Source organism: Ambystoma mexicanum, chromosome 6q, assembly GCF_040938575.1.
Source record: "Ambystoma mexicanum isolate Mex_15411 chromosome 6q, UKY_AmexF1_1, whole genome shotgun sequence".
In the NCBI taxonomy this organism is placed as follows: Eukaryota; Metazoa; Chordata; class Amphibia; order Caudata; family Ambystomatidae; genus Ambystoma; species Ambystoma mexicanum.
Window position 1 is genome coordinate 378,072,890 of NC_090937.1, and position 134,692 is coordinate 378,207,581.

Genomic DNA, 134,692 nt, shown 5'->3' on the forward strand with positions numbered 1-134,692 from the left:
TTCCTGGTAAGAAAAGAGTTCCTGCCTTCCAGAAGAGTTCCAGTGTTCTGAATCTAGGGAGTGGCTCCAGCCCCACCCAACAGGAAAAGTAGTTCCAAACAGAAGAGGATCAGAGGCTCAACTGGCAGGCAAGTAAGCAGCATGGTCTGCTGCAGGTAAGTCCACCCAAGCATTATGAGCCCGGCGCTTCCAGCGCTGGGACTGGGCATATTTATGAGCCTGGTGCCACTGGCGCCAGGACTGGGTCCAAAAGGTCCCCATTGGGACTGGTTGGCACTCGGAACCTGGGTTATGGATCTGCTTCCAAGGGAGTTGGGAAAACCCTGACCTTTTGGAAGCAGAGATCATGACAGTACCCCCCCTCAAGGCCCCTCCCAAACCGGGCTTCTCCGGGGGTTTTGGCTTGTCAGGAAATGTTCAGTGAAATCTTTTGATTAGGCGAGGAGCGTGGACATATTCAGCAGGTTCCCAGGATCTCTCTTGGGGGCCGTAGCCTTTCCAGTCAATTAGGTAGAATAGTTTAGATTTGGAGATCTTGGAGTCCAGAATGCTTTTGACTTCAAACTCGAGTTCTCCATCAACTAGGATAGGTTTTGGAGATTTGGTTAGTAGGGTTTGAGGTTGCACGGGTTTTAATAGAGAGACGTGGAAGACCGGATGTATCTTCATGTGCGGGGGCAAGTCCAACTTGACCGCTACTGGGTTTACTATGGTAGTGATGGAATAGGGACCAAGGTATCTTGGGTTGAATGTGCGTGGCCCTTTTAGAGATAGATATTTGGTGGATAACCAGACTTGATCCCCTACTTGATAGTGAGGGGCTTCCTTCCGATGTTGATCTGCTCCTTTTGTAACACTCTAATCTGATAGTCCAGAATGAGATATAAAACTCCACTAACCTGGTCGGAACGCCGGAACCGGGACAGCAGCGGCGGAATTGAAAAGCCTCCCTGAGAGTCCTGAGACCCCTACTCTGCTGGAAGGGAAGAAAGAAACTTCAACAGGAAGAGGCAGGACCCCCAGGGAAACCCTCAAGGGGGAAAAAACCCTAGGTGTGTTGTCGGAGATCCTTGCAGACAGGTGGTTTATCCAAGGCGCAGACCTCCCGATTTGATGGCTGTATCACAGGTTCTAACGGGAGAAAACAACAGGTGAATATAGGAGGACAGCGGAATAATAGAATCGATTGGGAGAAGAGAGGGGTTTCTTACGGATGGATTTGGAGGAATCTAGTTGTTGCTGAGAGGTGGAGGGTTCTCGGAGTGAAAGGTAGAGATGGTTGGAAGGAAGCGCTGGAAGGGCACACTATAAGGTAAGAGAGAAAAAGGAATGGTAGATACCATGCAAGATTGAATACACTAGAATAGGGAGAGCCTAGAGTTCGAACTTACGGAGCGTCCTGAAATACAGAAGCGACGCGCGAAGGCGAAAGCCTTCGGTTCTGATATAGCGTCACATGACATGTCGTAATAGTCAGCTGGTTGCGTGGAAGAATCATGTGACCTGTCCTTGACGTGCACTGATGACGTGGAACCACAGTACCGCTAGAACTGGTGGTATTGACAGAAATAGATCGCGCATCTGCACAACAAAGCGCGGAACTGCACATTTTCCACCTATGTAAGTGTACAAAGCAGCGATGACGAAAAGGTGTAACAGTATGCCCTCTCTTCCTGGGGGGCGATCCGGGCTTCCCCGGGTGTAAACGAAAGAAACGTTGAATCAAAAGGGGAGAGTGAACACCAGAAGCAGGTTCCCACGTTCTTTCAGCCGGAGAATACCCCTTCCAGTCAATAAGAAATTGTAGTTGACCCCTGTGGTAGCGGGAGTCACATATACCGGCCACCTCATATTCTGTCCCGGTATCAGTGATCACCGGAGGTGGAATGGTCTTTGTGGAGCGTTGGAAACGATCAGCTACAGTTGGTTTCACTTGAGATAGATGAAAAACAGGATGAATGCGAAACCAGGCCGCCGGGAGAGCCAGTCGAACTGCTGCCGAGCCTACTTTAGATACCAACTTGAAAGGACCAAAGAACCTAGGAGATAATTTAGAAGGGACTAAGTGTTTCGGAAGAAACCGAGAGGCCAACCAAACCTTGTCCCCTACTTGTAGTTCTGGAAATTTGCGTCGATGTTGGTCTGCATACCGCTTGGCTCGATCCTGAGCTTCTTGAAGGGCCAACCGAGCCTTCTTTTGGCCAGACTGGATGATGTCTATCAAACAGTCCACCCCTGGTAATTTAGAGGGGGAGGGAGTAATGGTAGGGACAAAAGAAGGGTGAAACCCGTATGAACAGAAGAAGGGGCTAGTCATAAGGGCAGTGTGCTTGGCATTGTTGTAAGCAAATTCTGCGATTGACAACAGTTCAGACCAATTATCCTGAGCTGCTGAGACGTAACAGCGGAGGTATCCTTCTAGAGTTTGGTTAAGACGCTCCGTCTGCCCGTTGGTCTGGGGATGGTAACCCGAACTGAGTGCCCTCTTAATGCCTAGGAAGTGACAGACTCCTTTCCAATATTGAGAAGTGTATTGTGGCCCTCTGTCAGAGACTATGACTTCAGGTAGGCCGTGTCTGGAAAACACTTCAGAAATGAAGATCCTAGCCATTTGGGCTGCCCCTGGCAATTTGACTAAGGGAATGAATTGGGCCATCTTGGTCAAGTAGTCAATGGTGACCATTATTGTCGTGTAACCTGAGGAAGGGGGAAGATCCACTATAAAATCAGTGGAGATGATTTGCCAAGGTTTCTCGGGAATCGGCATGCGGGAAAGTAAGCCAAAGGGAGGAGCTCGTGAAGCCTTAGACTGGATACATGTTGTACAGGAATTTACATAATCTTGAACATCGACCTGAAGGTTTGGCCACCAGAAATAACGTTGTATCAAATCCAGAGTAGTCTGTATTCCCCGGTGACCTGCAGCTCGGGAGTCATGGCACATCCGAAGAACCTCAGATTGAAGAACACTAGAAGGAATTAGGACCTGTGTTGCGTGGAAATACAATCCTTGATCCTTTGTAAGATGGTGGGTATAAAGAAGATTCTCACATTCAGATTGATTCTTAATGGTATCCAGCTTTAGTAGCTGAAGAAAGTCGGAAATGACTGCCACAAATCTTGCTTGAGGAAACATCTTCTCTGAGCTGAATTGCGAAACCTGTGGTTTCTTTCGAGATAAGGCATCGGCTCTGAGATTCTGGCTTCCTGGGAGAAAGGTGAATTCGATTCGGTAAGGCAGAAAGAAATACGCCCACCGTGCTTGTCTACTATTGGTGGTTTGAGCCTGCTGTAGTACTTTCAAGTTCTGATGGTCTGTACGGACCACAATGGTATGGGGAGATCCTAGTAGAAGATGTCTCCATTCTTCGAAAGCCTTCTTTATGGCCAATAACTCTTTTTCAAGAACAGAGTAGTGTAGTTCTGAGGAGGTAAACGTCTTTGACAGATAGGCCACCGGTCTCTCCTCCCCCGAATCAGTTGTTTGTAGAAGGACAGCTCCTAGAGCGTGATGAGAAGCGTCTGTCTCAAGGATGAATTGGCGGGATTGATCCGGGTTGAGTAAGACCCTGGCGGAGATGAATAAACCCTTTAAGGTCTCAAAGGCTTGTTGGGCAGAAGGATTCCAAGAGAAGACGATCCCCTTCTTGAGTAGTCGAGTAATGGGTAGAATAGTCTCAGAATAACAAGGAATGAACTTCCGATAGAAATTTGCGAATCCGAGAAATCGCTGAACCTCCTTGACGGTGGAAGGAGCTGGCCAATCTAGCACGGCAGAAACTTTTCTGGGATCCATAGAGATCCCATTTGCAGAGATGACAAATCCAAGATAGGTTATCTGAGCTTGATGGAACTCACACTTCTCTGCCTTACAATACAAATGGTTCGTCTGCAAACGACTCAGAACTAGATTAACATGTTGGATGTGGTCTTCAAGAGTGTCTGAGAATATCAAAATGTCATCGAGGTAAATGACGACACAATGAAGCAGCAAATCGGCGAAAAGGTGATCCATAAACCGTTGAAACACAGCCGGCGCATTAACCAGGCCAAAGGGCATTACTTGGTACTGGAAGTGTCCAAAAGGGGTTCGAAAGGCCGTTTTCCATTCGTCATTCGGAGCGATTCTGATGAGATGATAGGCTCCCCTGAGATCTAATTTAGTGTAGAGAGTAGCTCCACGGACGGCTTCAAGAATGTCTTTGATCAATGGCATGGGATACTTGTCAGGAATAGTGATCTTATTGAGCCCTCTATAATCTATGCACGGTCTCAATTCTTCTGTATCTTTCTTTGGAATAAAAAATAAGGAAGCTCCAGCGGGAGATTTAGATTCGGTAATGAGACCGTTCTGAATATTAGCATGGAGATACTCTCGAAGGGCACTCTTCTCCCGTTGGGACAAAACATACATTCGTCCAAACGGAACCGGTTGATCTGGAAGCAGGTCTATATGACAATCATCCCTTCGATGAGGCGGAAGTGTTGGAAACTGGGGAGTTGAGAACACCCTGAGAAAGTGTTGATGACATTTGGGAATCATACTCAAATGACCGATGGAAGGCAATTCGGTGGTAGGAGGAGACTCTGATGGTATATATAGGCCTACCGAATTGCGTGAAAGACAATGTGTGACACAGTACTCCGAGCCCAAAAAAAGTGTTCCTGCCTTCCAATTTATATAGGGGTTGTGTAATCGCAACCAAGGCAGACCAAGAATAATGGGGAAGTGAGCCGCTCTGATTAAATCGAACACCAATGACTCTTTATGAGAGGCGATCAAACAAGTTAGCTGTTTGGTCTGTTCTCGTATAGGTCCCGAGCTTAATGGACTACCATCGACTCCTAAGATAGGTGTAGAAAAGGGTTTAGGAGTTCTGCCTATCCCGTTCTTAGCTGCCCATTTATCATCAATGAAGTTTCCAGCGGCTCCGCAGTCGAGCAGAGCTGGTATGTCCATCAAGTTACGGTCAGGCAACAAGATGGTCAATGAAAGTACAACCATGGAGGGGTTATTAGCCAATGGTTCAAAAGTGGACTCTTCTTCTATCGGGGAACCCTGAAGTTGTACTCCTACCGTGGTTCCCCTTACGGTAGGGGCTTGGCGTTTCCCGACGGCAAAGGTCTGGATCTGCGAGGAGGGACAACAGGACAATCTCGTAACAAATGGGAAGAAGACCCACAATACATACACAGGTTCAAGGCCTTCCGTCGTTCTCTCTCTATGGCTGAAATAGGACCTCTAACAGATCCTATCTGCATGGGTTCCTCAGAAGGAGTGGTCTTATGTTGTAGGGCCAAGATATCAGGGTTGAGACGAGGACCTTTCCCTTTCTTCCTTTCGATAGAACGCTCTTGAAGGCGGTAGTCTATTTGCATAGTCAAAGATATCATCTCCGCCAGATTCGCTGGCCGTGGGATCTTGGACACCTCATCCTTCAAATCCTCCGCAAGTCCTCGTCGAAAGAGAGTGAGTAGTCCGTCATCAGGCCAACCGGTTTCTGAAGATAACTGTTTAAATCGAGTAATATAGGACATAAGGTCCTTCTGACCTTGCCTGAGATCAAGAAGCCTTTCCTGCGTGGCTACCGAAATCTCTTGTCGACCAAACATGGACCTGAGACTGTTGGAGAACGCTGGATAGGAATCCAATACAGCGTTTCCGGAAGTGACTAACGGAGTAGCCCAAGCAAGGGCAGGACCCGTTAGGTGTGAAATGAGAAATCCTACCTTGTCCTTATCCGTGGGAAAGAATCGAGATTTGAACGTAAACTGAATGATGCAACTATCAAGAAATTCTTTCAACTTATGTGGGTCACCATCATACTTGCCCAAGGAGAGAGTAACGGGAGGGGTTTCGGAAAAGGCCCGAGTCAACTGTTGTTTTAATTGTGCATTGTCCTGTTTAAGACTCTGCATTTCAATAGACATAGACTGCATAGCAGCCATTAGCTGCTGCATTTGTTGTTCCATCCCTGCTCCGCCGCTCCGACCAAGCTAGAGAGTTTCTTTTTAGGGCGTCGCTTACTGTAACACTCTAATCTGATAGTCCAGAATGAGATATAAAACTCCACTAACCTGGTCGGAACGCCGGAACCGGGACAGCAGCGGCGGAATTGAAAAGCCTCCCTGAGAGTCCTGAGACCCCTACTCTGCTGGAAGGGAAGAAAGAAACTTCAACAGGAAGAGGCAGGACCCCCAGGGAAACCCTCAAGGGGGAAAAAACCCTAGGTGTGTTGTCGGAGATCCTTGCAGACAGGTGGTTTATCCAAGGCGCAGACCTCCCGATTTGATGGCTGTATCACAGGTTCTAACGGGAGAAAACAACAGGTGAATATAGGAGGACAGCGGAATAATAGAATCGATTGGGAGAAGAGAGGGGTTTCTTACGGATGGATTTGGAGGAATCTAGTTGTTGCTGAGAGGTGGAGGGTTCTCGGAGTGAAAGGTAGAGATGGTTGGAAGGAAGCGCTGGAAGGGCACACTATAAGGTAAGAGAGAAAAAGGAATGGTAGATACCATGCAAGATTGAATACACTAGAATAGGGAGAGCCTAGAGTTCGAACTTACGGAGCGTCCTGAAATACAGAAGCGACGCGCGAAGGCGAAAGCCTTCGGTTCTGATATAGCGTCACATGACATGTCGTAATAGTCAGCTGGTTGCGTGGAAGAATCATGTGACCTGTCCTTGACGTGCACTGATGACGTGGAACCACAGTACCGCTAGAACTGGTGGTATTGACAGAAATAGATCGCGCATCTGCACAACAAAGCGCGGAACTGCACATTTTCCACCTATGTAAGTGTACAAAGCAGCGATGACGAAAAGGTGTAACACCTTTCTTGTATTGTTCTTTAGCCCTTTGAAGGTGAGAAACAGCTTCCTTAAAGGCTTGGGTGATTGTAGAATGCAGGTAGTCTACTGCTGGTGTTTCAAGATCTTGGAGGGGATCCAACTCCGAGGTTCGAGGGTGACTGCCGTACAAAAGAAAAAACGGGGTTTTCCCAGTTCCCGAATGGACAGAGTTATTGTAGGCATACTCGGCTATCCAAAGGATATCTTTCCAAGTTTTTTCAGTTTGTTGCAGCATGCAGCGTAAATACTGTTCCAGAGTTTGATTGGTCCTCTCGGTTTGTCCGTCGGTCTGAGGGTGGTGACTGGTCGATAGTCTCACATCAATTTGAGCCGACCGACAGCAACTTCGCCAAAAATGAGAAATAAATTGACTACCTCGATCCGAAATTAGAACCGAAGGAAAACCGTGCAGTCGGACGATGTTTTCGAGAAATTCTCGGGCCAGAGTTGCTGCTGTTGGCAAGCCTTTGAGCGGAATGAAATGCGCCATCTTGGAGAATAAGTCCACGATTACTAGAATCGTATTGTATCCGGAGCATGGAGGTAGATCGGTGATGAAGTCCATAGAAAGCGTATGCCAAGGGCGAGGTGGGATGTCAATAGGGCGTAAGAGGCCTGCTGGTCTTTCCTTTTGACTCTTGTTTTGGGCGCATACTCCACAGGACATTATAAAGTCTCTGATATCTTTTTTCCAAGACGGCCACCAGAAGTAGCGCTTGATCTTTTCTGAGGTCTGCGCTATACCGGGATGACCTTCCATTAAAGAGTCGTGATAACAAGAGATTACTTTTTTCTGTAAATCTGTGCTGGGTAGGTATAATCGTTCTTGGAAATACAATAAGTTGTCCTTTACTGCAAAGTCCTTTCCCTGCAGATGCCAATTCTGTATGTCTGCTGGAGTTACAAGTTGCCTGGCTTTATCCTTAACTTCCTCTATGGATTGTGTGGCGATTACACCCAGAATTCTTTGTTCGGGAATGATTGGTAAAGGTTTAGGGTTGATCAAGTGTTCTTCCACTCCCCTCCGGGAAAGGGCATCGGCTTTACCGTTCTTTGTACCAGGTCGATAGGTAATTATGAAGTCAAACTCGGCAAAGAATAATGCCCAACGGAGTTGTCTAGAGGATTGGGCTTTTGCGGTTTTCAAATATTGCAGGTTTCGGTGATCCGTAATCACAGTAACGGTGTGTCGGGCCCCCAGCAGATAATGCCGCCAAGCCTTAAAGGCAGACTTGATAGCCAGGAGTTCCTTGTCAGTAATCGTGTAATTGACTTCAGGAGGAGAGAATTTGCGGGACCAAAATGCCACGGGATGCAACTGATTGGTTACCGGGTCCTTTTGTGATAGAACTGCCCCCATGGCAAGGCTTGAAGCATCAGTTTCCACGATGTAGGGGAGTTCGGGGCGAGGGTGTTTTAAGATTGGTGCAGAGATAAATTTAGTCTTCAAATCCTGGAAAGCTTGTTCCGCCTCGGTAGACCATTCAAAACGTTTGTTTTTCTTTAACAAGGCAATGATGGGCTGGACTATGCGAGAGAACTCGGGGATAAACCTGCGGTAAAAGTTAGCGAAGCCTAACATGCTTTGCACACCTTTTACGGAAGATGGTGATGGCCATTTGAGAACTGCATCGACCTTCTTTGAATCCATACGCATTCCGCCAGGCGATAATATGAATCCCAAGAATTCAACTTCAGTCACGTTGAAAACACATTTTTCCAACTTAGCGAAAAGTTTGTGTTGACGCAATCTTTCGAGGACCATTTTCACGTGTTTCCGATGTTCAGATTCCGATGAAGAATAAACGAGAATGTCGTCGATGTAAACAACAACACACACATCTATGAGCTCTCTGAGGACATCGTTCCTAAAATATTGAAAGGCGGCCGGGGCATTGCAAAGTCCGAAGGGCATGACCTGATATTCAAATAGCCCATACTTGGTGCGGAAGGCCGTCTTCCATTCATCGCCCTCTTTTACTCGTACCAAGTGGTAAGCTCCTCTAAGATCCAGCTTTGTATATATGCATGCTTTTCTGACTTGGTCCAGGAGTTCAGGGATCAAAGGTAACGGATATCTATTCTTAACGGTGATCTGGTTCAGGGAGCGATAATCGATACAAGTTCTAAGGTCTCCTTCCTTTTTTGGAACGAAGAACAAAGCTGAAGAGGCAGGGGACTTTGAAGGACGAATAAACCCATTTGCCAGGTATTGATCCAGGTATTGTCGAAGGTGAAGGTTCTCAGGCTCGGTGAGGGCATACATTCTACTACAAGGAGGAGTAGATCCAGGTATTAGGTCTATCTGGCAGTCATAAGACCTATGAGGAGGTAGAGAGTTAGCCTGCTCCTTCCGGAAAACATCTTGGTATTCTAGGTATTCGGGAGGTAACTGGGGAGTCTCTGAAGAAATTGCTGCCAGTGCAACACCAGGTGGAGGGTGACAAGTAGAGACACATTCTGGAAACTGGACCGTTCTTGCTCGCCAATCGATCAGAGGATTGTGTTTCTCTAACCAAGGTATTCCTAGAATAATCTGGAACTGAGGGGCCTTGATCACATCGAACACGATCTTCTCATGGTGTCCATCTTGACTTACTAGCGTCACCTCTTGAGTGGTATGCGTTACTGGCCCGGAGGCTATCTCTGTACCATCCACCGTAGTAATGACGTCCTTTACAGCCTTGGGACAAAGAGTTAGATTCATCCTCAAAACCATTTCATGATCCACATAATTGCCGATGGCACCGCTGTCGACGTAAGCTTCAATTTCATGTAATCGATCCGGATTATCAGGGCTAATGAGGACCATAGGTATCACGAAATGCGAGGTCACGGAACTGGTTTTCACGCTCGGCAAGAGGACCTCTATTCTTGTCGGGCGAGGTCGTTTCCCTGCTCAGAGTTTGTAACTGTGGTAACTGCAGCTCCTACTGCCTTCTTGGCAGGTTTCACCGGACAGTCTCGAAGAAAGTGCCCTGAATTTCCGCAATATAGGCATAATTGCAACTGTTTTCTCCTTTCCCGCTCCCTTTGTGTTAGAGGACCTTTCAGACCCCCTATTTGCATGGGTTCCCCCGAGTGTACTCCTTTGGAAGGAGTTGGCGGTTTGGAAAATACTCGAGCATCAAACTTGGAACGATCGGCCTTCCTGTTCTGCAGTCTGTGATCTATTTGAACGACCAAGTCTATATAATCCGAACAGTCTTGTGGGGGATTCACTACTTGGGCTAAAACGTCTTTGAGCTCTCCACGTAGACCTCTATAAAACAGCGTAATCCTTTTGTCCTCAGGCCATTGAGTTTCCACTATTAGTCTATTGAAAGATGCAATATAAGCCAAAAGGTCTTGATTACCCTGTCGCAACGCAAGAAGCTCATTGTCCAAGGCCTGCCCCTGTGCATGTCTTGCAAACAGTTTTTCCATGCTAAGCTGAAAGGCTTGAAAATCATGGAGAACCGGATCATCTTGATTAACTAGAGGGATCGACCAGTCTGCCGCATTGCCACTAAGGTACGAAAGTACAAAAGCTACTTTAGCTTGATCAGTTGGAAAGGCTGCTGGCCGGCATAAGAAGTGCAACCGGCACTGATTGATAAATACCGCAAACCTCTTTGGGTCACCAGAAAATCGTTCGGGCGGAGCCAGAGGTACATTCCCAGGTAGGTTGATCTGCACTGGATTCATAGAGGATGTTGAAGGAAGATTTGCCCCTGATACGGGTAGCGGGGTCTGTCCGGCTTGTGACTGTAGCAATTGTCTAGCAAGATCATCTGTTCTCTCCTTGGAAATAATTAGTTCCCTTCTTAGAGCGTTCGTTTCCTGACGAGCTGCATGCACTTCTGCCCTTAGTTCCCCAAGTAACCGGGCTAGGTGGTCAGTATCCGAGGTTTCCATAGCGCCTGGGCGAGAGTTTTGCGGTAGGCTTTGCGTTCTGTAACGCTCACCTGATTCTCGCAGAGGCGCCGGTCTTGACTGGGCGACTACCGTATCTTCAAAGGTGATGTGCAGCACCCGGTTGGCTCTTTGGGCTGGACCTCTGTGCCCTGTATGCCTGACGTGCAGAGTAAGATGTCTGCAGATAGAAAATACGGGGTTAATGAACTGGGGTTATTGGGGTGTCCCTATCTCTTTCCTCTTCTCCTCTCCTGTAGACCCCCACAGGTTAACGCTCTCACCTTAGGTAAGTGAATGCCGAGCTCTCCATCTGCCTCGGGGCAGGGTGCTGTAACCAGTTTCTTCACCGGATGGGTAGCGCAGGCCTCTTGACTTCAGAGGACTGCTGTCCGTCGTTTACTGTACGAACGGTAAGTTTTGAGTAACTCAAATGTCTTTAAAGTCTTTAATAATGATGTCTCTTGTTTTGCAGGGTTCCGGCGATGGCGGATGACGGGCTGAAGTGCCTTGAAGATGGAGCCCGTGTGATGAATAGAAGCGCCTGGAAGCACGTAAGTAAGCGCTTGTTGCCAGCTTCACAATGCGCTCTAACTGTCTTTTTATTTTGCAGGTACAAGTTCGGAGCGGCTGCAGGGTGCCGGGATACCCACTGGGTTAGATGTGGAAAGGAGTAATGGCACGTGAGTATTAAAGTTCCCCAATGTCTTTAAACGCACCTTGTTTTGTCTTTCAGATGCGGGATGCAGCGCCGACGGCCTCCGGAGCGTGCGAAGAGTTGGTAAGCTTTTGTCTTTCAGATGCCGGAATGCAGTGTGAAGACCTCCGGAGCGCACGAAGAGTAGGTAAGCCTTTGCCTTTCAGATGCCGGAATGCTAACCTGTTCTTTCTTGTCTTTATAGGTGTTGCTGAAGACTGGATTCAGGATGGTAAGCCTTTTTCCTTAGGCCCAGGATCAGATGCAGAAGACACGATGAGCGTTCTGCTGCAGAGGATGCAGAATAACGCAAAGCAAGATTCATCCACCGGGTGTGGTTTAAATAGCCTCCTGTAGTGCTTAGGTGTCTCCTTCCACAGCCACGCCTAAGTAAGAAAAGAGTTCCTGGTAAGAAAAGAGTTCCTGCCTTCCAGAAGAGTTCCAGTGTTCTGAATCTAGGGAGTGGCTCCAGCCCCACCCAACAGGAAAAGTAGTTCCAAACAGAAGAGGATCAGAGGCTCAACTGGCAGGCAAGTAAGCAGCATGGTCTGCTGCAGGTAAGTCCACCCAAGCATTATGAGCCCGGCGCTTCCAGCGCTGGGACTGGGCATATTTATGAGCCTGGTGCCACTGGCGCCAGGACTGGGTCCAAAAGGTCCCCATTGGGACTGGTTGGCACTCGGAACCTGGGTTATGGATCTGCTTCCAAGGGAGTTGGGAAAACCCTGACCTTTTGGAAGCAGAGATCATGACATCATGTCAGAATAATTGCTGCTTGGCACCATCAGTAGCTGGATAGGAGAAGATCCAATTATTTCTGTAGCTCGGGAAATCAGACTTTCTTCCGAAGCCTTGCTTTAATTATGCTGGGCCCCTAATTCCCTGAATGTGCTGGCTGGATTATTCTATGAATGAGTTCTGGCTGGAGAACCAGTCTGGGTCTTACCAGTAGGACCCCTTCCAAGGCTATGAATAGTTTTGACCTATCCCTCCACATGCCTTAAAGGAATGCTTGTGTTTCTGCGGTACAGTGGTTATGTTCTGTAAGAAAGAGTGCCCTTGTTTGGCACACAACTTTTCAGTTACACCTTACATCCCTGCAAATCGTACAGTTGAGACATGGATTAGGGTTCTGCAACTTCTGTGATCATGTTGACAAGCTCTTATGTCTCATCATCCACACCTCTTTCCTTCACTGTCTGGGGTTCAGGGTGTTTTGATAGGTAACTCGGTGGGTTACCTTCCCCAGCCCTAAACCGGAGGGTTACTCCATTGTGTTGGAGCTGGTAGAGTCAGCATTCCAGCCTAATGGTAATATCCCGGTGGATCCCTGAATTTTGGGCAGGAGTGTCTTGTGGTCAAGTGATGACGATAATATGGTGTCAAAGATGTATAAATGGAAGCATGAGGGATCGCAACGGCTCTGTCAGCGTTGACAAGTCAGGGATAAGACAACCACAGAAGTTTACCATGCGAGGAAACATCTGGCATTGGAGGGTGTCAGTATTTTCAACTTTGTGAGGTTCTGCGATAGCCCTTTGACCTGAAAGACCAATACAAATAAATCCACTTTATATCGTAAGAATCAGAGCATTACCACCTGTTGAGGGTAAGGCCATGTTGTTGAAGGCATTGAAAAATCACTGTCAGCCATTTCAGGTGTTCATTCTCGGTCAGTGAATGCATTAAGAAATCATCAAAGACATTGAGCACTCCAGGGACACTTCAGCAGCCGACAAGACCCCAAAGCTTAGAAGCTGTTTCTAAAAAGGCTCACATGTGAAGAAAACATGGTAATTGCACGCAATTCATATGAAGCAGCACTTGATGACAGCCAGATCTTAAAACAATTTGGCAGAAGATTGTTAATCCTTGCAGATCAGTGATGATATCGTTGAGACTTGGAGTGTGGTGTCTCGTTCACCTTAAGGCACAGTTTGGTAGCTTCATGTCCTCTGACAAGAGTACCTCTTCCAGTTGCTTGGACTTGAAGGTGATCATAATTTGAGAGACCCAGATAGTGAGGCCACTCAATTAGACAATAATGTCTGCGTTTATCATTTTGCGTAAATCTTCTTTCACCTTCTTCCTCAGATGGAATATTATTTGCCTCTGTCTGAGTCCTGCCGGCTGTACTATGGCTTCAGAATGCAGCCTGACCGCGTGGCCCTTCAGATACCCAATGCCTTGGAAGATGTCTTGATGTGCTTATAGGAGGATCTCTATGTCTTCTTGGTATATATTAAAGGCAAAGTGGAGTAGCCCCAGCTCTTCAGCTGTATCGCAACTTAACTATAACTGAAAAAGTGATGGGTGGAAGGTTTTCAATAAATCTGAACCACGGGCACTGCTCTGGGCAACCTTCCACACAACAATTATTTAGCACATCTGTGCCATAGCAAATGGGGTACAGCCATATGCAAATCAATTAGGTAGTGCCACCAAAAGAAGCAGTCCAGCCCGAACTGCTAGGCCAGGTTCCCTTTGCACGGAAACGCAAGCAACCCCAGACATGTTTTGGCCTTCTAGGGCCTCATCCGAGAAGTGCAGCTTGGTTCCCTATGGCACAGCAACCAAGGGACTCATGCCTGGGCATGCCCTCTCTCACACAGGGAGATAAGATATAACCAAAAAAGTGATGGGTGGAAGGTTTTGAATAAATCAGATCCACAGGCACTGCTCTCGGCAACCTTCCAGACCACTGTTTTTTCGCTTCTCTGCACCATTGCCAAAGGGGTCCAGCAATATGCAAATCAGCCAGCTACTGCCACCAATGGGAGTGGCCCAGCCCGAACTGCTAGGCCATCGCAATTTAACAGCATGTCCTCCGTTTATGGGTCAAATACAATGTCGCTGGAGATAAGCAGTAATCATAGTCAACTCTGGTGTGGAAGACCCCCTTCTAGGGGAAGTGGATGTGATCCTCACTATATGAAAATGCAAATCTTGGGTTATGGCTGTCTTGGTGCAGGTTGCAAACTTTTGGGCATAACATTAACAGACGCGTCTGTGTCAATGAAAACAGGTTCTTGCTCTCATAATAGTTACAGAGCAGCATGGTTGACGGCACCTTCCTTTGACTCCCTGACATACGAGAGGAACAAAAAAAAAAGTCCTCAATGTTGTCCTTGTTTTCAGATTTTAGGTATGTTTCAGCAGTGCGTTGAGTCACTGCGGCCACCCTTGCCTTATGGTTGTCTTGTGGCCGGTTGCCAGTTTTCTTTGGGTATGTGTTGGGCATGTAGCTCTGCATCCATTGGCGAAGTGGTTAGTCTTTCCACAGAATCTGCATTGTTCGCCAGATGCTGATTGACCCTTGGCCATGGGGAAGAAATCACAGGATGCTTTTGTTGTCTCCGTTTGTGTCGGGTTTGGACTGCGGGCACAGCTGCTCCCTCTACTCCCTCTACCTCATGGCTTACCTTACAGCTGTAATTGTACTGCCTGTGGTTTTTCTATCTTTAGCATCTTCATGGTCTCTTCCATGTGGGCTGTTCTGGAAGTGGCAAGCCCATGGGCACTGTGACCATCTAATAAGAGTTATCGTAATTTATCTGGGCCCTTAAGTATCTATCTGCGATTAAGCATAGGCCTAAAATACGTCATAAGCATGTCATTTGAACCTGCATAGGCGCCATTGCTAGCCGGCAGAGTCTTCAATATTCTGTGAACTTGGCTACCCGCATAAATAGGAGCATCAACCTTTTTGCTTCATCATCCTCTTCCTGTGATGCCATAAAGAACAAATGTAATCGCTCTGTCCACAAACTCCACCTGGGACCTCGGGTGGCAGGGAGCCACTGCCATTGAACTGGGGTACTGGGCAGTTATGAAATAGTTGATGGAATCTTGTAGTTGTTCTTGCCTGTGAATTATCACAAACTCGCACAATCCCAAGGCCACATGCCAGATAACGAGGATATTGCACCTTCTATATGTGCCTCAGCAGTGCTAAGAACAGTTGGTGTACTGCTTGTGTCAGGGAGCACAGGAATGTGGCACAAGCCCTACATGCCCCTTTTGTATTAAGGGCAGCTAGTTGTTATGGCCTGGCAATGACAGACTGCACTAGGTAGTATGGTCTGAAGATTTTAATCGCAAATAATTTATATACAAGTAAAGGCAGTTACCTTCACTGCCTTTTAAGATAAGGTCTCTAGAGAAGGCTTGGGGCTCAGCCAGTTCATATCAGTTATCTTGAGCAGGGGGAGCGCCGCACATGCGACTGCTCACCTCTCTTCAAGCTCCTCTCTCTCTCTCTCTTCTTCCTCCGTCCCTGCTATACCACCTGAAGTCTCAAGAGAGTATGTCCGAACCGCTCTCGTGAGACTAGCATGCCACACACCTCCTTTTCTTGAGAGAAAAGATGTACTTATTCAGACAGAAAATCCTCGTACTTCATCGGCTTCTTTCTCACCCACTCTGGATGGCCACCCAGCTCTCTTTAGTGTGTGTGCGTTCTTCATCGCCGCTTTCACTGCCTTCTGCGTGTGTTTGTGTCTCATGTCACTCGGCTCCACCTGCTCTTCTCCGTGAACCCTCGCTTCGCCAACCAGTCCTGGTTCACATCTCTCACTGCTCTCTTCTCTTTGTGGCACCGTCCTTTTGCTTGATTCGGTGCGAGGTGATGTACTGTTTGTTCTCACAGTACCTTTTGTAAACACTCACTCTCTCTAAATTCCATGTTTTGCCATCTTGTGTGCACACATGATTTGTGCCCCTCGTCATAGCCTTGATGGGTGCACTGTATCGGAACCCTGTCGCCCTGGCCTTGCACGGTAGTCTGATCTTTGCCATATCTCTTTCTTTTAACTCTGCTCTGTGATTGCCATGCCACTTCTTCATGTGATCCTTACTTTTCCTAAACCTCTGCACCACTTCTTCCATGTTTACAGTGTAATCCTCTCTTACTCTGGACAGCCATTGGTCACCAATGTATATGCATCTCTTCCTGCCTCGCAACTTGTTGGAGGGTGTCACCATGGGGTTATCGTTGGAAGTGAGCCTGTAAGCAGCCACTTACTCTTTCACCATTTTATGTGGGAACATATTTGATGCTATGTCCCTCCTTACTGTTTTGCAGGTATTCCGCCAGTAATTCCGGCGGGATACCGGCAAAACTGCCTTACTGTTTCCACTGCCTGATATCCTGGTATTACCGGGATATTATTTTTTAATTTCTTTTTTTATTATTGTGTTTTGGTTTATTGTAAACCTTTCACACATAATTTTTTTTTTTTTGCATTTTGAAAGCGCTCACGCAGCCTGCGGGCATTGAGGCGCTGTTACAGGAATTGTTTGTTTTTCAGTTGCGTCATTGTTGTTTTTTTTGTCTTAGTTGCGTATTTACAACACGCTTAAATACCCGGAAGTTTCTAAGCATGGACCCGGGGATGGAACCTGTATTGCTCCGTGTCGTCTTGCTTCCAAGGCGAACATGTTGCTGCTGAGCTATCCTCCCGGGACATCTAACTACAAACAAAAGAATTCCTTCATTATTCATTAACTCTGAAACTTCACTTTACATGTCACATTTGCCATCCAATATTATTTACATTTTGGGTCTATATGTTATCATTCTCATGAAATGAATTAAAAAATGCATCATCTAGAATTTTTACCAAAAAGTTCACTCCTGCACCGATTCTTGCCAGCTTTTTACCTAGTAAGAACAAAACTCCACCATTCATCTATTGACAAAGTACAAGTCTTGTCGACATAGGCTGCTAGAAAATGTGTTCTTACTGCTGTTAATGCAGGACATAAGGTGATCAGGTGTTTAAGTGTTTCCACATTATCAGCAATTTTACAAAATCGACGTATGGCATCGTCGTAGTTCCTGACAATATAGACGTTCCTTCGTTGCAAAAAGATTTAGGGCCTGATTCATGGAACGTTTTCCTATGGGATTTAGCCATTATAAAACACTTCCATGAATCAGGCCCTTAGTCTCAGTCAATGGAACTGCTTGCGATGATACCTACTTGGGAATTTTCGCAGGTAGTTCAAGGTGGAATTCAATGCTCTCCCTTCATGTGTCAAGTTTAGCATCAATTTATTTTGAGCTCTAACATCTAGTGTTTCTATCCAATCTTGTTTTTCAAGTTTCTGTTTTACCGCACAAGAGGGAGTCAGCAAAACTTCTAATGAAGTGTTCAGATGTCTTAGATGGAGTAAGCATTTGTCATACAATTTTTTTAGCAACCAAAGTTATGGACCAATCCTCGTGTCTTCAAGGAGTTCATATGGCAGCGCTGCATCGGCTGCAGTAATCTTCCTTAGGAAGGATAGAGATTTCCACACGACAATTGAATGAAGAGATTGTAGTCCTGGTTCTGCTTGAATCACACCCACTGACAGACTTCTCGGTAGATTAATAACTTTTTTCATGAATTTTCCCTCAAGTACATTCCAGATCTTCCACAAAAGGTTTAAAGCAGCTTCGCCCCCATATGTTAAGATGGGCACCACTTTTTGTTTGTAGAATACTATCAGGGGAATCATAGAGAACTTCTCATACCTTGCATGTAGAATGACACCTTGAAGTTCCAACAGCCAAGGCTTTTCTCCCAGGGTTGTGTTGAATCTACCCATTGGAGCTGTCCATGCCCTACTTTCCAATGGAAATGACGTCCTCTTTTTCCGATATTGAAGCCAAGAGACAATTTTGGATTTTTCAATATTTTTTTTTTTTAAAGGTTTTTTTTTAAACATTTTTATTATTTCAACCAACAAACAATACAGACCAAATATACAATACAATATATCTTAATACAGTTTGGATGTGTACAGTATGCAATTTGATCTCCAATCCCCAAACCCACCCCCCCTACAAGCCCATCAAGTCTGTTTACTCTGTGTTTGCGCTGCGCGGTGTGGTACATTCTCCATTGGAATCCGCCAAATTTGGCTTCGTTCCAAACAATTCCGATATCAATGATTTCCGAGCCAACAGGGTTCCCACCTCTTCTCCCCTTCCCATCATACTGGACTCCTGCCATACCACAGTCTCTGCTTCCGCCCACTTTTGCAATTCCTTCCACCATATCTCCACCTGCGGTTTATGACAAGCCTTCCACCCCATGGCAATCCTCCTCTTAGCCAGCACGTATGCCAAGTCCTTCAGTTTGTTAACGTGCTTCAGTTTTTGCGATCTAGGGAACCCCCCCAATAAGCAGGCCCATGCTGACTCTACCACCAGTGTAACTCCTTTATCTGCCATTTTCGCCGCTATCTCGCCCCAGAAACGCCCAACCACAGTGCAGGACCAAAACATGTGTATCATGTCTGCCTGCTCTTCATTGCACTTGGGACCTGCTTGTCTGCCTGCATTTTTAAACCTTGATATCCTCAGGGGTGTCATGTACGCTCTATGCGTAATATATAATTGTATTTGTTTCAACCTAGCATTTCCCGACACCTTCTGATGATACCACAAAGCCCGCTCCCACATCCTATCTTCCATCGGGGCCCCCACCTCAGTTTCCCAATCTAATCGAAGTTGTACTGGTTCTTTACCAATCTTAAGCATCAACATTTCGTACAATCTTGAAATCTCGTGCCCTCCCTCCGTTATATCATATATAGTGTCCACGGTACCATCCGGCTCTGCTTCGAGTATAGTTTCGGGCCAAGCCCTCTTAATTTCCCACACTAATCTACGATATGTAATATATTGACCTACGTGTAGACCTGTTTCCTCGCCCAACTGTTCCCAACTTTTGATGGCTCCCTCCCGCCAAACATCTCCCATCGTTGCCAACCCTGCTGATTCCCAGTGGGTTCTAATCCTCCTCCGCAGTTGCTCATCTCTTTTCACCAGCGCCACCAGCGGTATCTGCGGGGAGCACGGAGCCGGGATTTCCATCATCCTGCACGCGCGGCGCCAGATCCTCCACCCAAGCAACATCATTTTGGGGTGCCCCTTCATGTCTGTTTCGGATAACCAGATCATTTCCTTTAAGTAAAATGGGGCACAGTCTGCACTAAACAATCTGGATTCGGGGGTACTTTCATCCGATAGCCATTTAGCCACGTACTGCAGTTGGCTCGCTATATAATAGGCCTCATAGTTGGGGAGCCGTATCCCCCCTTTTTCATAAACGTTTTGCAATTTCCACAATGCCATCCTGCGCCTGGTTCCTTGCCATAAAAAGTCCCTGCATATACTATTGAGCTTGGAAAAAAACTTCCCAGGTATGAGGTGTGGAATGTTTCCGAAAAAATGCAGGAGCCTAGGCAAAACCACCATCTTAAGCATTGCACTACGCCCCATCATGGCCAGCGGTAGCTTCCCCCAAAATTGCATACTTTTCTCAATTTTCCCCACAGCTATCTCCGTGTTGTGTCTATGTTCTTGTTCAGTCGTATGATACACATCTATCCCAAGGTACCGAAAGGTAGCAACGGTCCAAGGAACTTGCAACACCGGCAGCTGGTCTACGGGAAGTCCCCTATAGTTACCCAACGGGAAAATTACAGACTTCTGAGGATTCACAGCTATCCCAGACAACCCCGCATACCGATCCATAACCTCCAGGATATGCTGGAGATTCTCCTCTGGATACTTCAGATACAACAACATATCGTCTGCATATAGAGAGATCAAGTGTCGCTCCCCACCCACCTCGATGCCTATGGTGTCATACTGCTGTCTAAGGTATATGGCCAAAGGCTCCAATGCCAATATGTATAACATAGGGGACCATGGGCATCCCTGTCTGGTGCCTCTGCCCAGCCTCCATCTCTCTGAAATAACTGATCCCATCTTAACTCTGGCGAGCGGCTCACTATATAACATCCTTGCCCATCTTACATATCCGGGCCCCATCCCATATTCCGTCAAAGCCGACAGTAGCCATGGCCACTTGACGGAATCAAAGGCCTTTACCGCATCCAGGGACACTACCGCCATGTCACCCTCCTTATCCCCCGCCCATTCAACGACTCGATGTAATCGCCTGTGATTGTGAGTTATGTTCCTGTTGGGAACATAACCCCTCTGATCCGGGTGTATGAGTTTGTCTATGACTCTTCGCAGTCTACCTGCCAAAACAGCCGTTAGTATCTTGCTGTCTTGATTCAGCATTGATAGCGGTCTATAAGAGCCACAGCTGTTCCCAGGCTTGTTCGGTTTAGGGAGCGGTATTATGACTGCTTCCCTTAGCGACTCTGGCAGCTGTCCCACCTCAAACGCTTTGTTTAGCATATTCAGCATCGGAGGGAGCACCTCCGCCATGTATGCTTTATAAAACTCGCTCGGAAACCCATCCGCCCCTGGGGTTTTACTAGTTGGAAATTGTCTCACCACCGCTTCTAGTTCCTCCAAAGTGATTGGAGCATCCAGCTCTTCCCTCTCTTCAGCACTTATCCTGGGCAGACCTATGTCTTCAAGCGTTTCCTTTATTCTCTCTTGAATATCCTCCTCAACATCCCCATACAGTTTCCCGTAATACGTGGCGAATTCCTGATTGACTCCCTCCTGGGTATCCACTACACTCCCGTCCTCCCTCGTTATTGCCCTGATGGTGGGTCTGGGGGTTTCGTTCTTATATAGCCATGCCTGGAGCCGTCCTGTTTTATCCCCACCCGCGTGCTGCCGCTCTATGTATTTCTTATAGTTCAGTTTACACAACCTATCCCAATACTCTCCACACGTCTGCTGAAGTTGAAGTACCCACTCCGCATTCGAACCAGTATCACCACCCTCCTTTTGCGCTTCCTCCAAATCCCTCTCAACCTCTTGTAAATCAGCCAGGACACCTCCCTGCAGGCTTCGGGACTTCGCCATGGCCACGCCTCTCAACACCACTTTAAAGGCCTCCCATAACGTGCACGCCGAATCTACACTGCCCGTGTTCTCCTCAAAGTAATTTATGATCTCCTCCCTCACCTCTTCTTTAAACACAGGATCTTTGAGCGCCTCCGCTCGGAGCCGCCACGTCGGGATCCTTGCCCTTGGAGGGCGATATTGCCAGCTAACAACCAAGGGCGAGTGGTCCGACAAGACTCTCGCTTTATATTCCACCCGCGCCATCTCCGTTATTAAGCCTGACGTAGCAAAGACATAATCTAGACTAGTGGACAGCTGTTGCGGGGCCGAATAGTGAGAATACTGTCGTTCTCGGGGGTGCTTCATTCTCCATACATCAGTCAAGTCAAAATCATTGAGCAACGCTCGTAATACCCGTGCCGCCGGGGCAGGTTTTTCCCATTTCTGATCTGATCTATCCACCCTTGGATCTAATACACAGTTAAAGTCCCCCCCCCCAAAGTACCGCACTTCCCATGCACATACCAAGGTGAACACTTAGGGTTCTGAAATACATTGGCGTACTCTGATTGGGAGCGTATGTATTAATTACACTTATCTCTCTGTTCTCTACCATGCCCCTGAGTATGACCATTCTCCCGTCCGCCTCAGCAGTTTCCTGTAACACATGAAAGGGGACATGCGGGGCCACCCAGATAAGAACCCCTCTAGCATAAGCTGAGTATGTTGAACCCACCACCACTCCTTTCCATTTCCTCTTAATCATTCCCAGTCTCTCTTTCGTCAAATGGGTCTCTTGCAACAGCGCAATATCTATCTTTTGTCTCCGCAAGCATAACATGACCTTATTTCTCTTCAAATAACTGTTTAGACCCCTAACATTCCACGTAATTATTTTAAGGTCCCCCATGGCTTGTTATGCTTCCCGCCCCCATCCCACCCGCGCAATCCACTACTCGTATCCGGTCTCGTATATTTAGGCTCGTATCCCAATTCAAACTTCCCTTAACTACACACACCCCAAACACCCCTCCCTTCCCATTATCCCACCCAACCACACCCAACTCCCCACACCACCCTCCCCCCATTCTCCCACCTAACCCCCTTATCCCTTTCCTCAACTGTTGCCCAGCTCCATCCCTGGATCTCAGGCTCCCCCGCATCTAGCACTTTCCTGGCAGACGCCTGTACTCGATGCTCCGCGGGGTGAGGCCGCCCTACTGGCTAGCCTACTAGTACTAATACTAATATGGGGGGTAGAGTGCCCGCATCCTGTCGCTCCTGATTGCTATAAACTCTAACACTTAACTGTACAATTACCACTTATATATGCACTTTACTATATTCAAGTCCTTGCGTGCGCCCAAGTCCATGGGATCTGCTTCCAGTACCACCCGTACCCAGTACTACCCCTTAGCCATAGCCATCCCCCACAGTTCTACTGGATACCCATTGCACATCCTATCACACTACATGAAATGTCCCCAGCCACTTATCGTGTTACTCTCGCGCTTGATCCGCCTCCTGCTCCGGACAACCTTGCAGGTCTAGCCAGTTCGTCGCTTCTTCGGGCGTGTGGAAAAAAAACGTCTTGCTCTTATGTATCACTTTCAGTTTCGCAGGATATAGCAGCATATATTTGTTCCCCGCCGCACGCAGCCTTCTTTTGATCGCCACATAGCTGAATCGCTGCCTTTGGACCAGCATTGTGTAGTCTGGATATGCCGTGATGGCGCATGACGCCCTCTCAATGGTTCCTCCTTTGCGGAAATATTCCAAAATCTTCTCACGATCCTTATAATTCAGTATTTTTGCTATTATAGGCCGGGGGGGAGCCCACCGTTGTGGCTTCCTCATGAGGGCTCTGTGCGCACGTTCCACCGCAAACCCCTGCGAGAGTTCTGCAGCCCCTATTTCTTGTAAAAGCAGATTCTCGATGTAGTCCGTCGGGTCCCGTCCTTCCTCTCCTTCCGGCAGGCCCACCACACGAATGTTGTTCCTCCTCGCTCTCCCTTCAGCCTCCTCCGCCCGAGTCTCCAGATTGGCTACCTGTTGTTTGAGCACGTGGATCTCTTGTACGTTGCTAGTGCTAGTGTCCATGTTGATTTTCACGGCACTCTCCAGGCTGCTTGTTCTCTCCGCCAGCCCCCTGACGTCTTGCCTCAGCAGGGTAACCTCTATGCCCACTGCGTCTATTTTGGCCTCCAGGGAAGTGCGCAGGTCCGACATCGCGGTCCCCCATGAGTCTCGCAGCTCTGTTATAGCCGCTAATATCTGATGTTTGTCAGTAGCTGCAGCGCTCTCCCCTGGTGCCTCTGCTTCTTTAGACGCTATGACCGCCGGAGATTGCTGTGTTTTGGCGAATGCTTCCATCGTGGATTGCTTAATCTTGGTTTTTCCCCCAGCCCCTCGCCCCGACATCTTGCAGCTTTCGTTATGCCCCCGGGTTGACTGGCCTCCAGTGCGTAATCTCGCTTTCACATGTAAGCTCGCCCCCGGTGCGCCTCCCCCGGCATAAGCAGCCTCTGTATGCTGAGCTCCAAGTTCTAAGTGGGCTGTGTCCTCCCACGTATCCGACGTGCCACCGCGTCCAAGAGACCGCACACCATTCACAGCTATTATGCCCAGCTATGGTTCAATGCTCCCGTATCTTTTCTCTGGACACCACTGTCACTGTTGCGATGGCTTATCTTCCGGGGCCAGCGAACACTCACAGCATCCCCTACAACAGTAGCTTCGCACCTGGTGCCAGGATGCCAGGCCGCACAAGTGCCTATATCCTCACACTGCAGGCCCTAGACCCCTCCGGAGCCTACTGCATCACCTCAGTTCACCGTGGTATGTACTTCCGTGCTCCGCGTATGCTCATTCAAACTCCCAAGTTTCCCTTGGCGCTCCACACCAGCAGTGTCCCAGTGGTGCAGCCTACCAGCCCGTGTTTCACTGAGCAGTTTAGTCGTGCAGGGAAGCTGCTACTGTGTATTGTTCGTCCGCCTGCCTACTACCAACTTTAAAAATCACAAAATATCCACTGCTTCCCGGCAGCCCATTATGCCGTGCACTCCAGGCATTCACACACTGCTTGGCCACGCCCCCTCTTCATGCAGCGTTACTCAGTAATTTAGATGCACTCACGCCAATGCACTGGATCTGCTCTGCGTTGGTCGGTCCAGTAACTGACTGCGGTCCGTATGCTACCGGCTTTGCGCTTGTGTTTTGCCAGGTTCCACTCTGCTGCGCAACTCAATGTAGCGCTGGATCCTTTGTTCTCAGTATGTTACCAGCGCCATCTTACATCCGATGCGCATCTTCGATCGGCTATCTTCTGGCCCCCGCACAATGCCGTGGCAGCCTGTCCATTCCTTTGTAGCCGCGGCAGATATATCTTATGCCTTACAAGCCCTCGCTCGTGTTACTGCCCGAGCTCTCGTCCACATGCTCCTCCGCTACCATCCGCTGGCCGCCCGATACAGTAGCCACGTGTCACTGTCTTTTCCTTCACAGCGGCTCACTGTTACAATGTTGCAAGCCACCTCGGTGTGGGCGGCCACAGTCATACGCTCTTAGGCGTGTGGAATCCCGTGCTGCAGTCTTTCGTCAGGTCCGATCGCCGTCTTTTGTTGCCTCCGTCACTGCAGCAGCGCCATTTTCGCTGTGCGGATGTGCTGACTTGTCCGATTCCGAACTCTTTTCACTTTCGCCTGGGGGCCCGTGTCTATTCACGCACTGCTCCTTCCACGCCGTAACTCTTCTCGCACCGGCAGCTCCAAGGCAAAGTAGTTTTTTTTAGTTTCACGCCAGTTTCTGTCCAGGATCGATGTCGGATCACAGGAGCTCAAGTGTCCTGCGACCTACTCCATGGCTCTGCTTGCCACGCCCCCCGATTTTTCAATATTTATTGTCAGATCCTTTGCATTCATATATTGTTGAAATGAATTTAACAGCGTTTGCAGTACAATTTGAGTTCGGGCCATCAGCTCTAGATCATCCGCATAAATTATTGATGCCTGAGCTTGGTTATGAAGCTTTGGCGAGTGACTGTTTACAGATTCAAGTGCTGTTGGCAAATCTCCTAGGTATAAATTAAAGAGTGTTGCAGCCAATGGGCAATCATGTTTTACTCCTCTCCCAATCTTTATTTCTCTTCAAAGTTGACCTTCATTATTCGGTCTTATGCACATTCTTGTATTAGTATGAAGCGCCTCGATCGCTTCAAGCAAATCGGATGGACAGCTCCGAGTGCACGGTTTGTCCCATAATCTTGCACAGTTTATGCTGTCAACTGCTTGTTTTAAGTCAATAAATGCTAAAAACAAATTTGATTCATATTTTAGTGCTTGCAGCTTCAATACATTGAGTAGAAAGATATTTAGATCTGTGCTGACAACTTTTTGCAAAACCCTTTTGTCTTGGGTCGATGTTATTTGCTTCGGTTGCCCATCTAGTCCATTTCTTTTGTAGGTTTGAAGCAAATAGTTTACCAATTATGCCAAATAACGCAATTGGTCTATAATTAGCTGGATTCGCTTTGTCTGCTCTCTTAAAAATTGGTACAATAATAGCAGTTGTCCATGACGTTGGTAACTCACCCCAGCTGATAATATGGTTGACGAGAGAGGCAGTGAAAATGCTCCAATTATCTGGATCTTCTTTAAAGATGTTATTTGTGAGCCCACCTGGACCTGCTGCGTTAGACATCTTTAACATTTTGATTACATCTTTAATATCATCATCGCTGAAGTAAATATTCCACACCTTTGTTGAGTTTTTTGCCAACTTCAAGGGAAGAGGGCAGGAGCCCTTTCCCCATCGCTGCAACGCCATAACAGCTGGTAAGCTGCAACGAAGGCCTGCCTGGCCTTGTCCAACTTCCTGCCTGACCCCCGCATGCCGGGCGCATCGCGGCGCCACATCGAGGCTAAGCCTCGCTTATCCCGCCCATTACATCCGCCGGCAGGCGGATGCGCCGGCGGCCCTACGAAGGCCATACAAAGGCCTGTTGAGAGCCTGTTTGGAGCATCAGGAGCCAGGGGCCACGGACCTTTAATCTTTTGTGAGTAGTGGGAATACCCTCAGTCTATACTATTGTGCTTTCTGGTATGCCCTCTGCTACTCCGCACCCATAAACACTTGAACTCGGTTTCTTTAACTGTTTGCTACATACGCTCATGCTTCCAACGCCGCCGCCTCTATGCATTACTGCTGCCACCTCTTTAATAGTACAGGCATCCTTAGCTCTTAGTGCTCCATGCCTCATGACTGCTATTTGGCCGTGCCCTATGGTCGCTAACGTACCACTGCAACTGTGTTGTGCCCTATGGTCGCCTAGACCCCACCTGCATTGTGTTGTGCCCTATGGTCGCCTAGACCCCACTTGCATTGTGTTGTGCCCTATGGTCGCCCAGACCCCACTTGCATTGTGTTGTGCCCTATGGTCGCTTAGACCTCATTCGCATTGTGTTGTGCCCTATGGTCGCCTAGACCCCACTTGCATTGTGTTGTGCCCTATGGTCGCCTAGACCCCACTTGCATTGTGTTGTGCCCTATGGTCGCCTAGACCCCACCTGCATTGTGTTGTGCCCTATGGTCGCCTAGACCCCACTTGCATTGTGTTGTGCCCTATGGTCGCCCAGACCCCACTTGCATTGTGTTGTGCCCTATGGTCGCTTAGACCTCATTCGCATTGTGTTGTGCCCTATGGTCGCCTAGACCCCACTTGCATTGTGTTGTGCCCTATGGTCGCTTAGACCTCATTCGCATTGTGTTGTGCCCTATGGTCGCCTAGACCCCACTTGCATTGTGTTGTGCCCTATGGTCGCCCAGACCCCACTCGCATTGTGTTGTGCCCTATGGTCGCTTAGACCTCATTCGCATTGTGTTGTGCCCTATGGTCGCCTAGACCCCACTTGCATTGTGTTGTGCCCTATGGTCGCCTAGACCTCATTCGCATTGTGTTGTGCCCTACCTATAACGCCTATGCCCCCTTCACGCCACTCCCCTGTACATTACCTTAGCCCCAGCATGCTACTCTGCCTGACTGCGATCATGTTCCCTTTCTGTGTCATGCAAAGTAACATACCCTGCACTGGCAACAGTTACCTAGCCTATAATAATGGTTTAGTCAGACCCGCCTGCCCAAGACACCACCCGATCACCTGCCCTACACCATTCCTGCCCACCACACCAGCCTTCCCCCCGGATACCAAGTCCGCCCTTCCCACCCATAGACATGCACACGTTCCGCATGTCGCAGCTAACACACACCTAGCTGTCTATAAGCAGAACCCCATCAACACGAGAGCATCTTGCCCTACCATTGACTACAACACCTCTACATTAGCTAACCCAACCAACTCCCGTAACACTACCCTCATCCCCTCCGATCGGAATTCTAGACTTGGCGCCAGAACCCACCACAGACCTAGCAAAGGCCCTACCAAATCACTCAATAAGATCAACCCTCACACTGTAACACCCATCAACACTATCCATCCCAGTCTTAAAGGAGCTCTCCTAAATGTCAGATCATTAGTCGCCCATGCCTCAGAAGTCGCTGACATTATTCTAACAAACAACCTGGACTTCCTTGCGGTAACCGAAACATGGCTGCACGATGCTGCAGGTCCATCTCTTACCCTAGCCATACCTGATAACTACACCATCCTTAGAGCAGATAGACCGAACGCTCGAGGTGGCGGCGTAGCTATCATCTTTAAGTCCACGCTTGACATCAAACTATCCTCTGCTCCCCCACTCAAATCCTGTGAACACATTACAGTCAAATTTCAAACCTCCCCTAAAAGTACTATTACGCTGCACTTAATTTACCGACCCCCGGGCCCTCCTGGCTCATTTGAGGAAGACATCACTTCACTAGTTGCTGAAAGCTCCAAACCATCAGCACAATTGATTATACTCGGAGACTTTAACCTTGGGTTTAACGACCCCCTAGACACCCCAGCCACTGCCCTGGCCATGGCATTAGAGGAGCATGGCCTCCAACAACTTTGCTCCAAACCCACCCACTCGAAAGGCAGAATCCTTGACTGGATAAATACCCTTAACTGCAACATTACTACGAAAGATCCCACACAACTTATCTGGACTGACCACCACCTCCTCCCGTTTGACATTCTTACCAGCAACTCAGCACATAAAAGGCCTATCATGGCACCTGCCTGCCCTACTAGGAAAAAGAGCAATATCACAGCGGAAGCCCTAATACCTCTGGTGATCCCTACTTTAAACGCACTACCCGCCACAACGGACTTGAACCAACTGGTCAACGCCTACAATGAGTCCATGGCCAAAGCCATTGACATCATTGCCCCACTGAAACTGCGCAAAGGAATACCCAAAGCGCACCTGAACACATGGTTCACCCCGGAGCTGAAAACCCTGCGTCAACAAAAAAACAAACTTGAAGCACTCTGGAAATCAGTGTCTTCTATAAATAACAGAACCAATCTCACCAACATCTCCACCCTCTACAAAAATGAGATTATACGGGCCAAGAAAGAATCTCTCAATACTAGGATCTCCCAGGCAAGCTCCAGTACTAAGGAGCTCTTTAACATACTAAAGGAATTAGAAAACCCCATTACCCCCACTGACTCTTGCACTAAGGATAAACCCTGGTGCACAGGGATCCAGAATGCCCTAGCTAACAAAATCTCAGGGCTCCAAACTAAAATCAACAACAAACGACAACAACTCACTCTCGATCCCACCTCCTTCCCCACGCCCCCTCCACCTACTGCCACTAGTTCAGGCTTCACCTTCAAAAAGGTATCCATATTGGAGGTTCAGAAAATTATAGCATCCCTTAAACCATCGAATTGCAAGGGGGACAGCTGCCCCGCACAGATCATAAAAGATGCAGCTAGGGATCTCTCCCCATTTATCACCAAATTAATAAACCTGTCCTTCGCCAACAACATGGTCCCCAGCAATCTGAAACAGTCCTGGGTCCTACCGCTACTAAAAAAAACTACTCTCAACCCTGACATCCCCACGAATTACAGACCCATTACCACCGTCCCATTCCTACTAATAATCTTGGATAGAGTGGCTTATTTACAAATCCAGGACTACCTTGAGGCCAATCACTTACTAGGAACTCGCCAATCTGGCTTTCGACCACAACACGGGACAGAAACGGCCCTTGTTGATCTCAAATGCCAGATAGACGAACTCAAAGACAAAAACAAGGCTGCCATCCTTCTACTCCTTGACCTCTCCGCTGCCTTTGACCTGGTCGACCATAAAATCCTGTGCAACCATTTGTCTCTGGCAGCACACTTCTCCCACTCTGCAGTCACATGGATCCAATCTTTCCTGGACAATAGAACCATGCGGGTCTTCTCCCCCCTAGCAGCGGCTGACCCCATCCCCATCACCTGCGGTGTCCCACAAGGATCCTGTGTCTCACCTACCCTTTACAATATTTTCACCAAGCCCTTATTCGACAAGCTGGACAATCTGGGTGTCACCTATACTAACTACGCAGATGACACCCAGATACTCCTCACCCTATCAGGCAACTACAACAAGGACGCCAAATGGATCAATGAAGTCTTTTCCATCATTCAGGCATGGATGGCCACACATGGCCTATGCCTGAATGATGACAAGACTGAATTGCTTCTTGTCGGCTCACCGAACACTATCAGTAAACTCTGTCCCGGCTACACTAGCTTCACTATTGACGGTAACACCATACCCATTGCCAAGAGCGTAAAAACCCTCGGTTTCTACCTAGACACGAACATCAACCTAGCTAAACAAATCAACATGACCGCCTCAGCCACTGCCTACACCGGTAAACTAATCAGGGCCTGCAGACCACTGATCTCCCCTAGCAACTGTCTCATCCTAGCCAGAGCACTCATTCAATCTAAACTGGATTACTGTAATAGCCTCTATGTAGGTGCCAACAAAACAGTAATCAATAAATTGCAAGTTTTACAAAATAACGCACTCCGTGCCGCCCTCAATATTCCTAGAAGGGAACACATCTCCGCCACCAGAACTGCCTGCAAATGGTTGTCCATCCAACAGAAAATTGACTTGAAAACCATATGCCTTACTTACAAAGCCCTCAATCATCTTGCCCCACCCTACCTCTCGAACATATTTACACTAAGACAGAACACTAGAACCACCAGATCGTCCAACTCATTACAACTAACAGTTCCCAAATACTCCCTCAAAAGAGCTGGAGGATCCAGCTTCCCAACTTTGGCATCACAACTCTGGAATTCCATCCCACTGGATATTAAATCTACACCTACTTTCCAACCCTTCAGAACTAAGGTCATTTCCTGGTTAACCAACAAATAACTGTCCTACCACATATGTATGCACTCCGAATGTCCAATTTTATGTATATTGTTTGAATACTATTATCTATGCCCTATCAATACTGTACTATTGTCTTTTACCTGTAACCTGATGTTCAAAGCGCATGTATACCCCCGGGTCAAGAGCGCTATATAAATAAATAAACAAACAAACAAACAAACAAACAAACTTCTCAGTAGTGCACGTCGATTTTGCAAATACTTTAGAGTAGTGGTCAAACCAGCATTGTTCTGATACCCCGCTACTCAAATAGACTTGTTGGTTTAGGGTTATTTTGTTAATTATTGCCCATGTGTCTTTGGTATTCGGGTTGCAGATCGCTTTCAACATCACTTCTGCTTGCTCCTGATCACACTGCATTTTAAAGCTAATTAGCCAATCCGTATACCATTGATTTCTTTTTTTCAGCTCAGCTGTCATATTGCAGGCACTGGACTTTATCTGTTCAATATCTGCTCAAAGTCATTTCTACTGCTCAATTACATTGAGACTGAATTGGTGCTTTGGTTGCAAGGGGACGTTTGAGACACGTATTTACCACCCAAAAACTTGCAAGCACAGCAGCATAGCATAAATCAAGTTTATTGGCGTCACATAACTCAAGGTATTGCTCAGTGATTTAGTGAAGATCTCTTTGAGTCATTTTTATACGGTTTCCAACTTGATTGGACATAATGTTAGACCGAGGTGCGTAGTTCAATTTCGAAAAGTAAGGATCATGGGATCGTGATCACTACATGTTTGTTTGATGATTTCAATTTTTTTGATGTTATGGGCAAACTTTATTGAAGAAAAATAATAAATGATGTGACTCAACCCCATTACAACCGGTGCTCTCAGTTGGCCCCCGAAAGAGCTGCACTAGTTTATAATGTCTCTTGATATAGTACTTTCATAGCTCAAAGTTGATTACTTGCAAAAAATCTGCCCTTGGGTTTCCTAAAAGGACTTTTAGATGAAAAGTCCCTATGGAAAAACACTGGGACTGTTTGTGTTAATCATAGGAATTGTTTTATTCACATTCCTGTATTAGTACTTTAAATAGTACTTCTGTTGCATGAGGCAAAGCAATAATAACAGTAGGCCTTTAAATGTACATGTGCCAATGCATTTCGGTAAAAAACCATCTTCTACATATATGAACATTATTATATTCTAATAAGCCAACCATTTACATTAAAAAACAAGTGTTTATCAAAAACAAGGTTACAGTCAATGCAATACATGTTGTGCAATGAAAATATTAATTAAATAAATCACACACCCATAATTGCCATGTCCACAAGTTTGTCCCAATACACAGATATAGGAGAGAGAGGAAAATCTATGTCATCTAGGCTAATATTCCTATAAATTTCATAGTGCATAGACAAAATCGGTGTTCTGAGTGTACCTTCTATTGGGCTAATGAAGCCTCTTCGATTGTGTGAACCAAAATCAGATAACACCAGTGAAACATCGAGCTCAAGGACAGACACAGAGAGAGAGACTACCAACCAAGAGGAAGAAATTACCCCAGGCACCTCAACAGCAACAGGTTTGACAGAAACATCGAACAGAGGTAGAGCTCCTTTTTTAGAGAAAGGAGGAAGAGAACAAGAAGGGGGAAGAGAAAACAAAAGGAAAAACCAAACACGAGGTTACAGCAGAATAAAACATAGTAATCAACTTGTCAGCAGGAACTTTAACACCAAAAGAAACACAAACACTGCAAAAGGGTCTCAGTTTTGTCCCTACTTATGACAGCACTTTATTTGATTCCAAGATTGACCTGTAAAAACTAATTCGGAAGATGAAACTTAAAGTGTTTTTCAGTGAACTTGAACAAGAGCAACCTCGAGACACAGAGGTTTTAGATTTTAAAGAATTTAGGGGAAAGAGTAATTTCATTCCACCGATCACAGTATCGTCAGTGGACATTTTTCAGAAACAGGTAACAAGAGACCTTGAGAAAATAAAATTTAAACACCCAAGAAATCGGAATATGAAACCACATGAACTCAAACTCATTAAGAATCTGTATGGAGATGAATCCATAACCATTAGGTCTGCCGATAAAGGAGGTGGCCTAGTGCTCCTCAACACCACTGACTACGAACAAAAATGTGTAAGACAGCTCAACAACACCAACACTTATGCTTTACTTGACACAGATCCAACAGAAGAAATCAAATGCAACCTTGGGAAACTCCTAGAAAAAGCCAAAGAACTCAAGTAATTCTTGACCAGCACAAATCCACGCATAATGCATTTTTATACTCTTCCTAAAGTGCATAATAACCTGCAGAAACCACCAGGAAGACCCATTGTAGCGGGAATGAACAGTATTTTGGAACCACTAGAAAAATATATAGACTATTTTTTGCAACCCTTGATTAGAAAACCAGCACCTACATCAAAGATTCAACACACTTCCTACAATACCTGAAAGCCATACCATTTGATACCAACAACATATGTTTCACAATAGATATCAAGAGTCTTTACACATCAATTCCTCACGACTTGGGCAGGGAGGCAGTCAAATGGATACTGTTACGAGAAGGAGCATACCAGCACAGAAAGAATTCATCATGGCACTCTTAGAGTTCATAGGCAACAATTCATATTTTCGTCACAAAGATAAATACTACCTACAAGTTGCAGGCACAGCAATGGGGGCCACCATGGCCCCTCTTATGCGAATGCATTCATGCACAAATTTGAGACAGAAAATGTGCTCCTCAACGATCTGTGGCAACAAGATCTAGCCATTTGGATCAGATACATCAACGACATTTTTGAAGTGTGGAAGAATACAGAATCTAAACTACTTGAGTTCTTCAATTTCCTTAACAGGATAGACCCATGGATCCAGTTTACACATGAATATTCTCACAATACCATACATTTCTTGGACGTCAAAATTAATATTACAGACACCCAATACCAGACAACAATATTTCACAAGAAAACTGATCGCAACAACCTACTTCAAAGACTTAGCTTTCACCAGCGTAGTCTGATCAAAAACCTGCCGTATAGCCAGATGCTACGAGTTAAAAGGATAGTCAGCGATCCATTAGATTACCAAAATGCTGTTACAGAAATGGGTAAGAAGTTTCTTGATCTGGGATACTCACGAGAAGAAGTGGTGGCAGCCAAATCACGAGCAGCAACACAGAACAGAGAAGACCTGTTGAAACCCAAAACAAAGACTGACACCACACCACCTTTGGTTTTTGTATCTAAGTATTCAAGACAAAGTCACTGCATTAAAGCAATAATTAAAAATAATTGGAATACAGTGACATGCGACCAGAGAGTTGAACATCTATTCAAAGAGATCCCCACCTTTGCTTACCAACGTAGCCAAAACCTCAAAGACAAATTGGTTAACACCAAACCTCCACAGAAAAAGAAAATCTCTCAACGAATTGGGACATTCCCTTGTTTGAATTGTAGTAACTGTAGCTACATTATGAAAGGTGAATCAGTGACTCACCCATATACCGGAGAAAAAATCTGGTTACGGAGCTATGCTACTTGCGACACATAACATCATCTATGCGATCAAATGCTCATGCGGCCTTTATTATGTAGGCCAAACACAAAGAGTAGCTAAGGTAAGGTGGAATGAACATAGATCCTGTATATGGAATCAGACTGCAAATTCAGCGCTAGCCAGACATTGGCAAGATAAACAGAACAATCTAGCCCAAATCAAATTTGTGATATTGGAAACAGTCCAGAGAAGGGGCAAACATGAAAACTTAGAGACTGGATCAAAGTGAAACATTCTGGATTGATAGACGCAGCTCTTCGGCACCGAAAGGGTTACATGAAGAGATCAATTATATGTGCTTTCTTTAAGTAGGATGCAATGCAATATGTAACACAGGATCAGAGCATTGCATTGAGTGCTCACTGGATCGGTTCTACTCTCACTTCAACATAGACTTAGACCAGATAGAGCTATAATTGGTTTGATCAAGGGTGTTTACTTGTATTTATTATTTTCTATTTTTTATTTTATTTAATGTGTTCTTTTTCACTAAATCCAGATTTTTTCCTTATATATCTAACAGATGTTCTAGATAGAGCGAACCTTGTAGCCCAACTTATGTTCGACTTTCGCATCAAGCAAACGCGTGTGCAGATATTACATAAAATACGGCTTTCAGTTCGGCAGGAATATGCTAATGTTGTAAGGAGCTTTGATTGTTACGAGTCACGTTCCTTGTTACAAGGACTGATCCTTCACTACTGCTCCACATAGAGCTCAACACTTTGTTACAAGATGTGGCGTACGTAAAACTCCATGTTCAACAAGATCACCACAGCATTCTTAATCACTATGGAGACATCCCCGCCCTTCCGGTTTCGCACGGGGAGGTGGGGCCCCGTCTCCATGGTTACCAATAAATGCTTACAGAGTCGACGCGAACTCGCGAAAATGCGGCTGCGCCCGACTTCAGAGTGTTTGAAATCTGGCATAAGGTGAGTGCTGCCTTTTACCAAGCGCTTTGGATCTGACACAGGGATTGTCACTCGAACTCACAGATTCCATTTCCCCATAGGAGCTGCGGTCACTACTTGTTCTGCACACGATCGAGGAGGTTTCATTAGCCCAATAGAAGGTACACTCATAACACCGATTTTGTATATGCACTATGAATTTTATAGGAATATTAGCCTAGCTGACATAGATTTTCCTCTCTCTCCTATATCTGTATATTGGGACAAACTCGTGGACATGGCAATTATGGGTATGTGATTTATTTAATTAATATTTTCATTGCACAACATGTATTGCATTGACTGTAACCTTGTTTTTGATTAATGCTTGTTGATGAATGTAAATGGTTGGCTTATTAGAATATAATAATTTTCATATATGTACAGCCCTGAAGATGTTTTTTTACCGAAATGCATTGGCACATGTGTATTTAAAGGCCTACTGTTATTATTGCTTTGCCTCATGCAACAGAAGTACTATTTAAAGTACTAATACAGGAATGTGAATAAAACAATTCCTATTATTAACACAAACAGTCCCAGTGTTTTTCCATAGGGACTTTTCATCTAAATGTCCTTTTAGGAATCCCAAGGGCGAATTTTTTGCAAGTAATCAACTTTGAGCTACGAAAGTACTATATCAAGAGACATTATAAACTAGTGCAGCTCTTTCGGGGGCCAACTGAGAGCACCGGTTGTAATAGGGTGGAGTCACCTTATTTATTCTTTTTGTGCAATTTTAGGGTCCTTGTGCCATAGGACCTTTGATTGACTGGTTGCTACAGGCTAAAGCTACTATTGAAAATCAAACCATACATTAATTTAAGTTCTGAAATTCAAAAGATTGATAAACAACGTGGTGCCCACCATTACTCTGCATTTTTCAAAATGTATTGAAGACCATATATAATCAATTGTGGATGCTGAGTTTTTGCCTCTCTGCGTTACTTTTCCTGGAACATCTCCGGCTGTTTGGCTGTTCAACATGTAGCAATTACGGGTTTTCAATTCGTACATCCACATTTGACCTCTGGACGATGCGTTACTTGAACTTGTTAACAATGCTGTTAATGGTTTTCCCTTAGTAACCAGGCATCTCACGTTTAAATCTCCACAGATTATAAAGTGTGGATCTGATAACGTTGAGTACACCTCATCAAAAATATCTGATATAGTATGAAGGAATTTAGCTGAGGAAATCATTGCTGGAGTCCAATAGATATTTATTATCACTGTAAGAGAGGGGTAATGCTCTCTATCATAAGTATGTTTCAGTATTGTCAATTGAATAAAAGGGTTTGGATTGATGGTTTTTATTACTTGCAGACATTGTCCATGTTTTATCATTGTCAATACCCCTGCATAAGGCCTGCCTTGCTGCCCTTTTCCTGCGGCATTTACGAAAATGCTGTAACAATTGCAGCCCTGTATAGTATGGAGCCACGTCTCTTGCAGGCAGATTATCGTGTGATAGGTTAAATTCAAGGACGACTGATTGAACAGATGATTGAACCCCCGTGTGTTTCAGGATATCAGAGAACAAGTTTGGCCACAAGAAATGTCCTTTTATAAGTGGTGCCTTGGCCCATTCAGGGCTTTTGAGATCCAGTACCAATCGGTTGCTTCGCGTATAGTGTCTATCATGTTGTTAAGTAGAGGCAGCTGCCTGTTAGCTGTAGAGTTGTACTTGAATGTAATTTTCTCTTGGTACCGGTGTGTTTCTTCTTTCTCCTCACTGCATGCAAGTGTCTTGGGATTGATTAAAGCCTTGCTTTTGCTAGCAAGTTTATTTGTGTTATTACGTTTGGCTTCATGTTGAGTTATACACTCACTGAGCTCAAATCCAAAGGGAAATACAGCAGCATTAGCCTTCAATAATGTATGCTTAATTAGTTGAGATTTCACATGAAGAATAACCCAGTAACTTATTTCTTTATTGCCATATTCAACTGTAGCAATATCATCTGAGGTTATGTTTCGGAGTGCAGCCACACAGTGCAACAAGAACATTACATTCCTCCTATTTAGACTGACTTCATTACGTGGATATTTTCCAGGTAGATTTTCTCAACTACCTCCATTCTGCCACCTTGTTATACTCTGTTTCGACATTGCAGTTGGCTTTTCCCTCTCACGTGGACCCTTTGAATTTAAATTGTTGGATGTTAAAGCTCTGTTGTTATTCCATGTTTTTGGTGATTTAACTGCCTTTGGTTGTAAAGCTTGATGTCGCTCAGACAGTGTTAAGAAGGTTGAGGGACTCTCTCTTTGATTTGCATTGTGAGCCTCAATTCTTCATTCTAGCGTACTCCTAGTCTTGGCAGCTGATAATATAGGTCTCTGCTAACTAGTGGTCCTCTTTGATTCTGGTATGGGCTCAGAATGACTTTCCCCTAATTCATCTGGATCCTCTAAATAGTGTGATAGATCATTAATTTGATCAATATCGTCTAGGGCACAGTTTCATCCAATTCTTGCGATTTGTTCAATAGTGAGATGTTGATTAGTTTCAAACCTTGTATTGTGATGCTAGTACATTTCTCAGACGTGATTCCTCTGCTTTTCTGTCCAATCTGTTGCTCACAGATCTCACTGTTAGAGTGTACAGGCGATGTTGTCAGGTTTCTGAGAAATGCTTGCGATCCATTCGATTTGAACTTGGGGCCATTCTTTATATTCTTGGATTTTTTGCCAGTTTTTGCAGCTGTTCCTGTGGCCCTACCACTGGGCATCGATATAAGTTCCAACGTTCCTTTTTTTAATATGTGAAACATTTCCTCGTTCTGTCTAGTTTGTTGATCTTGTCGGCTGATGTTGAAGGTTGTATTGCTTAAGTCGCAGTTGCAGGCAGTCAGCTGTATGCCACTATTGGACATCATTTTGTCTTGTAGTAAACTTTTTTCCTGACTAGTGGCAACTTTCCAACTTTTGGATGCATCAGCCGAAGTACCCTTACTCAGAGACGAGGGCCCATGTGCGGTTTCCCTTGTGGGATTTGCTCTGCTGTGGGCTCCTGTTTTCTTATATTGGAGTCTGGCTGTGTAACTTGAATGTCATCTTTTTTCAGGGTTTCTGTAGCACCAATTGTTTCACCATTTATTGATGTGTTTGTACAGGAATATTACAGGCAGCGAAGATGCTGGTAAGTTCCCATTCCATGGAGTGCGATAGGACTCCATAGATGGGATTGCTGGAAAAACTGGAAAAACTGCCTTACTGTTTCCGCTGCCCGATATCCCGGTATCACCGTGATATTACAGGCAGTGGAGATGCCAGTAAGTTCCCAGTCCAATAGGACTCCATGGATGGGATTGCTGGAATTACCGGCACCGGTAGTACCAATGCCAGTGATTCCGATCTTTATTTGCCAGTAGGGTCCTGAGCTCCTAGCAGGTCAGGTCTGTTGGTAGATCACTGTCCGAACCGGCAAACTTTTGTTTCCCCTGTCCGGAAATAATGCTGGTGCTGGAATTACTAGCATTTCTTCTGCCGTTTTTCCAGACCAGGGAACTTATAATGAATCCCTATGGCTAGCTGTATTGCCTCCTTTAGGAAATTATTTATTTGCTCTTTCCACCAGCCCGTTGGCTTAAGGGTGATATAGGGCTGCATTGTTCTGCCGTATGTTGGTGTCGTGCATGAATCTGGCACTCTCAGTCGACGTAAATTGGACTCTAGTGTCATTCACTATTTCTTTGGGTAGCCCTTCTCTTTGAAACAGCGACTTGAGGACATCAATCAGTGTCCTTGCAGTGATATCAGGTACAAATTACATCTCTACCCACTTTGATAGATAATCTATGATTACTATTCCGCACCTGTGTTAGTCATTCATGACTTTTATGGGGGCATATGAAGTCCAACCCCAACTTCTGCCATACCCTTTGCGGGATTTCAGTGAGGACGAGAGGTGCCTGACTCACTTTCAACCTTGTGTCACTGTTTATACACTCATGACATCTTTCCATCATATTTCTTCTATCCTGTTCCATACATGGCAACCAGAAATCTTCCCTTACTCTACGTCTAGTAATGTTGCTTCCTAAGTGTCCTGCATGGGCACTGCATAGTGTAATTTTTCTTAACACTATTGGGGCATCACATGTTTACCCCTAAATAGTAAGCTGTTCTCTTCATGTATTTCTTCTGCTACTTTCTAGTTTGGTCGTAAGCCCTTTGCCACCTTCCTTTTATCGGCCACCCGTTCTTGATCCATGTTGTCAACTTTGGCACTGCTTCATCTTCGGCTGGCTCGTCTAGCCAATGTCGCTCACTCATTTCCATGAACTCTTTGCTTCTTAAATCAGTGACTGCCGCCACTACACACTCAACTTGCAGGAACTTGTTGTCTTTGTCATTTTGTACAGGTAGACCTGACAAGCAATCAGCCTGCGAGTTCTTGCATCCTAGTATGTGCATTATTTCATACTTATATTCCTGCCGTTTTATTTCTATATGTGCAAGTCATGGGGTGGATCACTTTGTGCCGCCTGGGTTGGGCATGGGCACCAGGGTCTTGTGATCATTGACCAGATAAGACTTAGTTCACCACATATAAGTCCTGAAATACTCCACTGCCCACACACAAAGGAACATCTCTTTCTCTATAGTTGAATAGTTTTCCTCAGCCTCAGACAAAACGCTACAACTCGCTTAACATTCCCTCTCTTCTGTGTGAGAGTTGCTTCCAGCCCGTAGGCACTTGCATCGGTGGGGATGCACGGGTTCCACCTCGAGTTGAAAGGTCGAAGGCATGGGACTTCCACTTTCATTTGTTTTACATCTTCAAATGCAGCATTCTGCTCCATTCTCCACAAGCACTCCACCCCTTCTTCAGCAGTTGCCTCTTGGTCGTGGTCATCTCGTAGAATCATGGTACAAATTTCACGTAGTATTCTGCCAGACCTAAGAACGACCTCAACTCTTCTTTGGGGGTCGGTGCTGGCACCTTGACAATTGCTTGAAGCAGATTTGTCTTGGGGCTAATGCCCTCTCTTGATATCTTGTACCCCAGATATTCCACCTCCTTTGCCTTAATCATGCACTTCTCATACCGCACCTGCACTCCGGCATCCTGCAGTTCATTCAACCCATTCCTAACTACTCCATCACCGTCTCAGAGTGCTCTGTCCTTTATACATGCCTTTATGCTGTGCCGGTTGTGTCGCACATATTGCTATGAGCAAATGTAGTGTCCTGATGTAGTGCACCAATGCAGATGTTGGCTCTGAACAGTTGGTGCAGATGGCGGCTTGCAAGTGTGTCAGTGTCAGGGGCACGACACGGGAAGTAGCACCAGGCTGACAGCACTCTCCTCATTAAGTCATTAGGGGCTCTGCATGGCAAAGCACAAGCACAAATGGTGACTCTGCTGCACTCGAGCAACGATAACACTGCGCTCCATCGTATAGTATGATATGACTGCCCCAGGAACGGTTAGGCACTATTTATTACATTCTGCGCGTCACTTCCTATAAACATCTGATGTCCCGCCACTGGTGTCTGGCTTTGTAACAGTAAACTGTATGCTTTCAAATTCTAAGAATAGGAGATACGTGGCGTGTGGTCTTCGTTCTAACTCGACCCTTCCTAGCTAGCCTATCAGGAGCGGGGGCAGGGAGAGCATGCAGATGGGCGAGGGTGCAGTTCACACCGCATTAGGGTCTGGGAAAGAGAGGAGCAACAGATCAAACGGTTCGCCACAACGCTGCTGTTTCCCTTTGTTGATGATTTGGCAGTAGTTCCCACGCAATTGCGAATTCCTGTAACGACGTGAGACATAATAATAAAGAAGGCATTAATTCTTTCAAAGCTGCACGTGTGCACAAAATTGCAGGTGCTGGCATAAGGTGCAGGAGGTTGCCAGGAATTGTACTTCGAAAGTTCTCATGTTGACTTGAGGGGTTAAATTACACATTGCCTAGAAGGGTGAAGGGAAAAGTCGTGCAGTGCAACCTTTTGCCGTTCACTGCTTGAGAAGCGCCATACACATCTGCGGTCTTAACATAGAATACCTGACATGTTTAGCACTGGTTTTAACTTCCTGTTGTGGGATAGGGAGCATGCACCAACAGAATGCCGATTATAGAAAATATGGATATACTGTTTTTCTCCTGCACTTTTTCTTTGGAAACATCACACAATACCATCTGAACACGTTTCTATTGTAGAAGGAGGCAGTGGCATGACTCCGCATATAAACAAGTGGGTCCCTAGTAGTTCCTTGGAACAATTTTGAAATGCGCAGACTGACCTGATTCACAGAATGCCTTCCTATGGGTTTCTGCCATTATAAAACGCGCCTGTGAATCAGGCCCTGAATCTCAGATCTTCACAGCAGAGATGCCTGGGGCTGCAGCTGATCTTTCCCAGGCGGTTGTGGCTCCCTCTTACTGGCAAAGCTCAGATGGAGTGGGTGAATGTGTCCGCGGGCAGGGGAGTAGAACAAGGAGTCCAGCCACCAAAGTTCTGGGGTTCGCTCCAAGATTTGGAGGCAATGGAATGGCAACTCTCTATCCATCTCCCCAGCATTATGTTGTCATGCACTTGGCCAGCAGGACCTGCAGGCCAAAACTAAAACATTCGGCCCAAATGGCTCCAGCAGTTGGGTCCTCACGTGCACTGTACATTATTTTAATACCGCTATGTAAGTTGCTATGTACAAACTGTGCCTGCGATCTCATTTTCATTTGTCACATAGATTCCCAAGGAGATGTTTCCCTGTATATTCTCTTTGGGCTATATTGTCATAAAATGGCCCAAGTGAAATATCGTAATGACAGTGGGAGTCAGTGGGCTTCCACTACATGTCTTTGCCCTAACACTTATAACACAAATTAGACAGTAGTTAAGTGATTAAGAGTAGTTATTCATGGGTCTGAGTCCAAATTCACAGTTGTCTGGCCCTATGTGTGAATATCTTGTGTACCAATTGTGTACCCATCTATGGTGCAGTTATCCCTAGGTGGCGTTGATATGCCGCCTACAAGGGGTGTGAAGGGTCTTACCCTCAACTCTCTCACTACTTTTCTTGCTCTAAAAAATAGGTGCACATTTCATGGAGGTTAGTGGTCTTTTTTAATATTACTGCCCCCAGTCGGTGTGTTTTATGCTTAAAAATAATTTGACCAGATGGTCAAAGGCTGAAAAAATAAAATCAAACAGAATTTTCTGTCAATCAGAAAGTAGATTTTCACTGATTGATAAAGTTATAAAATGATGAGTTGTTTATTCGAGCCCTCTCATCAAGTATATGTAGGATCTCGGAGTTGCTGTCATCAGCCCTACAACTCTTGGTATGTCAACCGCTTTCAGCGGTGCTTATGAATGGCTGCCTTCTTCATGAGGATACTGAAAAAAACATCAATGCCCCTAGTAAAAACCTCTCCACAAGAGGCAGACAATTCCAATCCAAGAGCAGACCAAGACCAGGGAACTGGAATTTTTCAAACGGGAGTTCAGACGAGGACACAGGAAGATCTAATGAATCACTCTGTTTTGAAGACCAGGAACAAAACATAGGGGGTAAAACCCATGGTTTTCAGGTCCCACGGGGTCGTGCCAGACCAAGAGGGTGGTGGCAAGAGCAGTCCCCCAGGGTCACCAGGAACCGTGGAAGAGGGTGATACGAACAGAACCACCCCCAAGAATAAGAGTTGAGCCAGTCCAACATCCAACACAGTCGTTGGTCGTGAACCTTTCAGACTCAACATTGACACAAGACCAGTTGAAAGTACTAGAAAAAGGGCTCTCATATGTACAGCACCACACAATCCATTCCAAACCCGAATTGAGGTAACTCAACTCATGAGGGTAATCCGGCTAAAACAATATTTTGCTAAAAATACATATGATGGAGCACGAGACGTCACGCAGTTGCACAACAAATCGACATTCTACCACCCCCACACGCAATAACAGCAGAATCAGTGACCTTCGAAAAAAATCATCCTTAAAAAACTCGATGATATCGAAAATGAAGAACATTGCTACTTTAACAATAGGATGAAGAACGAGACAGCAGCATCGATCGAACTAAAGAAAAATGACCAAATAACAATCAAATCCACTGATAAAGGGGGTGCTATTGTAATGATGAATAAAAAAGATTATGATAAGATGGTCAACACGCTAGTTGAAGATCACAATACATACCGAAAACTGGGGAGTGATCCAACAGAAAGACTAAGAAACCTGATCAACCCCATCATAGAAGAAGCGGCGGCAAAAGGTTACATCAGTGCCAAAGAAGCAGACTTTCTATGTCCAAAACATCCTAAATGCCTGGCATTTTACACACTCCCAAAAATCCACAAAGGTATGTCACCACCACCTGGAAGACCAATAGTATCCGGGATCAGCTCTATACTGGGACCCCTGTCCCAATTCGCTGACTTTTTCCTGAAAAATTAGGTTTTGAAAATGCGATCGTACACAAAAGACACCACAGCAGTCCTAACATACCTCTAACATCCAGACTTGTATATTGTAACTATGGACATACAATCACTATACTCCAGGATCCCCCAACAAGAGACCCTGAGAGTTATAGAACAGGTTCTAATGGAAAAAAACAGGAACCCTGGATATGCCCATCAGTCTGATTCTACAACTAGCAGAAATTGCACTTACCAAAAATGTCTTTCTAAAAGAGGACACGTATTATGAGCAAATAGCTGGGACAGCTATGGGAGCGACCTTCGCTCCCACTTTGGCCAATCTTTACATTGCCTCCTTTGAAGAAAGACATATATACTCTGAAAACAATCTCTACTGGAAAAAAAACATCCTCAGCTGGCGTTGATATATAGACGACATCCTTGTGTTTTTCGAAGGAGACGAGAATACCCTAATCGACTTCATCAGATGGGTGAATGAACTAGACCCTTACGTTAAATTTACACAAGAAGCAAGCAAGACTGAGGCCACATTCCTCGACCTCAAAATCAAATGAACAGGACACACCTTCGAAACAACTATGTTTCGAAAAGCTACAGACAGGAATTACCTTTTAGAATATTCCAGCTTCCATCAAAGAACCCTTAGGGACAATCTACCGTTTGCCCAATTCCTGCGTTTCAGGAGGAATTGCACAACCCAAATGGAATATGACACACAGGCGAAGACTCTCACATCCAACTTGAGGGAAAGACATTACCCTAACAAAATCATAAGACAAGCCCGCAAAAGGGCAAGGAACTTACCCAGAGAAATCACTCTCACACAACACGAGAGAAAAGAAAGGGGAGCCAATGTCATCACAGCAGTCTTTAGTAACTACCCTGTGGTCAATCTTCTGAAAAAAGATTTTCAAAAAGCATGGCATCTGCTAAATGTAGATGACCACTTACCACCCCCACTCTTTGCCATCAAAAGAAGGAAAAACCCGAGGGACAGCCTGGTACACACATATCAAGAACTGAAACCACCAGAGACCAATACTCTCTGGAACACGCAGAGAACGTTGGGACATGCCCCCTGTGGAAATTGTTTCGTATGCCAATTTACAAAGCGCACAACCACCATAGACATTGGGTGGAAATACCCATGGGAACAAAGGACCTTAACAAATTGTAATACCACCAATGTGGTATACTTGATCCTTTGCCCGTGCAATATGAGGTACATTGGAATGACGACAAGAACAATCAAAACCCGGATCTGTGAATACAGATCAAATATAAGAACTAAACGTTGAGCACTATTTGTCAAAGGGACATTCAGAAAACGAAATAGCATGGACAATCTTAGAAAAGGTGACTATCCCAAAAGGAGGAGGCAACATAGCTACACCATTGTTAAGAAGGGAACAAATGTGGATTTTTAGAATCCAAAGCCATAAAATTGGCTTGAATGAAGGAATTTGTTGGCAAACCCTAGCTGTGCAGTAACCAGCAGCACATTCCAAGACTGCTGTCATGATGCCTGCCCCCGGAGCACCAGGCCAGGCCCAGCACCCCCGGAAGCAGGCACCATGCCCTCGGGTAAAAGCCCAGCGGCCCCTTTTAGGGGCTCTTTGGACTCAGTCCTGGCGCCTTTGGCACCAGGCTCATGTTGGACTGGCGCCAGGCTCATAAAGGGAGGTGTTTGGTGCACTTACCTGATGCAGACCATGCTGCACGCTTCAGGCCTCCCTGAGACCTGAAAGGGACTATTTTTTCATAGGGACTATTTTTTCACTCGGGCGTGGCCAGGGAAGGATACATACCTAGTTGGGGAAGGATACATACCTGGGACTTCTTTGGAGGCTATTTAAGCCACGCCCAGACAGCAGCTCATGCTTCGCGTTGTTCTGCATTCCAGCAGCTGAACACTCACCGTGTCTGCTCCTGCTCCTGGACTCCAGCCACGCCCGCCTCGAACCTGGAACTCCTGTTAGGAAAGAAGAGAAGAGAAAGGTGAAAACCACTAACTATTTCAAACTTCTTACCTGCATCCGGAATCTTCACTCCAGCATCCCTGAAGAAGGACTTCCATTTAAAAGCATTGCGTTGCTCGCTGCAGCGCGCTCTTCACTCACATGTCTTCGAGACATCTCCTGGCTCCATCGCAGCTGTCAGCACATGTCGCCACATCTCTGCGCCTAGGGGAGAGAAGAAGAGACAAAAGGTGAGCAAAGGGAACACCGGAGGAAAGCCTAATTTACAGCCATAATACTTACCAGCTTTTCTTGGTGTCATCCCATATTTCGGGTCGGCGCCGCTCCGTTGGCAGGTACCGCACCCCGGCCCCTATGGGGAAAGGACAAAAGACATTATTGGGAAATGATAAAGACATTTAGAGGAATCGCCCTCACTAACTCACCTGAGTTTACCATCGGCAATTAACCCCTTCAACGCATCGTCTTAATTCTGCATCTGAAATAAAGGACAGATCACAAGTTAGGAAGACAGCATAAAAGGGGGCTCACTCTTGAACTTTTGAATCTTCATACTTATGGCGTTTCGCTCAGAAAAGTCAAGAGGATTTTGCCAGCGCCATTCTGAAAATCAGTGAAGTAACTGGACTAACGTGCGCCCCTGCACCAGACGCAGGATGGAGAGTTCATCCTTCCAAACCATAAGGGGAGCTTAAACCGGGGGTTTGGAGGAGGAAGTTAGAGGAGAACGAAGGGGAACAAGGGGGGACTCAAGCACACTATTCTGCAGACGGTTAATTCCCTTTCTCATCTGCAGAAGGATATTCCTACGGGCCAGTCAAGCAAGATTTGGGGAACCAGTTCAATCGGTGTTCCGGGATCTGCGCATCACGCTTGAAGAGGCCACAGCAATCCAGACTAGACCTGCGCCTCCGTGGGAACCAGGTGAGCGTTACAGAACGCAAAGCCACGCTACAAATTCCCACCCAGGCGCTATGGAAACTTCAGAGACTGACCAACTGGCCCAACTACTGGGGGAATTACGGGCCGAGGTACACGCCGCTCGTCAAGAGACTAATGCCCTCAGGAGAGAAGTGATTGTAACAAGGGAAAGAACTGATGACCTGGCTAGACAGCTTTTGCAAGGTCAAGCTGGACAAACTCCTTTACCCGGTTCCGCGGGGAACCCCACTCCTGTGGTTTCCAGTAACCCTGTACAGATTAATCTACCTGGAAACATGCCGCTGGCCCCACCCGAACTCTTTGCAGGGGACCCCAAACGATTTGCCGTATTCATGAATCAGTGTCGTTTGCACTTCCTATGCAGACCTGGGGCCTTCCCTAATGACCAGACTAAGGTAGCCTTTGTATTGTCATATCTCAGCGGCTGTGCTGCCGATTGGTCAGTTCCACTGGTTACTCAAGATGACCCGATTCTGCGTGACTTTCAAGGATTTCAAGCAAGCATGGAAAGGTTATTTGCTCGACACTCTCAGGGGCAGGCTCTGGATGATGAACTTCTATCCCTGCGACAGGGCAATCAGGACCTCCTATCCTACATTGCAACCTTTAATAGACTAATTGTGGAAACTGGGTGGCCAGAGGATAAGAGAATCACGTTATTTTATCGAGGTTTACGCGGAGAACTTAAAGATGTCCTGGCCCAAGTTGTGAATCCGCCCCAAGAATGCACAGAATATATAGACTTAGTGATCCAATTGGATCACAGACTTCAAAACAGAAAAGCAGATCGGTCCAAGTTTGAAACCCGGCCATTGGTCAAGACCCACGTGAATCCCAAGGGTGCCGATATCTCCGAGCCTATGCAAATTGGAGAGGTTAAAGGACCTTTAACCCAAAAGCAACGTGAAAGGAGGCGGCAGTTAAAATTATGTCTTTATTGTGGGAACTCTGGACACTTTCTACGAGATTGCCCGGCAAAACCGCCCAAGAAGGTGGTAGGAGCTGCTGATAAAAACCATGAAGACTCTGTTTCGGGAAACGACCCCGCCCGACAAGCGTAGGGGTCTGCTTGCCGAGCTTGAAAACTAACTCTCAGACCTTGCATTTCATTGTGCCAATGGTTCTCGTAGATCCGGAACAGCCTAAGCGGTTGCATGCAATAAAGGCATACATCGATAGTGGGGCTATAGGAAACTATGTGGATCGTGAATTGGTCTCTAGGATTAACCTCCCTCTGCGTCCTAAAACCAGCAAAGATGTCATCACCACAGTCGATGGAACTGAAATTGCCTCTGGACCGGTAACACATTCCACTACTGAGGTGACTCTTATTGGTCCAGACGGCCATCGGGAGGCAGTTGTGTTTGACGTAATCAAGGCTCCACAGTTTCAGGTTATTCTTGGAATTCCTTGGTTAGAGACACATAACCCTCGAATTGATTGGCGAGCGAAGAGAATAACCTTCCCGGATTGTGCACAAACCTGCTACCCAGAAAATCTGAAAATTAGTCTAGCATCAGTAACCTCTGACTCCATGCAACTACCTTCCCGAATACCAAGACTTTCAGGCCGTCTTCCAAAAGGAACAGGCCAACACGTTACCTCCCCACCGATCGTACGATTGCCAAATCGATCTGGTGCCCGGTGCACAACCCCCTTGTAGCAGGATTTACGCCCTTACAGAACCGGAAAATCTGCATTTGAGACAATATTTAGATCAATACCTAGCCAATGGTTTCATTCGCCCGTCAAAGTCTCCGGCATCCTCGGCTTTGTTCTTCGTGCCTAAAAAAGAAGGCGACCTTAGAACTTGTATCGATTACTGCGCATTGAACCAGATAACTGTTAAAAATCGTTACCCTCTGCCTCTGATCCCTGAACTCCTTGACCCGGTGAAGGACGCTTGCATATACACCAAGTTAGATCTCCGGGGGGCTTATCATCTGGTACGAGTAAAAGAAGGCGACGAATGGAAAATGGCCTTCCGTACAAAATATGGACTATTCGAATACCAGGTGATGCCTTTCGGGTTGTGCAACGCGCCTGCTGCCTTCCAATTCTTCATGAACGATGTCCTTCGGGAACTCATCGATGTCTGTGTTGTCGTGTATATCGATGACATTCTTGTGTACTCCTCTTCGGAATCTGATCACAGAAAGCATGTCAGGGCCATTATAGAGAAATTGCGCCTGCACAAACTGTTTGCAAAGCTGGAAAAATGCGTTTTCCATACCACCGAGGTTGAGTTTCTTGGATTCATCTTGACACCTAAAGGGGTCCGAATGGACTCACGGAAAGTGGATGCCATCCTCAAATGGCCATCAGCTAGTTCGGTGAAAGGCGTCCAAAGCATGCTTGGTTTTGCCAATTTTTATCGCAGGTTTATCCCAGAAAGATGCAACCCATCACTGCACTCTTGCGGAAAAATAAACCTTTTGAATGGACCAAGGAAGCCGAAGAGGCCTTTCAGGAATTGAAAGCTAAATTTACGTCCGCCCCTATTTCGAAGCACCCACGTCCCGATCTCCCATAAATAGTTGAAACCGATGCCTCCAGTTTAGCCAAGGGAGCTGTCCTGTCTCAGAGAGACCCTGAAACTAACCAACTGCACCCCGTAGCATTTTGGTCCAGGAAGTTCTCGCCGCCAGAGATAAATTATGCAATCACCGATAAGGAATTATTAGCCATTAAGTCCGCCTTTAAGGCTTGGCGGCATTACCTTCTTGGTGCCCGGCATACCATCACCGTGATCACTGATAACCGAAATTTGCAATATTTAAAAACTGACAAGGTTCAATCGTCTCGACAGCTCCGATGGGCTTTATTCTTTGCTGAGTTCGGTTTTGTAATCACCTACCGCCCCGGCTGTAAGAATGGCAAGGCGGACGCTCTATCTCGAATTGGAATGGGAGAAATAGACACAAACTCAGAGCCTGTGCCGATAATTCCCAAACAAAGAATTTTGGGGATTTTACAATCCCTTGAAGACATTCAAGCACGAGTAAAACAATTCCTGGACTCTTCAGCCTTGCAGGATTGGATCAAAAGGGGGTCTTACTTTTCAGTAACCAATGGCTTACCTTACTTCCAAGGACGCTTATTTCTGCCAGAAAAGGAATTGCAAGAACTGGTTATTTCCCGTCACCATGATACCCTGATGGAAGGACATCCTGGCATTGCCAAAACAGAGGAAAAGATTAAACGACAATTCTGGTGGCCTTCCTGGCGAATGGATGTTAAATCATTTGTGATGTCCTGTGGAGGTTGTGCCCAAAACAAAGGTCAGAAAACAAAACCCGTCGGTTTTCTTCAGCCCTTAGACATTCCACCAGCACCTTGGCACACCTTGTCACTAGATTTTATCACGGACCTTATCACGGTGGATTTATTTTCCAAAATGGCCCATTTTATTCCATTGAAAGGGTTACCTAGAGCTTTTGTTCTTGCCAAGGAATTCCTCGAAAATATCATCCGATTGCATGGATTCCCGTCCATACTAGTCTCAGATCGGGGAAGCCAGTTTATTTCTCATTTTTGGAAAAAGTGTTGTCAACTGGCACAAATCGACGTAAGACTCTCAACCAGCCACCACCCACAGACCGATGGTCAGACGGAGAGAACGAACCAGACCCTTGAACAATATCTACGATGTATATTGCATCAATCGGAGGGTAATTGGAAGGACATTTTATGGGTGGCTGAATAAGCATATAATAACTCGATACACTCTGGAACTGGTCAGAGCCCCTTTTATACCCTACATGGACATCACCCTCGTACTTCAGACTTGGACTCACCTCTGAGCCTTGAAATGCCCGCAGTGGACCATTTGCATTCTACGATTACTCAAGCCTTCAAGAATGCAACTGCACATTTGCAACATGCGAAAGGGAAATACAAAAAGAATGCGGATCTGCATCGAAGAGAGGCGCCTCCATACCAAATAGGGGATCAAGTATGGTTGGCTACCAAACACCTATCACTCAAGGGGCCTCGAACTTTTAATCCAAGGTATTTAGGCCCTTACTCGATCAAAGCTATAATCAACCCAGTGGCAGTCAAGCTCGATCTACCAGCAACATGTGGATTCACCCCGTATTTCATGTGTCACTTTTGAAACCAGTGCACCCAGGAACCAGATTAACAAAGCCACCAGAACCGATTCAGATAGATGGGGAGCCTGAATTCGAGGTTAAGAACATTTTGGATTCTAAGATATCAAAATCAAAACTTTTCTATCTAATTGATTGGAAAGGGTACGGGCCTCAGGAAAGGTCTTGGGAACCCAGTGACCACGTACATGCACCTCGGCTGGTAAAAAGGTTCCATCAGAATTTCCCAAACAAACCGAAACCTCCAGAAGGAACGACCTTGGGAGGGGCCTTGGGGGGGAGTGCTGTCATGATGCCTGCCCCCGGAGCACCAGGCCAGGCCCAGCACCCCCGGAAGCAGGCATCATGCCCTCGGGTAAAAGCCCAGCGGCCCCTTATAGGGGCTCTTTGGACTCAGTCCTGGCGCCTTTAGCGCCAGGCTCATGTTGGACATCAGTCCTGGCGCCATAGGCGCCAGGCTCATAAAGGGAGGTGTTTGGTGCACTTACCTGATGCAGACCATGCTGCACGCTTCAGGCCTCCCTGAGACCTGAAAGGGACTATTTTTTCATAGGGACTATTTTTTCACTCTGGCGTGGCCAGGGAAGGATACATACCTAGTTGGGGAAGGATACATACCTGGGACTTCTTTGGAGGCTATTTAAGCCACGCCCAGACAGCAGCTCATGCTTCGCGTTGTTCTGCATTCCAGCAGCTGAACGCTCACCGTGTCTGCTCCTGCTCCTGGACTCCAGCCACGCCCGCCTCGAACCTAGAACTCCTGTTAGGAAAGAAGAGAAGAGAAAGGTGACAACCACTAACTATTTCAAACTTCTTACCTGCATCCGGAATCTTCACTCCAGCATCCCTGAAGAAGGACTTCCATTTAAAAGCATCGCGTTGCTCGCTGCAGCGCGCTCTTCACTCACCTGTCCTCGAGACATCTCCGGGCTCCATCGCAGCTGTCAGCACATGTCGCCACATCTCTGCGCCTAGGGGAGAGAAGAAGAGACAAAAGGTGAGCAAAGGGAACACCGGAGGAAAGCCTAATTTACAGCCATAATACTTACCAGCTTTTCTTGGTGTCATCCCATATTTCGGGTCGGCGCCGCTCCATTGGCAGGTACCGCACCCCGGCCCCTATGGGGAAAGGACAAAAGACATTAATGGGAAATGATAAAGACATTTAGAGGAATCGCCCTCACTAACTCACCTGAGTTTACCATCGGCAATTAACCCCTTCAACGCATCGTCTTCATTCTGCATCTGAAATAAAGGACAGATCACAAGTTAGGAAGACAACATAAAAGGGGGCTCACTCTTGAAATTTTGAATCTTCATACTTACGGCGTTCCGCTCAGAAAAGTCGAGAGGATTTTGCCAGCGCCATTCTGAAAACCAGTGAAGTAACTGGACTAACGTGCGCCCCTGCACCAGACGCAGGATGGAGAGTTCATCCTTCGAAACCATAAGGTGAGCTTAAACCGGGGGATTGGAGGAGGAAGTTAGAGGAGAACGAAGGGCAACAAGGGGGGACTCAAGCACACTATTCTGCAGACGGTTAATTCCCTTTCTCATCTGCAGAAGGATATTCCTATGGGCCAGTCAAGCAAGATTTGGGGAACCAGTTCAATCGGTGTTCCGGGCTCTGCGCATCACGCTTGAAGAGGCCACAGCAATCCAGACTAGACCTGCGCCTCCGTGGGAACCAGGTGAGCGTTACAACTGCACGACCTCCTCATTATTATTAAAAAGTTATACCACAAGCATCCACATGAAGGAGCAAAGAAAATCATCCACCAAGCCTTCTTCCCTTCGGAGATATAATTACCAGCATAAGCACTCCACAGCTCTCCTTGGCTATTGTATTCCTTAGCCCACCTGTCTTTGAGCATAAGCAACCATTACAGCACTGTGCAAAACTAGGGCAACATTAGACTTGTTATAATCTTAACTAAAACTCCCAACATTCTCTGGGGCCCACAGAAAATTTGACAGCGACACTGCCCAAATGTAATAATTAATTTCTAATCATACGATTATAGATTGTACACCCAGGCCACCCGTGACTTTGTGCACAGCATTCATTACCGCGCCAGACAGTAATATGATATTATTTCTCACAACTACAAATTAGAATATGATATGCGCCCAAAATTCCATTGACAGTGGCATCCATGCACGGCCGAGCATGGGATAGACCATGTGCTTCCCGTTCACATTACAGCACATGCGTGAAGGCGAAATGCGTGTGTATCACACTATCATACATTCAATCTGCGAACGTGAGTAGTTGAGAAACCCGACGGACGTCACAGTGCTACACAAGGTACCAGCGGACCACAACTTCCAGCAAACCTGAGAGGATGCGTAGTCCTACGCTGCGCGCCACTACCCATGTTGACGTGAATATAAAGGAAATAGATTTAGAAATGCAAGATGGTGAATCATAGCATCACCCATCCGGAGACAGCCCGTTGATATAGACCACGCAGAAACCTGAGGTAAGAAATAACGGGGATTTTTAAAGTTTTGGACCCAGATACGTTACCTTATAACATAATAGGGGCACTTTCTTGAATAGATACGCACACCTTTGCATCCACCCTTTGCCAAATGCACAATAGCATACGATCGTGAGCAAGCGGCACACTGATTGCAGCATGCTCAACCACGAGAAATTCGGCATCTCACCATGCCCTGCAGACCTATCAATAACGCCTGCACTGGAAAAGCATTTAAGGAACCACTGTTTACCACCCTAGGAGCCAACAGAGCTGGCTCCGGTTACCAAATTATAATAATTAAGAGCACCATTACATAGAAGGGCTGGTGCAAAAAAAAAAAAACGACCGCAATATGAAGTAAGATGGAGAAAGAATGCGGTAGCAGCACTAGCTACCACAATATCTATCCGCCATCCCCCCAAGCATGAAGCTTTAATTGCCAGTCAATAAACAGATGCCTAATTCAAAATCCTTTTCCTGTGAATATTGGAAACTAACAGATGACCTGTTTGATTTCCACTCCACAGAAAATACCCAAAATCAGGACTAGAGGAAGACTGGATGTAAACTGACTTCAGCACCCAGACAGAGCATCTACATATCCTGTCAGGAAGGATCCCTATCCTACAGGTAATATGCCATAATGCGATAACTATATGTATGCTAAAAGCTTTGCTATATCTGCTATACAGTAGATGAGGAGCCTTACACAGTGGCACAAATTCTCTTGTCTACAGGTGGCACTTACAGGAAGTCACCAAACGAGCAGGTGCAACGAACAAGATTAGTACAACGTTCAGAGCCCACCGAGAGATATTAGCGGTAATATCGCCATCAAAGTGTATGTGAAGTTCCCCATAAAGTAAACTGAATCAGACCAAATCCCTTACACCATTTCCCCTTTGTCCACCTTTTGTAATCCTACAGGGACCAAGACAAAAGCTAGAACGCCCGTGGATATCCCGGAGTGCCTCTCCAACCCTCCAAGATGTGGAGATTTTTGAGCTATTGCTATTGAGAATGCAAGATTCTCCGTCCTGAAGAAGGCGGCCATTCATAAGCACTGCTGAAACCGGTTGACATACCAAGAGTTGTAGGGCTGATGACCGCAACTCCGAGATCCTACATATACTTGATGAGATGGCTCGAATAAAAAACTCATCATTTTATAACCTTATCAATCAGTGAAGATCTACTTTCTGATTGACAGAAAATTCTGTTTGATTTAATTTTTTCAGCCTTTGACCATCCGGTCAAATTATTTTTAAGCATAAGACACACAGACTGGGGGCAGTAATATTAAAAAAAGACCACTGACCTCCATGAAATGTGCACCTATTTTTTAGAGCAAGAAAAGTAGTGAGAGAGTTGAGGCTAAGACCCTTCACACCCCTTGAAGGCGGCACACCAACGCCAACTAGGGATAACTGCACCATAGATGGGTGCATGAGATATTCACACATAGGGCCAGCCCCCTATGAATAGGGACCCAGACCCAGGAATAACTACTCTTAATCACTTAACTACTGTCTAACAAGTGAAATATGGACAGGGGATAGTCTTTAATTTAATTGTGCCACTTTAAGAAATGCGCAGCCCACCTTATTTAAAAAAGGTGAACTGTGAATTTTCTGGGAGCTGCGCAGCAGCTAAGCAGCTAAAAAAAGCACGAGAGGGTCACAAATGACGCTCATGTATTGCGCGTTTCCCCTACACCTGTCAGTAATAGGCACAGGGAAATTTGTTGGTTCTCAGCTCATTTTAATTCACATACTATTTGGGGATTTGGCACGTGCATTCAAATGCACAGAAATGTCCCTTCCTTGCGTAAATACAAAAATCGGTTCGAAAAGGGCATTTCATTATATGCATGAGTGATGGGCATATGCAAATGTGCTTTCTGGAAAGGGCACACCTTTGCTTGGCACACGTGATGAGATGCATCAGCGCTTCTCATCACCTGCACGAAAGAAAGTTTGAAATTCTGGCCCTGTGTGCAAATTATGTGCATGGAAACCTTTGCAAATCACAAGAGGTGCAATTTTTTTGCAAAGGAAAAAGGTGCAAATTGAGCTTCGCCTATCGCCCATTTTTTGTGAATAAGATCCCTTGCATTAGGTGCAGTCCCATTGATTGTTTGCCACCCTAGACACTAATCAGTGTGGGTTCAATTCCATTTTATGGGCAGGGATATCAACATTGTGGTTTGTCAGTACTTTGCCCTAATTTCCTATGCCATTTTACAAATGAAAAAAGCATTCATTCATTGTAGGAGGTCTCAGCTTCCTCACTTGACCAAGTTGTGTGATTCTGGCCAAATCATTGCATCTCCCTATACCTCAGTTATCTTGTATTTGAAATGAGGGGTGCTTGACAATAGCCTCGTAGCAGTATTAAAAGCTAGGACAGAAGAAATGCACCCATGTGAGATATGACTTAACCACCACTGAGTTATTTATGATTGATCCAGAGTTCTAATCCAGGCTTCTCCGTGTGACCATACTTGGTGATGCCAGGCAGATCAGCTAACCTTTCAAATCTATTGTTTGCAACATTGGGAGCACATACAGCCTGTAGGGAGGTAGTTGGAGCAACATTAAAACATATGGGCTGGCTTTGTATGCTCAGGTTAGGAACCCCTTCAAGAGGGTTGGGTTCCATAATAGGGTAAATGGAGGGAGGGATGATTGCCCTCATTCAAATAAATGCTCCACCCTCTTTAAAGGGTACAATGTCACCCTGTCTTTATGCTGTGACCGAAATTAGAAGCTGCCAAGGGATAGAACTGTCCCCTAAACCTGAGATGCAAAGGCACTTGTCCAATAGACTTCTCTTCCGGAAACATGCAACCTTGTAATCAAGGGTTCCACGTGGAGCCAAGCCTTCCAAACATCTTTCATGTAACATATGTTCAGCGGTTACCCTACCCGCCAATTATTGTGTTCTAATTTTGTACCGTGCTGTTAAAACTCTAACCAAGCCAGCAAAACCCAAACGATGGACATGGACAAATGAAAGGCTTGGTCTTTACACTTTGTAACGTTCTATATAATTTAAAAACTGCTAAGTAGTGTTAGCAGAGTAAAAATAAACTAGACTGGGCCAAACAGCTGTAAAGCGGCAGCCGCTCCAGCTTACTTTTCTCTTCCCTGAACACCCTGCCAAAGGAACAGTGGCGACTGTGACCCCAGCGTTGGTCTTCAAGCTGTGGGGCTGCCCCACCCCTTCCCCTAGGGGAGCCCGAAGGACGTCCAAGGGGGCGCGAGGCTCTTTAAGAAGGGGACTGTTTATAATAGCAAATATAGGCAATTATAGCTAGTGTGGGGAGGGGGCGGAAAGGCATTTTTTTTATTCAGAGGCGGGTGGGGCGGCTCAGTGTAAAAAAAGCTTCGATACCACTGCTATAGAGGGTGGGATCGTCACCACTGCTTGCAGGGGTCAAGTCCTAAAAAATAATAGTGGAGGGACTCATTAACATACCAATTGAACGTGAGGCCACCAGAAATTAGCATGTCAAGGTGCCCGAAGAATAAAGTGAGGGGACTCCTGAAAAAAGTGGGGGGACTCCGTCCACCTGCGTGTACCCTCGACATGAGCCCTGATTTCGCCCTCTCTAGTTAACTGAATGTGACATGAATGTTTCCACACATGAAATATCGTGGTCAGATTCACAAAACTCTATGCCGCGTCACGTCATGAGGGCACTCGGAATGTGCGCACCATAGACGCATGCATTAGTGTGCCCTTTTTCTAGCCATGTACACAATTGCGCCCCTCGTGGGACTGAGGGGGTGTTTTCACGCATTTCAGAAGCGCATCCCGATACAGAGAACAATGCGTGGAAAACGTAGCCACAACCCCCAATATGTCTCTTCGGACGTGCAATGTGTACAAGGGTTATTTGACCCTGATGTGCAATTTCCTTTGCAGGGATATGCATATGTTTTCTTCTTTCCGACCACATATTGCGAGGACAGGCCCTTCAGCGGCTGTCATAGTGTAATGCGCTCCCAGCACCAGGTGGGTTGATGAGTGTTTATGCTACATTAGTGATGGGTGGGTATTCCTGACATTTATGCGTTCAATCAAGCGGCCAGTTAATCCTTTGCACTTGTAAACAACTCCTAAAAAATATCCATGTCTCCCCAGTGCAAACCGCAGAGTGCAAATGTGCAGGGCAAAAGGCGGCGTGCACACCATGCCATGGGATATAAGGAAAGTAACCACCTGTTCATTATTGTATATTCCCTAATGAACTCACACACCGGTTTATCCGAAATATGTCTTTAATGTATGAGAAAGCACACTGCCTGAACAACAGACAACTCTAGGCACACACACATCACCAAAACTGAAAGGCTGCGTGTATGTTTTCTTAATTCCGCCATTTCCACTGAAACATGTATAGGCTGCAGCTTTAAACTAAGTACTAAAGCAATTCATCACTGGTAGACGGGTTCTCTCCTGGTAGAGGGTTCTGAGTCCAGGCAGGATCCAGCCAATTGAAGCAAGCTTTGGTTATCCTCAATGTCCTCTGTTCAACTAGGGTTGCAATGATGAGGTGCCAAGTCAGATCTCATATGAGGGGATGAGGAATGACTACAAAATACAGCATATCATGTTCTTAGTTTGAATAAATACATCATCCGCATTGGGTTATCCGAAAAACAGACTTTGTTCTACAGTTTCGTCAAATATAGAAGGATAATGTACAGGAACACCACATACATTAACCACGTGGTAACACATGAAGAGATGTTGGTAAGCAGTCTCTACCTCTTTACTGGTGAAATCAATTTGCATACAAACACGGGTTTACTTTCTTTGCACAGATTTTACATGATGACTGCAGATCAAAGCATAGATTAAAGCGAACTTCAGTTTAGCTTTGGCCTACACAAAAATCCCTCTTTTCACCCTTGTTAATTTGGTGCAATAAGCATTTGTGCAGGCTTTTCTGGTTGCTAAATATTAGGCTCCCGCATTCAGGTCTTCTTTGTAGCGCAGACCGCGTTCAACCCAACCCCTACCAAAAAATCAATAGGAAGTTACCGCCCAACGTCAGTTGCCTGCAGACACAAAAGGTGCAGGGGAAACGCAGGGGACCTGACCCGAACAGCACCAGAATGGAAGCTAAAGTCAAATCCATGAAAGTGGAAACCAAATGGCACAGTTCAGGGTAAGCCAAGAGAAATCCAGAAAAGAGGCAAGGTCAAAAGTCCATGAACAACACCTATTCTAGTGACACAACAGTTCAGGGCAAATCCAAAAGACAATCCAATCAGCAGACAGACTTCAAAATCCAGGTACAACACCAGATCAGCAACAAAACATTTCAGGGCAATCCAAAAAGCAGAAGTCAGCAATACAGTTGAGGCGCACCTTCCTGGTACGCAGATTTAACTGTGCCGCACTCTTATCTGCAGGCTGTTTTGAAGCAAGGACCTCATGGGCACACACCATTACTCTTTTTATGCGCTCTGGCGTGGAGCATCTATCCTCATATATTACACTGCTTTGTCTTAGTCAGGGTGAGTGTGCTCCATTTCAGAGCCTTCATTAAGGGCTGACCAAGGCTCTGCTTCATTTTCTTTAACCAACCAGTGCATTAGGGTTCCAGAATTTATGGACACCTTTTCTTCTTACGGTTTGCCTTTTTCCAGGTTTTCATGATGCTTTCGGTGTAAATTGTGGATTTACTGGACCATCAAAATCACTACGGTTCTTCTGTTGGTTATTTCCTAAATGCTGCATATTTTGTTGTTTCAATTTCCTCCTTTGTTTGCGTGTCAGATAGATCTCTGAGGTGTCATTATTAATGACAGTATCATTAACATCAGTAGAGATGTGCTCCTCAGTCTCTTTACTCCCATGCATTTGCTTTATTGCCTCATCAGACTTAGTAGGTTTTCCATCCTTGTTTTTATCTTCATGTGTTACCACCTCATTTAGATCACTATCAGCCGTGCACTCTAAGCACTGTGGTGTACCACTGAGGACTTTGATGTTCTCGTGGCCTTTCCCAAGTTTAAGCAATATCTTCAATGCAAATTGAATTGTCATCATAAAGGACTGAATGTCGACAGTTATCTCATTTTCCAGCCTTGTGCATTCCATCTCTTTCCTTTCCACATACAAGAAGCTGATAGCTTCTGACTTTGACTCTGTCGAGACGCCTGCTCCTTCAAATGTCACTCGACCTCTACTGATTGGGGAGTTTTATTAATTGGCCTCTGAGATAGCCTCAATATATTTGTGGAACGAATAACGCAGCTCCAACGTGTTGTTATAAATTGTGGGAAACTTGGAGCTGTCATGCTACCCACCATTATTATTCCTCAAATTCGCTTCATCACTATTATCCACAGATTTACTAATCAGCCGATCTCCTGCAGCCACAGTCGCCTCAATTTGAAAAAAGTTGCAATACTTCCCTTTTGCAAATTTCTACCATTTACGTGGGGGCAGGGGGGAATATCAGGGGATCTCATGATTCTCTTCTTCTGCTCACCGCCAAACTGCCGACTGCTTGACTGCAGCTGCACGTGTGTGCTACGCGCAGTGCAGGGGATTTTAAAAGTCCCAGGCAAGCCAGTGGATTGCTGCACAGCTGAAAACGTTGATGGCAGAATGATGGCTCCATTCGGACTGTAGAAACACACGTCCTTGCCATTTGACTGCAGCTACACTTACTAAAGTACTTGCGAAAACTCTTTAAAAAAGGATTAAGATGATTGTTTTAGTATAAAAAAGGATTGAGGTGACTGCTTTTAATAGAACACATAAGCAATAGAAAATCAGTTTATAGTTTACAGAGCCTATCCCCTCGTGCATCCTTTGGGCCCCCAAAGGGCAGGCAACCCCAAGGTGGGGGCCCCAGAAACAGTAACAATATTTTTTACACAAGGTGGATTGGCCAGGGGTGGCTCTGTATGAAAATGTTTGAGTACCACTGCACTAGACGTATCTTACATAAGACCAAATGCTGCTTGCTCAAAGCGCAATCTGCTTTGGATCTTGCACTGTTAACCTCTCTCCTCATCACTTATGGCTCATCACTATTTTCTGCTAAACAACAATAGTTTACTACTTTGCTTGACTCTCCTGTTATCCTTGTTGCATATTTCAAACCCTGAATTGTATCCTATCCTCTCCTACTCCTGCCCTTGCTACACTCTCTTCTCTTTCTGCTTCTGTCTTTGCTGGCTATTTCTCTCCTAAAATTACTCTTCTCCATTCGTCTATAGTCTATTCCTCTACCCCGCTATGTCCTGGCCCTTCTCTCACCCCCCCCCCCTTCTTTAATGTCTACCTTTCTCCTCTTTCTAACTCCAGGGTTTCTTCTTTTCTTGCCAAGGCCCATGCTACAGCTGTTCCGTCTAATACTTTTCCAACCCTGCTATGTCCTGGCCCTTCTCTCCCCCCTTCTTTAATGTCTACCTTTCTCCTCTTTCTAACTCCAGGGTTTCTTCTTTTCTTGCCAAGGCCCATGCTACAGCTGTTCTGTCTAATACTTTTCCAACTTCTTTAATCCTTGTAGTCTAGCCTTCTTTTCTCCCTTACCTCATTGCACTCTTAAAATCTTCCTTACGTATGTCCAGCTTTCCTTCTTTCCTTCAAGCATGCATCCATCCTTCCTGTTATAAAGAAACCTTCACTCAATCCTTCTTTGCCCTCAAACTTTCCTGCCTTTCAGCCATCAAAACTTGGATGCCTGATAATTTACCTGTTCTGAGCGCAACCAAAACTGAAGTTCTCTTTTTTCTCCTCACACACTTCCTCCTCCTTTTGTTTCTTTCCCTGTTTCTCTTCTTTCTAGTTCTGGTTCTGCTAGTCATTTTGGTCTTCACCTTGATACTGAGTCATCTTTCTCTAATCATATCTTGACTATATTTCTCTCTTGTCGCAATCATGTTTTCAATATCGGAAACCTCAACCTTTTCTCATGTTTAATGCTACTAAACGTTTGATTTATTCTCTTATTTTTTCATGCTTATTCTATTGCTGTACCTTACTCTTTGGTATCTCTGTCCCTCGTTTGACTCCATTAAAGTCTGTCTTTACTGCTTCCGTTCGTTTGTTATATTTACTATCCCCTCATACAATTACAAATAAAATACAAAATACATTGCCCCTATTTCACCACTTCCTTTTCTTTCTAAGCTTCTCAAGTGCATCGTCTGATGTCAGGTTTCAGTCTATGTGAACAATAATGCACTTCTTCCTCTCTGCTAATCAGGTTTTCATCCACGTCACTCTACTGAAATGGCTCTTCTAGCTCTATCTATCTTTAATCGTCTCATTATTCAAAACTATCCTCTCTTGTTGTTCTTTTGGACTTGTCATCTGCCTTCGATACAGTCAACCACTCTATCTTACTCTCTTCTCTTCAACATTTTAGTTTTCAGCAGTCTGTTTTGGAATGGTTTCGCTCCTATTTTTGAATTTGCAGCTTCTCTGTATCTTGGTTGGGCCATTCTTCTTCTGTCTACCCTCTTTATAATGGTGTGCCTCAAGGGTCAGTGCTGGGCCCATTGCTTTTTTCCTTAATACAATTCCTTTAACCTCTATTATCTTTTCCTTTGGTTTTTCATACCACCTATATGGGGACAACTCCAAGATCATACTCTCCTTTTCCTCTTTTTCTGACTCTGTTAAGTCTACTCTGTTTGCATGACTGCTTGTAATCCAGTCTTGGGCTTTGGATCACTACATGCACTTTAATTACTTGAAGACTGACGTCCTCTTTCCTGTCTCAACCATCCCCCTACCGCTTCCCCCAATCTAGCTCCTATATCTATTACAATAACCCCTTCTACTCGTAACCTCAGAGTAATCTTTGACTCTCCCCTTTGCTTTTTCTCTCATATTTCTACTATTGCACGCTACTGCCACTTTCTACTCTTTAATATTTGGAAGGCTCATTTGTTCCTCACTTTTCATACTACTAAGAATCGTGTCCCCGTCCTTGTTTTTTCTTAACTGTTCTACAGCTCAAGCCTACTTCTCAGTCTTCTAGTCTATAACTTAGCTCCTCTCTACTCGATCTATAATTCTTTGATTGTTCTCCTTTCCTGCTTATCACCTCCTGAGTCTATTTCTCCTGCTTTGCTTTCTCTGCAATGGCTATCCTTTGAATCTCGTCTATTGTTTAACTTCTGCTGTATTGTCTTTATATGTCTACACTAGCTGGACCCTTTGTACCTTCACCTATTTCTTTCTACTTTCCACTCCGCTCCCTCTGCTCCCAGTCTCTATTTATCTTATCTCTTCCATGCCCTCCATGTACCACTTTTCGCTTACGTTCTTTTACTTTTCTTGCACCAAAGCACTGGAATGCTGTTCCTCTCCCTCTTCTTTCACTGTATTCTCTCCCTCTCTTTAGATCCCATCTCAAGGATCATCTTCTCTCTGATTACCATTTATTAGTTACATGTCTTTGTACTGCTTATATTGATTGTGAAGCACTTTGGCGTAAAGTGGTATATAAATACAATCAAATACAAATTCAATACTCAAACTCACAGAATGAACTAAGATAATCAATGAAAGCCCAGGCCATGAATGTGGGACTCTGAGACATCGAGCTGCAGCAAAGCTCATGTTGCTATGAAAGAAGCGGGACACAGTGATAAAAGATGAATTTTGGCCTCTGGCAGTAAGCCAACAAGGAGCATGTATAAGTCAAAGAAATGTGCTTTCCTAAAATAAATCCGAAACACCGCTTAAGGTTTCAGCTGAAGTAATTTGTATGTAAATGATCATACCCTCTAGTACTATGTCAGGCTGGGAATGGAAACACGACAAAACAAAATAGTGAGATTAATTTAATATAAGGTTTCATTGTGAGAGGCGCCCGACAATTCCAAGATGATGCCTGTGAAAATACTACTTTAGTTAAGGCCCTGTGGCCTAATGAAAAGAGCGCTTTAGATCAAGGAGCAGATGATAAGTCATGGGTTGCAAGCCTTGTTATTACATTCTTTGACCACTAGATAAAGCAGCTTAAAAGTTAAGAACACATTAATGGAACAGGAACAGGGAAACAAAAAAAAGATTTGAAAAGTATCATTCACAAACCTACACCCATTTACTACTGTTCAATAGACTACTACAAAAGACTTCACGCGGTCACAGAGCTTTCACCAGGATGCACTCATTCAAATATTAGAGAGTAGGGACTACCAATCTCTAGTGATCACCATGGGATTCAGGGAAGTCTGGGCTAGGGTGGAGGCAGTCCCTGGGAAAACAAGCGAGAGGGGGACAACCCTAGCACCACCCTTTAAAAACCTTTCATAAAAACTCTTGAACCATCTTAGAGAGTTGGTGTATTGTTCAGGCCATCTGTGACAGTAATGCTAGCTGGTATAAGGATGTGCATTTGTGTGTAGGGGGTGTGAGAAACCTGAAGGTGTCTCCCTAGCTGGTCCCTGGGGATCTGTCATCCAGCTGGCCAGGACACGGCCATTGCTATTGGTTCCAGTTCCTGGGGGTGTACCAGTGAGGGAGGATCACCTGGATGGTGGGCCCTCAGGGAGGGGGACACGATGGGTGAGATGCGGTCTCCTCCTTCTTTCAACACCTTTTCCCCATCCTACCATGTTGGACATTCAAAACCACTGCCCCCCTTTTCTGACATGAACACTTTCGCACGACACACCAGCGCCGTTTACCTGACATGTCCCAATACAAAGTTCAGGCAAATTCAGGCAATTGATCAGAATCACACACACCTGACTGCCCTTTCTCTTCCCCACAGGGATAAAAGGTGGCACAAGAGAGCACAGTATGAGCAAGTCAGACTGCACAACTAGACAGCTATCCAGGTCCTGCAGTTCAAGAGGAGGAGAAAGACGGTGAATATCGAGAGGCTGACAAGGAAAGACATGACCTTGGCCTTTTCGATGCAGAGCCGCGAAACCTCAGCAGAGAGAATCATAAGACCGAGGACAATAGCCCAAGTGTGCTGCAACAGATGTCAATGGTACACAGAGCGTGTCGACACTGATAAGCGGGAGCAAGGGAATCTCCTGCTACCATGGTACTGGCCTTGAATACAGTTATGAGGAAAGCCAAGTGGTTCATTGCAGCCGGTGAGTCGAGGGGAGAGCAGATAAGATCCAGGCTTTGGTTAATGAAAGACGCAAAGTGGCAAGTTGAACTAAGTTCAAAGAACTGTAAAAGTGTTGAGGAGAGACCAGCTGCAGAGAGAACCGGCGCAACGTGGGTGTTAACTCGAGAGACTCTAGTCGAGCCCCGTCTGAGTGAAACTATGACTACCAGAAAACCGTAGGAGAGCCGCCAAGATAGGTCAAAGTGGTCATACAGGAGTTCAAGCAAAATCCCTGTACAGTCGAAAGCCTTTGACCTAAGAACTGTAAGAAAGCAAGGGAAGCAAATCTCGCAAACATTGAATACTAATGTGAATGTGAAGTTGGCAAGTGTGAATCCAGAAGAGGGATGCTGACGAGAAGGGGGCGAAGTCCAAAGTTCCAAGAAACAGTGTGGTGACAAAGGTGAATCCATCCGGGGGATGTCCACTGGAACTGTTTAAAAGACATTAAGATATGTGAGCAAAGGAAAAGCCATAGTGAACCCAGAGGAGATAGGCTGAAAGTAAAGAGGCGTCAGCGCCCGGAAGAGGGGGAGCCAGGGGTGAAAAATCCTCACCAAAAGAAAAACCAGTAAACTAACTTTCATTCTGTTGAAGCAACTATAGTTTCGTTATTGAATACGCCAGGCCCTCGAAGTCAAGAGACGTTCAAGAGGAACAAGACTTGGCCATCGATGGTCCTGATAGCTTCAAGTGGAACTATTGGCTCGTGCTGGGAAAGCTCAAGTGTGTGCTGTGCTCCAAGATCCCATCTCGCCACGTGCTCAAAACATGCGGAAGGAAGGTCCAAGCTACCATATTATTTGTGAACACTTCTTTCTTTTCTTGAAAACCATCCCACACCTTTTTTGTAATAGTTGTAAGGTTTGGCAATAGGTTTCTTAGTATAGGCCCTTTTTATTTGACACAATTACACAAGGACTTCATTATTTTCATTTGATGGTCGACGCTTGCTCCCATCTTAGATTTAGGTTTAGATTAGGCATTTTTCCAACCTGCATACAGTTAATAAACACCCTTGAACTGTTATCACTTGTGTCTGTCTTTACTGTTGCCACCATGAGTTCCTTACATACATTGGAATGTGTCTCAATTGAAACAAATTGGTGGATCCTATATTTTCAAAAACCTAGTCAGAGAGCCTCTAGCCCTTCCATCGCCACCAAGGAATCAATGGGGGTAATATCTGGAACAGTAGGGAAGCTATTATACCCCCTGGCAAAAGAGGAATTATCCCTACAGACTTGGCCTTGATAACCCCTCCAGGGTGCTCTATAAGATTTGCCCCAAAATCTGGCTAAGCATGGAAGTTCGGGATAGAGGTCTTAGCAGGTGTTACTGACCCCAACTTCCGGGGTGATGTGAAGGTTCTCTTACAGAATCATGGCAAAGTCCCTTTTGAGATACGCCAGGGAGACCAAATTGCGCTGGGAATTCTGGAAAGGTCTTTGTTCCCTCAATTCAAAGAAAGCGAACCAGATAAAACAGAAAGAGGTAACGCAGGCTTTGGGGAAGCTGATACATACCGTAACATAAAAGATAAGAAAGGAGAAGAACCCTCCATCTATTCCGACCTAGCTTGTGATGAAGCTTTCTTACAAGCAATTGCAGAAGAGAAAAGCATAGAGAAGAGAAGTCCCTTATTCTTCTTAAAACTTGGGGTATATTACCGTAGAGAAACCTCCCCAGAAGGTTTTTATAAAAACCTGACTGGTAATACCAAAAAGCCACCAAAAGGTTGTGCTAGAGATCGCACATTCCCATCTCACAGGAGGACATTTGGGACACATTAAAACCCAGGTGCATATTAGTGGAAAGTTTTACTAGCAAGGTATCCACGCCAATATGAAAACATTCATACAAACCTGCAAAATATGTCAAAAGACCAGCACCCACATCCCAGTGCCTGCACATCTGAACCCGTTGCCGATCATAGAAGTTCCCTTTTCTAGAATAGGTATGGACATAATAGGACCTCGAGAAACATCTAAATTGGGCAACATGTATGTCCTGATGATCGTAGATTATGCAACCCGATATCCCGAGGCATTCCCAATGCGAAACAATACCACTCAGCAGGGGCGTGGCTACGAGGGCCATGTAGGAGGACGCGATCTGGAGGAGCTCCTGAGATCTTGCAACGATCCGGGCAAAAAAGTGCGTGAAGACGGGCTGTCGACCGCTGAAAATACACATGCCGGTGTGTGAATGATTGGGCTACGCGTGGTGAACTTCTGGATGGTGCAGGAGGGACGGCGGCAGAGATCGGTGCGGAAGAGATAAGGAGCACCGGAGACGAAAGACAACACAAAATGGCCGACCAATGTCCGGAACAAAAGAAGAAGCAGGCCGCACGGTGACCTAGCGAAAGGGGCGTACTGAGTGCACATTTGTCACTTGCGCAAAATACAGGTCCCCTGGGTCATTTCTAATAGAACGGTGAGGCCGAAGGCGAAACAGCCCACCTTAGACGACTTCGCTAAGACGTCCCCGGGTCAAGACATTACCAAGAGCAGGGACAAGCTGCCTGCAAGCGACATGACGACCTCGGGCGCCAACCAAGAAATCCTGGCTGCGATTGCGGACCCAAGGGCGGCCTGGGAATCTAAGCTCGAACTAGCATTCACTGAACTAAAAACGGCACTGGACCTCAAGGTCGGAGAGGTGCAGGAGGACGTTAACCTACTCCGACAGGATGTCAGGGCCTTGGTGGAGCGCACGGAGTCCCTTGAGAAGGAAGTTAGCCCGAATACTGTGGATTGCGCCTCCCATAAAGCCGAACTGCACGCCCTGATACAAAGAGTGGGCAACTTGGAGAGCAGAGCGGAGGAGGCGGAAGGACGAGCCCGACGAAACAACATCCGCATCATGGGCCTGCCGGAGGGATTGGAGGGCCACGATCCCACGGAATTCATTGAATCCATGCTACTGCAAGAGATACCCGGAGGAGCCCTATCCCAAGGATTACCTTTAATTCTTAATTACCGTGACCGGGAGAGAATATTGGAACACTTTCGTAAGGGAGGAACGATCATACGAGGAGCGGCAAACATCACGGCTTACCCAGACTACACCCTGTCTGTGCAGCGTAGCCGCATGAACTTTGGGACGGTAAAGCGGAGATTGAGAGAGGCGGGCCACAAATATATGTTACTGTATCCGGCAAAATTGAAAGTCATTCATAAACATAAAACTTTGTTTTTTGAGACCCCTGAGGATGCCATGGGATGGCTCGATGCGCAAGGATGTCCCCAGGAGTCAGAAGTTCGGACGGAGAAAGAGCTCGGAAGAGATAAGTGATGCATGAAGAAGGTGCTGCAAGATGGCGCGGCACGTGGGACTTGAATATAGCCGCTTGCACAGCCTTCAGTAGAGAAGATCAGACGATTGCACTATTTGTCATAAGCACTGTGGTTAATGTTGACTTAACGGGAGCCTTAATGAGCGATTCTCTCTACCCCACAACAGTTTTAGTTAAGTGGCCACTAGGGCAACTTCACCCTACTGAGCTCTGTGCATCATTTGGTGCTTGCAGGGCTAGATGTGGGGGTGCCTGAGCTCCGAGGATGGAGCTGGGCAGCAGTTGGGGTGTGTGATGTTGGGGAAGGGACGGGTGGGGGGAGGGGAGGGAAGTTGGGGATTTATTGCGTACATAGTTATGGGGAGTTTGAGCTGGTACGAGAAGCTACAAGCAAAAATGGAGGGCTGTATCTGTATCACGTGGGCAAAGGGGAGTCGCTACATGGGAGGCAGGAAGACACTCATGAGCCATGGGAGACCATAAGATCGTAACATGGAATGTCAGGGGACTTAACAGCTACTTAAAAAGGAACAACGTCATGATGTACCTAAAAAGACAGAGGATTGATATTCCGCTGTTGCAGGAAACACATCTGACCCAGCAAAAATTGGAACTGGTGGGGAAGAAGTGGAGAGGTACTGTAGTGGGCTCTCCGTACTTTGCCTACACCAGGGGAGTGCTGGTCTGGGTGGCACCGCACGTTCCGCTCCAACTCACACAAGAGGTGGTGGACACGGAGGGTAGGTTGGTCATATTGAAGGCCTTGGTAGAGAATAAAGAGGTGTGCATTATAAATACATATGCCCCCAACCAAAACACTGCTATGTATTTTAGAACCCTATGTACTCATCTGGATGCGTGTGTGGGGGGAGCGGTTATCTGGGGAGGGGACTTTAACTGTGTGCTCGACCCAAAGGCAGACAGATCTGATGGGAAGATTGATCGGCCCACCCCGGCGGCCAGGGTATTACAGACATTACTAGATGACTTTGGGCTGGCGGATGTTTGGAGACTGAAACACCCTAATGAAACACAGTACTCGCACTACTCAGCTCCGCAGCACCTGCACACGAGGCTGGATTATTTTTTTGCCACGCCAGATGTGATGATAGAGACCACCCAAATAGAATATAGAGCGAGGGTCCTGTCGGACCACTCGCCTCTGGTGCTGACCTCGCAGCACTGCCGCCCCAGGGGGGGGGATACCGACGTGGCGCCTCCGGGCGGAGGCGCTCAGACACCCAGTCTTCAGGGAAGATATCAGGGATGCGATCTCACAGTACTTTGAGGTGAACACAGGCAGCGTAGATTCAGCGTGCACACTCTGGGAGGCCTTAAAAGGTGGTGTTGCGGGGTGCTGCTATTGCTAAGTCAAAAGGCCTACAGGGTGGGGTCCTAACAGAACTAGAGGAAGCAGAAGAGAAACTGGAGCGCGAAAGCAACAGGGCAGGAGGGGACGCGGACCTTGTACTCGAGTTGGAGCAGAGGTGTGCGGAGCTTTGGGAAAGGCTCTGCAACCTTAACTACAAAAAGTATGTCGAGGGGCAACATGCAGGTGGAGATAAAACTGGCCGCTTGTTGGCGTGGTTATATAAGAGCAAAACCCCCAGGCCCCCGATTAGGATAATAACCAGAGAAGACGGGGAGGTGGTTGACACCCAGGAAGGAGTCAACGAGGCATTCTTGGACTATTATAGAACATTATATGAGGACAGAGGAGGGGACAATCAGGAGGAGATTAGAGAAACACTAAAAGACATGGAATTACCTAAGATTAGTGATGAAGAAAGGGAGGAACTAGACGCACCGATTACCCTGGAGGAATTAGAGGAGGTGGTAAAACAGCTGCCCACCTGTAAGACCCCGGGTACGGACGGATTCCCGGGCGAGTTTTACAAAATATATAAAGCAGAAGTACTCCCCCCCCCTATGCTAGAGATGCTCAATGAGTCTTTTGAGAAGGGTCGGCTACCGGACACGCTCAGAGAAGCACTAATCGTGCCGCTCCCCAAGCCCAACAGGCCAGGGCATTGCTGCGGCTCCTATAGGCCGTTGTCAATGTTGAACCAGGACAGCAAGATCTTGACGGCGGCCCTGGCTAATAGGCTACGAAGGGTCATCAGTAAACTGATACACCCGGATCAGACAGGTTATGTCCCCAACAGAAATATAACCCACAACCACAGGCGACTCCACCGGGCGATTGAAGAGGGAAACAGGAGTGATGGGGAAATGGCGGTGGTGTCCCTAGATGCAGTCAAGGATTTTGATTCAGTGAGGTGGCTATGGGTGCTGGCGGCCCTGGAAGAATACGGGATGGGGCCGGGTTATGTTAGGTGGCCGAAATTGTTGTACAGTGAACCATTGGCCAGAGTACGCACACGATCGGTGATATCTGAGAGGTGGCAACTCAGTAGAGGCACCAGCAAGGGTGCCCCTGGTCCCCAATGTTATACATTCTGGCCCTAGTGCCCCTGGCAGTGTACCTCAGACAACAATATGACATGGTCGGTATTGAAGCAGGGGGAGAGAAACACCTAATATCCTTATATGCTGACGATTTGCTACTGTATTTGAAATATCCGGAAGAAAATCTTCAGTATATTCTAGAGGTCATGGAAAAGTATGCAGAGCTGTCCGGCATAGCGGTGAACCCCCAAAAATCGAGCATGTTCCCATTGGGGAACTATATAGGAGCCCCTCTGGAACAGTTGCCAGTGCTGTCCGTACCTTGGGCAGCTGATTCCTTCCGCTACCTCGGAATAGATGTGTACCATACGGTGGAGGAGGAACACTTGCATAACACCGAGGTGGCTGTGAAAATAATCCGCACAAATATGAAATTTTGGGAGAAGCTGCCGCTGGCGATGATGGGACGGGGGGCGATGCTCAAAATGGTGGTCCTGCCTAGGCTGTTACATTTCTTCAGTAATATACCATACTTGATACCCAAAAAGTTTTTTGTCAAACTGAACAGCATGTGTAGGGACTTCCTATGGCACGGCACTCGCAATAGAGTGGCGCTATGGAAGCTACAGAACTTCCATGATAGAGGGGGCATTAAGCTGCCGAACTTTGAGGCCTATTATGTAGCTAGTCAGTTGCAATATGTGACCAAATGGCTCTCTGATGAAGAAACTCCTGAAACTAGGCTGTTTGGGCAGGACTGCACCCCGTTTTACCTAAAAGAGATTATCTGGGTTCCTAGACTTGAAATGAAAGAACGAGTATGCTGTTGCTTGGGTGGAAGATGTGGCACAGAGTATGCCAACTGATGGAGAACCCGTGCCCGTGTTCCCCACAGGTGCCGCTGGTTGCCTTGGCTAGGGAAGACAACCAGCTCAGGATGATAATCAGGACCTATTGGGAGTCGGTTGGGCTGGCCACATTGGGAGACATATGGCAAGAAGGGGCTATTAAAGATTTCGAAGACCTGGGAGAAGAAACAGGCTTGCATGGAGGCCAATATGTCACGTATCTTAGGCTAGTGCAGACTATCCGCAAAACCTGGCCAGAGATTGTACTGGCGGAAGAGCCAGACGTTCTAATGGGAACAATATATGACATATCGGAGGGAGGGCACGAGATCTCTAGACTATATGAGATGGTGATGACCCGGGTGGGAAAGGATTTGACTCATCTGAGGCTGGACAGGGAAGCGGAGGTGGGGGCACAGAAGATGACCGATGGAATGTGGGAACGTGCTATAGGATACCACAAGAAAGTGCCCAGAAATGCTAGATTGCAGCAGATACAGTTATACATAACGCATAGAGCCTATATGACCCCGAAGAGAATATCTAAGTTTGCAAACGCAGGAAGACAAGCATGCCCAAAATGCGATGAGGAAGACGCTGATATGACACACATGTTCTGGTCTTGCCCAGTGATTGAAGCTTTTTGGGGGGAAGTGGCACGGAAACTAGCGGATAAAGGGGTCCCGCTCAACATAGATACGGCCTGGGCCTGCCTGTTGGGAGGGTTTCCCAGACCACGGAACACTAAACACCTTGGGAAACTGAGGGATCTGGCATATGTGATTGCTAAAAGAAGGATAGCTATGGGCTGGAAGCAATGCCACAAGCCACGGGTAGAGGTATGGTGGCGGGACTTGCAAAAATGGGCGGAGGCTGAAACGGTGGTGTGGCAGGAGGCATGTAGCAATTGCGGGGAAGAAGATGTAGGTAACCTGATGGCTTGGAGAATGTTAATAACAGGACTGTTTGGCACAGTAGTGGATCCTGCAGCTTCGGAAGGAAGCGATACCCAGTCACACGCAGTGGATACAGAACTAGAAATGCAAATAAGCTCTTGAGGGGGGGGTTGGGGAGCAGTAATGAGCGTTAATTGATATTCACAAGTTTATTGTAAATAATGCTGCAAGTTTGGTTTGTATTGTTTATTTTTCAAAATACATTTTTTTTTAAAAAAAAAAAACAATACCACTCAGCAGATCCTAAAACATCTTCTACCGTATTTGCCTAGGGTCAGTTTTCACAAAGAAATACTAACCGACCAAGGTTAGCTTTTTATGAGTAAGCTTATGGCCGAAGTCAAAGAGTTTCTTCACATTACCACCTTGTGAACTTCTGTGTACCATCCTCAAACAGATGGTCTAGTAGAAAGATTTGATAAGACCTTGAAACTAATTCTATGGAAACTGGTAGAACAAGGACGGGAAAGACTGGGATCGAATGATCCCATGGGCAGTATTTGCAGTGAGGAAACCCCCCAAGCTTCCACTGGTTTCTCTCCCTTTGAGCTACTCTATGGAAAAGAACCGAGATATGTCCTGGACATGGTCTGGGAAACCTGGGTAGAACGAGAGGAGACTCCCATTCCAATATCACAAACCGCCACTAGAATGCGAGAACACATGAAGTTGGTTCAGGACTTAGTTTATACGTTTGTACTCATATGGGAAAGGCCCATGGCCAACAAAAGGCCAATTATGATAAAAAAGTAAATTTAAGATATTTTTCTATTGGACAGAAAGTACTAGTCCTTTTACCCACCTCAGAGAACAAACTTGTTTCCAAGTGGCACAGACAGTATGAGGTAAAATAGAATGAATGGGAACGTGCACGTATAAAATAGCCCAACCAGACCGAAAACAGAAAGTCCACTTATATCACATCAACCTCTTAAAAGAGTGGAAGGAGAACCTGTTAGTCACCCATGCCAAAATACTAGCCTGCCTTGTTACAGAAGATATAGATAACTTTGACTTCCGAGTTATCTATCCAACATCGAGAACATCTAAAATATGTAGTGGTCTCATTCTCTGATGTATTCTCAGAAAAACCAGGAAGAGTAAAAAGTACATACCATTATATTCAAACTGTTAAAGCAAAGTAGTTAATTTAAAACCCTATCATCTACCCGAGGCACTAAAACAGATAGTGATCGAGAAAGTCAAAAAGATGTTGAAGACTAATATCATTGAGCCCTTCTCAAGTCCATGGTCCTCTCCAATCGTGTTGGTCACTAAACCTGACCATTCCTGGAGATTCTGCATAGACTACCATCAAGTTAATGCTATATAAGACTTTGATGCCTATCCCATGCCACGCATCGATGACCTAATTAATAAAATCGGAACAGCCACCTTTCTATCCACCCTAGATTTAATAAAGGGGTACTGGCAAGTCCCCATATATGGGCCAGATAAGGAAAAAACGGCATTTTCAATGCCCCTAGGATTATTCCAGTTCAAAATCCTCCCTTCCAGCCTACACAGTCCACTAGCCACGTTCCAAAGCCTTATGGATAACATCCTACAGCCCTATACTGATTTCTGTGGAGCTTACATTGACGATATTGTAATCTATACTAAAACCTGGGAGGACCATCTCTTCCATCTTTATACCATCATGAAAGTCCTCAGGAATGCTGGCCTAATTTCTAATCCAGCTAAATGCAGATTGGCCCAATCAGCCGTGAAATACTTTGGATTTTTTGTAGGGAATGGGAATGTACAATCCCAACATGAAAAGTAAAAGGCCGTCTTGGATACTCCAGCTCCCAAGACCAAAAGAGATCTTAGGGCTTTCCTTGGTCTAATAGGATATTACTGTAGGTTTATCCCTAAATATTCGGATAAAACAACCCGCTAACAGAAAAACGTAAAAATGCAGAACCCTAGAAAATCCATTGGAACGATGATGAACAGATATGCCATACCATCTTAAAACAGACATTATGCCAAAACCCAATCGAAAGGTAGTCGACTTCTCAAAAGTGTTTGTGCTTCAGACAGACTCCTTTCTTACAGGGTTAGGAGCCATCCTGTCCCAAATTTGCAATGGAGTAGCACACCCCATACTATATACCAGTCGCAAGTTGTTCCCACCTGAAATAAACTACTCTGTGATAGAACTAGAGGCCCTAGCCATCAAGTGGGCCATTATCCATCTTAGATATTACCTATTGGGATGAACGTTTAGACTGGTTATCGACCACTCACCCTTAGTTTGATTAGCCAACGTAAAGAGTCCAACCCTCGGGTCATGCAATGGTTTCTAGACCTACAACCCTATTGTTCCACAGTGGAACACCGGAAGGGAAAAGACCAGGCAAACATTGATTTTCTGTCCCGGTTCCCCTGTGAAGCAAATTTGGCTACATCGCATGGAGAAGGGCATGTGAGAAACCTGATCATGTCTCCATAGCTAGTCCTCAGGGATCTGTCATCCAGGTGGCCAGGACACAGCCATCGCTATTGGATCCAGTTCCTGGGGGTGGACCATTGAGGGAGGATCACCTGGATGCAGGGTCCTCAGGGAGTCGGAGTGGGACACTGATGGGTGAAACTCGGTATCCCCCTTCTTTCAACACCCTTTCCCCATCCTACCACATAGGACATTCAAAACCATTGCCCCCCCCTTTTCCGACACGAACACTTTCGCACAACATACCAGAGAAAGGACTAATACCAGAGCCGTTTACCTGACATGTCCCAATACAAGGGTCAGCCAATGTCAGGCAATTGATCAGAATCACACACACCTGACGGCCCTTTCCCATCCCCAGAGAGATAAAAGGTGGAGCAAGCGAGCACAGTACGAGCAAGCCATACCGCACGAAGAGACAGCTATCCAGGTTCGGCAGTTCAAGAGGAGGAGAAAGGCGACGAATACGGAGAGGCTGATAAGGAGAGACATTACCTTGCCCTTTTCGACACAGACCCGCAAAACCACTGCAGAACGAATCGTAAAACCGAGGACAGTAGCCCAAGTGTGCTGCAACAGATGTCAAAGCTACACGGAGCGTGTCGACACTGATAAGCGGGAGCGAGGGAATATCCTGCTACCGTAGTACCGACCTTGACTCCAGTTACAAGGAAAGCCAAGTGGTTCATCACAGCCGGTGAGTCGAGGTGAGAGCTGATAAGATCCGGTCTGTGGTGAATGAAAGACGCAAAGTGGAAAGTTGAAGTAAGTTCAAAGAACGGTAAAAGTGTTGAGGTGAGATCAGCTGCAGAGGGAACCAGCACAACGTGCGTGCTACCTCGAGAGATTCTGGTCGATTCCCATCTGAGAGAAACTACGAATACCAGAAGGCCATAGAAGAGCCGCCATGATAGGTCAAAGTGATCATACAAGAGGTCAAGCAAAATCCCCATACAGTCGAAAGCCTTTGACCTAAGAACGGTGAGAAAGCAAGGGAAATAAATCCTGCAAACATTGAAAACAAATGTGAATGTGAAGTTAGCAAGTGTGAATCTGGAGGAGGGATGCTGATGAGAAGGGGGCGAAGTCCAAAGTCCCAAGAAAGTGTGTTGACAAAGGTGAACCCGGTCGAGCAATGTCCACTGGAACTGTTTAAAAAGACATTAAGATTTGTGAGTGAAGGAAAAGCCATAGTGAACTCGGAGGAGGGAAGCTGAAAGTAAAGAGCGGACAGCGCCCGGAAGAGGGGGACCCAGGGGTGAAATATCCTCACCCAAAGAAAAACCAGAAAACAAACTTTCATTTTGTTGAAGGAACTTTTGTTTTGTTATTGAATACGCCAGGCTCTCGAAGGCAAGAGACTTTCAAGAGGAATGAGACTTGGCCATTGACGGTCCTGATAGCTGCAAGTGGAACTGTCGACTCGTGCTGGGAAAGCTCGAGTGTGTGCTGTGCTCAGAGATCCCATCTTACCCCGTGCTGAAATTGTGGGGAAGGGAGATCCAAGCTACCGCATCCCGACATATTATTTGTGAACACTTCTTTCTTTTCTTGAAAACCATCCCACACAAGTTTTGTATTAGTTGTAAGGTTTGGAAATAGGCTTCTTAGTATAGGCCCTTTTTATTTGACAAAACGTCACAGGGACTGCCTTATTTTCAATTGATGGTCGACGCTTGCTCTCATCTTATATTTAGGGTTAGATTTGGCATTTTTCCAACATGCATACAGTTTAATAAACACCCTTGAACTTTGATTACTTGTGTCTGTCTTTACTGTTGCCACCATGAGTTCCTTACAGGGGAGGGTGATCTGTGTAGTCTTGAGGTGATAGTAGATTACAGTTGAGTAGGGTGTTGGATCTTGAGGGGTCAAGTTGCTTCGAGTTCAAGGTTAGACCAAAACAACAGGCTACACATTTGCCATTGAGGCTGGTGGGTTCTTGCTGTTCTTGGTTCCATTTCTGTAATGATTTTCGGGACGGTGTGGAAGTCTGTTGTCTTATGAGGAAGAGTTAGAGAAAAGTACTTGATTGAGGTTGATGACAATAGTATTTTGATTAAAATGTTGGGGCCCAGTGTATTTCCATTTGTGGGAAGAAGCTTTCCAATTGGTACCTGTGTTGAATGTGTTCTTATTGGTGAGATTAGCATTTTGGGTCTTTGTGTACTAATCAGTGATGACTAATAAGTTATAAGGACCAGAATAGTCTAGATTTTGGAAGTTGCTAGTGCATGATAATTTGTCACTGTTGGTCTCGTCAACTGCCAGGTTTTGATAGCTTTTCCTTAGTCCAGATGATCCTTCTCTGTTCAGAGGTGCCCAGACATGCAGTTCCAAGAATGGTTGCCAGGAATGAGAATGAGGATTCTCCTTGACATTTCATGTTGGTGCATGGTATCCTACTAGTGATTAATTGCTGGGTTGGAGTGTTCAGTCAAGTGCATAGTGAATTAATTTCTTCTATTTGGATCCTAGGGCCATACATGCAAGGCACTTTAGGCGATACAGATGTTTTTTAGTTGGATTTTGCATTTGACTGGAAAGCCTGGGGAGGAGTCTAGCTGTTTAATATTGAGTGCGTTGAAGTCATGTTAGAACATATCATTGAGGCCTATTGGTAATGTATGTGTTTGGGAAAAATTCAGACAGTGTGTGCTGCGCTAAGTTTGAAAATTGGTATTAATAATGTATCGGCTTGCTGCGTGTGCATGGTGAAAGAGGTTATGCCCATAACCTCAATAATAGTAGGTTAAGTATGTGTGCAGGACCGGAGGGGGGGTCTGTACTTCCGCTCTCTATTTCGTACAGGAGAGGCACAGAGGACTCCTGCCAAGATTCTCAATATTGGTACGTGGTCGAGCAATCAAGGCCTAGCTTCTCAGGGGGTGATGCAGGCTGGTTCTTAAGTACAGTGTAGTCCCCAAGCACCCAAAAAGAAATGTCCACCCACTGTATTCGTTAAAACACATTCTTTATATAATTAATATTCTAGGTTATGTACAATATCAAGATAACTCACTTTGTACTCGGTTATCTATAATGGCACATATACAGTTCTATGTGGTACCACAATTACTATTAGATCTCTTTAAAGGGCATCGACTGTATGGTTAAATGTCACACAAATCAGTTCGTAAAGGAAACCAACAATAGATATAAGAGGAAAGCAGTTGGTTAGAACAATTGGCAGAATACTGGCCCTGCTACTAGACACAGTTCTGTGTGGAGATCCCCCCAACTGGGCAACCTGTAAAATAAAGATGGATCACAAGCCCAGTCCAGTCGACGGCCCTTCTTGAGTGTCCTTCCTTTAAGGCAGGAGTCACGGGTCTGTGAACATCTGACAGAGAACAGGGTGAACTACGGCGGTGAAGTGGCTGCTTCTTTCCTAGCGGTGCTCATTGACGGGAAAGCATAAACGTCCTGCAAGGAAAAGGCGTGCGGGGCACCTCGGTGTCGATAGTTCTGGACCCCAAAGAGTTTGAAGAACTGTGGCCTAGCAAGGGTGTTGAGTCGTCGGCGTCTCTGTGGTCTTTGATAGCGGGAAACCCACCGGCGGATGCAACTCGGCGTGTCGACGGTCTGGCCTTCTCCAGCGGGATCAGACAGGCGATGATGCAGAAGAGAGCGTCCTTGGATCAAGAGTTCTTAGGCAACGGGAGCACGGCGGCTCTGGTCGGCGACGGCGGTCTTCGAAGGAGGTGGACAACAGTCTGGGCGCTTCTCTTTGGGATTTCCACAGCAGTCCCCATCTCGGGTCGGCAGCCTGTCGTAGGTCTGTCTACCAGGGAGCTTTGGCAAAGATTAGCTGGTGCACGATGGTCCCTCGTAGCTCGGGAAGAGGGTGCCTTATCAGGTTCTATCTGGGTCAGTCCTTGGAGACAGAGCAGCTTTCAGAATGATGAAGGAGAGCAACAGCAATCCTTCTCTTCCAGCAGGGCTTCAAGGTCAAGCTTCAGTTGCACTCCAGTTACTCTTAGTAGTGGACTTCAGCTTATGAACACGGTTCCTAGTAGTGAGAGGTCCCCAGATATACTGTTAATCTCCCATTCATTCCTTTGGGTCATACTCAAGCATCCAATCACAGCGAAGGGCATTCATGCAGGCAGGCAGCCAATCAGGTGCATAGTGCATTCAGGCCATTCACTTCTCTCCAGACACTCACAACAAGTTATGTGTATTGGGACAAGTACCCAGCCATTCAACACTCCACACTGCATTCATACCAGTTTCGGGCAGGGCTGTCTCAGTCATTGTGTCAAACACCAGATACTAGACATCCACAACACAGAATGCGTATTCGTCACACACTCCTTTCACCCAGGTCCCACCCACAGGCATATCCACACCATACGATCGTTGGAAAGGCTCCAGCCAATCTGGTCAGCACTTCCCCACACTACCATATATGGAACATCCACCCAACAGCCAGTCAGGGGGAAGGGACAGAGTCAGGGCTTCCCGGGACTTCGGGAAGATCAAGGTAACAGGCGATGGAAGGCAAGAGGCCACGGGGGCCATCTTGTCTCCATCAGGAATCTACTGATTCCAATGACAGTGCGTGGGCATCCCAAAATGGAGTACGCTCAGGGCACAAGTCAATTCAGCACGGTGCTGCCACCAGCCCATACCTTGCTCTGCGGGCCATGCACATGTGCCCAAAAACATACACTAGGGGCACAGGGTTGTATCCCCACCAAGGGGTGCCATAAGGGTATCCCATGGGTCTGTTCACCAAAACCAAAAGAGAGAGCTGCACCGCCAGGAGTCCCACATGAACTGTGATGAACATGAGAGATGTACTCCCTCCACGGAGCCATCCTGAGGGTTGCTATGCAGCAAATCCAGAAGGGGCTCACTCTCATCCTCTTCTTGCTTGCAAGCTCGCAAGAGACATGAGCCTTCTGCTCACCTGTGGAAAGGCTTTAGTCTGTTGACATGGAATACCTGAGGGGCTGCCCCAGGGACTCCCATGTCAACCAGATAATTGACTTTGCCCATCTTGGAGATAATCCTGAAGGGTCCAGTCCACTTGTCTGCCAAAGCTCGAGGCTTGGTAGGCTCCATCACAAGGATTTCCTGTCCCGGAGTCCAATCCACTTGTGATGCTTTAAGGTCATGCCAGTACTTATTCAGTTCCTGGCTAGCCTTGAGATTTGCTGTCGCCTGACCCACCATCTGTGTCATCCTCCGTCTGAGGCCTAACACATAGTCCCCCACTTGCTTGGCGGGACCTGGAGGGGTGGCCTCCAAACCTTCTCTGATGAAGGCAAGGGGCCCCCTCACGCGAAGTCTAAAGAGTAACTGAAAGGGGCTGAAACCAACACCCTCTTGAGGTACCTCTCTGTAAGCGAACAGCAGGCATGGCAGGAGGAGATCCCATTTCCTCCTCAGGGGCTCTTTCAAAGCACCTAGCATGCCCTTGAGAGTTTTATTAAATCTCTCAACCAGACCATTTGTCTGGGGATGGCAAGAGGTGGAGAACTTGTAGGTTACCCCGCTCTCTTTCCACATGGTTTTCATGTAACTAGACATGAAGTTGGATCCTCTGTCAGAGCCAACCTCCTTAGGGAATCCAACACAGGTGAAAATGCCCAAGAGAGCCCTGGCAACCACCTTGGCAGTTACAGTCCGAAGGGGTATAGCCTCAGGGTACCTGGTGGCATGATCAACCAAGACCAGGATGAACCGATGTCCACCTGAAGTGGGAGGGTCAAGGGGACCAACAATGTTGATGCCCACCCTCTAAAACGGTGTGCCAACCACTGGCAGTGGCTGCAGTGGGGCAATGGCACTGCCTCCAGTCTTGCCAGACAACTGACAAGTTGGGCAGGTCCTGCAGTGGGACTCCACTTCTACTCCCATACGGGGCCAGTATAAATGGGCAGAGAGCCTCTGCTTAGTCTTCTTGGTACCAAGATGACCAGCTAAGGGCACCTCATGCGCCAACTGCAGCAGGAAGGGCCTGTAAACCTGGGGTACCACCAACCTCTTGAGGGCACCAGGTTCAGGCTTAGTGGGCTCACTAACAAGGAGCTCACTCTCCCAATAGATCCGGATTGTCCTAGGCACTTATCCTTGTGCCTAGGAAAGGGCCTGTTTCCTCAGACCCTCGAGAGAGTGGCACTCTCTCTGTCCCTTAAAGAAGTCCACCCGGTAGGGCCCCCCTTCAGCTTGCAAGCATTGAAGGTCGGGGTGGTCCTCCGGGTTGAGTACCTCTCCCACAGGAAAGTCTTCTGGCTCTTCTACCACAGGAGTTGAGACAGGGTTTACCACTGGACCCAGCCCTTCCGGAGCCTGGATCCCAATGGGTGCTGTCAGAACAGCAGGAAGAGCAGGAGCCCCCTCCACAGAGGTGGCCTTCTTACTCTTCTGTTTCCTTCGTGCCTTGAGTTTCCCCATTGGTGAGGGTACCAAGCTCATCAGCCGGACCCTGCGTGACCTGCAATCGGGAGACCACCACAGCAGCCATGGGTAGACCATCCGTGATCATCCCCAACTCGACCTTAATTGTTTTCTAACAAAATGTTTGCAGGGACATTGTACTGATCCAGGACCGAAGCTTCGATGTCTTGTCTAAAATCGTAATGTTGACTAAGACTACAAGCGAAAATCTGGGAGGCCCACCAGCTAACCTGTTGGTTCTCAGAGGAGCTCCTACATAGTCCTCTGGCTTGAGCAGGGTCCTGTCCACCACTGCCATGCTTGCCCCAGTGTCTCAAAAACAGGTAGAAGGCTGGCCTTTCAAGAGGACACTTCTCAAAAACCTACGAGTGTTCTGTGGGATAGTCACCAGTACTTCTGCGTACTGGTCCTAGGCCCAAAGAGACACTAAGGAAATCTCTATAGGAGCACTGAAGGTGATCCCAGTAGAGGAGGGGAGGACAGTGGCCTCCACCTCAGGTACGGAGTAGGGGTAGGTCAGGCTGACAGCCTGGACTCCAAGTGCCTTACCCTTACACATGGGGGCACCCTTTCGGTGATCCAGAGCCCCACAATCCCAAGTGCCAGGAGTGCGGGGTACGCTACAGGAGCCACTGGGACCCTGCCTTGCAGAAGGCAGACCACTACACTTACTCCCATCCACAACAGACTTATCTCCACTAGGTTTTTGGGTCTTAGGAGAGGAAGGTTTTGGTTTACCCAACTGTGATTGCTTCTGGGACTCCTCAGCTTTCTGAGAGGTCCCCATTTCTTTGTCCTTGTCCTTCCCACTGGCGTCCTTAGAGGACACCCGGTGGGAGACCCACTTGTCAGCCAACCTAGCCAGCTTAAAGGGGTCCAAAATGTTCTGGTCAGCAACATACTGACGCAGCTCTGGTGAACAGGCTTCCTAAAAATGCTCAAAAAACAAAAGGTGGGACAATTCAACAAACGTTTTCACTTTGTAACCATCAATCCACCCCATCATGTTCATGTGCGCAGCACTCACCCAGTCAATCCAAGACACATTCTCTCATTTCTTAAAATCCCTGAACCTCTTAAGGTACTGGGTAGTTGTCTTGCCAAACTTGGCAATTGAAGCAGAAATCATGCACTCATACTGACCCCTTTCTTCCATACTCAGTTTCAGAATACAGTCATATCCAGTCTGAGGCACTCTGCTTAACAAACACTTAGCCTAATCTCTCTTATCAATATCATGAATTGCACAAGCCATCTCAAACACTTCAATCCATTGGAGGATATCAGAACCCTCCGCATACACACCAACCAAATCTGTCATAAACTTGGTTGCTGGGGACCTGACACCCACAACTGGTTTAGCTGAAGTCTCCTCTCAAGCTTTCTCTAGCTGGATTCGCTGACATTCAGTATCCTTGTCTTTGAGTTCAAGATCCCTATTCTTGAGTTCCACTTGCTCTGCCATCTTCTCTTTATTAAGCTCAGCATCTATTTCGAACTTGCGGTATTTTCATCCTTAATAACTCAAGCTCCAAGGAATTGCTGGGGTTTGGAACAGAGGCAGCAGGAATGGTAGCATTCCCAGAAACAGATTCAGCGACAAACTTTGGGGCAGAGTCCTCATTGGTTGTATCCCCCCTTCATGAGTTTAACCATCAGTCTGGTAGTCCACCGGGGCAGCTATCAGCTCAGCCCTAGACTTATCCACAAAGTCTAACTCCCTGGCTTCACAAACATCTTGGAGAGCCTCTTAGCTCATCCGAGTCAATTTACCATTCGCAATAGATTCCATTGCTTGTAATGCAGTTATCTTGTACACAACTAAACCTCAATTTAACAAAGTGCAGATATCCTTGGAAGTGGGACGGTTATACACTGATTCTTAAAACCATAAGCATCCCACCGCTGCGGCCAGTGTGAAGGACCAGATGGGGGGGGGTCTGTACTTCTGCTCTCTATTTGGTAGAGGAGAGGCACAGAGGACCCCTGCCAAGATTCTCAATACTGGTACGTGGTCGAGCAATCAAGGCCTAGCTTCTCAGGAGGTGATGCAGGCTGGTTCTTAAGTACAGTGTAGTCCCCAAGGACCCACGAAGGAATGTCCAAACACTGTATTCGTTAAAACACAGTCTTCATATAATTAATATTCAAGGTTATGTACAATATCACCATAACTCACTTTGTACTCGGTTATCTATAATGGCACATATACAGTTCTACGTGGTACCACAATTACTATTAGATCTCTTTAAAGTGCATCAACTGTACGGTTAAATGTACCACAAATCAGTTTGTAAAGGAAACCAACAATAGATATAAGAGGAAAGCAGTTGGTTAGAACAGTTGGCAGAATACTGGCCCTGCTACTAGACATAGTTGTGTGTGGAGATCCCCCCACCTGGGCAACCTGTAAAATAAAGATAGATCACAAGCCCAGTCCATATATTGTTCACAAGAGACATTCCAATAGTTCTGCAACCCCAAAGTACCTAGTGTTGTAGCGTTCCTCGTCGGGGAATCAACGGCCCTTCTTGAGTGTCCTCCCTTTAAGGCAGGAGTCACAGGTCGTCAAACGTCCAACGGAGAACAGGATGAACTATGGCAGTGAAGTGGCAGCTTCTTTCCTAGCGGTGCTCGTTGACGGGAAAGTGTAAACGTCCTGCAAGGAAGAGGCGTGCAGGGCACCTCAGAGTCGATAGTCCTGGACCGCAAAGAGTTAGAATAACTGTGGCCCAGCAAGGGCGTCGAGTCGTCAGTGTCTCTGTGGTCTTTGGGTGGCGGGAAACCCACCGGCGGATGCTCCTCGGCGTGTCGACGGTCTGGCCTTCTCCAGCGGGATTAGACAGACGATGATGCAGACAAGAGCGTCCTTGGATCAAGAGTTCTTAGGCAACAGGATCACGGCAGCTCCGGTCGGCAACGTCGGTCATCAACGGTGGTGGACAACAGTCTGGGTGCTTCTCTTTGGGATTCCGTGGTAGTCCCTGTCCCCGGTCAGCAGCCTGTCGTAGGTCTGTCTACCAGGGAGCTTTGGCAAAGATTAGCTGGTGCACAATGGTCCCTCGTAGCTTGGGAAGAGGGCACCTTACCAGATCCTCTCTGGGTCAGTTCTTGGAGACAGAGCAGCTTTCAGATTGATGAAGGAGAGCCACAGCAATACTTCTCTTCCAGCAGGGTTTCAAGGTCAAGCTTCAATTTCACTCCAGTTATTCGTCGTCGTGGACTTCAGCTTCTGAACACGATTCCTAGCAGTGAGTGGTCCCCAGATATACTGTTAACCTCCCATACATTCCGCTGGTTCATACTCAAGCATCGAATCACGGTGAAGGGCATTCATGCAGGCAGGCAGCCAATCAGGTGCATAATGCATTCAGGCCATTCACTTCTCTCCAGACACTCACAACAAGTTATGTGTATTGAGACAAGTACCAACCATTCAACACTCCACACTGCATTCATACCATTTTCGGGCAGGGCTGTCTCAGTCATTGTGTCAAACACCAGATACTAGACATCCACAATACAGAATGCGTATTTGTCACACACTCCATTCACCCAGGTCCCACTCTCAGGCGTACCCACAACATACGGTCGTTGGGAAGGCTCCAGCCAGTCTGGTCAGCACTTCCCCACACTACCATATATGGAACCTCCACCCAAAAGCCAGTCAGGGGGAAGGGACAGAGTCAGGGCTTCCCGGGACTTCGGGAAGATCAAGGTAACAGGCGATTGAAGGCTAGAGGCCACGGGGGCCATCTTGTCTCCATCAGGAATCTACCGATTCCAATGACAGGGCCTGGGCATCCCAAAATGGAGGATTCTGAGGGCACCAGTCAATTCAGCATGGAGCTGCCACCAGCCCGTACCCTGCTCTCTGGGCCACACACAGGTGCCCAAAAACATACACTAGGGGCACAGGGTTGTACCCTCACCCAGGGGTGCCATGAGGGTATCCCATGGGTCTGTTCACCAAAACCAAAAGAGAGAGCTGCACCGCCAGAAGTCCCACATGAACTTGTGCGCAGAAAACACAACAGAACATACGATAAAAAGCAATAAAGGACAAGGATACGGAGGACCTGTCCCTCTGATGAATTTCCAGCATCACAGTATGTATACACCTCAGACCCCTACGTGCATGCTTTGGCTGTGTAAAGAAAAGCATTTTATACTGGTATGTACTTAGGTGTATCTCGCATACTCCAAAAAGTGTGTGTGCTATACTCTTTGTGATATTAAACTGTTCAAACATTATTTGGTTTAGCAGATTACTAGTTGTTACCTTAGCCTTCACCAAATTACTAGTCGTTGCCTTAGCCAACACGTCCTTTTCAAGGCTATAAGACAGCAATTTCAAATATTAAGATATATAGAACTGTCCATTTCTTTCATATTCATATTAGATGCAGTTGTCCTGTGACATCCAATGATCCTAAGTTTCCATTCATTTTCTTATAGTGTTGGGAAAGAATTAGAAGAAAAGAGAGGAGAACAGAGGACTAAAAAACAGAAAGAATAATGAAAACGCTTTGAAAAAAAAACATTACTGCTTATTTAGCAAATATCTATCCTGTGACAAATGATACAATACACACCTGGTGTGACCTCTTTTACGATAGCATTTTTTAAAAGAAGATTCACTTCCTATAAAAATTAGCGTTCCGCTTGGGTCAACTCATTAGTAAATCAGACTTTCAAAATCCTTAACCATTCTAAAAGATAAAATACTTGTATGGGATTATTTGGATATAGTGAAGCTGGACTGGCATCCGCATAACCCACACACATATGATAACTCACCTAAATATCAGGTGTTTCATTATTAGGTGAAACATTTCTACAGTTGTGATAAATCTGAAGAATAATGTGTCCCTTCTCCCCAGGGGGGATCCACTCCCTTTGAGGCTAGGTGGGAGAGCATGCTACGCAATACACTCCCTACTGGTCTGGGTAATTGGAACCTCACTGGGAGTGACTCCTCTCTTGGGGACAAGGACTCCCATTCCAGCATTGAACTCCCTGTTCACGCCACCCTTTCTTCATATATGGATGTTGGAAAAACTGTTGCATTCCCTGCCAACTATAGGAGAGCAAACTCGAACGGTGGAAGTAGAGCAAATGCTATGCAGAGGCAAGCCTCTGTAGCATTGATGTCCTGGAGGTGCAGAGCCACATCGATCCGTGGAGCCAGTGGCAACATGACGAGTGAGAAACCCACTAGATGGAGGCTGGAAGGCAGGTACCTTGACGGAGCAAGAGGCTCTGGTCAAGGGAAAAGGGAGGACGGAAAGACAACCGTCTTCTTGGGTGGCATGACTGCTGAAGAGCAGTGGTGGGACTGGCGCCAGCAATAAATGCTGAGACTGGAGAAACAGAAGGAGCCTCAGATCCTGAGACCCTGCCAACAAGCGCCTTTCCCACCATGAAAGTAGCGGAATGGGAAAGAGACATCACAGAAGTATGGAGGCGAGCGAGGCCCATGGCTGTGTGTTTTCAAGAGCACAGTAACCGATGCAGGTACGAAACACTAAGCGAATGTAGCTGTCACACGGCCCCACAAACCCAGAGAGAAAAGGATACCAACAATGTCATGCAAGGCTGGAATAGCTACAGTATACTCTGGGTACTTTCCACATTTTTCATCACAGGGGCCTGTTTCAAGAGGGAAGGAACCACCTAAGAAAAAAAAAACACAAAGAAATGGGCTGGAATAGCTGCCAAAGTGTGTGAAGTCAAGAAAACATAACGGGCACACAGCCCCACAAACCCAGAGAGAAAGGGATCCAAACAATGTTATGCAAGCAGTGACATAATTTCACCAAAATGCCAGGGTTAGCGGAAGTGACATCACATGGCCCTTGACCCACTGATGACATCACAGGAAGTAATGTAATTTGACCCCACCCCCAAGTGACATCACAGGAAGTGATGGCAAATGACCTTCATATTTCTTAGATGCATCTAGCACCCGTGTTACGAGGTGCTCTCATTTTAGCCAGATATAATAACCGAGGCACAGAGGGAGGCATGATTTGTCCACGATTACACATTTGGGGAATGCCATTTTCCAGATTCGACATAGGGTCTATATGTAAAACATACATAATGCAGTATTTCTAACAGGGTAACCGAAATCTGTAACACAGGCTACAGCTAGTTTATGAAACATCTATCGATCAATGGGCACAGAAGTTTATGTTATTTGTGGCTTTGCTGTGTTAAACAAGCCAAAAAAGCACCGACCTGGGGTGGCGTGCACTGCTTTTTAACCAGGAGAAAAATGCTGCTAGAGCAAAGCATGAAAATGAAATCATTGACTAGGAGTTAGTATCAACATAATTCCCTGGTTATAAATGTATATATGATTCAGCTACCACTACGATAGAAGAAACCTATTACACTGGTCAGCGTGCACAGAGGGGAGTCCAACTGATAATTTTATCTTTGCTGCAGTATTATACCTGGGAAAGTTTATTTCAATATACTCAAGACCCCCCCCCACCATAGTTTTTATTATCTAAGCGTAATACAGGGTGCCAGAGGACTTTTTTTTTTAAAACATCATTTTATGTAATATCATTGCTGCACACATAAATTCATAGCACCACACAGTTATTTAAAATTGAAAACACCCACGAGTTGCTTCTCACCTGGGGACTCACTGGCAGACTTCAAGGCGCGCACTGCACTTTGTCAGACCTTGTGATGCCCAATGGAATAGCACAAAATGTGGCAGCTCCCCTGCGAGCCATGCTGTGGGCTCCCCCCAAGCTCCTTAACAAAGCCACACACCGGGCTGGTCCGGACCACTACGTGTGCGGAATGTCCATGATGATTATTCCGCTGCAGGGGAATGCACTACTGCAAGTGAAAGAAGTAAATATGTTTTTCTATCAAAGCTTAAATCTTTAGCGTAACATAGAGAGAAGGCGCGGTGCCTGGTCCACAAATATACAGCCAACAGTGGTGGCTGGTGAGTTGTTTTTTTGGAGGATGTAAATATTTGCCACAAGATTGTGATTGCGACTGAGCACAGCAAGGGAGCCCGACTAACGAAAAAGAGACGTGTGGGGGTTCTTCTCCCTCCCCAGGGTAAATGTTTTGAATAATAGGTTAAAATGGTGCATTACAAAGCACACTTTATGGGAAAATTAGGGTAAAAGGCCAACAATCGGTTTTGTAGGGTGTAGGGTAAATCATGAAACAAGTATAATCTATGCAAGTCACCAAAAGTGCACAGGGCATTTCACGCCAGTCCCTGCAATATATGCCAGTATAAAAAACATATGTACGCTGGCTGTGCCCATACATTTCCATGCTGCCTCCACCAATATATGCTAGTATTCCCATATAAGACAATGGGGGTCATTACAAGTTGGGCGGTAAGTGATACCGGGCACCGGTAAGGAGACTGGTACCGGTAATCCCTTACCGCCCAATTCCGAGGTCCCTTAGTGGGAACCGCAAGGGACGTGTGGTCGGACCACACGTCCCTTACGGGTCCCATTAGGGGACAAGGGCGCTAATTACGGGCCTGCCATTAGCGTAATTAGCGCCTTCCCCATTCCCATTGAGCCATATGGGGGCTCGAATGGGAATGGGGAATGGTTGGTTCAAGGGGGACTTACCGGTCACTCCAGGGTCGGAATACACCGGTAAGTCCCCATTGAACCAGACCGGTGTCAGACCCGTTATTGGAGGCAGCCATGGTGCAAATAGCGCCATAGCTACCTCCAATCTCGGAATGAGGCCTGATACTTATGTTCACTTTAACACGTTTTTCTACAGTATCATTACTGCCACTGGGCACAAAACTGGCTCTGCCAATATATGCCATTACTCCCATGTAAGTACATACTCCCGTTGGTTCAGCCATTAAAAGTCGGATGTCACAATAGGAAAACCTGTCCAAACTGGTTCCAATGTAAGCCATTCTCGACCCATAAGAACACTTATCTTGCTCGATTGATCATAGATGCTCAGTTAATAAAACGTCATGCTACATGAAGACTATACCGGGTGCTACTCCAAAACATCAGTCTAGCAAGGTAACACTACTTATCATGCTTGCTTTTTTTAATATGCAGAGTAATAAATGGCATGCCACAGTAAGCAATTTCTAGAATGACTGCACCAAAATGCCATTCTAGCCATGGAATAGCACACATGAACTTTCCTTTGCCCAAAAATACCAATCAAACATGCAAAGTCAATAAAGGGTGTGAGATAAAATGCTCCAGTGACCCCCAGTCTCCCAGGGCATACACACACATGCATCCCCTTTCACCCACCGGTCACTCACCTATACATCTCCTCTCGCATTTGCTCACACTGGATTCACCAAACAGGCACACACCAAACCCCACCCAGAACATTCAAATACACACTACCACATGTATGCTCATTCACCCACCAGTCACTCACTCACACCTTCTCTTACATGCACTTGCTGCATTCAATACACAGGCATACACCCACCCACGCAGAACATTCAAAAACACGCCATCACATTCATACTCCTTCACCCACCAGTCACCCCACACACATTCTCTTACATCCACTCACTGCATTCTCTAAACAGGCTCACACCCATCCACTCATTGAATTCTCTACACAGGCATACACCTACCCACCCAGAACATACAAAAACACACCTCACGTCACTTCTCATTCACCCATCAGTCACTCACACCTTTTCTTACATCCACTCATTGCATCCTCTACACAGGCACACGTCCACTCACCCAGAACATTCAAAAACATACATCAAATCACTTCTCATTCACCCACCAGCCACTCACACTTTCTCTTACATCCACACATTGCATTCTCTGCACAGGCACACACCCACCCAGAACATCCAAAAACACACATCACATCACTTCTCACCCCCCCACCATTCATTTACATACATCGGACACGCACTTCACACATGCAAAACACACATCATATTACAAAAAAAAAGCCTTCTTTCCTTTTTCTTGCAGTTTCAGTCTGTCCTTCCAGGCCCCCTTGGCTCCTCCGTGCTGCTCACAAACAGGAAGCTGGGAGAGCTTCCTGGTTCCTGTATGTGATCTGGAAGGAAGCCAAGGGATAACGGGTTGGAGCTGAATGTGGCATGTGACTTGTGCCACATGTCACGGTCAGCTCCAACCCCTACCAAGTGTCTCCCCAGCCTTCACACTGATGGGTGAGGCCTGGGCCGGGGACCCACCAGACCTGGTGTGGCAGGTCGTTCCTCGCTGCGGGAGGGCCCGCTACACCAGTAGCACCCGTTTTTTGGAGGGGGAACAAACATTGTTCACATTTATTTTTTTTAATTTGGGGTTGCAAGGTAGTCCCACGGGTTGCAGCTGTGGCCCACAGGGGTTGCAGTTGCGACCCCTGGTGACCTCCAAATGATGTCCCTGTATGCAAGGCTGGAATAGCTACAGTATACTATGGTTACTTCCCACTTTTTTAATCACATGGGGCCTGTTTCAAGAGGTAAGGAACCATCTAAGAAACAAAACACAAGGAAACAGGCTGGATTAGCTGCCAATGTGTGTGAAGTCAAGAGAACGTAATGGGCACACAGCCCCACGAACCCACAGAGAAAGGGCACAGAGCCCCACTGTATGGGAGGGGAAAAGATATAGATATGACAATGCTGAAATAACCATTAAGAATTTCAAGGGGCAAAGACATATGTACTATGTTGAAACAGAGTGAAGGCAAGTCTGTTACACGCACAGCAAGAAGCCCTAAGTTAAGTTTGTGATGAGAAATAAGACTTTTAACCACCTAGCTACCAAACTTTGGGAGGCCTCAACTCTACAAAGGTGGGAAAGGAAGAAGTGTATGTTTCAAGTCATCCTGCAGGGATTGGAACACTGAAAAATCAGTAACTGTTTCCTTATCAAAGGAAGAGGGAAACCCAGACTGCCGATAATTGTACATTTTCCAAAAGGATTGAAAACTGGGATTGAGAAGACAATCTGGAAGAACAGTAAAACTGAAAACAAGTCGAATACAAGTGGGCCATGCAGAAGCCCATACCGAGGCTATTATACAAGCCTCCCTTTTCTTTTTTAGGTATTTTTCTAACGTGGTAGGGCCAGTTAAGTAATTAGGATTTGAACAGAAGACTTTTGTTTGGATTTGACGTGCACCCTTAGTTTTACTTGTGTTAGGTAGGGAACTTCCCTCATAGCGATAGGGCAGGTTAGGAGTTTTTACTTAATTAAAAAAGAACCTTTTTGATCATGCCACTGAGTTGTCCGACTCTGTCTTGTGGTTCACCACACAGTTTATTCATATGGTGCATTCTATTAAAGAACTAAGTGGCACGGTCTATCACTTGTCTGAAAGAGGAATAAGAAATATATTACAATATCAATAGATAAGTTCTTTTATCTGTTGACCTACTCTTGATAAAAGTATTCATCTATTCTTGTAAGTAACTTACCTCAAATTCTAAACACATTGTTAAAGCATTATTGTTATTTCCTCATATTTTCCTTTCTGTAGTTAATTTGTAAGAGATATAAGTGTTGTCTCAAATTTCTTAAAGGATTTATCATACAAAATGTGTGAGGGCGCAGTGTAGCCCTTATGGCTACGCTCAGAACAGTTCCCAAGTAGTAAGCTTAATGCAATACTGCATTATTGGGGTGTCTTCAATCAGCTTGCCATTTTCGGCAGTGGCGTTCTGCGTGCGGTCACCACAGACACCATTTAGTTTATTAATTTACATTGTAGTACTGCGTTAACCTTCTACACGTTGTCTACGTGTATTGCTGAGTACAGTAACCCATTTGTTATGGAGCTGTTCTAGATAATTTATATAAGATTGCTCTAACGTGGTCTTTGCAAATTTTGTATACTTTTTATTGTTGTTGTTCAACATTAATCAGTGATTGCTCCCTTCCATTTTCACATTTGCACGCTGGGTGACATCCTTCACCCCTGGATCCCCCTCTTCCGTGCGCAGATCCCTAGAAAGTCCTTAGTGATACTAAGACCTATGATAGCTATGTTTTCTTTGCTTTCGAGGGCCTGACAGTCTCAACGTATCCAAAACAAAGATTCAAATAAAAGTTCTGGAGTTCTTCTCTGATTTTATTTGGGTGATAGCAGTTCACCCCTGGTTCCCCCTCTTCCGGGTTCAAACCCCTCCCGAATATCAGTTTCTTTTTGTTGGGTTCTCTCTGCCATGGCATGCATTCAAAGGTTTTTCCTCTTGTACTTTTCTTAGTTGCATTCACAGGGCGGTGGGTCTTGGCTTCTCACCCTTGGATCCCCCTTCTTCCGGGCACAGATCCGACTCAACTGTTCGCCTCCCTTGATCGGGTTCACTATGGATTTCAATGCAATTTTAATGGTGAAATTCGCAAAACTTCATATCGTTTTTGTACAGTTTACTGTGGACATCCCTCGGCCGGGTTCACTCTTGTCAACACACTGTATTTCGGGTACGTAGACTTCACCCCCTCTTTATCAGCATCCCTCGTTCGGGTTCACTATTGCCAATCTTGTCAATAGTACCTTTCTCATTGAACACTTTCGATGCAGGATTAATTTCCCTTAGCTTCACAATCATCTGTCGGTCAAAGACTTTCGACTGTATAGAGGATTTTACAAAACCCCTGTATGACCACTTAGACCCCCTTCTCGCCTTTCACCAGGCCTTCTGGTTATGGTAGTTTCAACAATTGGCTAATCGTGCAGAGTTTCTTGCGTGAGCACCCATATAGTGCCAAACATCTCTGTTGCTGGTTTTGCCCCTTTTATCATCAATAGCTCTTTTTGTTTAAAAAGTACAATTAGCCGTTTGCTACTTTTAATTTAACACAGTTTGGTTTCTTCTCGACTCCCCGGATGTGTTGAACCGCTTGACTTTCTTTCTCTTTGGTGCCAAGGTTGGTACCACAGAAACAAGCGTCTCTCCCCAACTTGGTTATCATCAGAGGAAGGTCTTGTGTATCATTGATATCTGCTCCAAAACACGCTGGAAATTGTTTGCGGTCTTACAATTCCTTCTGCAGACGTTTCAAGGACTTAGGTCGGAAAGGGCAAGGTTGCTTCTCTCCTCGTCACCCTCTCGGTTTGCGCCGTCTTTCTCCTCCTCTTGAACTGCCATGCTGAGTTAGCTCTCTTGTTATGCGGTCTGCCTTGCTCGTATTGCATTCCTGTGCTCCACCTTTTATCCCTGTGAAGAATGGAAAGGGCTGTCCGGTGTGTGCGGTTCTGGTCAATTGCCTGACTATGCCTGACCCTGGTGTTGGGACAGGTCAGGTAAATGGCTTTAGTGTAAGTTCTTCGTCCTTCATGATATGCGAAAGTGTTCATGTTGGAAAAGGGGGGGGGGGCAGACTGTTTGTGCATCCCATATGGCAGGTTGGGGAGAAGGTGTTATAAGAAGGGGATACCGCATCTCTCCCAACGATGTCCCACTTCCACTCATCGCAGACCACCCATCCAAGGGATCCTCACTCACTGGTCCACCCCCAGGAACTGGATCCAATATCGATGGCCGTGTCTTGGCCACCTGGATGACAGACCCCATGGGATTAGTCAGGGAGACACCTTCAGATTTTTCACAGTATGTATTTATTGTATGCATGTTGGAAGAAGATAGCCAATTAAGTCCCAAGGTACCGTGGGCGGAAGTGTTGTCCTGAATCCATTCCATTCCTTACAGTAATGCGATAATTGAGGTACAATTTATTACTAAGTTTAGGATAGAGTTATTATCCCATTGCATAGATCACATTTATATGAACGATCTTATCAATGGTCCTTTGGCAAAGAGACAATCTATTTAATCCATCCAACAGGGATCATCTCATGTGTCCTCCGAGTCCATACAGATACTCTGTCCCAGCTTCATTATATTAATGGAATCAATCCATCTACCTTATTTAATCTCAACATTTTCTATACGACTATCATATTAAACTTGTGCATATTGTACTCATGTATTCCATATTGCCTCAGTGAGGCATGACATTCGTTGTGAGTAAATTCATGTTCATAACAGTGATGTGCAATATTAAAGTGCCACGTTTGCATTGGTCCATGTTGCACAGGTTGAAGAGAGAGTACAGTAAAACATTCATTTCATTTTCCCTATTCAGTCCATCATACACTGTGTGTAACTTGCATATAATAATTTAGCATTTATATAGCGCTACAAACCCTCAGGTATCTGAGCGCTGCTTATTATTACCCACGGTGTGTGGTGCTCATTTATCGACCTCGAAAGGATGAAAGGCTGAGTTTGGCCCCGCCGGGATTCGAACCTGCGTTAGCAGGCTCTGCACGGATGTCAACGCGAGTGCTCTACTCGCTTTGCCACTTGACCACTTGAGTATATATGCCTTGAGTAGTTTCAATTTTTTTCAGCACCCCTCTTGCCACATGTTGCTTTCTGAAGCCCAATAAATCTCAGATCTTTTTTATCATCTTCCTGATGGTATCTCTGCCAATGCTGTGCAAGCAGTCATTTAGGCTCTTGGCTCCCCATCATTGTCAAATTTTCTCGAATTCTGTTCTTAATTTGTGAATCGTACTTCCAATATAGATTTTTTGCAGACACATATTATAGCATATTCTACATATTTGGTTCTACAGTTGATAACATCCTTGATATACACTTCTATTTCCAAGTTAATGATAAATACTTTAGTATTATTTTGAGCTTGCCTACACATATTACAGCTACCACATTTGTGAAACTCCTTGTCCATTTCTCTCAGCCACCCTGTTGTTCCTCTTGTCTGTTCATCCATTCTCTTCAGAAATGAGGGACTTGGCATGTTTTTAAGGGTAGGTGCTTTGGAGAATATGATCCCAGGTTTCAGCTCTAGGACCCCTTTAAGATCATCATCCATTAAAAGCAAATGCCAGTGTTTATGAAGGATGCCGTATAGTATATTAATATCCTTACTGTATCTCGTAATCACTTTTACTTCATTGGCCTGATCCCTTGTTCCTTTGTCCTTAGGCACCAATGTCCCTTCCTATTCAAACATGATGCCTTGTCCTTATGCAACTTGATATGTACCCTCTGGCTTGGAACATTTGTGTGAGTAATTCACATTCCTGTGAAAAGCTGTCATTATCACAGAAGTTTTTGCGTGCTCTTATAAATTCCCCTGTGGATTCCCACAGGGGAATTTATAAGAGCACGCAAAAACTTCTGCATTTGCGATAGAAACTTGTCGCAAACAAGGTCGTATTTACCTCTGTTTCTTCATGATGAGTGTTAGTTTGGAGTCAACCAAATTAATGTGCAAGTCTAAAGGATTTATTGCTGTATCATTACTTGTGCAGGTAAACTGTATCACAAATGAGTTGTCATTTAGTATTGTAACTTATTCAGTAAGTTGTTATTGTGTACCCTGCCATATCATAAAGATGTCGTCTATGTATCTCTGCCATATTATGATGTTGGATATTTATCTATTCTTAGTCAATGCTTGTGATTTTTCAAAATGGCCCATATATAAATTAGCCAATGGTGGGGCATGCTTAGTCCCCATCACCACACCCTTAATTGGTTTAGAATTGTCATTGTTAGATTAAAAAATGTTGTTGTCTAGGGTAAACCTTAACATTTCTTTGATCATTTGTAGATGTGTCAAGTATGATACAGAGCTATTAGCATAAGTGTATGCATAGGTAGTTATTGGCTTAGTCTAACCGGAAGAGAGCTAGGGTGTTTGTCCTCGGTCTATGTGGGAATGTCAAGTATGGCATGGTGCATTAAATGGATCTGAGATGGAAGAAGCAGCTTCCATTATGGCCTTGACTTGGGGTTAGCTCACAAGGGAGCCACTCATGAGGTATCTGGATTTGACTGTTATTGGTTTAGTGCTCATTACCATTTCTTCTGGCCATGAAACAAATGTGGTGGACAATGTTCTTGGAGCTGCAGATTATAAATTCGATTTTATTTCGGTTGAGTTTTAGTTGATTTTTCATTCTCAACCGGTCCATATGTGAGAGCCAGTGGCCAAGTTCTGGTTGATTTGGGGGCTGACGTTTGGGTGCATTTGTAGCTGATTTGAGAATTATCCACATAGTTCTAGCAGATGAGACAGGCATTTCCGATCATTTGCAAGAAGTGGGTTGGGGAGATTTTGAAAAGTAATAGTGATAAACTGTAACTTTGAGGCGCTTCAGAGGTGATACTGAGGGCAGGCAGGTGAAATGAAGGGGGCAATTTAAGCAGCTTCTGTCCAAGAGTAAGGATGTGGTGTAAAGTAGTGTATTTCACTCAAATCCAATAGCCATGTGTCTTTTCAGGTGGAGTTGGTGGCTCATAGTGTCAAAGGCTGCTGCAATGTTAATTAAGATGAGTGCACTTAAGAGTGTTTGCATCAGCATTGCTTTTTGGTGCATCTCATATTGATGGAAGGGTTGATTCTGGACCCCTTTTTGGTCTGAATCCATGTTTTACTTTGTGTATGATGATGTTGGTTTACACATGGTCCCAGAGCTGTTGGTTGCAAATTGTTTGTTGGAGATGGGTCATCAAGGCTAGCTGTGGCTTAACACAGGTGCTTCTAAAGGCCCACTGGATGATACCATGGTCTAGTGATGAGTTAAGGATTGATTGGAAGAGGGAGTGAGTCTCAGTTGTTGGCTTATGGCACTGTAGATGTTTGGGGGCAAGAGTTTTTGGATGATACGAGTGAGTTGCTGATATTGTATGTTCAGGAATTGATGTGCAGAGAGGTTGTAGGAGGTTTTCAGGTTGATTTTCTGCAGACTTGTTTCATTGCTTGGCTCGGGGGGGTCAGGGAGGGGTTTATTGGGCCTTTTTGTCCAGGTGGTTATGGATATGTAGAATTAATTTGTTAAAGTATTTTGAGATTGAGTGACACAGTTGTTGGGATAGAGTAGGCATGGTGTTGCAGGTTGAATGGTTTTTGAAGTCTTTGATAATTTGTTTAAGTTACCTTCTATGCCAATTGTGTTACGTCTGTATGCAGTGTGCAGAATGGCCCCATTACAAGTCCGGCAGTAGCCATGCGGTAAAACCGTCAGGTTGCTGCCGGACTTGCAATATTTACTGGCACTTGACTTGCCGGAATTACTGGGGATTACCACCCCGGCGTTCCGGGAAGTCAGGCGCTGGTAAATAGGACTCAATGGGAATGGGGACCACGGAAGCACCGGCACCATTAATAATGGTGCTGGTGATTCCGTGATGGCTTGCATACCGCGGCCGCTGTGTCCGGCAGGGTCTGCCCTGTCTGAGACAGCAGCTCCGGCAGGCAAACCCGTAGTGTGCTGGTCCGGAAACAACGGTGCCAGTAGGCTTACCGGCACACTTGTAATGAGGGCCACGTGTATTCTGTAAATCCTCAGCTGTCTCTTGTATGATATTGTGCCTGTTTACAGGCCATTTTCTCTACCCAAATTTGCTCTCACCTTCTGGTCTCTTTATTGATGTAGTTGAGGTTGACGGTGGTGAGCCATCTAGTGACTTGTTTATTAGGAAGCTTTTGAAAGGCTTTGTTCGGGTCCAGTAGTCTAAGAGTTTGTGAGACACAATTCTGGTGGTAGTCAAAATGTTAGTCTGGTGTTCCGAACTGATTTGGTCAGGAGATTTGCCCAGATTGGAAGTTAGGTTGCGTAACCTTTGTGGCTAATTTGGTGCAGGAGGTTGTAGTTAAAGCATGGGAGCGTACTGTTAGGAGTGAGGTGCAATTACCTTACTGGTGGATGCATCATGATACAAGTGAGACTGGGATACATAGCCATGGAATGTGACTTTCTGGATAATGGGCTGCTGACATGTGGAAATCATAGGCACCTATATCTAATAATGCACTGAGAATTATGAGTTTTGTTATGTTGTGATTTTACCTTTTGGTGTTAGGTTATCATGTTAATCAATTTGGTGACTGAGCTTTTCTTGTGTGGGGCATAACGGAAGACTGGTACAATTATGGACCATGTGCTTATTACATAGTGTGATGCAGGAGGCAGGCTCTCCTTTCCCCAACTACGCACCAGTTGCATGTGCACTTGTTAATATATTTCAGATGCTTCATAGAAAATGGATGGTTGTTCTCTGCCAGTTCTTACACAGTTTGGGATATTTGTTGTACGAATGCAGGGCTGCATAGTAAAATGGTGAATTTTCTCAACCAATTGTTGCACTGGTGTTTGTTTTTCTATGATATATGAGAGGATGTTTAAAAAAAATGGGGGCATGTGCTTAGCCAGCAAAGTTTGCGTGTCAGAAGATGTAGGTTGAGTTGGGAGTTAACACTCCCAACTCAACCTACATCTTCTGAACTTCTTAGAATGTGTTTTTGTTTTGTCAAGGATTTTGCATTGTATTTTAAAGATTTAAGGTGTGTTGTATATTGTTCTGTGACACGGTTTATTTATTTATTTATTTGTCATTTATAAAGCGTGCATAACCCAGAGGCATCTAGGCGCTATTAACTTAAGAATTCGGTTACAGTAGGTCCTTCAAGCTACATAAGTGGCAGTCATTACCGTCATTGCATATGTTAAATATGTTAGTGTGCTGATCATTGTAATGTAAAGAGGAGCATTGTATATTGGCTCTTGTTAGCATGAACACATCCTGCTAGGAAGTTCATTGCAAGCTGGGGACTGGATTGCTGGTTTGATGTTATGTATGATTGTTCTGGGAGTTTCAGATGGGAGCTGTGTGGCTGACGACTGGATCAGATGGTGGATTTTTCTGTTTCTATTTGGCTCAAGTACTTAAGGATTTTCTTAGATGTGAGCTTGGATCCTGTAAGTGAACAAGGAAGAAGCGTCCTCTCTTTAACACTCGGATCGAGGGAAATTTAGTGCAGTAACTTCGGAATGTAACACACCATAAATTCCCAGAATCCTCGGAAAAAGACTGACAGTACAAAGGCCCTGATTACAAGGTTGCTGGTAGTGGTGGCCTACAAACAACTTTGGTTTACCATTTCAGCCGCCCGATATCTCAGTAATTCTCAGGATATTACGGGCAGCGGAGGAACAGTAATTTCCCATTCCCAGAACACTGCCACACTGGCAACGGTGCCGGTGCTTCAGTGAAAAATCTGCTGTAGGGGCCTGAACTACCGTCAGGTCAGGCCTCACAGCCCCTACCAGCAGACTCTGAGAGACCGAGTCCAGAAAAGGTGCCTGTAACCGTTGTTACCGACACATTTTTCCGGACTAGGTCACTCATAATGAGGGCCAAAGTTTTGGCTCTGGGAATTGAAATTCAAGTGCCCAGGAAAACCAGAGAAGGAGCATGTGAGGAAAAGCATTACTAGTTGAGAATTGAGTTCTCCGTATCTGCTGAGAAAGATTGAGTTGAACTGGTATTTGGGAATTGAAATGCATGTTCCAAGACCAATTTGAGCAAGAGGTAAAACAACTTGTGCCCATTGAGCAGGGGAACCTGCATTTTATATAAAAAAAAAACGACATGTTCTATCTTGTCTAGGGTCCCTTTTTAGGGACCACCGCCCAACACAGAAGGCTAGTGTGATGTTTAGTGTGTCTGCAGGAGTGTTCAGGGCCATGGAAATAGTAAGAACATTTATAGTCATGGACACTGATATTTGTAGGACCTCCTTAAGGGAACATTTCCTTTTAAATATGTGTCACACATTAAATATTTGCTTAAGCTATATTCCAACGAGATTCCAGGGTAGGGCTAGGGTTCTCTACACAAAGGAACATTGAAACAGTGCTACGTTTTAGAACCAAATTGTATCCGGTACATCTTTGGGGGAATGACCAGTACACCCACTGATAAAACAGGACAGCAATTTCTGTCATGCATTTTCAAACAGGGTATGAAACCCTTGGTTATTATTATTTCAACATTGCCAGCTATCGGGTGTCACTGCCAATGTTTCAACACTTATTCAACCCGTCAAGATAGGTGATTCATACTCAAATGTGATCGCCCTCCAAGTTCATTAGAATTAACTTTAGTAGATGCAGTATTTTAACCTTTTAACAATGGCCATGGTAATGTTTGAGAGTTGGTATGCACGTCTGCATGTTGCAATCAATCTAGAGAAGTGTGGGATGTTTTGACCCACTTTTACTCTGCTATGCTGCATCAGTGTGTTATGATGGTGCCAGAAAACAGCAAAATGACTGCAAAACTCTTGTGCGCGCTAAAACCTCTGAAAATCGCGCTTTGCAAAGCACAAAAAGATGGCTGCCAATCTGCCACGCATGTTGTCAGTGGTGGAAAAGAGATCTCACTCCTGGAATATGTCACTGGGCTCCACAATAATTGAAAATGGAGTACAGAAGGAAAAAGCAGTGCTTTGCTAAATGAAACCCAAAATCTTGCTTTAAATCCCATTTTCTTTGTGGCTGAAACTTCAGAATGCTGGTACAGAACACCCTCAAATATCCAAAGTTCATGCTGGGTGCTACAATTCACTTAGTTTAAGAAATCATTGTGAATTTATAAGATCCTGAAAAGCTGAAAGCATAAAGAGATTTCCACAACAAAAGTGGCCTGTCTGTGGATCTGTCAAAAATCTCTGGGTGCACTACCCTGGGCCGCCTGAATGACAGCTGTTAGGAGCCTGCCTGATTAAACTTTAACATGTATAAACTGAAATCAAATGTTTGCAATCCAAGAGGCCTGTTACTGATAGTAACCCATGTTGTAATTGTTTTGATCCCATGGTTTAAAATCTTGAATACGTATTCTAGCAGTGATTTGATAGAACAAGTTTGTTTTAAGCTAAGAAAAAAATTCAACAGAATTAACAGTTAAATTAAACCTGGCTGAGGGTACCAAACTGGAATAGCAGGTTTTCTCACAGAAGGAATGTCTTTCTCCCCAGCAGGAAATCACACAGAAGCGTTAATTATGGGGTTGGGAAAGAACCTGGTCTACAGAGGCATGAGGAACAATGACCAGCTGCTACTAAGGAAATGCGAGGTGTGAAGACAGTTGTAAATGGCCTCTGCCAAGAGCAAGCAGGGAGGTGACTGCTCCTGGACTGCAGGGAAACAAAAAGAGGCGGACCCAAACAACCATCTGTGGCTGAACAGTAACAAAGAACACTTTTTTGAAAGATGGATAACTTATTGTTTAAAATTGTGAAAAATATAAAAGTAACAGATTTGTGAATCTAAATTTTGGCTGCACGTTTCAAGAGGCGGCAAAATCGTGTGACATGTTCTGGAAAGAAACAGCAAGAAATGTGATTTTATGCAAAATGTATTTCTGCTAGAAGTATGAAACTTTATACACTTATGTCCACGTTAAATGCGCACAATTGTAGACATTTGCTTATAAATTGTACATTGTGTTCCTGACGAAAAGGGCAAAATTCTGTAAAAAGCGGAGACAAGATCCCATGGCTACAGGATTTTGAGGAGTAGCTGCTATGGAAAATATGTAATCTTTATATGTGATTGTTATAGAGGTTGCACATGTGTAAATATGGATTGTGCCAAAAGTAGATTTTGTGTTCCAGAGGCTAGGAGTGGATTCTCAGCCTCATAAAATCACACCATAACGGTGACACTCTGTTTCTCTCCTCCTATCAAGGCAGAGAGTAGACTCTGACCCAATCACCTGTCAAAAGGGGCAAGCTTAGGCTAAACCGGCCCACACACCCCCTTTATCATAGCATAAATATAGACAGCTCACCACTGAAAAACCCAGACAGATTCACTCACTATTCCAATGCTGGCGCAGCACCCTGCTGCTGAACTCTACATCTTCATTGCTCCAGACGCCAGAAACTTGGCAAAGCAGAAACTCATTGCATAGCTAAACCATTTTCAGCTAGGCCTCAAATTCCAGAACCAGAACCCCACAAATTTAAGGGGGAGCATCAAAATACAGCCGGGCTGCGCTGTTACTGCTTGCCTGCTGAAAATAACTATCATCAGAATTAAGAAGGGCAGATCCAGTCCAGTCCTGTGCCATGCTGTGACCAGAGTGCATTGCAGATCCAGTCCAGTCCTGTACCATGCTGTGTCCAGAGCGCCTTGCCGATCCAATCCAGTCCAATGTGCCCAGCCGTCTGTCTTAAACCAGATCCAATCCCCTGACCAGAATCCTGACGGTTCCATTGAAAAACAGATCCAGTGAGTATCTATAGAAAGAGATGTGTCACTGGCATATGTGCTTTGCATAGTCAATCCCTATCTTAAACCCATCCTATCTTGTATTCAGAACCTGTATTGTTAGGAGTATTTTGGAATTGAATCAACTCTCTATCCAAACCATCCTATCCTTCCTCCTGTACTAGTATTGTTAAAACTATCTTGCGCTGATCTTTTCTCGTCTGAAGAAGGCGAGTTTCCTCCACAAGCAGTTATTCTGATAAAGTGGCTGTCTTACTGTGTGGTATTCGTTTTGTTCATAGTCATCCCTAGTGTAAGAAACCCTTTTGTCATTTTAACAGTGCATTCCTGCTTTCCATTCTTGCGCCTATCTCGAAAAAAAAATGACCTCTACTTAAACGCCTATAACTTCCTCTGTTTTTGTGCCAGAAACAACGTTTCAACTTCTGCTTGTAGCTAACATCCACAGCTTTAAATTGCACCTAAATCAATACGGTTCTCCAGTTATCGCGAATATCGCGCAGTGAAAAGTTTGCCGCAAATTTTTATTTTGGGAAATTCTTACACATGTAAAAAACAGCTTTTAATTACTTCCGACTTGAGTTTTAAGATTTCAAATTGTTTCTTGGTATTAGATCATTGCTTGTGTTTGTGTGCGGCTCCCATAAGAATTTATAGCAATTTCAGAAATTTAGACCATATTTGGTGTTTTTGCCCAGTCCATTCTAAGGATAACTTTAAAAGCCATTCTGACAGCTTGACAGTCAATTCCGTTTTCTCTTGTGTTTGAAAGGTGGAAAGTGGGATTGATATTATGTTTGAATTCTGCCATTCCTGAATGCCTGCTTTCTCCTCCTATCTCTTTACATTACCTATTGGGGAGTTGAGGGGGTGCAGGGGGAACCTTTAACCACAGTGCTATCCGATCTGAAACCACATAGAAGTATTATTTTGTATGCTGAATTATTTTGCTCACTACTTACTCCTTGTGTATTAAAGATATTATTCCGTGTTACCTCACCCCATTGGTGAGTGTTGTGTACCTATTTAAACATATTGTGATAACATTTTAAATACATAAATACATTTTTACCTTTGCAAACCAGCCTGATTCCTGGTTCAGTGTGACCGGGGGGGTTCCAGGAGAAGGGCGTGATATGAGTGGTATATCGTTCAGAATAATGTATTTTTAGACAAAAATAAATAAGGATTTCAATTGTGCACTACATGCTAGGCGTTGACTTGGGTGTATGCCGGATTGAAATCACATACAGAAGCAGGCACCTACAATATTCTGTTATATTCATAAAATTCCCAAATCAATCCTTGTATATATTTGGTCCACAACAGCGAACTGCCTTCACATGCAGTAAACTAGCGACTACAATACAAGAGTCCCAAGAAAACCTTCCTGAATGCTAAGTGTTCCCTTCTGCAATATTCACTCACTAGAGCACACCCCTCTTCTGGGGTCCCAGTTGCTCACCTCTTCCGCACTGGAGGCTGCCCCTGTTCTTGGATAAAGGGGTTCCCCTTCTCTAGTGCTCTCCAGCTTTCTCAGCAAATTCCACTCCTCAGCTACCGGCTCAAAGACTCCCAGCCCAGAGACATTGTCGGCCCTTCTTTGCCTCAATAGTAAAGCCCTTACCATCCTCTCATTAGCTGAGGCAAACGTTCAAATTGATTGGATAATACATTTCCCATTCCAATGAAGGGGAGGGAAATCTTGCCAGAATTTTGGATTGCTTTCGGTTTGTTTCCAGTGCAGGAGCTGCACAGAAGTACGTTTTGGGGGTTTCTGGTTTTGAAAGGCCATCACAAGGGACAGGAAAACCACAATTAAGTTCTCACCTCTGCAAAAGGTTTTCCTTTGGGACTGGAGAAGGAAGCATTTCTCTCCTTAAATGCTGTAGCTGCACGGAAGGGAGAACACCGTTCTTCACAGGCACTACTGCTGGGAGGGGTATGGGATTTTAGGGTAAGTTTTTTTTCCTTCGAGGATCCGCACTTGTTGGCTAAGGGGTCTCTCTGGACGTGCTAATTTTAGCCCCATAGTATATATTTTTTGGAATCCCTGAAAGACATTGCAGAATCCGGTCTGGTTTTGGATTTCTAAACCTGGTTCATCTTGGGAGATGCAGTTCTGAATACCCTGTTTCTTTGGGACCTGGTAGTTGCTCACCAGTTGCTCTCTCAGGGGCTTCCGGAATAGTTCAGGGCTGTCCTACAGTCCTACTCTAAGGCAGGCCAGTAGCTGGATGAGTTGTTAGCACTGTGACTTTGCCACATAACCTCATTGCAGGTCTGATCTCTCTAAGCAATGGATATATCTCCAAGCTTAGGGTTTACATATTAGATTGAATTCAGACCTTCCTTTAAGCGCACACCCTACTATGGTGTCTCATTCGCGCATCTACCAACAAAACACCCGGCAAATTAGGATAGGACTGTAGGGCACTGTCCATCCATTTTATAGAATTAGCCCAAGCGCAACATTGCTCAGGGCACATTGCAACAAAAGAATCTTTTACTTAGCTCTGGAAGAGCAACCTATGGCGTTGGGTAAAGAAATAGAATGATTTTATTTTTTATTTTTATTTATATCAAGCATATCACATGGATCCAAGCAGAATCGGTATCTGGACGCAGGTCGTGGACAAATTATGAAAAAGATTGTTACAAAGCGCTTATGCAAAAAGATATGCTTTCAGTTTTTTCCTAAAGATAATGTAAATAGGGTACATGGTTAGCATCAGAGCTGGTTGTATGCATAACGTATTCTTTCCTAATATTACCAACATTTGTACCATTTCATTAAGTAATTACCTCATAATTCAACAGAGAAGAAAAAGGAGTACACAAACATAGTTTCCCTTCATAGCTACAGTGCCATGCATAACCACATTTAACTCCATTAATTCCATCTACCTACTCCCCTGCCTTTTGTTACTAACATTAGCACCCTGGAAGGGGGCACTGGCCAATCAGGAAGCTCAGGACACGGGCTGTATTGTCTGCTATAAGCCCACTTTCCGAGCAGCCTGATTGCTGCTGGGCAGCGCCTCACACCCTTCCCTGCTCCTCCTCCCCCTCACTACTTAGCAGCCAAATTTCCTACGCAGTGCTGAGGGTGTTTAATTTAAACAAAAAAGGAAACTTACCTTGCAGTGCTGCACCATACTTTACAAAGTCTGTTTCTTTGTTGATGACGCCACGGGAACTACAGAGCTGTACCGTGCCGCAAGGTTTTTTTTTTTAACTTAAGCACCCTTAGCATCCTCGTAGGATACTACATAAATGTTAATGGCAATATAATATGTAGTGGCGGCCCCTAACCCGCTTCGCCCTCAGGCCCTTAACTAGGGTGGCCGGGCATTACCGGCAGAGTCGGCCCGCTGCCATCTTGGATTACGCCACCTTCTGGAGTTAGATTAGTAGGTCCTGAATTACTATTCAGCAATTTATCTGCAGTACCATAAATTGAAAGTTAATGTATTTTAAGACTACACATCTGCCAGGTTGGCCCAAGCACACTCTCGAGACCCTCGTGAACCCAAAATTAATTCATCACTAACCTTTATTTCTTCCAAAACTGCCTTTGAACCCCAATGCGTCTATTAGCCCGGCACATACTTTTCTGTATTGCATCTCCCTAGAAGATAGTCCATATATAGTAAACCCAAAGGCATTCACAATATTTCAAAGAATTTGCCCATGCCAGGCTCCCTCTCAGCATCTGCAACCTCCTTCCCCACTTTCCCCATCGCATACTTCACTCTTGCTCCCTTTCCCAGCAGACTAAGGTCTTTCTTCCCCAGATGGAGGTGCCATGGAAAAGGATGGACTGGTTGAAACCACTACTCTGGTGATTCAGCGCTTTGAAAAAGCATAGTAACATACCACATACCGCGGGTGGGTTGCGATGGTAAAATGGATGATGGAATAACTGGAACAAGTGCCGTCAATTGGAGAGAAAGACAATTTGATTGAGGTAGGGGGTACCGTTAAGGGGCTTGAAAGAGATGTGGGTCAAGAGCCAGTATGTTTTGGTAAGAGAGTGTCTAGTTATTTTGGCGGAGAGCTGGTCTTCCTGTGGTGACTTATGGACTCAGGCTAAAATCTCTCAAAAGTAGGAGTCAGGCACCATGTGAATGTGCGTTTGTTTACATTGAAACCTTTATCTTTTTAAATCCCAAGGGGCCGACATTTGAGTGATAACTGGCGAGAAGTGAGGCAGGCCTGGATAAAAAGAGCTAGCATATTTCTTCTCAAAGCGAGTGCAAGCTGAAAAAGGTTCATTATTGGGGAGTGTAACCCTCCGGAAGCAGTTCTTAGAGGAAGTCTTATTGGTTGATTAGTGTGATAAATCAGAGCGCTGACATGATGGCGCAAGAAAGAGAGAGGGGTGCTGTGTAAATGAGGCTGGGATTGATGAGCAAGGGCAAAAGGCAGAGAGGCAGCAGGCATCAAGAACATGCCTGCAGATGAACAGCCAGGACGTGAAAGATAAGAAGACTGATACAGAAATTAGAGAGTTCTTCTGGTCCCCCTAAAGCTCAGAAGACTCTCACCCACAACCACGCTTACAGGGACTGGTGAGCCAAGTCCACTTGGGAGGTTAGCTGTGCTGACCCATCATAACAATCACACAGGAACACAAAAGGATTTGGACAACAATGGGTGGTGAATTTAATATGCGAAAAGGCTAGAAAAGGGTCAAAGTAGAAGTAATGCTTAGCATGACAGAAGCGAAAAAACAGGCAATCATGCATCTGCAAGCAAACAGCAAAACAGCACACCACACACAATACAAGTGCGCAAGATCACAAGATTAATGAATACATCCTGGGGATTTCAGGAGACCACCTACAATTATATAAATGATCTATAACTCAATGTTTCTTTCATGAATTAAACTTGCATTGAAACACAATACTTTTTATTGGCACGTACTCTGCTAAGAATGGACTTATTGACTGCTATTCCGGATCGTTTGTTTTGTATGATTTGTGTGGCCTTGTTATGTTAACAACTACAATTATCTTGAACTAGAACTATCCTTTGTTAAAACTGTAGATAATTAAATAGGAGATTGTCCTGAATCATACAGCGAACTGTTGAGAGAAAGTAGAGATGACAAGACGACATAACACTGTCTGGAAAGGTAGTCTCTGGCACAGTCCTGTCATGCGCAGTTTGTGAAATTATTAGGTCAGGACATCAAGGTCATGGCCAGCACAACCAATGTTTATCTTTGTTTTTCAATATGGTGGGCCCACACTTCACAACTAGCTTTTGCTGTAGCAAAACTGCTCACATGAAACTTAGCTAGGACATAAACTGCCGGGCAAATGTGCAGCGTGTTGTTTATGTGCGTTTATCAGAGCCCAGACATTTTGTGGTGTCTTCTCCTTCCCACTCTCTAAGCAATGCAGGGGGGCAAGGCGGGAAAGTTCGAGGCAGAGCCGACTGGTCTCCACGCGCCAAGTCGCGACCTGATCCTGGCACCACTTGAATGTTTGTACATGCAACAATTTAAAAAATGCCGAATTTCAAACCATACAGCACATCTTGCTAATGGGGATTTCTAATATGTTATTTTGGACATTGTTGGGCCAGATGTGTGAAGTGGCTGTGCATTTGTAATCAGTGGCAAGTGAATATGCAGATAAGATCAGCAATGTACACAAATGCCCTGAGGATTCGCAATTTGCATTGCCGAGACATTTAAAGAACCACAAATAATAATCCCAAAATATGTGTGCATAAAATTGTTTTTGGATAATGAGTGCAAAAATACTTGGGAAAAGGTGAAAGGTTCACAACAGTGCACAAGGAGTGTTAGAGCGCCCACAAAAGCTTTAACAATGATTTTGTGGGAGCAGGGACCCTCTTTCGTTTGACCCAAAGAGCTCGGAGCACTTTCACGAGAACTGTATTGCAAGTTAAATTTACTTTTACCTGCTAATCGTGCAAAAAGCAATTGCCATTTTGCAGTCGCCATCCACTACGGGTGTGTGTTTGCAGGTTAGTGTACATTTCTACTAACGATTCTTCAAGTTTGCACAAAGGTTCATCAAGAATCTCAAAACCCTCTACTGATGTTCACGTCACTTGCTAGGCAGCTATTTGCGATTTGCAAATGCTCACAAACTTTAAACTGGCAGGCAGTGTCCATGTATGTGGCCCGCAATGTTCACAAACTTTACACTGCCAGTTGAGTGTCCATGTATGTGGCCCGCAATGTTCACAAACTTTACACTGCCAGGTGAGTGTCCATGTATCTGGCTCGCAATGTTCACAAACTTTACACTGCCAGGCAGAGTATCCATGTGTCTGGTCCACGATGTTCACAAACATTATACTGCCAGGAGAGTGTCCATGTATCTGGATCGCAATGTTCACAAACTTTACACTGCCATGCTGTGTCCATGTATCTGGCCCGCAATGTTCACAAACTTTACACTGCCAGGAGAATGTCCATGTATCTGGCTCACAATGTTCACAAACTTTACACTGCCATGCATAACTGCTGAACCCATATGCATGCATTAGTAATGACCGAACCCCAAACCCTCACCCATAATGATAGGCTGACAACTTGTTTCAAGTGTTGGCAATAAAAAGGCTGTAGGATTTTGTACAGATATGGGTTATGACAATAACAATATCACATATCATGATAGTATCATACTTTTGGGCACCGGGTCCTGAGGTTACCCCCTCGGAACCATGCCGCCTTCTTGTGTCCCACGACTTGTTGTGGGCACCGTACAGTGCCTTGTACCACTTTTTGTTCTTCTCCCCTTTTGTAGGGTGGCTGGGTTCTGTGGTAAAGAAGCAAGAAGATTTGGAAGACACTGAGTAAACAGTGAACCTCCTGTTTGCTTGGGTCCCCGTTCAGGGTCCACAAACAGATTGTGATTACTCTGAGCATGCTGCTCTCATTTATAAGACCCAGGGAGGCCCTGGGTCTTTGTTGTGTATGTGATGGGGGCCGCTGTTGTCGCAGCCCCCGGCCGGATAGCCGACTGTCTGACCCCCTGGTGGGGGCAGATCTTTGAACCTGGGCCCTGCCTGATGGTTGTTTCCTTGTGGCGCTTTAGCACCTTGCTGTTTGGGGAAGGGTACGATGACTGTTCGCACCTTACCCTTCCGTGGCTTTTGTGCTCCCGAGACTGCGTGTCTCTGTAGCTGGGGGGAAGGAGAGGAGCAGGCGCGGGGGGTTGGGGCTGCCCCTCTCCCAGCTGCCGATGGTAACAGCAGTTACCCTGCCTCGCTTGTGGGATACCCATGCAGCATTGCCCATAACTGCTGAACCCATATGCATGCATTAGTAATGACCGAACCCCAAACCCTCACCCATAATGATAGGCTCGCAACTTGTTTCAAGTGTTGGCAATAAAAAGGCCGTATGATTTTATTGTACAGATATGGGTTATGACAATAACAATATCACATATAATGATGGTATCATACTTTTGGGCACTGGGTCCTGAGGTTACCCCCTCGGACCCGTGCCGCCACACACGGGCAGGGTCCCGGCTGACCTGTTCCCCCAAGAGTATGCCCTAGAGACATCCCCTGTGAGCAAGTGTTGTATTGATTTCCCAAAAGAAATGCTCCATGCCCTGGTTAGACAGACGGGTGCCGTCATGGAGAAAAAGGTCTGGGTTGCCTAGTGTAATGGCTGGGTGTTTTATGAAACCCAGACCTAATGTCATACAGAATCTCTCTATCGTCCTGTTCAGTTTTCTTCTAGATATGTCTATAGATTTGTAGCAGTTGGCCTCTAGCCATATCTTTCTTGGTAAGATGGCCGAGAAGTATATTTCCGTCCCTCTCCAGTTGTGTGAAATGCCTGCTAGGGAGGAGCACATTTCTCCGCATAGGATGCGTCTAGCTGTGTTTAACTAGATCGTTGCCCCCTAGATGGATGATCAGGAATTCTGGGGGGTCCCTGTATGCCGCCAGTTCTGCTAGTGTTTCGCGGACGTCAGCCCAGCGTAGGCCTCTGTATCCCCACCATGAAGTAATGGTGTTTCTGAACGGCGGCCCTTCTTTGGTCTCTCCAGCCCATCTGCCTGTCCTGAAAACGAAAGAGTGGCCAACTATCCATGCTGATCGTAGTGTAGTCCTCGATTCACCTTTTGTTTCTGTGGTGGTGGGAGGAGGGGCAAAGAAAGAACATTTTAGGGCGGAAGGCTATATCAATTTTGGTCTGATATATCTTTTATAACAGTCTGACTTCCATACCCCTGTTTTTTAGTAGTTGCAGTGCTAAACCTCCTTGCCATGCTGCAGTGGCGGCACCTATCCTGAAGGAGTGAGTGCCGAATTGTTTGGGATCCCACCCTGCTCTGCTGATTGCTTTTATCAGCACTCCTTTAAATTGGTAGCGGCTTAGGGCCGACGTATCCTTGTGGATTAAAAAGCTCCCCCTTACTTTGGGTCGTTGCGCGTAATAGAGGTTGGTGATACAAACTGGGCAGTTTGTTGCCTCGTCGATGCAACAAATATTGATGGTTCTTTTCGCACCCGTTTTCGACTGTTGCATTTCTATGTTAACACTCTGTTGCCTCACCCTGATTTCAATGACACCCAGGCCATTTGTGGCCTTGGTGCTGGAAGCGATGAGTTCTCCCACCCAGAAAGCCCTGAAGTAGGCTAGGAAAAACGCTGTTTTAAATAACGTTATCTCGTATGGGTGCCAACATATGGCTTCCAAATGGCTTGCTATCTGCACCAGTTTGCTGAAATCCAGGGGTCGGCGGGTGTCCACTTGTGGACCCTCTATTCTGCCCCATCCCTTCATTGCGTAAGAGATGAGGGCGTTATGGGTGGGGTCTGAATCACCCTGAATTTTTGTAAAGTATGAAATTGCCACCAGGTGTCTTTTTGCCCAATCCCTTTTGAAACCTTGTTCCCGGGCCCATTTTAAAAATACTTCTATATCTTTAATCGTTATAAGTTCTACGTGATTTACACCTGTGGCCTTAAATACTGTTTGCAAACACTTACTGTACTGCGTTGCAGTGGTGCTTGCCACCGCCCTCTCTGCCATCTCTGTTAGGAAGCCTGTGAGGTTGTTGACACCCGTTGTTGATGTGCCTGATTCTTGTTGGGCATCCCGGCCTGGGCTCTCTGGCACAGGAGTTGATGCCAATGTGTTGTTGGCACCCGTTTTAGAGGTGCCTGCTTTGTATTGGTCATCCCAGCCTGCACTCTCGGGTGCTGGCGTTGATGCCAATTTGTTGTTGGCACCCGTTTTAGAGGTGCCTGGTTTTCGTTGGGCATCCCGGCCTGTGCTCTCTGGCGTTGGCGTTGATGCCGTTATTCTTGTCTTCCCATTATTGTCCAGCATTCTGCTGGTATTGGCGTGATCTGTTCTTGGGTGTGCGGCGCTAGCTCTCGGAATCTTGTCCACTGGAAACGAGATAAGGCATCAGCAATGTTATTATCTGCCCCTGAAATGTGCTTCGCTTCGAGTACAACGTTTACTTGTAGTGTGACTGTTGTAATGGCTCGTAGTACTTTTAGTACTGGAGGGCATTTTGTAGACCTTCTGTTTATGGAGTCCACTGCAGCCATGTTATCGCACCAGATCAAAAGTTCTGTATTCGCTAGTCGCCTGCCCCAGATGTGTAATGTTAGCCAGATGGGGAATATTTCTAGTAGGGTGATGTTTCTTGTCCACCCTGCTGTTTGCCATGAATTGGGCCATTGTCCTGCCACCCATTCGGAGTCTAGTATGGCTCCAAACCCCTTGCTCCCAGGTGCGTCGGTGTATAGGACCCTGTTTGACCGGGTATTTAGAGGCGTTCGCCAAAGTAAAACCCTGTTGAAATCTCTGAGGAATTTTACCCATGTTTCCAGGTCTTGTTTCACCTCTCTGCCTAGCCGGATATGCAAGTGTGGTTTGGTGAGTGATTTGATTTTGAACTCCAGGCTTCTGGCAAATATCCTTCCTTGAGGTATTATTTTGGATGCGAAATTGAGGCTGCCTGACAAGGATTGTATTTCCTTTACGGTCCCCTTTTCTCTCATTATCAGGTTTTGTATTTTTGCCAGGAGTTCTGATATTTTTGTTTTGGGGATTCTGCAGAGTCCCTTTGCTGAATCTATTTCGATGCCCAGAAAAATTATATTTGTGTCTGGTTTGGTGGTTTTTTCCTTCGCTAGGGGAACTCCCCACTGTGCGGCCATGTGCTCGAGTTTTGCTAAAGCCTGGCCGCATTCCTCAGAGTTTGGTGGCCCTATGATCATGAAATCGTCTAGGTAGTGCACTATTTTTGTCCCTGGTCTCTGTTTTAGGAAAGCCCATTGAAAAAAGGAACTGAATTGTTCAAATAGTGCACAGGATACTGCGCACCCCATGGGGAGGCATCTATCTACGTAGAATTTGTTGTTAAAGGTGAAACCTAACCACTGCTGTGACTCTGGATGGACTGGCAAGAGTCTGAAAGCAGATTCGATGTCCAGTTTGGCCATCAGCGCGATTCTGCCGCACTCTTGTATGAGCCTTACCGCCTCTTGAAAATGCGTGTAAAATACCGCGGATTCTGTGTGTGGGATGCCGTCGTTTAAAGACTGGCCTTTAGAGTAGGAGAGGTGATGAATTAGTCTAATTTTTCCGGGTTCTTTTTTGGGGACCAGGCCTAGTGGAGATATTAAATAGTCTTTTAAAGGCATGAAATCCCAGGGACATGCTACCCAGCCAAGTTGCAGTTCTTTCTTGATTTTGGTTTCTACTATCTGGGGGTTGTCCCTGGCTGACTTTAGGTTCATCGGGATGTGTTGTGACCCAGTGCCCTTAAATGGGATGAAAAACCCTTCGGTGAAACCTTGCGATATTATCCTGCTGGTTTCCTTATCAGGGTAGCTGTTTAGGGCGTCCCTAAAATTGCCCGGGTTGATGGGCGTTAGTCCTGGTTCTAAAACTGGGATATCGTTCTTTCTTGGCTGGTAGTCTGGTGCAGTTGCTTGCTGCATGGTCGCCGTTGCAGTTTGTGCAGGCGTGTTTGGACCAGCATTCTTTGCCCCATGTACACTGGTTTTTCCCAAGATTTCTGCATGGGATGTTGGATTTGACAGCCTGCAGTTTGTTATGTTTGTGGGCATTATCTTTAGCCGCCCAAGGCTGGTTCCTCCGAAAGGGCTGCTCCCCTTTTTTGGATTTATCATTGTCATGGGATTTGCTCACTTGGGAATTTTTGCTATTTTTGGAAGAAGACTGGATGGTATCTTCTTCCTGGGGAGGTTCGGCATTGAGGGTATATAAATCGTTCTCGACTTCTTCCCACTCAATGGCCGGCCTTTCTGACATGCTCCTCCTAAATCTAATGTTGTATGCAAGCCATGTCTTCCCCCTCTGGGTTACTTTTACTTCCCTTATTTTATCAACGTATGCCCAGATCTTCCTGCCATCCAAAGGGAATTTTTCTTCGTATATTGCTGCTAAAATGGCAAAAGCCTGTAACCAGTTGTCCCAGTTTTGTTTGACCTGGGCGTTTCTGGCAATAGCTTTTTCTTCTATTTCTTTGGGGTCTCTGAAAGCGTCTTTCCCTTTGCGCTGGGCTTCTATTAGGGAAAAGATTTCTATAAATTCTTTGGCCATATGGCTTCTTTGATTGTGGTATCAATGTTCCATGCCAGGCATCTTTTGTATCTATTTAATATCTCTGTTTGGAAGGATTTCATTTTCTGGTCTAATTGTGCATTACAAATTGTTACAATGTCAGTTGTATTGCTGCCGGGTGTCCCTGTCGCGCCCGTGTTGTCTGTGCCTGGGGTTGTCCAAGCTTTTAGGGCACCTGCTGGATCAGTTGCTGGAGTTGTGGAGGCTGTTGTATTTATAGCTGCAGGGGCTATTGGCAGCTGCTGTGCTTGTTGTGGCGGAATTGCTATAGGTGGTGTTACGGGTGGGTTGACAACCGTTATTGTAGGTTCTATTGCGATGGTGGGGTTTGAGGCCCCAGGTTCCCTTGTGGGCGGTGTCTGCTTCCCCCTTATTTCTACCATTAGATGCTGTAATTCCGCTACATTCTCGCATAGTTCTGACAATTTTTTTGGTACCTTTTCTGGCGCCTTCGGATATTTTTCTCCTTTTTGATGGTGCAGAAACCTCCTCCTAGCTGGGTGGGCTGGTAATTCCTTCCCTGGGTAGGCCGAACATGTTTTCTCTAACCCATGCCCATCCGTAGTGCTCTGCCACTTCAATGGCTGCTAGCAGTTGTGGAGATTTGGGCTTCTGTGCCAGTGTTGGGGGTGCCCATGTTTTCCGTTTGGGCCCCATGTTTTTCTATGCCTGCTATAGGAAAAAGAACAAAGGGGTTTTATCAAGGAGTTACACCGTTGTTATCGGCGAGTTCTTTGCGCCTGTTCTATTTGTTGCCCGTGCTTGGTTACTGTTGACTGGTGCCTTCTTGCCCGGGTTCAGGAAATTGGGCAGCCCCCCAGTTTGATTTAAATTGGTTTCACTGTGAGGTCGCCCTGCAATATTACAGAAATTATTTAAAATCTGCAGTCTTTGGGCCTGCCGCGCTTGGAACTGTGTTCGCTAGCTCTGTGTGGTTGTAAAGCAAAGACGAGGACCCAAGCTGGCTTGTGACTCTGCACGAGTTTAAAACTGCCTTGTGGTATCTTGCCCCGTCTGCCTTATAAGCCGGGGGTTCCGGTCCACTGTAATCAAACTTCCAGACATAATTGTCTATTTATCCTCCCTCATAGCCCCAGCGCGGTGGCTCACCTAAAAAGTGTTGAATCATAAGCCGTCCACACCGTGCTTGTTCGTGTGCAGTTTCTCCCTCGTTCACACTGGTTTTGGGATGTTTCCACGGCACGCGCCTTTGTTTGTTTTGTTTTGGACACGCTCACCACTCGCTTTTCGTTCTATGCCGAAAATGTTGAAGTTGACAGCGTCCGCGCTGGCCGTTCGGTTGCCGCTTCTTCCTTCGTTAAAGCTGTATTGCAAATTCTTTGAACAGTACAATGTTCGGGAAGGAAAAAGACACTGCGATGTACAGCGAACTTCAAGAATTGCTAAAGAAGCAAGAAGATTTGGAAGACACTGAGTAAACAGTGAACGTCCTGTTTGCTTGGGTCCCCGTTCAGGGTCCACAAACAGATTGGCCCTCATTACGACCCTGGCGGAAAGTGACTGACCGGACCGCAACAGCGTAAATAGCGTTTCCGCCATTGCACGAAGGAGCAAAGTGCGGCTAATCACGACCCATCGGGCACGAGCATTACGCCATGGCGGAATCCGAAAGGCTGCGATGGCGGAAATGACCCCAAAACGGCCCTTACCGCCGCCGTACGCTGCACCAGGTGCAATACCGCCACCCATCTTAGCGGTCACCGTAATGAGCGGTCACCGTAACGAGCGTGCACCGCAAATTACGGCCACCGTAAATATACGGAAACGGAAGTAAAAGCATGTGGCCGGAACGGGAAACAGCACGCCGCACAACTATAAAAACCGAATCCCAACACAACCATTAAAAATCCGACCCTGACACACATCCCAACCCGTTAGCAACCCCACTTAAAAAAATAAATATGGGAAAGGTAGCCAAGAAAGCGTGTGACCGCAAGCGGCAGGTACACTTCTCCCGAGAGGAACTGACCGTGCTCACCGAGACCCTCCAGGAAAATGCCGCCGTCGTCTTCTCCAGTCAAATGACCAGGACGGCCCTTGCCAACAAGAAGGCCATATGGGCCCTGGTGGCACAGCGCGTAAGTGCGGTGGGGACAACACCCCGCACGCCACAGCAATGTCGCAAGCGGTGGGACGACCTGCGGATCCGCGTACGCAGCATACTTTCTGCGAACAGGAACATCGCCACAGCTACCGGGGGGGGTTCAGAGTCGCCCATCAAGTTGACCCCCTGGGAGGATATCTGCGCCTCCACCATAGGAATGGAGAGCATAGAGGGAGTCGGAGGGATGGAGAAAGGAGTGCCGACATCCGGAGAATCAGGTAGGTTGGCCAAGAGAAACAATGCGAAATCCACAAACCACGAACATGTGCAGTACCATGTGACCCCATAGTGCAATACATACTTTGCCCTGACAGCGCCCTCTAAAAGTCAGAATGAATAAACAAATCAATCAAGATGCCATAAACAACCCCTACATGTGCAGCATGCACCCCTTAACTGCAGGCAGCCAAATGAATGCATCCTCAATCCACACGAAAATGAGACCACCTCCAAGGGCCAGTCCCAAATCAGCCTCATGTACCACCCCAATGCATTTGATACGTTGCCATTCCAAATCCGACAGACCCATAACTAACGCTCGCCCCTCTTTACTCCACCACAGGGTCCGATACCAACGACGAGCTGCAGGACACCCCTACCAGCACGCCTGCAAAGAGGGCCAGGACCAACGTCCCAAGAGCCTCCACCTCAGGTGCAAGGATCAAGACACGGCAGCAGCAGGAATCAAGTGGCAGCACACTGGAGGGGACTGCAACAGGCACCCCAGCAGCCAGCAAGTCCACAACCCCAGCGCCACAGGTCCCCCCAAAGAACGTATCTGATGGCACTGCCTCTGGTGGTAGCAGCACCATAGGTGACACAGCTGTCATGCCAGCATGCTCCGACACGGAAAACAGTGCTGGCGACGTAGATACCATCCATGACCTTTCCCAATCCCCCTGCATGTCCCATCCCCTACACCATGACGAAACCACGCAGGGGCACCCTGAAGACGACGACTGGCCAACCCCCACAAGTCCTGTGCCAAGGCAACATGTGTTGAGCAGCCCCCCTGTCACACCACCGCAAATGTCCATGGCCCAGCAGAGGCAACAGTCCCTCGACCTGCTGATCGAGCAACAGCAGGAAGTGTCCACGCTACTCAAGGACCATGCAAATGAATGCGGGGGTTCCAGGGCAGCCATGGAAACATCCACCGAGACACTCAGGGCACAAATAGAGAAAAGTAGTGAGAGCCTCAGGGGAGAAATGGAGAGAAGCACCGAGAGCCTGAGAGCACAAATGGAGAAAAGCACCGAGAGCCTGAGAGCACAAATGGAGAAAAGCACCGAGAGCCTGAGGGGGGAACTGCATGCGACGTCCAAAGACGTTTGTGCTGAACTTGCTGCTGTGCGCCGTGTGCTCTCGGAGCTCTCACAAACCCTCAGAGACATGCATGGACGCGAGCAGGCAGAGACATCATCCGTGGCAAGTTCCGTCCAGGGCAGCCCCCAACGCAGATCTGGCAGGAACCTGCGCTCCACGGGCAGGGGTGCCCCTGATACCCGTAGAGGGGGCTTGCAATAGCGTCCAACCACGGACAGCATGCATATTTGGACACTGGTGTTGGGGGGGGAGGTAGTAGGGTGGAGGGGGTGTGTTGGGCTTCACTGGGTGGCGGGTCCATAGGGTGTATAAATCAAATCACATTAACAATACAGCATCTCATAATCATCCAATGACATGTGTGGACATTGATATTTGCGTACGAGGCCTTCATAGGCGTACAGTCCACAATGTGCCTGTACTACACACACACAGTGCCACAGGTCCCCTTTCCGTGTAATGGGCACCATGCGTGGTTGCTAGAAGCATGCATCTATGATGCTCTGTCGGATTGCACGTGCATCCTGTGCCTCATGGACTCCTTGAGGTGCCTCCACATCCCCACCCTCATCATCATCATCATCTTCAGGTGCATGCAGTACAGCGTCAGGGGGCATGGGCACATTCCTACGTATGCACATGTTGTGCAGCATGACACATGCCATGACCATCTTAGAAACCTTCTCATGGCTGTACATGAGTGCCCCGCCAGACCTGCTGAGGCTGCGGAAACGAGCCTTCAGTAGGCCGAATGCCTGTTCAATGACCACACGGGTACGTGAGTGGGCATGGTTGTAGTCCTCCTCATGCTCGTTCTGTGGGTTCCGGATTGGTGTAAGGAGCCATCTCTTCAGTGGATACCCGGCATCACCTGTATGAGACGAATGAAGGGTGTCAGTGGAATGATAGTGCTAAGTAGCCCCCCCCCCTCCTGCAAGGTCATTGACGCATCAAATGGGCCACGATGTCATGCATGGAATGAGACTCACCGAGTAGCCAGGATCTGTGCCCTGCGTGTCGCTCCATGTAGCGTGGTATTCTTGTGTTCCTCAGGACCATAGAATCATGGGTAGATCCTGGAAATCTGGCACAACAATGCGTAAATATCTTGTTGGAGTCACACACCATTTGCACATTGATTGAATGAAATTGTTTCCGGTTGCGGTACTGGACCTCCATGGCATGTGGGACAACCAATTCAACATGGGTGCAGTCGATGGCACCAATGCAACCCGGGATGCCGCCAAGTGCATGGAATCCCACTTTTGCGTTGGTAATCTCCTGGTACGTGCGTGGTAGTGTGATGTGGTCGTCGGCGTGCTTCAGGAGGGCATCGTGCACTTGGAAGAGTGTCCGTGAGAACAGTGGCTGTGAAATGCCATGCAACTGTCCCACTGTGTGCTGGTAGGTGCCTGTGGCCAGGAAGTGGAGTGCAGACACCACCTTCAGTAGGGGTGGGATGGCGGTTGGGCTATCTATCATGCTCACGAGGTCAGCATGTGTCATGTCCACAATGGCGATTATGGTGTCCCGGTCCAAACGGTAGAGGGTGTGGATCTGCTCAGCAGTGAGGTTGAACGGATCGGCTCGGAGGCGTGGGATTGCGGGCCGCCTGCGTGGTGGTAGTGGCAGTGCTTGTGGGGCTTGCTGACCCTGCCTTGCCCTCCTCCTCCTCCTTCTCCTCCGTCTCCCCTGTGCGCCCGGTTGTTGTACCTGTTGTTGTTCGTCGTCTTCTTGTAGTTGTAGCACTTGCAGTGCTATCTGGTCCCCCAGGCCCAACATCGCTAGTCCTGCCGGTAGCATTTTGGAGTGGGAGTGGTTGTGGGAGGGGTTTGGGTCTGCTATATATGTGCTGTCGGCCTGTATGGCCTCCACCTGTGCTGATTGAATGATTCTGTGGCAGATGCTATCCCTTCTGGCCGAGCACGTCCCGCACGTAAGGCTGCATTTGGCCGCATGGCATCTTGGGATTGGAATCATGTATCAAATCCTGATGGCAGTGTGATGTACTTTGACTGATTTTCATGCTATGCTCCCATTGTTACACATGCTATGATTGCAGCCGCTTACATACCTGTGAAGAGTCAGTGGTATGTAGGGCTCGATCGATGGCCGACCCTCATGCAGCACAGTAACGTACTTCACCGACGGGCGTGGCGTCCCATTTGTGATTGCAGCCAGTTAGCATTATGACACACAGCCGCACTACATTGATGTAATTGTGAATGCAAGCGTTCACAGAAGCCTTTTCGACGTAATGTTGCAAGTGAGGAATTCGAAGGCCAGCATTTTTGGTTTTGAAGTAGCGGCGAGGATACGCCCACAGGTCTGGCTGGAAATGTAACGTTCTATTGTAGAATGTCCTTGGGACATGGCCCATAACGAGCAGGCAATGAATGATATGAATTGAATGGGATGCGCAATAGCGTAGTGGACGATAAGGCAGGACGTTCCCAAATCCATCTTGCTTCACAACACTACAGATCCGGCCAGGGGCACAGTGGTTTTTGCGGACTGCATTACGCACAGACGCGATGGAAGTTTCACATATAATGTGAGTGAATATTCATGCGTTTTCATTGCGGGATGAGGGAATGATGAATGGATGCATGGACTGATGATTCCGTTTAGGGTCTGCCATGTACATGGGTTTTTTGAATCACTCCCCTTCCCCTGCGCTATGTGATGCAAGGCTGCCATAGTGGGACATACGTCTATCTGCCCTTGTCGGATCCTCCCTGTCTCGACGCGCCTTCATACACTTGTGTCTAGGCACGTTACTAATCCCATGTCATGGGTTCTATCTTGACGGACGCATGCACAGTAACCGACGTTGCCAATGGTGTATTTAGCTCGATTGATTTCGTTATGATTCGATACTGATTTAGGGGTGTGTATATTCCTTTGGAGTGGGCTAGCATGCATATGGGTGTGGATTTGGTGTGTTGAATGAAGATTGTAATGCATCATGAGTCCCGTAATGCAATCGGTTAATTTGTGTTTCTTTTGGGTGACAGGTATCTCCTGCCCTATTGCAGATGCCATCTCTACGCCACTCCTCCAGATGGTTTTTACTCTCGACTCCTGCAGCTTCGGGTGAATCAGTGGAGCACCATTTCGATCTTATGGGACGATCGCCAATGGGCCACATGCCCTTACGCTGTACTGGTGGCTAGGTGCAACATTTCGGCCTTTCAGCTCGACTAGTGCCTGCCTCATGGGACGGACCTGCGGTTCTTGCCGCTTCCATGTTGCCTTTTGGAACGTTGATGTAGGCCCTGTGTGCCATGATGGTACAGGGCGTCACACAAGTGGAAGCTGGTCAATTATTGCAGATGCAGCCCTCGGTGATGATGGTTGTTTTGGTGTTATTTTGCAAATGGCTGTGGGGCCTTTGTCATTTGGATGTGCATTTAAATTGTATTACGATATTTGTCGTGTTGCGTTGTTCTTTGCAGGTGATGTGGCGATTTTCGCTTTGTGGCGGTATGTATTGCGAGATGATCTGCATTGTGTTCCGCCTTCTGAGTTGAGTTGTGTGGTACAGTACTGGCCGCGTTTGCCTACGTAGCACAGTATGGTCACGGATAGGGGCTGCCATTGTGACTGTTTACATGATGTGCTGTTCAGGGGCGGGGGATTGGCTTTTGGCCGACTGGTGCCTGTCAGCCAGGTCGATTGGTGGAATGATGGGATGTTCAGAATGTGGCTGGTCACAGGTGACTGTGTTTGCGTGCGTTTGTTGGAGGGGGACTGGGGTCATGTCCATTGGAATAGCTTCTGTATTGATGCCATCTGTGCCCTGCAGCTCCCATCGGCCCCTCTTGGGATGAGCCTGGCTGCTCAGTCACTCTGCCAACTTGTGTGGTACATGCTTCTGCTGATGGTTGGTTTGTTTACTGGCAAGAGTACAGGGCTGGTGCAATCCCCCTCAGGATGCTGTTTTGGATGTTGCCTTGCGCTGGTGGCAAGCGATGGGGGACTACTGTTGTTTTGTGTCATGTGTTCTTGATTTTCATTTTGATGTATTGTACCTTCACATGCCTGTGCTGCGTCAGTACGGCTATGGTGACATGCCGTACATGGATGCCCACTCACGGGGCGCTTTGAGCCCCTGCATGCTTTTCTACGTTGGCATGCATGGGTGAATTGTAGATTTCACTGGTTGCATAGTGTGGGTACATTGCGCCTGCCAGGAGTTGTGCAATGTGGCCAGGGAGTGGAGTACAGGCACTCAGTGGGCCATTTACGGTTGGTTCACGATGCCGTATTTCTCGCCATGGCGGAATGGTACTTTACGACGTGCTTGATGGCGTTCAGTACATGTCCGCTAGGGTCAGAATTCGCGTACCGTTGCGCCATGGCGGTGATTCCGGTTTTGCAAGGCGCGCGTGCGCGTACTTGGTGCAGTTAGCGTTGCCGTTCACTGCGGTGTCGCTAATGGCATCGTACTTTACGGTGACGGGTCATGATCGCAACGAGCGGTGTTCGATGGCGGTATTGCATTTCCGCCATCATTTTTCCATTTCCGCAAGGGTCGTAATGAGGCCCATTGTGTTTACTCTGAGCATGCTGCTCTCATTTATAGGACCCAGGGAGGCCCTGGGTCTTTGTTGTGTATGTGATGGGGGCTGCTGTTATCGCAGCCCCCGGCCGGATAGCCGACTGTCTTTGAACCTGGGCCCTGCCTGATGGTTGTTTCCTTGTGGCGCTTTAGCACCTTGCTGTTTGGGGAAGGGTGCGATGACTGTTCGCACCTTACCCTTCTGTGGCTTTTGTGCTCCCGAGACTGCGTGTCTCCGTAGCTGGGGGGAAGGAGAGGAGCAGGCGTGGGGGGTTGGGGCTGCCTCTCTCCCAGCTGCCGATGGTAACAGCCGTTACCCTGCGTCGCTTGTGGGATGCCCATGCAGCATTGCCCAGTGTTCATGTATCTGGGCCACAACGTTCACAAACTTTACATTGCCAGGAGAGTGTCCATGTATCTGGCTCGCAATGTTCACAAACTTTACACTGCCATGCAGTGTTCATGTATCTGGGCCACAATGTTCACAATCTTTACACTGCCAGGCATAGTGTCCATGTATCTGGCCTGTTGTTTCTAAACAGAGTGATAATCCCATTGAGAATATAAACTCTGTATATGCACCAGCGGCATGATAAAGCGCCAGATGCAGGGACCAAGTGCAGCAAGCCATTGCGTATGCATGTCCTACTCATTCAGAAAGATGCATTGAGTGTGTGGCCCTTCTTTCAGAAAACCCTTGACTGACTGTCCTTCACAAGCAGGTAGTCAAGTCGTCATATGTTTTTATTGTCAGAAAACAAATAGCTTTATTTCTTAAGATCAGACCAACACTTTTAGAAACAAAATGAGTAACAGTCGTGCAGATGTCCGCCCCCTGCTTTCGCCTACACTTTTTAGCTCCTGTGTGGAAACGTTTTAGGACTCTGCCAGAGCTCTTGCATCAGTATGTACAGTGTGGTCCTTTTATGAATCAGCTGCTGCGTGATGCAGAAATCGTGCTTTAAAGGACACTGATCACGCTCCTGCATGGAAAGATCTTTCAACAAACTTGGAATGGCTTTTTTTATTTATTTAAGAATAATCTCCATGACACAAGATGGCCAAGGAGCATGCTATTGGTTACATTACATTGCAATTTAATGCATTATATATTCATGAAAGAAAGTAGAAAAAATCAATTATAGTAATAGTAATTAAACAGAACAAATCTCCTCAGGTCTCATTGCTGATTTTTACAAGAATAAGTGCAATTTGGTTATTGCACATACCGCATAGCATGATCAGCATTAAAATAAGATGATGCCAGTGAGGGTGAGTTATTCTTAAAAGGTCTTGTATTTATGGGAGTGAAAGGGACGAAATCAGCACTTGATAATGGAGGGATTCATTGCAGCGTAGCTCTGTGATCCTAAGCAACCATCAGAGAAACTTGGTCCTTGCGCTCCATTAGGAGGAAAGGAAAATATGTATTAGCTTTTGTATTTATTTGAAGAACAGAGGTGTCCAATTCGACAAGAAATTACAATAAACATTTACAGATGGCAGAGGCATTCAAAGATAGGAACAAGTGTTGAGCCATTTTATGAGGTTGTGAACAAAGTGGGACATTAACAAGGGCAAGATAAAACAGAACATTAACCTGGAATGGCGTGATGGGGGCAAGTGCTGTAAACTAAAGAGGAGTACTATACAAATATACAAAATTACATAATTGCGCTGCACTGGAGAGAGTGGTGGGGTCAGATAGGCAGGATGGGAGAGGGGGTGCAGGGAGCTCAATCGTTGGCCAGTGGGTGAAGTTTAATTTGAGCTTCGAAGAGATCCACAGTAAGGCTTGTTTTGACTGGGATGGGGAGCTGGCTCCACTAACAGGTGAATAGGGAGGAAGAGTGGAAGCAAGAGGAGGTATGGGGGCATGGGACAGTGAGGGTGAGTGCAAAGGAGGAGCGGAGGAAATGAGATGGTGAGTAGACAGGGATACAGTCAGCTGGGTACTAAGGACCAAGATCATTTAGAACATACATTAGAAGCAAGAACTTTAACAGGGAGTGGTTGCTCATTTCGGCCAAGCGGGTGGGGGGGTGTGGGTAAGTTGCTGAGAGTACATTAAGTTGAAGACTTTGTCGAGAGGGAGAAAGGAATGAAGTGTCAGGTCAAGGAGCAGGCATGAGCAGTTAAGTTTACTGAGCATGAGTGTGGCAATTAGAGCTTTCACAGAGCTGGAAGTAAGACAAGGACACATTTTCTGAATGTCAAGAAGGTTATTACGAGCAGCAGAGGCAGTGCGATTGATGAATTGTTGCAGCCGGAGAACACTATCAAAGAGGACCCCAAGGTTGTGAGCCTTTAGCAAGGGAGAAAAATGGTCAGACAGGATAGAGATAGGAGATGGAAGCAGACAGATGCAGTTGGAAGCCGAGGGAAAGAATACATCTGTTTTTGAAACATTTAGCATGAGGCAGCTGAGTGCCAACTGTGATATATTGCAGCGAGACAGTTGTTAATCCTTTCTAAAATGGTTGGATTGAAGGAGCGGGAAGAGAAAACGATTTTACTGTTGTTAGCAAAGAGTTGGTAGTGAAAGCCAAAGAACGAAAGAAGTATACCTACAGTAGAGATATGGGGGTGAAAAGCAGAGGTCCAAGGACTAATCAATGCCTTTGTGAAATTTACTATGTGGGGATAGCCATGCAGAAAGCAAATGTGCGTTGGACGGAGCATAATTCTAACATTAAACTTAAATCATTGAAAACCCCTCTTGCTATGCATTGTGCAGTTTCATCACACTGTGGCCCCAAATAAGTCTGTAATTTTTGAAGTAGTAAACCTACCACTTTGTGGTGGTAACTTGAATAGGTTATTGTCTTAAAAAGAAACTTTTGGATTACGAATGTCTGAGCTGATTCCCAAGTGTATGAATTCAGAATGTGATTTTGGCTGCTTTATCTACAAATGCATATGATGATGATGGTATTGCGTCCTTTCATCAACAGGAGTTTATTTAAAGTAACTATTTGCTAAGCAATTAGTTCCTAAAAACTCATCACAATATATAGGGGGTTTGGGTGTTAAAAGGGGTTGGGACGGGGTTAGGGTAGGGTTAGATAATAATATAGTAAATGAGGGATGTGGGGGGACCCCCAAATAAAAAAATAAAAAATAGAAAATACTCCCATCGATGACATAGAACCAATCTTGATGATATTCTGATAATGTGATTCTTGAGAGGTTTGCAATATCTAGATCTCTCAGACTTGTATCACTACTTTTAGTTATTTGATTGAGCTTCACATATTAGCTTCCTAGTTGTACTGTGAGTGATGTCTATGAGGAACAAGGAATGTACTTTGTTCTCATGATGTAGCTGCTTTCCTTAGTAGGGATTACCTTTTGTTTGTATACTCACTATATGACCTGACAGAAGAATGCATACATGCATACCCCTACACTGCGATTTATTATAATCTATAGCAAAGGCTCTAGATGTCCATGTAGGAACTGACTAGATATAATAACACGATTTTCCAGGCATGGTGAATTACTAGCTTCTTGCAAAGTGATTAGATTAATTTAACTACACTATAAGCCGCCCATACCATTTGATGCTAGACTAGAATGATCAACCTCCAATATGGCAGCTGGTTTGAGTCCTTTTGTATTATTGAAATTGACATGCTAGTGTTTGGTAACTTATATACTATGAGGTACGGCTCTTGGTATATAAGAGGGTAGAGATTTGTGGAACCATTTAGCCGCCCCCACCAGAGGTCACTATATGCTGCCTGTTAGGTAGGAGAGGGGTGATCTTATTGAGTAACCGTTTGAAGTTATTGAGTTCCTTTAAGGTTGTGACTGGGACTTTGTACTACGAACAGATGGTGCTTGTAGATGATGACATAGAACTCCTTTGAAGGGAGCGGCTGTTTTAGACACAGTGTTTGAGTGACTTCTTATTTTGCTACAAGGTGTTTTTTTCAAGTGATGAGTCTTCTCAACTAGTCAGCTAAACAGAGACTTTCCTTTTGTTTAAATAGTGTATTGATTGCAAACCACAAACAGATGTCACTTCTAGAAGATGCTCCACAACTATTCAGAAGCAAGTGGTTCTTTTGACATAGTGCCTGAGAACTCAGAGGTACATTTCTACCTTGGTATATGATGGTTTGTTGAATATATGAGGAATTCTATTGAGTAGTTATCTTCATAGAGGCTCTCTTATGTTTATACATCTAGTGATCTGGCTCCTGATCTTATAAATATAGATCTCTATCTGTGGTCTGACTGGGTTTGGAGTGTGCTTTCCTTCTGTATCACTAATAGGAGGAGGATATCTCCTTTGGACAGGTTTGTCTTGAATATGTAGTATATATTGACTTTTTACACACCTACAATCTACTTCCATTATTTGTTGATCATTTCCTTACTATCTATTTATATAGATAACTCCTGAAGTTAGAGAGTCTGCCTTCCTGACGAAGGGATTACCCCGAAATGCTTTGAAGTTATTGTGTTGTAACAACATTGCAGACCTCTACACAAAGTTGAATTTTGTTATTTATGTAAGTTATGAACTTACTGTTAGAATACTTTAGTTAGTAATAGAATAGATTTTCTTCAATTAATTTATATTAATGTTTTTGTTTCAATTGATGATTTAATGTTGAATATATTTTGAACATTGACTATTTGATTTGTTTTCAAATTTGTATACACAAAAGAAATTACTACACACAAAAATATGTCTATGTATCAATGACTGTTTTGAATTGTATTATTATTTATCAATACATTGCTCTTTAGTGTTGTTGCAATATCTGTCTTGAATGGTTTGCAAAGAGGTGTGTGCCTCGAGTGTGACTGCAACACTACTCCCTTAGATTTGATTGGGGGATTTTCCCCCCTGGGGACGCCAATAGAGAGAGGGGTGGGATCTGAGGTTTGTGAATTCATGGAGATTTTAAAGGGACGACCTTCCAGGTAGGATCTAGGCTAGAGCAGATTTGCAAAACCCCAACTCTTGGAGAATGAGGAGGAGAGAGAAGTGGTCAACAAGGTGGCCAAGAGGTTCAAAAGGATGAGTATAGAAGATAGATTGGAGTGGTGAGCATCAGAGAGAAAGTTGGAGACATGCATGAATGCAGTCTTGATGGAGTGTTTACTGTGGAAGCCACATTAAAGTGGATCTCCAAGTCAATTATCCTAAAGGTACTTAGTGATCAAATTGAAGACCATCTCAAGGACAGTTGAACAATGGGGTAGGAGGCAAACAGAGTGACAGTTTGTCAGGATGCTTGGATCAGCAGAGGATTTCTTCAAAAGGGGTAGGACAACTGAGATTTGAAGGAAGCAGAGGAGAGTCCAGCGGGGATGGATATGTTGAAGAGCTGAGAGAGATAAGAGAGGTGATTTGTCTAGGAGACCATTTGAAGAGCAAGCAGGTTTCTAGAATTGCCAGATTGATTGTTCCTGTAAAGAGTTGGTGCCAAGTCTGTAGAAGAAGTAGGTGAGAAGTATTCAAGAATAGAATTGACAGAGGGGAGGATGTTGGCAGAAGGAGGGTGGGGGAGGGAGAAAGAAGATGTGTGTCAATGTCATGAATTGTATAGATTTTAGAGGAAAGGTAGTGAGCAAACTCATTAGCAGAGAGGGCGGGGGCAATTGGCAATGGCTCAGGAGGTGGGGGCAAAGCTTGGAGGGTAGATGAACATTTGTGGGTGTGATAGCGAAGTGAGGGGATTAGGTTTGTGAAGTAGGAGAATTTGTCACAGTCAAATTCACATGAGAGAGCAGCAAAGGGATTTTTGTAGGCTAGTAGTAGTGTGTGTGTCCAGGATTTGCGCCAGCATCATTGGTCATGGAGCATGTTTGTTTTGATGGCTTGGATCTCACGGATGATCCAGACTGGAGAACAGAGGAGGGATTCATTCACTCATTCATTTTTTGTCATCATTTGTATAGCGCCTTTCACCATAATTATGGTCCCAAAGTGATGTTTTGCTGAATCCCATCAGAGGGACCAGAGTCCAAATTTGGGAAAATTGGGAAGTGCTATTATGCGTGTGTGCATTTTGGCCATTACAGTTATGTGAGGTAGACCAAGACCCTACTAGCCACCCATGTCTAAATGGCGGATGGATGGGCGCAGAAAGGGGTAAACTATGAACTAAACAGGGTGGATTGTGTTTAAGGAGATAGAGAATTATGTGGGAAGCTCAATAGATTTTTTTTGTTGTTAAAGGTAGCTTCATTCTTATGGCAGAGGTGTTGTGCAAAAGTGTGTGTGTTATATGTGAGTGCAAGGTGTGTGAAATTAGTCCGTGCCTTCTGCTAAGTTACAAATGTGTGGGGTTCGAGGGGAGGAAATGGGTCAGCTGTTTAAACACTAATAAGCTTGGTTCTGCCTGTGTACAAAGAGCAGTGCTACGTATCACCTAGATTCAAAAGGAGAGAAGGGTCTAAAATGCGTAGAAATACATACTATGAACACAATTAGGAAACACCTAGATTTAAATGGGAAGCGGGGCCTAAAATGCATAGAGCCGACATTGAGTAATTGATTTTAGAAACACCTTATGCAATATATTGCTACCGGTTAGGCTAAATGTAGAAAATGGCTACCTTACTCAATTAGTTGCAAAATTAGGTGAAATGCAGAATAAGGTGTGTAAATATTTTGCACATATATGCCAAAGGAACCAAGCATAGCGGTAAGCCTGAACCAACCAAGGGGATTCAGTGGGCGTTCTCTTCCTGAGAATTTTTTTTAAATAATTGGCTCCAATGGTGCATTTTACAGCACCCTGTAAGTAAACAAATTAGAAAGAAGCCAGACAATGCACAGGAGCATTTCCCAAAGCATTTTCATGATGCCTTTGTCCACAAAACTGCCAGTATAAAAAAAAATTGTATGCTGGCTGTGCCCACACATTTCCATTCCACCAATATATGCCAGTGTCCCCATGTGAGAACATACTCGTGTTTGCTTTGCCCATAATGCCAGTAATCATACTATAAGAAAACATATTCATGCTGGTTCTGCCAATATATGGCAGTATCCACATATGAGAAAATACTTCTGTTGGATTTGCCATTAAAAATTCCATGCCACAATATAAAAACACATCCCAGGTGCCCAGTAAAAATGCATGCCAAAGACATAGACTGGCTGCACCAAAATGCCATGCTAGCCGTGCAATAACATTTATGCTTACTTCATCAAAATGCCCAAAAATGTCATGCCATAGTAAGAAATGGCTTGACTGGCTGCACCAAAATGCCATCCTAGCCACGAAATAATACTTATCATGCTTGCTTTTTCAGATGCCCATTTTAAATCCCATGATGACAGTGTGTCCCGGAAGGTCCCCCAAAATTAGCTGCATGTCGGCAAAAACACACAAGCACACACCACACACATTCACACAACATTCCCTCAGTCACCTATACTCCATATACCCACTCATTCATACGCGGACCCACAGATGCATGATACACTCACTCATTTTTATTTATTTTGTTCATTTATTTGTATAGTGCCGGGTACCCACGGGCATCTGGGTGCACATAAACATGCAGGATGAACATAAAAGACAGGACTCAGACTGAAATCATATGCAGGTGATCAAGATCACAGTCACCTATGCTGAGACTGATTATCTGAACAAGATGGTCTTGCAAGAAGTTCTGAATGAGTTCTCGTTTTTATCCAAGCATAGTGACAACGGCATGGAATTCCATGTCTGTGCTGCCAATGTGTGGAAGGCTCTTCCTTGACACTTATTTATTTGTTTTGTCATTTATATAGCACACAAAGCCCAGGGGCCTCTAGGCACTTTAGCTTAGGTAACTTAGTAATCAGTTACAGCATTAGTTGCAGGTAAGTTGACATGCCATTGAGACATTGATTACATGGAATACAACATAATAGTGCAATAGAACAGCAGGTTAAGTGCCAGCTATTAGGTTGAAGCACTGTAGGAACTGCTCCTCATAGTACGGGGAGCTATATAGCAGTAATCAGGTAAATGGCAGGTATGTTCAAGTCATAGCTCTTTTGAATTTATGAGCATTAATAAGTCCCAGGTTGGTGGAGCATAAAGTATATCCTGGTTTATATTTAAGCAATATGACCCAAGCGGCGGGGGCATTACCGACTCAGGTAATGCCCTGTGGCCCATAGTTAGAGGCCCGAGCGAAGCTTTTGTTTAACGAAGGCCTCGGGGCATTACCTGAGTCGGTAATGCCCGAGCCGCGATGGTCATATTTCTTTTAGTACCCCGGCCCACAAGATTTGCGTGACCGGGGCACTAAGAGCATTTTTTTATGCCCGGAAACGTTTCGGGACAGAAAAAACAGAAAAAAAAGACCAAGAAAATGGCTGCCGGGAAAGGGAACATGGAATCTGTTTTCCCTTTCCACAGCGGCCATCGGGAGCGGATGCACTGGAAACAGAAGTGTTCCCAGTGCGTCCGCTCCCAAAAAAAAGGAGATGAAGGTAAGTGGGTTGGGAGGGAGAATGGGAGGGAGGGAAAAAAAAGACAAGGCACTTTAGCTTAGGTAGATAAGTTACAATGGTTGTTTGCACCAAGATGGGTTACAGACAGTGCATAAATTAGGTTACTGAAGTAATCAGTTACAGCATTAGTTGCAGGTAAGTTGACATGCCATTGAGACATTGATTACATGGAATACAACATAATAGTGCAATAGAACAGCAGGTTAAGTGCCAGGTATTAGGTTGAAGCACTGTAGGAACTGCTCCTCGTAGTACGGGGAGCTATATAGCAGTAATCAGGTAAATGGCAGGTATGTTCAAGTCATAGCTCTTTTGAATTTATGAACATTAATAAGTCCCAGGTTGGTGGAGCATAAAGTATATCCTGGTTTATATTTAAGCAATATAACCCAAGCGGCGGGGGCATTACCGACTCAGGTAATGCCCTGGGGCCCATAGTTAGAGGCCCTAGCGAAGCGTTTGCTTAACGAAGGCCCCGGGGCATTACCTGAGTCGGTAATGCCTGAGCCGCGAGGGTCATATTTCTTTTAGTACCCCGGCCCACATGATTTGAATTTTTTTATGTCCGGAAACGTTTCGGGACAGAAAAAACAGAAAAAAAAGACCAAGAAAATGGCTGCCGGGAAAGGGAACATGGAATCCGTTTTCCCTTTCCATGGCGGCCATCGGGAGCGGATGCACTGGAAACAGAAGTGTTCCCAGTGCGTCCGCTCCCAAAAAAAGGAGATGAAGGTAAGTGGGTTGGGAGGGAGAATGGGAGGGAGGGAACAAAAAAGACAAAAAAAATGTACCTGCGTCCCCAGGAGGGGACAATGGAAGCCTCCAGCCGTGTGGAGGCGTGGAGCGGGGATGGCCCCGCTCCGAGTCTCCACACGGCTGGAGGCTGCCATCGTCCCCCACCGGGGACAAAGGAGCGAGAAGGTAAGTGGGGTGGGGAGGGCAGGGAGAAGGGAGGAAAGGAATGGGAAAGAAAAAAAAAACCTTACCTGAGTCCCCGCCGGCAGGCGAAGGCAGCCTCTCAGCCGTGGGGAGGCTTGCAGTGGAGATGGCCCTGCTTCGAGCCTCCTTATTGGTTGAGGGGCTGCCACGCCCCCTGCCGTGGACAAGGAGGCTGGAATCCTGGCTGAGAATCGAGGGATTCTCGGCCGGGTAACGACCCGGCGAGAGTCAATCAGAATGTGTGTTGCATTCTGCTTGAGTCTCGCCAGGTACTAAAGTGCAATAAGGTACTTCAGGTAGGCAGGCGCCTTACCAAAGAGGCATTTGTGCACTATGGATGCAGTCTTAAACTGGATTTGGTCCGTGATGGAGAGCCAGTGTAGTGATTGTCCACTAGATGCGATATGCTCACGTGTGGGTATGCCCTCTATGATCTGAATGGCATGGTTTTGAAGAGTTTGGAGCTTTCGCAAATGCGTTTTGCTGACGCACAACAACAAAGCATTGCAATAGTCTAGGCGTGGAAGAATAATCGCTCTGGCGATTGAAGCACAGTTTGACTCAGGGATATAGGATTTTATGTTTTTTAGGAGTCTTAAATAATGGTGGCAATTTCTTGAGATGTAGCTTATTTGAGTATCTGCCTCGAGGGACGAGTTAAGGAACCCACCCAACGTCTTGACTTTGCTGACAACTGGGATGGGATAGTCCTTAAGACTGAAACAAGCCTATTCATCTCCTAATTTAGCACTAGCCATGGTGGTTCCGCACAAAAGTAGCTGGGTTTTGACTCCATTAAGGCAGTGCCAGTTGTTAGTCATCCAGCATTCAATAAGGTCATAGATAGTCTCGAGCATGCCCATAATAAACATCCCTCCCCGGTCTCAGCTAAAGCATTCAAAGACGCTAATACCCGCTATAAATCGGCTATCATTTCACACAAAGCCAACACCTACAATGCTTGCATCAACAATGCAGCATCCGACTCACAAGAGCTTTTCACTATTCTTAGAGAACTTGAAAATCCACTTCCTACCGACACTCCCATAAACACAAGCAAAGAATGGTGTACCACCATACAAGATGCTCTTGCCTCCAAAATCTCTATGTTACAAAACAAAATCAACTCCAAAAAATCACTCCTAGCTACAAAAAACCCCTGCCTCCCTAATCACTGTATCCCTTCCAGCGACAACTCCAACCCCCCCTTCCAATTCACACCAGTCACCCACAATCTTGTGCTCGACACTATCTCCAAACTAAAAGCATCCAACTGTAAAGGAGATTCTGTCCCAGCCAAACTAGTCAAAGCCTGCGCACCTACACTGACCCCCCTCATTACGAAATTTGTCAATGCCTCATTCAAGTCCAATACAGTTCCGACTTGCATTAAAGAAGCCTGGGTCACACCACTTCTTAAAAAACCAAATCTAGACCCCACCATTCCAACTAATTATCGCCCCATAACTACGGTCCCATTCTTACTCAAAATCATCGACAAACTAGCCTATAACCAAATTCAAACCCATCTAGAATCAAACCAGCTCCTCGGCACCAGACAATCAGGCTTCAGGCCTAACCACAGCACTGAAACAGCTCTCCTGGACCTTAAAATCCAGATGGATGCCATTAGAGACTCAGGGAAACTTTGCATTCTCCTGCTTTTGGACCTCTCAGCCGCGTTCGATTTGGTGGACCACGACAAACTCTGCAACTCACTTGCCCGTGAATTTAACTTCTCTGGGGCAGCCATTGCCTGGGTGAAATCATTCTTAACCGACCGCACCTCCAGAGTGTCCATAGGCAAAGAAGCAGCCAACCCCATCCCAGTCCCCATAGGAGTGCCCCAAGGCTCTTGCCTTTCTCCTACGCTGTATAACGCATACACCAAGCTCCTGTTCTCAGCACTTGACAACATGGGTGTCACATACACAAACTTTGCGGATGACACCCAGATCCTTATTCCCCTTACAGGCAACTATGACCAGGACACCTTAACAATCAACAAAATTTACGCCATCATACAAAACTGGATGGCATTAAACAGCCTATGTCTCAACGATGAGAAGACGGAAGTCCTCATCGTAGGAGCTCCAGCCAAATTAGCTACCCTGCAGCCAGAATATTCAACCATCAACATCGACGGCACCAATATTCCAGTGTCTAAACAAGTAAAAACACTGGGCGTGTACCTCGATGCCAGCCTAACCATGACTAAACAGATCAACGCACTTTCCTCTTCCACGGCCTACACCTCTAAATTAATTGCACTCAGCCGACAATTTCTGACCCCAGCAAACTGCCTCACCCTGGCCAGAGCACTGGTACTATCGAAATTGGACTACTGTAATGTTTTACTACTGGGCACCTCCAACACTAACCTAGCTAAAATGCAACTTTTGCAAAACAAAGTCCTGAGGGCAGCGCTAGGCATAAAAAAATCAGATCACATCTCCAAGACCAGGAAAGATGTACACTGGCTCCCCATCAAAGCCCGCATCATTTTCAAAACACTATGCATCACCTACAAATGCATTACATAAAAAGGACCTATCTATCTCAATAACACCCTGCACCCTAAAACTAACATAAGACTACTGAGATCCAACGACAAACTCCTCCTGGACCCCCCCCGATTCAAAACCACAAGAGCAGGGGGCAGCAGCTTCACCACCTTAGCCCCCAAACACTGGAACTCCCTTCCTATCATCATCAAAAAAGCATCCTCCTTCACGATCTTTAAAAAACAGCTTAAAACCTGGTTATTCAACCAATATTAGCACCCAAGGATAGGACACCTTCCTCCGGATACTGTTGTAAATACTTAGGACCCTGTTTAGTGCTGTTAATATATTGTAACCTATATCATGCAATGTAACCAATGTAATGTTTGAACATGACTATTTTCTAAGCTGTCTTATAACCTCGCCGTGACACCTGAGGGTCTGGGCGTGTAACAAATAAATTAAATAAAATAAATAAATAAATAAGGTTCAGAGTGTCTAGATCATGATCCCCGCTGATTTCTAGGATCAGTTGGGTGTCATCTGCATAGTTTGTGAAAAATATCCCCTTCGCTTCCAATACACTGCAAAGCGGTCTAATTTACAGGTTGAATAATGTGGGTGAAATACAAGCCCGTTGCGGGACACCGCAGAGGATTGGGGAGAGCTTAGATGAGGCACTTTCCCAACATACTGCAGATTGTCTGTTGGATAGAAAAGATTCTATCCAATTTACTGCTTCGTCCGTGCAGCTCCCGATATCTAAGAGACTGTTTAGCATATGTTTATGGTGCAGCAGATCAAAAGCTGCAGAAAGATCGAGGAGGACCAGGAGTCCCATTTCCCCCTGGTCCATCATCTCAAGTATATTGGTCTGCAGATCTACTAGGGTGGTCTCTATACTATGGTTTCCACGAAAACCTGATTGTTTGCTGTGAAGGATGGATTCTGATTCACAGTGGGCTTGCAATTGGTTGGTGGCTACGTTATGCAGGCCTTTCAGCAAGAGATTGCAGTTGGTGATTGGTCAAAGGTTTTTGGCATCTTTTAAGGCCAGCCTTTTTCACCAGGGGGGTGATGGTGACAACCTTAATTGACACTGGAATGGATAGGTGGTCAAAGGAGGAGTAGACGAAGCGAGTGAAAAATGGGGTAAAAATATCGTTATTATCCAATGCTAGTTTTGTGGGAAGAATATTCTCTGAACAAGATGTTGGGTTCATTGAGGACAGGATTTGGTCCATATCTTGGGCTGAAATATGTTTGAAGTAAAATTTACCTTGACCTTTGTTTTGTTTAGAAGAAGAGGGTGATGGCGACTGAGAAATCACCTCTTGTTTAAAGTCCTTTTTTTTCGATTTTATTTAAGGCTGCTTTAAGTTTATTGGCAAAGGCCAACTGGACCTCCTCACAGTCCTGATCCATGGAATGAATCGGTGGGACCAATACCTTGGGGCTTTCAAGGAGTTTTAAGATATCCAACAGGTTCTTGGAATTGTTTCTGGCCCAAGTATTTCTCCATTGAAGAAGCTCTTTTTGGCTTCGATGATTTTTCAAG

General features: G+C 45.9%; 1 long non-coding RNA gene across 1 annotated transcript; it reads left to right on the plus strand.

Annotated features, from left to right (window-relative positions):
- Positions 1-52,930: 52,930 nt before the first annotated feature.
- Positions 52,931-102,744, plus strand: LOC138516048 (uncharacterized). Its single transcript, XR_011282214.1, has 3 exons — positions 52,931-52,994; positions 53,525-53,627; positions 100,329-102,744. It is a non-coding gene; the product is annotated as an uncharacterized lncRNA (long non-coding RNA).
- The last annotated feature ends 31,948 nt before the right edge of the window (positions 102,745-134,692 follow it).